Source organism: Eretmochelys imbricata, chromosome 10 (genome assembly GCF_965152235.1).
Source record: "Eretmochelys imbricata isolate rEreImb1 chromosome 10, rEreImb1.hap1, whole genome shotgun sequence".
NCBI classification, from domain to species: domain Eukaryota; kingdom Metazoa; phylum Chordata; order Testudines; family Cheloniidae; genus Eretmochelys; species Eretmochelys imbricata.
Window position 1 is genome coordinate 72,915,751 of NC_135581.1, and position 131,925 is coordinate 73,047,675.

General features: G+C 44.0%; 1 protein-coding gene and 3 long non-coding RNA genes across 11 annotated transcripts; 2 read left to right on the plus strand and 2 right to left on the minus strand.

Annotated features, from left to right (window-relative positions):
• Nucleotides 1–14,783: 14,783 nt before the first annotated feature.
• Nucleotides 14,784–17,150, minus strand: LOC144270749 (uncharacterized). The gene is made up of 3 exons (XR_013347239.1): nt 16,351–17,150; nt 16,158–16,255; nt 14,784–16,071 (listed from the first exon to the last, which is right to left on the minus strand). It is a non-coding gene; the product is annotated as an uncharacterized LOC144270749 (long non-coding RNA).
• Nucleotides 17,151–17,314: 164 nt separating this feature from the next.
• On the plus strand, nt 17,315–32,423 carry LOC144270748 (uncharacterized). 3 transcript variants are annotated; one of them, XR_013347236.1, is made up of 5 exons: nt 17,315–17,696; nt 20,344–20,418; nt 21,216–21,309; nt 25,901–25,958; nt 32,020–32,423. It is a non-coding gene; the product is annotated as an uncharacterized LOC144270748 (long non-coding RNA). The 3 variants fall into 3 exon arrangements; XR_013347237.1 differs by having other exon boundaries at nt 20,348–20,418; XR_013347238.1 differs by lacking the exon at nt 17,315–17,696 and adding an exon at nt 19,095–19,113.
• Nucleotides 32,424–33,620: 1,197 nt separating this feature from the next.
• Nucleotides 33,621–119,728, plus strand: CHD2 (chromodomain helicase DNA binding protein 2). Of its 6 annotated transcripts, none has more exons than XM_077828230.1 (39): nt 34,807–35,471; nt 35,808–35,936; nt 51,316–51,547; nt 55,962–56,048; nt 62,424–62,485; nt 64,029–64,151; nt 64,700–64,849; nt 65,689–65,822; nt 67,035–67,260; nt 71,019–71,119; nt 71,814–71,858; nt 71,998–72,173; nt 74,982–75,106; nt 76,022–76,238; nt 76,885–76,974; nt 78,080–78,270; nt 83,377–83,565; nt 84,876–85,038; nt 86,464–86,616; nt 87,650–87,721; nt 89,348–89,497; nt 90,441–90,589; nt 91,966–92,062; nt 92,918–93,010; nt 93,587–93,760; nt 94,914–95,089; nt 96,164–96,205; nt 96,822–96,955; nt 97,875–98,013; nt 98,160–98,310; nt 104,252–104,374; nt 106,043–106,171; nt 106,895–107,035; nt 108,472–108,606; nt 111,420–111,598; nt 112,469–112,568; nt 113,427–113,643; nt 114,213–114,462; nt 115,262–119,728. In XM_077828230.1, exons 2-39 carry the CDS (start codon nt 35,875–35,877, stop codon nt 115,593–115,595), a joined length of 5,511 nt encoding a protein of 1,836 aa, XP_077684356.1. In that variant the 5' UTR covers nt 34,807–35,471; nt 35,808–35,874; the 3' UTR covers nt 115,596–119,728. The 6 variants fall into 6 exon arrangements, with proteins under 6 accessions (XP_077684359.1, XP_077684356.1, XP_077684354.1 ...); XM_077828228.1 differs by having other exon boundaries at nt 34,808–35,471; nt 96,822–96,961; XM_077828229.1 differs by having other exon boundaries at nt 34,808–35,471; nt 96,822–96,961; nt 113,430–113,643.
• LOC144271121 (uncharacterized) lies at nt 38,925–46,383 on the minus strand. Its single transcript, XR_013347308.1, has 2 exons — nt 46,181–46,383; nt 38,925–39,212 (listed from the first exon to the last, which is right to left on the minus strand). It is a non-coding gene; the product is annotated as an uncharacterized LOC144271121 (long non-coding RNA).
• Nucleotides 119,729–131,925: the final 12,197 nt, after the last annotated feature.

The window sequence follows — 131,925 nt, forward strand, 5'->3', positions numbered from 1 at the left end:
TGCCACAATGGCATTATCTTCTTGATTGCCCTCTTTACACTCTGCTGGTCCAGTAAGCCTCTGCAACAAATTTAACCCTGATATAAACAGGTTTAAGTTGCACCTGCGTCTACCCAGACTACTTATGGTCCACAAGCTCTCCCATGCACTTCCTACTTCTCCTTTACATCTTGGGTTGTTTATTCTTGTAATACTGGCACCTTAGAGACTAACCAATTTATTTGAGTATAAGCTTTCGGGAGCTACAACTGTAGCTGTAGCTCACGAAAGCTTATGCTCAAATAAATTGGTTAGTCTCTAAGCTGCCACAAGTACTCCTTTTCTTTTTGCGAATACAGACTAACAGACTGTTACTTTGAATCTTGTAATACTGACATTATAACAATAACATTTCAAATTTTTATTGTGCTTTCCATATTTAAACCACTTTACCAGTGTGTCCTCTTAAGCATCTTAATCACTTCCTTACCTACCAGATTACATTCTATTAATATCATTTGAGTTGGCTTTTCATTTTTAAAGCAGTCATCTTCAACCTCTCTTTTGGCTCTAACTTTTCATTATGATAACTGAACGTTTTCTTAAAAAAAGAAAAGGAGGACTTGTGGCACCTTAGAGACTAACAAATTTATAAGTAAGCTGTAGCTCACGAAAGCTTATGCTCAAATAAATTAGTCTCGAAGGTGCTACAAGTCCTCCTGTTCCTTTTGCGAATACAGACTAACACGGCTGCTACTCTGAAACCTGAACCTTTTTTAACTCTCCTGAATAAAGCGCTCTTCATCCATGTTGGACAAACCCTATTCCGGGATATACAATACCAGTATCTGATATGTCATTCAGCAATGTGGTACTGTAGTTAATTAAATAATTTAAAGGGTGAGGGGGAAGTCACTTTGAAAGTCCCAATGGAACATTTTTGTTTGTGTTGATTTCAAATCACTCATGTTTGACCTTATTCCCTACAAAGACAAATGTACACACATTTTTTTAGATGCTTGATAGCCCTTTTTACTTTGTATTCTGGGGGCAGAGTGTTCAAATATAGGCTATAACACTGTGGAACTTTTGTTGCAAGAAAGCTGCAGGTAGAGCAAAATAAAATGCATCTATTCAGGAACCTTCATTCATACTAACAGGTATTTCACAGTCAAACATTTTTACCTCTTAGTAGCCAGCATCCTACTTCTTCAAAAGGTTTTAATGCCAAATATCAGGAGGAGGACAAGAAGAAACTCTATAGCATAATTTAATTTCGAGACGCGATGAAAAGTCTGTGCCCCTTATTAAGAAATCTATGTAAAGAAAATTGCAACTTCAGGGAGCATACAAGGAATACTGGAACAATCACACATGCGTACCCAAAAAATGCACACTTTCTTACTTGCCCTTTTATGTATAATCAGGCTAATCTCTGCTTTTGCATTCTCTCGTCTTTCCAGTGACAAAGTTAGTTCATAACTATACAAAAGCATTTTCAAACTATTGGTACACAAACTTATTTTTTAATTCATTTCATTCACTTCCAAATTCTTAGGACAACATTCCACTTTCTTACAGCTACATGAGGGCAAATCTGGAGTGATTATATTGATTTAAATGGAATTACTCAGGGCTGGATTAAAAGGATAGGTACATATCTCACACCTTGGCTCCTGGAATCATATGGTGGCACAGAATCTCAGTTTTCTTTTTTTAATATGTTTCAAGCCATCGTGGTTGCAAAGAAAACCTTGAAAACATCATCCAAATATAATGTATGCAGTGATCCCTGGCTTGAGTCTGCTTACAGTTTAAAACACCAACTCTGAAAGGTGTGATCTTCCTCATTTAATTTAATGGATCATTAACTCTGAAACCCACTGTTCTAGGGGACCCCTGACAACAACACCACAGCAGAAGATTCTTTGTGTGGGGGATGCTTACTGCCACCACCCTAACATGACTCTACAAGAGTGCTGTGAAGAATTCCAACATATAGAGTCCTCTGCTCATCTGGGTGGTGGCTGAGATCTCCCTTCTCTAGGAAAGACCCCAGCTATGTGAACACATGGAGCAGTAATCCAGGTAGAGAGGATGCCCAGCCTGCCCAAAGAGAGGAGATGCTGCTGGGCTGCCACTAGGCCAGAAGATGGTTGTATGGGTGATCTCTGATCCTGCCACCCCAAGGAGAGTCAAAGGGTTCCCTTTGGGATGTGACTAGTGCCCCAATTTTCCTAATCTGAAAATAGATTCTATTATAGAATAATACAGAATAGAGTGATTCTGTATTTCCATCTGAGCAAGTGAGGGCAGATTTTGGCCCTCAAGGCCAAATTCATCTCTAGTGTAACTCTTCTGACTTCATCTCAGCTTGGCTTCAGTGAGTTACACCAGGGATGAATTTGGTCCAACAAGCCAAGTTCTAGTCTCATTTCCCATACGCTAGTGTAAATCTGCAGGAATTCCATTAATGTTAATTAGGAAAATGTAGACCCAAGAATTTAGAAAAAGATGCTCAGTTCACTAGAAAAATTAATGGTTGTCAATTATCATCTCATCTATAAAGGTATTAATTCCAAAATATTCACAAACATAAGTTTCTTCAGGTTTCTGTAAAGAATTATGAGTTCTCTCCTTTCCTATCCTTCGCCCCCACACCGCCAAGAGTGTGATATTTTGGCAGACAGGCTGAACAATATATTTATGTGAAACTCTACATTGGGCATGGTTCCCTTATCGTTGCCAAGTACTCTTTGGACTCTTGATAAAATAACGAGCCTCTCCCAGTTTAGCAGAACACTCCTATGACTCTACAAAAGGTATTTACAGATAGAGGTGGGGGGTTGGTAGAAGATTCTGTTTGCAGATGCTTCCTTTCTGAACATGCATAAAGCCTTAGCAATGTGTCCAGCTTTCCCACATTTTCAATCCTGTAAACTCCTAAAGGCCACAAACTTCAACACTGTATAAAAACTAAAGCATTTAATGCAAGTTACAGTCTTTGCCTTTTCAAGCTGTAGCTCAGAAATATTAATAGGGTTTCTGGGAAACTGCCCACCAACTTATTGTATATCATTTAAAAATTGATTTCAGTTATGCAACAAAATTCGCAGCAATTTCTTCACATGTAAAGAGACATGTAGAACCTAGATATCACTCTTTGTATCATGTCTAGATCACTAGATACTGCCAAGAAAGATGAACCAAAATTTGTCCTACCATCCCCCTGTCCTTTTATATCTGTTTAGTCTTGAAGAAAACACAAAAATTGCATTTACTTTATAAACAAAGTATTTTAAGTTTAATATGCACTTATGCACAATCTGCTAATGACAGCAGAACATTGCCTACATGTAATAGAGGCAAAAGGTTTTTGGGTAATGATATGGATTTGTTGTTCAAAGCACCAGGGGTTTATTATAAAAGGTAATTTCAACGTAGAACACAAACTTTGTTTTAAATTTAAGATTACTTCAGAATCATAAGAGTTCAGTAAGGGCTAGGGTTCCTATCCTGAATTTCTTGCACTCTGAAATCAGGAGCAGATTTAGGTGTTGAACAAATGCAGGATCAGAATATAGGACAGTATTATTGTTGTTTATGGTATTTTAAGATGGCAAAGAGGTAGCTAATATGAATGTGGTAACCTTTAGCAATAACAGAGAACTTCACATTTTCAAGGGTTTTAAAAGCATTGGGCTTTTTAAAATCACATAGTCTCTATGGAAATCAGTGGGGCTTCCACATAAGGAGCAGCCCCATAACTAATCCTCACAACAGCAGGCAAACAAGTATTATTACCCTTATTTTACAGATGTGAAACTAAAGCAAAGAAGTTAGTGGGCCAAAGATACAACTCAGAAGGTCTTGGCTCTCAGGCCTGAGCTCAATCCATTAGATCACAGGTGCCAGCATAATATCAGCTTTTGATATTCAGTGACTGTCAAGTTAAGCACTCAGATTCCCTTCACCGGACTTGGTAAAGAGAATTAAGTCCTTTAGAATTTCTTGGCCCCTTTTTCACTTCAGGTACACCGTATTACTTTCATTTGCTAATGCTTTTTTTCTTGAAAAAGGGAATATGAAAAGTCAGAGCTGCATAGGCTAAATAGTTTCATTTTGTATAAACTGCAAAACCACTGAAGTTTGGTTTAGCAGACTGGAAAAGGTTCTCCCCACCACCACCACATGTTCACCAACTGCATTTGCCTGATGAGAATGTGTTTCTGATTATTCTTGATCCAAGCTTTTGTTGTCGCTATAAAGGTTTATAATTCCAAATAGGAGCACAATAAAAATATTAGTAAATTCACCATATTAGCCTGGTCTTGGTTTTCAGTGTTAAAACATAAAAATAAAAAAGTTATTTCCTTTATTTTACAAATATTATACAAAAATATACATTCTTAGTGAGTTTGTGTGTTTTTGTATTTGCCTTACTTATATATGGGCTGAATCAAAGGCCTGGATCTGAATCCCAACACAGATCTGAGTGTTACTTTGAACTTTACTGTTATTATTATTATTTATGTATATTGTGGCAGTGCTTAGAAGCTTCAGCCAGGATCAGAGCCCTGTTGAACTAGACTGTCACACACAGGGGTGAAAGTAAGTCTAGGGACTTACCAGTGTGGGGATGGGCTGGGGCTGGCTCTGGCCCCCGGAAGGAGCAGGGCCTCAGACGGAAGGGGCGGGGCTGGGGGTCAGAGCCAGCCCTGGCCCACCGTGTACCAGTAAGTGCCTCCTTCCCCATCTCCTCCCCCCGCCGGGGTAACAGTGGCAGCCGAGGGCTCTGGCAGCGGTTTAAAGGGCCCTGGGCGGTAGCGGCAGCCAGAACCCTGGGCCCTTTAAATCGTTCCCAGAACCCCACTGTCACTTCTCCAGGTCTCTGGCAGCAATTTAAAGGGCCGGGGGCTCCAGCCGCTGCTGGGAGCCGTAGGCCCTTTAAATTGCACCTGGGGAAGACAATTCACCCCGGTACGGCGCACTGGCTCTTGCCAGTACGCCGTACCGGGGCATACCAGCTTACTTTCACCTCTGGTCACACACAGAAGACATGGTCTCTGCCCAGAAGAGCTTACAAACTGTATAGTGGCTAAAACAAATTCCGAATCCCATCTTCCCAAACTCTGTGAAAGTTCTGAACTGATGTGAATCTTGAACTCCCAAGTTAAAGATCATGCAGGTCTTGAGTTTTGGTTTTGGTCCACTGACAAAAATTACACATCATATAAGAGAAATTAAAGCTATTGAGACAAATCCTGATTCTCTTACACATGCCACTGTTTCCAGTGGGACTGCTCATGTGAGTACAGTGAGCAATATTTGGGCCACAAAATCAAACTTCCAGACAAAGTAGGTTTATCTCTTACAGAAGTTTCAAAATGAATGGAGAAGTTTGCACCATGGGCCTGATTATTCCCTCATTTACACTGGTGTAAATTGGAATTAATTCCACTAAAGTCAATGGAGTAACATTGGTGTGATAGAGTAGTAAATCAGGCCCATCAACTCACTTTTTTGTGCATTTGTTCAAGCTTCATCACTTTAATTTGGTTAGGGTGTAGCATATTTATACACTACCTGAAAAAACAGTCAAATGCAATACAAAATAAAACTAAAACTAAATAAATATACAGCATAAAGGATGTAACATAGCCTTTATCTTGCTAAGAACTAAGTAATGTTTAAACATTTTCTGCATGGGGAATAAAGATAAAAAATGAAGGTAAAGCTTTTCTGATAGAGGATGGGGGGAGAAAAATGAGAAGTGAGTAAGATGCTGTTGCCAAGAGTAATGCCTGAAACACCAGAACAGCTGATAAAACTATTTGAGTACTGTGGTCCCCGACAGAATAAAACTGTAGCGGGATACTGTTTTTTTTACCCAAAACCAAGAAGCAGAGGAGGAATAGATATTTAGGCTACAGAGCTGAGAACTCTGACATCCACATGTAACTCTAGAGACATTAAAGATTCCCTAAATAAAGACAGGATTTTTTTGTGGGCATGTAATTCCAACTTGTGGGAGAGATTCTTGAGAGATACAGAGCTAACCTTAGAGAAATGCCTCCAAACAGCAAAGGCAGTTGAACTGCCAGGGAAAGGATCAAAATAACATCAGCCACTAGTACGGAAGAAGTACACAGTCTCAAGATAAAGGAACCCAGGATACAGGAAAGAGGCAAAGTGATTGAGAATGCAGGCATCATGGTTCAATGTATTTGCTGTGGAAAGCAACATCAGAGACAGAAAGAAAGCCTATGTGCCACAATGCAAGGGGTGTTGGAAACAGAACCACTTTGCATCCCAATGCCGCAGCTACCTTAGAAAGAAAAAAGCAGCAGAACATGAAGTGACTGAGGATGTAGAGACATCCAATGAAAAGGAGAATATCTGCAGTGTGACTCTAGCACAGGGATCCACAACCTCTGGCATGTGGTACACCAGGGAAAGCTGCCAGCGGGCCGGGCCGGTTTGTTTACCTGCAGCGTGTGAAGGATTGGCTGATTGCAGCTCCTACTAGCCGCGGTTCGCCGTCCCAGGCCAATGGGGGCTGCAGGAAGGGCGGCCAGCACATCCCTTGGCCCATGCCGCTTCCCGAAGCCCCCATTGGCCTGGAGCAGCGAACCACGGCCAGTAGGAGCTGCGACTGGCCGAACCTGTGGATGCGGCAGGTAAACAAACTGGCCTGGCCTGACAGCAGCTTTCCCTGGCGGGCCGCAGGCCAAAGGTTGCCGATCCCTGCTCTAGCAGATCCAAAGCCTCTCAATGTACAGACACTGCAAAAGAAGGCTGCCAGCCATTCAACTGTCATATTTGCAACTATGCCATCAGAACAACGATCAGTTTGATTCCAGCTGGATTGTGGAGCCAACTACAGCGTAATCCCAGCAACACTGATAAGCAGAAATATTAGGTTGGAGAAATGTGACCAAATGCTCGTGATGTATAATAAAACCATTCTAAGGCCAGTGGGCAAAAACAAGAGAGATTATCGTTTGGATTTTATAGTAGTAGACACACAGGAGTGCCACCCACTGTAGGGCAGCAGAGGAGTGCAAGCCAGGGATCTGATCACAGTACACCAGAATACCCCCAATGTGAGAGAGGAAGGAGAATGGTCACCATGGGCCATGTCCAACATTCTAAGAGAATATAAGGACATATTTCAGGGAGATAGACATCTAGACAGCAAGATGAAGTTAGAAATAGACATCCATGTGCAGCCCATGAGACTACCAGAATAGTTGGTTCCAATAGACCGTATAGAGCCACTGAAGAGGGAACTGGCAAGCCTGTAAAGAAGAGGCATTAGAATTGCTGAAACTAGCACAGAGTGGATCAGCAGCCTAGCAGTGGTGAGAAAACCTTCAGCTAAACTGAGAAGCTGCATTGACCCAAAACCACTTATCAGAGCATTGAAAAGAAGTCACTAATGACTGGAGACATACTATCTAATTTATCCACAGCAAAAGTGTTCAGTGTTTGTGATGTCAAGTATGGGTTCTGGCATATTGAGCTACATGAGCCATCCAGCCACTGGAAAATCTTTGCCACACCTTTTGGCAAGTACTGCTAGGTGTGAATGCCTGTGCCATCAGCCTGGCCTCAGAGGCCGGGGGACAGATGAGGACTGACAGAGTCCAGGTGTGGTGAAAACAAAGCTGGTATAGCCTGATCAATTAACATAATTGATGATGTTTTGGGGTACAATTATGCACTTGTCACAGATACGTTCTTTTTCAGGCAGCTATTTAGAGTTAATTAAAAAGATAAAATTGGTGGAACACACACATATGAGCTTTAGTTAATACAGACAACTGGCGGATACATAAGTATAAGGATAAAATAAGTAGAATAAAGTGGTTTTCTGCATTGTTATATTTACAACCTTCCATTTTGCGTACTTACAATGTTACATTGTGGAGGCCATTAGAAACAAAGATGGAAGGGAAATTTGGTGGAACACATCAAAGAGTAGCTCCTGATTTAGTTTATACACTTTCAGGGGCTTGATGAACCTGAAAAATAGGAAACTTTATTTGATCCTCCATACTCCAACTTTATGTAACTTATTGGGTACACAGCCATAGTCTCAATGCCTGTTCATTACGGCAATGTTCCAAAAATGGAAACTGGAGGGATAACTGTCTGCCAAATCATAATGTTTTAATACAAGTTTAAAATGAAGTTTGGAGTGGTGACTGCACATCTAGTTTCCCCAGCAGTTATAACTTGTTTAATTAGTTGCTGCACAATATTGTCCATCCATATTATAGGTTACTCTTTTCACGGAATTTTCCACTTTGATAACTGCACTGGAATCGATGAGATAGAAGCAGCTGGTCCTTTTGACCTATTCTGCAGTTGTACTTCTCCTCCTGGGCACACATATAGGAGGGATCCCCTCAAACACATGACACCTGCATACATACTGATAGCCCTCCACAGAGCAAGAGGCGCATGTGGACACTTCAATTTGGTCACGTAGACATACCACCCAGGGAGGCAAATTCAGTTGTTCTTTTGAGTCAACCTACTGGATGAACAGCAGCCAATGTGTTAAAAAGATCTGTATTAGGGTCAAACACTGGCAATGAAGTAGTGAATGCCACATACAAGAATGGGTTTTAAAGACCACACACACTGGGGGTGATAGGGACTATGTTTTGGGGCTTTTGGTTATGGACTTTTGCACTATATTTGCACTATATTGTTAATAAACTATGATGGACTGGAGGATAAACTCATATGGAATTACTGGGGACCCAAAAAGGAAACCAAGGTGAGGGGCCACTTGCAGGACTGCCCCAAGGCCACATGGGGAGTGTGCCCAGGATGAGGCCACTCATTTACATATCCCCTACACTGGACATCTGGTGACTTCTGAGAGACTCTGACAGGAACCTGAAAATCTGAGCATTGTTAAGGAAATGCCCAGACCAAAGGATGTGAAGGGGTCCAACAGGAAAGTAGAGTCAACAGTAAAGACAGACAAGAGACTTATGACAAAGGCAAAATAGACAGGAAGAGATCCCTACCGTGATGTTGGACCATCATAACATATCGTCCCAGGCACTAGATAGTAGTCCAGCATTGGGAGTGATGCGCCAGAGAACCAAAACTCTGCTTCCCATTATGGGATAGACTGTTGTAACCCAGTGGAGAGCTGCTGGACATTACACAGAAGCTATTAAGAAAATGCCAAGCTAAGCAGGTGGCTCGCTACAACAAATGAGCCAAGTGAGCAGGCCAGAGTCCAACCAGCACATAGCCACACAAAGCAGTGGTAAAAGGCAATTGTCCAAGCATCAGTGGGATACAGATCACATGAGGTAGCTACAGACCCAGGACAGTGGTGGAGACAAAACTGAAGAAATTTGTGTAGTAGTGACCGACAGTCAGTATTCTCAGACACATGGCGCAAGGCCAGGACCAGGAGGACTTAGAAAGAGCTTCAAGTATCAGCTAGCCTAATGTAGGAATCGGAAGAAACAAGGATTATGAGCAATACAGAGGACCAGCAGAATGAAGGCAGCCACAGGCTGGAAGTAACTCTCCTCCCCATCCTCCCACCCAGAGATAACACAAACAAGAAATTGGAGACTGGTTCAAAGACCAGCATACTTGAAGGACTATGAGCCCTTATTTATTTGGTGTATGCAATTCGGTCAAGACAAGCCACAGCATTCTTATCAACGATGTTCAAGGCACAAAGACCTCCAGTAAGTTGAGTCATTTTGCAGTCCTCAACAATATGTATCATGGTTTGTGGTTGCCCACATTGACATAGTGGACTGTCTCTATAATGCCACTGAAATTCTGCGGCATGATGGCCTGGCAGTAAAGGCCATGTCCCTAGGGTGGGCTATGTGTTAGTAACCTCTGTCCCCAGCAAGTCAGCAAACACTGGCACAAAAGACACAATAACAAAAAATTAAAAGGAAAGAGGTAACAATCTGCATGGAGCTTGGAGGAAAGAGCACCAGTTGCAGGAGGGAAGAATTTGGAAAGGGTACCAGGAAGTCAGTATGTTTGCATGACTTGAATGCTGACTACACTTGCAGGTGGTCTGTAAATAGTTCTCTTAATAAAGACCCAGTGTAGTTTTCGAAACATGGAGTTCTCTTATGTTATTACCCAGCATGCAATACATGAAACAGAGATTGTATGCAGCTAATGCAAGTTAGAGCAGCCCCCAAGATGCTGTAACCTGCACCAGGGCTGGCACAGAGAAGAAACTAATAATTAAATACATAAATAATTGTCCTCACTAAATTTTAGGGTTTCTGCTTTTCAGTTTAAATCTAAAACAACGTATAAAACACCAAATGTATTTTTTCAATAATTGATTTTAAAAATTAACTCAGAAAGAGAAGTGTCACATACTTTAAGGAAGTTTCAGTGGAATTTAGGTCCCATTCTTGCCATCCACTGTAAGTTAAAAGTTATAGCGTGTATCACTTCCTGTTCATGCTCTCCGTAGTTCAGTTTTTGGTCACATGTAGCAGGAATGTGGTAAGTGGCTTTTTTTATGGTTGCAATGTGGAAATGTAAGCTTTTGTGAATTTTTAAAATGTTTGCACTCACTTCAGTTGCTCAAATTTACTGTATGCCATCACAATTTAAATAAATGTATAATAAACAATTTTCTAGGAAGTACCAAAATGCCCCAAAATAAATAATGGAAATGAGAGAGACTAGAAGATGAACCCTAGAATTCCTGATATTAGTCTTACTGGGATGTTGCATCCCTCAAACCTGGCTACAAATAAATATGTAAATAAAAACTCTTGTGCGTCCTATTTTTGTTTTATTCTTGTTTTAGCCTGGATATTTTTTAGCCTGTTGTCTTTTCTCTTCTTTTCCTTTCCTATTGATGTTCTACCAGGAAGTAAACATCTAGGTTCCAACCCTGCAAACACTTTCAGATATGAATAACTACATGCACACGAGAAGTTCCATTGAGTTCAGTGGCACTAAAATTTGCAGGTTTGGGGCCCTGGTTTACAAAACCACAGAGCAGACTTTCTGCCCTCCATGTTCACCAGAAAGCTGACTTTCTACTCTTCTATCTGCAAAGAACAATCCTTTTGCTATATTTTCCCACCAAGAAGCAGTAATATCCACTCTTCTACCCAACGAGGGAGCACATCTGACCTTCTTTCACACTATAAAGCAAAAAGAAAAGGAGTACTTGTGGCACCTTAAAGACTAACCAATTTATTTGAGCATAAGCTTTCGTGAGCTACAGCTCACTTCATCTTATGCTCAAATAAATTGGTTAGTCTCTAAGGTGCCACAAGTACTCCTTTTCTTTTTGCGAATACAGACTAACACGGCTGCTACTCTGAAAACTATAAAGCAAGCCGTTCCACCCCGTCCTTTCCCTCTTTCAAGAAAGAACCCCATCTTGCTTTCCTCTGTCACCTCTGAGGCGCTGCCCATCCAATCTGTTCAGAAGGAAATACTCCTCTCAGATCAGAATCTTTCCATCCTCAAGGACCTGTTAGTGAAGAGTGATCTGACACCCTCCCAGCCAACCAGATTCCTCCTGCTCCTAGGTTTAAGGAGCCTGATACTTGTCCTGCTTTTGAGCAGGGGGTTGGACTAGATGACCTCCTGAGGTCCCTTCCAACCCTGATATTCTATGATTCTATGATTCTAAGTCATAGTTGGCCTCCAACTGCCCAAATTCCAACTGTCATAGAACTGCTGGGGTACCATTAAAAGCAATGAAATCTCAAGGCCCTACAGTTCCCCCGCCCCCCACCCCCAGAACCTTCCATAATCTTCTTTAGCATCGGTGGTGTTCTTGTTACATCCTCCTTACACAAAATGGAGGATGAGCCATCTCACTTTGTGAACGTGACAGAACTTGAAACAATTTTAAATGGCTGAAAAAGCACAAAGAAAGAAAAAATCCTGTACGTCAAACAAACTGGGCAGCTAAAGTACGTACATGCTCATTATAGCATGCTTATATATTTTCTGGTATTTCATGCCTGGTAAAGGGGAATATCGTGACTGACGCAGTGCAGGAGATAGCAGTACAGCAACCCACTTAAGGGGGAATATCAGTGGACAGGGTAGTTGAACATAGAGGTAACGGAGTGCTGTGTGATGTGGGGATGCATATGTTGAAGAAGAGGTAGCTAAACCCAGGTGTAGTGGGTGCACAGAGGAATAGCTGAATATAGGTATGTGTCGAATTGGGCAGATAGAGGAATGGCTAATTAAACAGACACGTGTGTATGTGAGGGGTAGAGGGAAGACCGAACTCAATGGAAGGTCAGGATTTAGGCTTCTATTATTAGGACTAAAGCCTGGCTGGGGGATTACCCACTTGATTATTGCTGCTTTGCCTTCCAGGAAGACAGAAGCACAGGAACATGGTGATGGATGGGAGATTTAAAAAAACGCAAGGCCACAGAAGAGGAATTTAAAAGGAAAGTGATCTGGACGCAGCAGGATTGTGAGGCCAGAAGGGATCATTGTGATCTTCTAGTCTGATTTGCATAACACTTGGCCATAGAATGAGCCAGGCATGTTCGGGGCGGGGGGGAGGGAGGGGGAAGACACCGATTTCCTAACCAGCTGCTTCAGTGTAAGGTCTGCCCATCTCCAGCCAGATGAAAGGGAGAGTCCCACCTACCACTTTTTAGACATAAAGAGCTGATATCAGAATTGGGAGTAAACAATAGACAGCCATCTTGTCCAATTGTACTTCAAAATGAAGGTGCTGAGTATATGTGAAATGGGACATTTCACTAACCGTTTACACAGGTTGAGGATCTGGCCCTTACCGTTTTCCATGTTGTCAATTCATGATTTTATCCAAATTCTTGTGACATTTTATGGTTTTCTTAAAACCTCAGCTCCTGGAGTCACATGCATACATGACAATCTCAGCTTTCATTAAAAAAGTACGTTTCCAGCTCTCACAGTAACTTGAAAATATAATGCATGTGTACCCTCAAAGGGTCAAAAATAAGAGGGGAAATAAAAAAAATCCTGGGTGCTTTTTAATTTCATGATTTTTAAAACAATGTCATGATACTGAGGGCCTGGATTTATAATTTTTGAACACTTGCAACTGTCAATACTGTGCTTACATTAGGGAAATGATAATAGTTTGCAATAAGGATGGAAATATAAATTAGTGTAGACATTTTTTGAGGTGAGGAGCAAAGAAGCTCTTTTAATTTTTTTATTGTTAATTTTCTTTCACTTGTAAAGTCTTTGGAGGTGATTTAGGAATAAATAAGAAATGAAAGAATAAAGTTCACAACACTGAAGGCACCCGTACAAGATAAGGGACAAAGCCACTCACATACAAAATAGTTAGAATATCCATGGACCAAATTCTGGGAGAGCGGGAGTGATACCCAGGGCAGGCAAGGGCACAAGATGGTTTTGGTGGCACTGGTGAAGGTAGGGGGTAATGGCCAGGCTGGGTTGGAATGTGAGGTGGTTTCCATGGCACTGGCCAGGGTAAGGGGTGATGCCCAAGCAGAGCTGGGAAACAAGGTGGTTTTGGTGGCACTGGCTGGGGAGGCGGCAATCCCCAGGCTGGGCTGGTGCATAAGTGAGATGGTTTGGGTGGCACTGGTCAGGGTAGGGGGCAATGCCTGGGGCATGAGGTGGTTCCGGTGGTACTGGTTGGGGTAGGAGGTGATGCCTGAGGCAGGGCAGGAGGCGGTTTTAGTGGCACTGGCCAAGGTAGGAGGCAATGCCTGGGCTGTCACATGAGGTGGTTTTGGTGACACTGGCCAGGGTAGATGAAGCCTGGCTCAGGCTGCGATATGGATTCAGTGGCACTGGTTGGGGTAAGGGGTGCTGTCTGGCACAAGGTGGTTTTTCAGTGGCACTGGCTGGGGTACAGGGCAATGTCTGGGCCGGGGTGTGAGGTGGTTTCAGTGGCACTGGCTAGGGTAAGGGGCAATGCCTGGACTGGGCTGGCACGTGAGGTAGTTTTGGTGACACTGGTCAGGGTAGGGGACGATGCCTGGCATGTGAGGTGATTCCAGTGGCACTGGGGGGCTGTAGAGGGTGGTGCCTGGGGTGGGGCACAAGGCAGTTTCACTGGCACTGGCCAGGGTAGGGAGCACAAGGTTGTTTTGGTGTCACTGGCCAGGGTACCCAGGCTGGGGCGTGAGATGATTTCAGTAGTAGTGGCTGTGGTTGCGGGCAATGCTTGGGCTGGGCTGGGCCATGAGATGGTTTCAGTGGCACTGGCTGGAGTAGGAGGCGATGCCTAGGCTGGGGCATGAGGTAGATCTGATGGCACTGGCCAGGGTATGGAGTGATGCCTGAGGTGGGGCACGAGCTGGTTTTGGTGACACTGGCTGGGGTAGAGGGTGATGCCTGAAGTGGTTCCAATGGCACTGGCCAAGGTAGGGGGCAATGCCTGGGGTGTGAGGTGATTTTGGTGGGACTGGCCAGGGTAAGGGGGGGATGCCCAGGTTGGGGCTTGAGGTGGTTTCGGTGGCACTGGCCAGGGTTGGGGGAAAAGGCTGGGTTGTGCTGGGAGGTGGTTTTGGTGGCACTGTCTGGACTGGGTCAGGGATTGAGGTGGTTTTGTGGCGCGGACCAGGGTTGGGGGCGATGACCGAGGTAGGAGCGGGTCCGGAGGTGTTTTTTAGCCGGTAACATTGAACCCTGTGTCCAGAGCACTCCACAGGCCGACCAGTCACAACTTCTATATCATAATGCCAACTTTTCCCAACTTAGCACTAAAAATTTCCCAAAACTGGTGAAAAATTCCCAGATAAAGTTTTTTATTTCAAAATCTCAAAGGAACGTAATATGTGTGTTTTAAATAACTATATAATATATATTATATCCAACTTATTCTTATTCGTTCGAGATATTTCACATTTATTATAATTTTTACACATATAGACATGTTTTTCAATTTTAAACTTATGTTACTTATATAGTAAATAAAATATTTAACACATGAGGAGTAGGATTGAAATAATAAAAAACAATGTATTTTACACAAATTTCACTATTTTAAAAACAAAAGTATTAATAAGTACAGCATGTGCCCTGCAGTGTACTGTACATTAAAGTTACTTTGAAAGTAAACATATGATTATAAAAAAGCAAACAGAAAGAACAAATAACACTCTTTTATATAATTTTCCTTATTATTATAATCTCTGAGTTTTATCCATTTGCTGACTCATAGTCTGAGTCGTCACTAGGAACATTATTACCATCATTAATATTTTTACTAGTTTTATCACTGTCATTTTTACTGTACATATTTTTACAATGTAAATACAAGTGCTTAATAGTAATTACAAAATTAGAACATTTCTCTTGCTTTGCTTTCAAAGCTGACCTTATAACTACACTAGAATTGAGTGTTATGGTTGTCATATTTATTCCCTGAAGGAGATTCATCCACAAATACACTAAATTCATTAATTTTCAATTTTTCTACAAGTTCCTCAGTCTCAGTTTGTGCCAAAACGTTGCTAATTATAGCAGTACATTTATCTTTCTTTATTGTTACGGCCTCAGCAATTTTGGAATCAGGGAAATAACTACTTCAGTGAAGCCTTCTTCAGATTGAATACTGACATTGTGTGCAGCAAAGTAACAGGCCATTCTAATCTCTGCATTTTTAACTTGCTTTTCAAATTTTTGTGCTTTTTTAATTTCACAATCTTGTTTATTAAACATATCATCAATTTTCTTCTTATTAGATACTGTCTCAACCTTTTATGTTTTTTACCATTAGCGTTCTTATCTAACTCACTAGTACCTGCCTGGATTTTTACATCACAACATTTGTAATAAGCTAAAAAACTATTGTTTTCTGCTTTCTGCAGCAGTCTTTGTATTTACCTTCTTGAAGCCACGAGTCTTGAAAGGCTTTTTTGAAAGTAGATGGCTTCTCTTTTGGTGGAAGTTCACCCCGAGTCTTCAATACTCTGTTGGCGGTGCTATCCCGTTGTTTTCATTTTGATGTGGAGGGATCTTTGTCTACTCCTGCAGTCCTCTTCATCTTCTCACCAGCCTTACAGGTCTCTTTATTCATTTTTTACGTAGATAAAAAATGGAAAGAGATATCTGAAATAATGGAATGCCATAATTAGTATAATGTATATTTCAATTTATATTTAAATCAAAGAAATGAACATATTATATATTATTACCTAACACAGTAGGCAAAGATATTTAATATTTGCCTGGAGGAAGGTGCTGTTACAAATTTAGGAACAGCCCAACGCTCTGGTCCACATTCTCTGTGCAACTGCAAGCACGAAATACAAAATTTTATGACAGATCAAGAAACTAATCATAATCAGTAAGTATTGCAATATATTTAATTATTGGAAGGAACCTTACCTAGAAGATACATTTGATAACCATCCCCTCATTACCCGCCAGCCAGCTGTTGCTGAGGTTGGTTTGTTGTGAGTCCATGTGTGCAGGCTTGTCACTTCGCTTGTGCCGTCATGATACAGTACGCTGAAGCACCAATAGGAGAGCAGCATAGCCCGCTTATGGAAATCACGTGACAAATATTCGCCAATCGAATTGAACACATTTTGAGGGAAATTTAAAAGAAGCACAAATATTTTACTTACTACTTGTTAAGAAAGCGTCCCAGGATTTTTGAGACTTAGGAAGTCTTTTACTTTTTGTGACATTTTCAAGGTGCCACAAGTCCTCCTTTTCTTTTTGCGAATACAGACTAACAGGCTGCTACTCTGAAACCTTTCCCGGCATTGTTTAGGTTGTGAACGAAAATTCCCAATTTCCCAAGCTGACACATTTGACTCCGAAGTTCCCCAGATTCTGGGAAATTTCCCAGGATGTAGCAGCACCGCAATTGCTCACATGCGTCCCACCCTTCCCCCAAGCAGAGCCTGTGTAGGGCTTCGGCGAGGGGCACAGGACTCGCGCGAGGCCGTGGGTGACGGGAGGAGGAGCGAGAGAAGGAGCGGAGCCAATAGGGAGCGGCAGACGCGGCTCGCGCTCACCACACTGTGCTGCGACCGTTGAGGTTGCGGTGGGGCGGGTAGGGCGGAAAGACCAGTGAGAAGCGGCGGCCAATAAGCAAGCGGCGGCTGAGTTGCGCGCGGGCCCAGGATGGGAGGAGGAAGGAGGGAGGAGCGCAGCCAATGGTAGCGGCGCGCGCCGGGCCCGGAGGGGCGGGAGCATCGGGGCCGGCGGAGAGCAGTGGTTGGCGCACGCGCAGAAGGCAGGAAGGGGGGGAATGAGCGGTAGGCAGGGGGTAGAAGCGCAGGCCCAGCCCCTTCCCCGCCGCAGTGAGTACTGACTCGGGCGGCCATGTTGTGCGGGGGGAGGGGAGGAAGGAGTTGAGAGAAGACAGGAGAGACAGACTCTCTCTCACACACACCGCACAAGATGGCCGGGGAGGCAGCCGCAACCAGGCTCTCAGGTGGTTCGGCCGCCGCTCGGGTCGCCGGAGTCGGGGAGGCACCTGGGCACCGGCCTCGCGGGCCACTTCGGGCCCGGCACTCAGGGTTTCCGGGGAGACGGAGAGCGGCGAGCCGAGCGCTCCGTACGGGGCTGCGGGCGGGCGGAGGGCGATGGCGCCGAGCTGCGAATCTCTGTCGGCGCCTCGAGCTCGGCGGGCGGGCGGCGAGCCGTACGCCGCCGCAGGCTGGGTGAGGAGGGGAAACGGCGCCCGACGCTCCGGGCCGCCGCCGGTCTCCGCATTGCTGGTGAGTGGTTCCGTCTCTGCGCCGCATTGTTCTTTGTCCTTGAGAGGAAAAACAAAATGTCCTTGGAGCCGGGAGGGGGAGGGGAGATTCCTGCCCCCCCCCTTCCCCTCCGCCCTGGGCTAGGAGAGCCTGGAGCGAGCACCCTCCAACGCTGCAACCCCTTTTCGGTGAGGGGGGCGTCTCTCGCGCTGGGGGGCCGCGGGGTGCTGCAGAGCCGGAGGGAGCCCATGGCTCTGCGAGCTCCCTAAAGACTCGGCATGCAGAGCTCCCCTCCCGTGCAGCATTAAGGGGGCCCTGGCTCCTAGTCCCCACATGGAGTACTAAGGGGGGGGGGCTGCAAACCAGTCCCTGGGCCCTAGTGCAGGACTACTGGAGAGGGGGCGCACCCCAGTCCGTCTCCGGTGCACCATGGCAAGGGGGCATTTGCAGACCAGTTACTAACTCCAGTGCAACACTAACGAGGAGTGGGGCTGTAGACTTTACTATATGTTTAGCTCCAAGTCCTAAGGTCCAAAAATAGTTTTTTAAAGAACATTTATTGCCCCTTGCTGCTGAAAAGGGGATCTACTCTCCCTAGTTTGTAAGAACAAAGACGCCATGTCTGTTTCTTAAAAATAAAACTTGTTTTTTTTTGTGGGGTGTTGGCTTTTAACTCTTTCTGCACCCGTGAACGAAAGCAGGCTGCAGAAGAGAGAGCTTCAGTACTTTATTGAAACGATCAATTAAATTTTTAATTTATCTAAAAAATAGTTTGGAGACAGAGCTTTAAACAAAAGTCTGAGATTTAAGCGCAGTGTAGTGTTGTGGTTAAACTGGCATTATATAAACTTAGAAATCTTCTAAAACAGCCTTGTTTATGCCAACTCTACAGTTTAAAGTTTAAAAAAAATTACAGTCGTGAATTAGACTGCTCTGCAGAAGGAAAATTGGTTTCTTAAAATGAATAATATGTGAAAGTAACTAATTGCAAATGACACTGAAATATGTAGTTACTAAAACACCTTTGCTAAAGTGTCATTTTGTATTTGGTATTTAATTTATGCATTTTTCTGCTACTCAGGCTGCGGTTATTTGCATAGCATTTTGATCAATGTTCAAGTGTAACTGTTTTTATAATTTAGAGCTTGTGTTCAATACTAGTTATCACACTCATTTAAAAGGAAAAGTTTAAATGGAATATTTAGTGTTTGCTTCATATTTGCTCACATATTTAATGATTACTCACATGTTTTAGGATAATGTTCAAATACCAAATCTATAAAAAGTTACTGTAGAATATTACAAGGTAAATAAAGTAGCTACTCTTGTATTAATTGGAGATGGTATGTAGCCATATTTATTGTAATTTATCTAGTGTTGAGTCATAGAAGAATATTTTAAAGTCTTTGTGCTCTTTCTCAAATACAACAGTTGAAAGGTAAATCTACAGTTTCATGATATTCCTTGTAAATGTGAATTGGGTATTATGAAAATGAAACTTGGATATTTTTAGAAATGTTTATGTTTAAAAACATGATTGTGTTAATCTTGCACACAAATTTGTGTATCTTCATTTTAGGTTTGAATTGTAATGGTTTTATAACTACAGTTACATCTCTGCAGTATTAGGGTATGACAGTTTGCTGAAAAGAAAGTTCTAGGTGAAAGTCTGCTGTATTTTTAGCACAATGACTTTTTTTTAAAAAAAAAAGCTTCAGTGGTTTTTCCTTCAAATGCTGTTTCAGCTTCAATAGTTAAATTGGTTTTGAAAACAAAATTGCTAAACCGTTTTTTTTAAACTTTAAAGGATTTGCATTCCATTTATATTAGCAGGTACTGAGAATTGAATTTACTCGTAGGAGTCCTCAGTGTGTAATATGTATGACTTTAAAATACTGACTCTTCATAGAATTATCTGTGAAGCTTTTACTAGGCTGGGGAATATTGGGGATGAATAACTGCCAACCAGTTAAGTTAAGCCTTTTGAGGAAAGGCAAACTTGGTGGTGTTTGTAGTGTTAAAGAGCAATGCTTGGGGACTGATTAAAGGTCAAAGATGCTGCAAGTTTTAAAAACTGTACTCTAAAGGGAAAAGCTGATATCTCACTTGGAGAGATCAAATAACTTGTGGCTAAAAATTCACAGAAGATGACAGCCATTTTAACATCATAGTTTGTTGATAGTGGGGATTTTATTTAACTTTGTATTACTAAATTTTGTAAAGCTTGTAAGGGCTTTTGCATTTTATGGAGTAAAGGAGAGTATTGAGGGAAACTATAAAAATACTACTTGCTTTTGCTTTATGAAATATATGTTACAGTTTTGATTTCATCTTTATGGTTAATGGTCTGGTAGTGGTAAAAATAATGGGAGAGGGACAGTCAATTTACCTCTTCTCATGCAAAAAATATGGACTGTGCATGTGATGTTTCATAATCCCACCCCATCATCAGTCTGTCTCTTCAGATGTAAAAACACCAATATTTTTGTTGCCACAGAGATTATAATAACGTATATGGCGAATACTGTCTTGATTTAATATTAACTCAGTACTCTCTTAAAAATTGCTGTTCTTTTTATATTTTTACAAGTAATTTTTACAACCTTTTTTAGAGCAAAACAGTAACATTTGTGTGTTTTTTCTTTTTTTTTTTTCTTTTTTTTTTAAGATAGAACTCCATAAATGTTTACCTACTTGATGGCTGACTGGCTTCCAGGAGGATTGTACAGACAATTTTTTTTAGGTAAGAATGGGTTGTTCTAAGTTTTACACAGTATCATTACCACTTTCAGTTACTTTCTCATTCTTGGGGGTTTATGTTTAATTGTCTACTGCTGTGCTTTACTAGAAAAGGTAAAAGTGACCTTTGTTTTGCAAGTCTTATTAAATTGAATGGGGTGCGCTACAAAATTATTTGGATTTTAAATGGTATGTCTTAATGTAGGTATAAGATGCAAAAAATGCCCCGTTTTAAAATTTAATGTAAAGTGTGTTTAGGCATTCTGTCAAATTAATTTTGTTCTAATAGCTTAAAAGGTGAATTCATCTATAACAATCTTGACTGAAATTTGGTGAAAAAGCTCATCACTTTACTTCGAAAACTTCCTATTTCATTTACCCTTTTTCCTAAGTGAAAAAATGTACTGAATTTTGTAAATCATTTGTATTCTGAATTCTAAATTTAAATAAAAACAAGTTCACCTAGGCATATTGTAAATTTTAAACATGGCATCAAAAACTGAATAACCAACGTACACACTAATTACAAGAAGTGTCTCGGGGCCTGGCTGTCTTTTGAAGAGCATGAACATTTAAGGTTCTTCAAAGAATTTATTTACATTTATTATTTCTAATTTTGTACCATGATGTTACTCTCCATGTGCTTGTTTTATACTTTAGATGAGAACTTTAATACGCAATCACTAAAAAGTTATGTTTAAAGAAATATACATTTAGATAGTCCTATGGCAGAAGCGTAGGTGGAATTTCTTAGATAGCTTTTGATCTTTTAAACAAACTTCTTTGTTTCTTTTTTAAAAGGGTTGTACCTGGGTACTGTTTCTTGGTTCCAGTGGCTGGTCTGTTAAACCTGGAATAAAAGGAAACGTTCAAAATTCTGTAGTGTTCATGTCAGGTACGTAATATTAGTGATTCTGTTAGTCTCTTAAAATTCAGTTTTTCAGCAAATAAGCAGTAAATTTATGCTGTGGTATTTGTTTAAGTCATTAAAGGGTACTTAGCACAGTAAATGAATGGTGTCTTGCTCAGGAATTGCATTCAAATTTTAGTGCATATTAAATACAGTTCATAATATTCTTAACGTGCCCTCTAAATACAGTCTTTTCTCAAGATTATGGGACAGTCCATTCAGTAAAAGGAGATGGATCTGTTTGTACCATTTAAAATATATTGCATAGTAACATAGCAAATAAAAGTAAAGAATTTAGAAACCCAAGGCAGGTATTTCTATGTTTCTCCATATTCAGCAGCACATAAGTGTATATATAAAGTTAATGAGTTAAACTTCAGGAATACATTGTCCCTGAATTCATTACTTCATGATCATATTTCAAGTTTTCTGTTTGGGCTTTCATGCACTTAATTTAAAAAAATTCTTTTGGATGTTTTACCCTCTAAAACCCTTTTGCTATAAAAATGAGAAGCCAAAGTACTAGTAGTGCCAGATAACTTGTTATTTCTACAACTTAAGTAGACTAATTTTCAACTACCTTTAAATTTGAGACCTCTTTATCTTACCTTTTTAGATTGATGAAAGGTAGCATGGTTCAAATGTAACTCGGAGTTGTCGATCTTACTTGGTGCTTGTATTAATGACAGATTTCTTCTTACAGGTTACCATACTAATGTACAAATTCAGGTCATGAAATCTTAAGATCATCTTGATGAAGAGATTTAAATTAACTGAGAATCCTTAAAATGAATCTTAATTAATTATATATGTTAAAGTGTACCCCCAAAACTGTTTTACATAACTAAAAATTAGCAAAAATCATACCATTCTCATAAGATCTCCCACCTGATTGTGTACAGAAATCCATTCTAGCTTAGATGTAAATTTTAGCCTGTTCCAGCTAATTGCTTTAACTATTCGGATACAGATACAACTTTTCAAGTGTCTCTGCTTGTAGCAGTTGAAAGTCAGTCTCCATTTTACCTACACTGAGAAGTCTTGCCAGTATGACACACAAATCAAACTAATTAATATAGAGAAGTGGTCATATAGCTTACAATGTAAGCAGACTGCAGGAAAACAAATTTTGAATGAGGATGCTGTGTAAAATTTAACAAGTCAGTCATGTAATTGTATAATATGAAACTTGAGAATTAGGAATCCTTATAAGAAATTTATCTGGCATCTTTGATGGCATGCATGTGACTTCTGATGTGAATCTTCAGTCTACTGGAACAGAATGCTACGAAGTCCAGGCCTCTCAAATAATCTACCGATGAAAAAGCCAAGGACAGGCTTGTAATTACAGTAGAACAGTGTACCCAAATCCTGGTGCTAATTCTTACACTTAGTCTGTGGAATTCATGATTTTTATTCCTTTGGTCAAGCCTTTTTAAGATCCAAAATCATCAGTCATGGTTGACCTATTCATAAATACAAATAGAAGTTAGACCCGTTGGGTTGACCCGGTTTGGCTAATAAACACTTTTATAAGGGCATTTGGAAAAGAATCCTTTCATCTTAATGACCTTGAACTCGTCCTGTACCACCATGGTATTCTTTGTACTGAATATATTGTGAAAACTATGGTCTCCAATGTTCTCTAATCATTTTGACTGTTTAGATCCTCACTTCTTGTCCATTTAATTCAAATCTTACATCTTTTGATCTACTATATTGGCAGCTGTTCTTTAAATACATTGTATAGACCTCAGTAAACTCTGTACACACCTCTAGGAAACCAAGAAAAGATCTGACTTTCAGACACTTGAGAGCATGTTAACGTGTCATGGAATTCATAAAACAGTTTGTTTATGCTTTGGAATCATTGTAGTCCCTGATGCATTTAACCAGAAAACATGACATCTAAAAACAAATGAGCCTCACCTTGACTGCACTGCATCACAGTAAAGAGACCATGTTAGACGTACAAGACTCCTTTAGAGCTAGATAGCATGCCATCCCTTAGGGAGAGGAGCCATTGTCTATGGAGCAGAGCATTATGTCTCTAAGGCTGCCAGTTTCATAACTTGTAGAATGAGATATTAGTGCAAAGGACATCCATAAGGCTGTCTGGAAATTTCAGATACTTTGATTTGGGGAAGTGTTTTTTTTTTTTTTTTTAGTACACTTGGTCTGTAGAGTTACAGCCATTAGTCTAATTGAAAATCTTATTTTTATTCAGATATCAAGTTAAACTATAAATGGGAGATGCAAATGGAATTTGGCTTAAATTAATATTTACTAATGACCAGTTTCCTAAGTGGAATGCATGGCATAAAACTTAAGCATTTTAGTGGTGCATTTGAGTTCATTAATTGGTGTTTTTCTATGATTATAAGATAAATAGCTGTTTTGGTATATCTGAGTGTCAGTATGATAACATTTAAAGTTGGAAATTGAAAGTATAATGGGCATGTAGTTGGACAATTGTGAAAAACTATCACTAGTGAAAATGCAAGAAATATGATTATTGCCATCCCACGGCTACTTTCTCTTTTTTTGCTGGCAACATTCTTTTTCAGTTCATCCAGTAGACAAAGTAGACACTTTTGACAACTATCTGCTTACCAAATGTTAACTGCTTCTTCCACAATTGTACTGACTTTAAAATAACATTAATGTTCTGAAATCTGCTTTCTTGGTAATTGAACTGTGGTATGTCTGTGTTTGACTGGGCCATTATAACCTGAGTAGAGCCAAATGATTATTGCCCAGTAGAGTCGTCATGAAAATAACCAGATGTTTAAACGAGAACAAAAATGATCTCTGAACCTAGATAATAGATGCCTAGATGATGTGATACACTATTAGAAGTTTCTAAGATTGGACTTTGAAGTTCAACCTTTCACCATAGCTTTGTTTAGTTGCCTTTTATGAAGTCTCTAGTGCTTGCTGATTTCTTTGAAGAGGGAAGTGATAGATGTAAACACTCAATTGGACAAGCAAACTTATCTTTGTGTTATAACACAGAATTTGAGGTTGCTTTGCAGGGGAACCTCTCTCAGTTGTTTGAATGAGAAATTAAATACACTGAATAAAACAAATACTGCTGAATGCTATATACTGTTGGATCTAATAGCAGTGGTTGGATCACATTTTAATACACATTTTAGTCCTATAAACTCCTTAGATATTCTACTTAGGTAAATTGTCAGTTGCATACGGGTTACCAGTCAAGTTTGATGGATACCCAGATGTGTGGAAAGAAACCAGGCTTTATGAAAAAAATTATAATTACGTTGTTAGAACTAGTTCATTTAAAACATGTTTAAAATGGAAATCTGATGTGGGAAGGGGAAAATATGAAATGAAGGGAGTAACTTGAAGGAAAAAGTATGAAGTAAAATATCAGAATCTAGAAATCTGTACATTAAATATTAAAACTATTGTGAGAATTTATTATGAATACATTCATATCAAAGGTTACATTTCTCTTGAAAATAGATTTTGAAGGTGATGGGAGAAACTTTGTTGGCCAACTGCTGTTAGCAAGAGAATTTTTGACTCATTTGATATAAATTAGATTAAGGCCAGCATTAAGGAGTTAGGTGATCTAGGAGCCTAAATCCTGTTGACTTTCAATGAATCGTATGCTCCTTAGTCTCTTAAATGTTTTTGAAAATTTTATTCTTAATTTTTAAATTAAATTAGTTCTTTGTCATGGGGGAGATCTAGGATTCAGACAGCATCTGTATCAGTTATTGGCTCAGCTGAGAAACGTAACTTATTTAAAATTTTCTAGTTGTGTAATCACAAAGAGCTTTTGGTGTTAGTTTGCTTTCTGGAGGCGTTACGGGTGGTTGTAGGTGGAGCCATTTACTTTCTTGTCTCTGATAGTGTACTGATATTGTAACACCTATTGATATGGGTTGTCAGTAGGCTCTTACTGAGATACTCAGTTCTGAAGCTGACCACATTTAGAAAACTGGACAATGGGTATAGAGTTTTGCTATGCTGTTGTAGCTGCCTTACAAGGAAAATTGGATGCATGCAAATTTTGGTAAATACACGTACTATATTTAACTGCAGTATCATTTTTTTGGTAATTAGCAAACTTAAGAAAGTGAATGAAGTGGAAGACGTAGGCCAAAACCATCAGGGCATTTCACACACGAATCCATTTCAGATTCCACTGATGCCTGGTTAGTCTTCCCATCTACTTGGTTTCCAAAAGTGCTATACATAGCCTCTTTTCAAATCGCACCTCTGATGTGTCACTGAAGATTAATGTATCCAGGATATGGAGGGTAGTTCTAAATTGTGGAAGAGTTTTCATAAGATCTTTGCCTTCTCAAGTTGCCTAGCAGTACGCTGAGGTGCAAATTGTGATTAGGGCATGTCCTCTGACAAGTGCTGTATGCTTTTTGGTCTTCTTTTATTGGGTACATCCCCCCCCACCCCCCCAACCACATGGGATTGTGGTGGCAGCTTTTTGCTAGGCACTTCCTGGTGTTTACATAAAAATCAGTGAATTTTAAGTTTTATTTAGTGATTTCCGATATGTTTTCTTAATGTATATTTTCCCCTACAGGTGTGGTGAGGAATTGATCTCAGTATGCACAAAATAGCTGATGTTAGTTGAAGCACTGGTAAGTTATTCTTAATATACTTACATGTGATTTAAAATATATGATTTATAGCTATAATGTTTAATTTGCTGAAAAATTGATTGAAAATGTCCTTAAACTTGATTGAATTGAAGCATATTTTAAATAAAAATAGGTTTATTTAAAAGTACCAGAGTCCTAAACTCTTCTTATTTTGGTGATGTTATGAAATGCACTTTTTATATGGTATTTTCAATCAATCTTAAATCTTTCATATAATGCTGTGGCACTCTTGATCTTCCATTTTTGTGACTTGACTTCTTGATGAGAACAAAGGTTAAAACATTAAATCAAATCTGTATTTGTACAGACTACAATATATCAAATATGTTACCTTGTACAAATAGTACAATACTTCATCAATATTATGTCTCAATTTGTGGTAAAAATAGAAAATCACATAACAGAATGAATGTCTTAATTATCCTATTAATACCATTAGCCAAGTGTTGTCCTTGTGTGCTCCTATCAACAGCAGCAAGGGTCCTTAAGCAGACTAGTTAGTAACTATCTCCAGGGAGTTTTCTAAGACTTAGCTCTTTTTCCCCTTCTTATTCCAGAGATCTGTAATTTCACAAAGGATGCTATATGATTTTAGGGTATGGCCTGCCACATTGAGCAACTAGTTTATAGGGTCTCATTTAGGAATAGTCCTCTGTTGTCAAAATGCATAGTTGTCAGGTTTGAGTAGGAGAGAAGAGTTGATTATATCTAGTGCCACCATTTGGGATGAAAATGGGAATACAACTTCCTTATTGAATTATATTTTAAAAAGAATGTACCCTGGGACTACTTTGTATGACCTTTAAAACAGGTAGTGAGAGTCAAGTTTCTTTTATCTGCCCAAATTTAAGTCCTCTTGTTGACTCCGTATCTCTGCATACCATTATCTTTGCCCTAATTTTCAGTGCATTTTGTGTTTATGCTGAATCAAACTGAATCAAAAGTCCTGCCTTGTCTAGACAACCCCTGGAGCGTATTGTAAACAGAAAATTGGTGGAGGAGGTATAAGTCTTTATTTTAATTATAAAAATAATTGGGGGTAGTGACATACTCTTCTGGCTCTTTCTCATTCATTAAAAGCCTTTGTTCTTAATTTAAATTAAGCTGTTTAGAATCTCCAAACTGCCACACTAGAGTACTGCAGAATACAAGGAGCTTGCTGCCAAATGTAGGTGCAACTAGTATTGTGTGTGGTGTCTTGCTTTTTTAATTCTTCACTGGCTACATATCGTTCCTATTTATTTATTGTTCCTTGTACCCTGCCCACTGTACTTGTCTTCTCTTTTTTGTACTGCTTTTTTTAATGCTTCCTACACATGGAACGGTATCTCTTACTATGTTGCACGTAATCTTTTAAACCCACTTTTGCCATGCTATCCACCAGAAACCATTGTGCTATCTTCCTCCTCAGTCCTCTTACCCTGTCTTGACCTCTGTTAAAAGTATGGGAACCTGTATAACTTCTTGCTGTGTCATGGAAAGGAGGGGTGAAGGTTGACGTTAACAACAAAGTTAAATTTCACCCCAACTTTCCCTATACCCTTTCTTTGTGTTCCTCTTCTTTCTTTAATTTGGTTTATAAACTCATTGTAGTAGAGTTATGTTTCCCAGCAGCAGTTGAAGACATCCCAATTACCCTGTACATTGGGAAGTTATTCACTTCCTTATGGTGCTTTGTAAAAATCTCTAGGACAGAGAGACAGGAGCCCTGAACTTAATTTGAGGAATTATCTTTAGAATGTTTTCCTTTAAAATGTGTTTGTAATTTAAGTTTAAACTTAGGGCTAGTGATTTGGGTTTGAAAGTTCTTGAATAAGAAATAAAAGCATTTGAGTTCACCATAAACCTTCTTTTTGGAGTTGGTGTACTCTACATGACATTTTGAAATTTTATGTGGGCTGTTACCTTTAATCCAGCCCAACTCTTTAAGGTGCTGTCCTGTTTGTGTTTGCAAATTTTGTCCTCAACTTGATTTCAGAGGTACCCTTCAGAAGTTACTTAACCTCAAAACAGATCTATAAGATGTGACCAAAGATTCTTGAACCTTTAACTTCAGTTAGAATAGAAATCCTTGAGAGCTGGAATAAAACTTCTCTGAGCTAAGAATGCCTTGTCCTATTTAAAGTTACATCATGAACATCAGTGTCATATATCAGAACCCAACAGTTCCAAATGTGTAAAGTTATGATTGTCTCATTGTCTAGTTCAATAGCCTTTCATCCTCGAGATAGCCTTAAAAAAAACAAAACACCTCCTATCCTTACGTAGGCAAAACTCAAATTGATGTCAGTGGAAGTGAACTAGTTTTTCCCTTGGAGACCATCTGTAGTGCTTACCTATCCACATTTTTTAACTGGATAAAACTACATTGAGCCTTCTGAGATCAATAAAGGACCTTCTTGTATTTTGTTCTCTTCATGAAGATATACCTTCTTGTACGGTGAGAATGTCACCTATTTCCACATCCTACAATGAAAGAGTGGCACTAATGTACAAGTCCATTATAGCTCTATCTCTCTGAGGAAGACCTGCTTTGGTAAACGTTGGCAACGTAAAAGCCTCAAGTTTTAAACTTAGGAACTTGTTCCTGCCCATTTTCCTTTACTGGGATTTCCCTCTTAAATAGCTTTCCTTTGTTGTGAAGTTATAACTTTTAAAAAATTCTAATATACAGAAAAGTCTAAGCATGAAAAAGCTTGACAGTCTTCCTAGTCAGCCTTCTTTGTTTGAAATAAGAATCTTATAACTTTGGTATTTTGTATATACATGTTGTTGATATATAAGTATATATTATGCTTACACGTTTGGACTTCCCTACTGTACTTTAGGGAACTGTGAAGGGTTTTTGACAAACATAAGAGGTAAAACTGAACACTTATTTTTGGCTACAAAAGATTGAAATTTTATTTGTTGTTGTGGACTCTTAAAAAAAATCCATCTTTCTAAATTAGAGCGAAAAGTTAATATGTATTGTGAGAGTGTGAAGAGAAGATAAATTTAGAAATTCTAAAATTTCAAATTTGTTTGGTGCTTGAAAATTTACCCAGGTATTGCAGTGGACTGTTAATAAAGTTTGGCGTTTCTTTATTTTGATGATGTGAAGGAAACCTGCCAAGCATTGTATTAACTGCTTTGAGTAACCTAAATATAAATCTTGTTTAATTAGAAATAAAAATACAATAGCTAATAGGTAAGTGTACTTCTTGAGTGATGGCTAACACTATGACTACAGAAGGACATAAAGAGAACATAAGCTTCATGTAGTAAAAAGAATCTTAGTCATAGATCAGTGTGACTGTTTAAAAACAAACCTAAAGCCACTGTAGAAGTCTTATTGGAGGAGGAATCTAACTTGGGGAAAATATGTTAAAACGTTTATTAGATATACCCTAAAAACATAACACACCGTTGTAGCTGTGTAGCTTGAAGAATTGGGTCCAAATTATTTTAGATTTACTGAATGCTGTTCATACTTTCCCCTTATTGTAACTCCTTTAATTGCAGGATCTTGTTACAAAAATAGTAACTTTAGATAAGTGTATGCATCTGAAGGTGGTGGTGGTGGTGGTAATTTCAAGATGAGAGATTCAGATTACCACTATGTCAATTGTTTGCAAACTCATTGGTACAACCAAATATGGCTGAACCAAGCAGAGATACCTTAGGGCTGATGTCTTTTATCCAATCACTTACATTTGCTTTGCACTCAGTGGAATGATCCAACAAAAGTAGGTTTTTATGGGTTGAGCTGGGAAAAAAGTGTACTATGATTATCAGATCAACACTTGGCTTCCCTTATTTCTTACAACAAGAGCAGTAACCATAAAAAGAAACAAGAAACTTGGTGAATTTCATTATGTACTGGGTATCCACTTCACTTACCCCAGCATTCACAAATATTTGACACTGGCAAGAATTGTATCAGTGTTAGTCTCAGGGTATTAGAGAGAGAAGGTGGGTTTTATTGGACCAGAAGATGGTCCAATAAAGGCTATTATATCACCCACTTTGTCTCACTAACAAGAATTGACAGTGTGGTTATATCATATTTTGATGCCTTAGTCAGATTTCATTAGTTCCTAAAAATATTTTGAAACATGGACTAATCTCCAAGTGCCTAAATTGCTTTAAATCTAAATTAATATATACAATATATGATGCATAATAAACTTGTAGTAAGTTTTTCAGTTTATAGAATATTAGTTAAAAATAGCTACCCCCCCACTAAAGTAGAAATACCACTTGAAATTTAAAAAAAACAAATTAATGACAAAACCTAAAAAACCTTGTGGTGTGTGAGGTTGAAGATGGGAAGACGCTGTGATTTGAATATTCTGCCCACCCTCAACTTGTTACCTATATGATGCAACTAAAAGTTGAATGTAAGTAGCTGCTCCTGTATTCCACTTATGTGGAATAGAGATACATTATATATCTGAAATAGGGGAAAAAATCAGTTCATCTGTATAGGAATACTGGGATATGAAACATAGTAAATGGCAGATTGTTAACCTGGTACAGGAAGTTTGCTCTAAGGACTTTATGATTAGATTTTACATAGTTTGACAGGATATTCTGAAATGAGAATAGTGGCACTAGAATGATGAGGCGAAACACTAGATGATTCCACTCAATTCTATTGTCTTTTTAATACATTTTTTTGCAGCTTTTCTTGGAAAGATTATGCCTGGAGGTTTTTTTAAGGGGACCAGATAGTGGTAGAATTGGCTGTAAAATTAAACTGTGTTAAGTTAAAAAGCCACATTCAAAAGAATAAATCGAAAGAAGGAAATAAAAGGTCACAAATGTAAAATTAGAATGCAAATTCACTATTGAGGAAACAATTATTGAAAACCATTTCTTGTACAGTTCAGAGGCTTTCGCTTACAATTAGCACTTCGTAGATGGCTTGTAGGCTTTTTGAGTTCTGCCATTTAGTTGTTTCCTGTACTTAAGGCTTATGTTTATATGGGTGCAAATAGCAGTTTAAAAAGGTACATTAGTTCATTTGTCTTTGGACCACATTTGGTTTGTGTTTCAGTAGCAAAGATGTAATTTAAAATCAAGAGGCAAGAGAACTTGACCTGTTGGGCCAAATGTCCACTTTTAATAGCAGTCACAATAATGCTTCATCTGGACACTTCTAACTTCGTCACTGATCTGGTGCCTTAAGCCTTGTTGCTGCTTTATGAAGAGCAAACATTGAGTATATGGCTGGAGGAAGTATGGTTGGACATTATGCTGGTTGTGTTAAAGGCAATGAGACAAAGCAGTGTAATTTTGCATAATTTTTATCTGATTTTGACACGTTTGCTCTTCCAGTAGCTACTGAAATGACCATTCCATCTATTTTCTGATACTTGGTCACTTTAAAATGGCCATCACCATAGGTGTTCCTCTTTCTAGACAAGAAGACTATAGCCAAGATGGCACAATGTAGGAATTTCTGTTGACTCCAGTCAACACCTTCATATAGTAACCTAGCTTTCATACCTTTTGGCATTATTGGGTTTGATTACTTGTGTGTTTTAAGCAGAGAGAGGGATAATCATTGAAAATTTCATCTAATAGCAAAAAATTAAGGTTAGTTTCAACTTGATTTGAGATCATTACTGTTTGGCTAGAAGTATTGTGTTTTACATTAACTTTAGTGGATAGGTCAATCCAGTAAAGTTTGTCACCAGAGGTAAAATCCTCTATTTCCAATCTATGTTTAATGTTTTAATAGTTCCCTATGCAAAATTTTAGAACAGAGTTCACTGTGCTCAAAAGGTTTCTTGAACTCTTAATTTTTCCTGTAGTATTTATTTGTATTTTTGGAAACTGTTACCTGACATACTGCTGGATGTGCCCATGTTAGTTGGTGACAAAAGCAGCTGTTCTGGCATGTATAATTATATTGAACCAAATTCATGAAGCCTTAGTTCTAAAATTCATGTTTAAAATGCCTTCAAGGTACATAGTTGAATGTTGTCTGTTTAGTTTAAGGATAAATTATCTATATTCCAACAGCATTTTTCTTTTAATTTTTTTTATAAAGAGTCAAGTCAGATGAAGAGTGTCAAATGGAGTCTACGAATGGGAAACCAAGATGGCAGTTCCACTGTTGATTGAGAGGTTGAGGAAATGGACTAATGCATGAGTGCTGTGATATATCCATCCGAGACAGGGACATTTTAACATGGACTTCAGTGTTACTAAACCAGAGAAGATTTGGGTTTGTGATCATCCTACCAAAATGGACTTGAATTTCTAAAGGGTGTTGTACAAGCGAACAGAAAATGGATCTGTTTTTGAGGTGTGGGTGGCAAAATTTTATACTCCAAGAAATTGTACTTAACGGGAATTAAGTTGATATCCAGTATATTACTACCTATTTGGGCAAAATGTATTGTTATGCTGTTTTTAAGTGACTTATTTAATAAATGGTTTTTTTACACTTTATTCTTGGTTTGTCTTTTTCCTGGCTGAAAAATACTTAGAATGTATTGATGTTTAGGTGTATTACATTTCTTTGATCATTGGATTCTGAAAATGAGAAATATTTTTAAAGCTGGTAAATACTGAGGGCTTTGTAAGCTTTATGAAATAGTTAATTTAAATATGGCTATATTTGGTTTCAAAGACTCTTTAGTTTGTCTCAATTTCCAATATTTTATTTTTAGTTATCCATGGAGTTAAAATGTTCAGTTTTTTTATTTTGTTCAGAACTTGGTCAGTTGTCAGTCCTTTTGTTAAATTTTCTGAGGCTGTCATAGGATGGTACAAATTTCATATATATTGGCAAACTGGGCAATAAAATGCATGGTCATTGGCTTGCAGTGAAGGGTCATCCTGAACTATCTTTGTTTTTGTTGTTTGTGTGGAGGGGTTTGGGTGTGTGTGCACAAAACCTTTATAGTGAACTTCAAATGAGTTGTCTGAACAACTTCTTTCCTAAATTTCAGGTGCTTTGTGTTGGAAACTTGTTACATTTTGGATTGATTTAAAAGAACAACCCTACACCATTCTAAAAAAATTTACTTCCTTGGAGTTGAGTACCTTGGCTTAATGAGTGTTTAAACTAATCTATTAAAAATTATTAAAATTAATCTGTACAAGTATCCAATACATTTCATGGCCATCCTCTATACTGTGAATTTCTTGTTGACTTAATAACTCTGTACAAATGAGTGTCAAGTGGAGTTATTTTGATCTTATTACTAGATAAAAAAACAACAAAGTTAACCTATGTGAGGTAGTATTTTTAAAAGTCAGTTATTGTTCAAAAATCACTTTGCCGCTTACAAGAAATGTATGTTCAACCATTGGCTACAGAGAGACAATTGTATACTTAAAGTTAATCTTGAACAGGTAGCCCAACTTTTCTCCTCACAGTTGAATACTGGGATAGACCTGGTGTTAATTAAGATAATTTGTACAAAAGGGATCTCCAGATGATAAATATTATAGATTTAGCATGAGATGCGTTTAACTGTCATTCATTGAGATAAACTGGTGGAAATCTTCATTCTTAACATATGATAATGGCTGTTCATAACTGTTTAATCTTGCAGTGTTGAATGTACACACTTACCTAGCCAGTCTTGTTTCTGCCATTTATTATATGGTGCAGTTGAGTATTAGATTGTCTAAAAAAGACTGAGTATTCAAACTAGTAGATTTTCTTTGTACTGTTCAAGTTCAGTTTGGAATTAGTGCTCTTTTTACATTGTAATTTATTTCTTTAATTTGTGGTGTGTGTGCACAGGGTCACTAGCTTTCTTCTATATTTATATAATCACTCACCAGTCAATATTGCACTATATTGGTATAGCACATCAAATTTACACAACCCTCATTTAATTGCATTGAAGAGACAGGATGGATTGACTGAGGGCAAGAATGGGAAGGATATGGAGGAGCTGAAATAAAATAACTTGGGTTTTACTGCTAGAGCTTGCTATTGGCCATTGGTTGGGATAGTGTACCATTTTTGATGCACTTAGTATAAAGCCCAAATCAAAACATTATCAAAAAATCTGGAACACTGACGCCTGATTCCAATATCTTGTAAAATGGATAATAACTGTGTGAAAAGTTCAGGTGACACTTACAGTTGGCTATCACTTTTGCTTGTTGGGGAGGAGTGGTGGGCATAAGGGCATCTCTTGTGCTTAGATTATCTCCAATTCCTCAATGTGTGGTGTTTTGTCTACCAGGATGTAGTATCTGAGAATTTACTTGGCTTGTAATGAATAACTAATTCTGCACCTTGAATTCTACATTTCTGTAAAAAGTCCACTTTGGGATGTTATGGTGTATTATAAACAATAATGGGTTAAGGAATGGGCAATACTTATCTGGGTGCTATATTTTCTTTGCTGTAGTGTCTTCAGTTAATGAATTAAAATAACATAGCTATTTAATTTTACTCTTCTCAAGAACCACTAGGGAGGCGCTGTTGAGTTAAAAGGGTTACTGGCAAATTGCTTTCTTTAGGGTGTAGTATCTTCCCATTTTTCAAGCTTATATTATAGGTATTGAGTGACAAGGGAAGGGATTATTGATTGAAGATAGATGTTTTTGATTGAATTTTAAAAAAAATTGCTACCCATTGGGTGGGGTTGACTTCCAAGGAGGGTTGTTGCTCAAATCTGGTTATTAGTCCCTCTTCCATTCTTTCAAAATGGCTTGTTACAGCACCACTTCCTGTCCAGGGAGGAAGTAATTTTAGCCCATGGACTGAAATATTTAGCAAATCTTTAAAACAAAAGAAACAAATTACATTTCTTTCTGGCTTGAAAAGGGTGCCTGAGCCAGATGGGGTTAAGATGCCCCCTCAGATGGGGTGGTTTGAAGAAGCCAAGGATGTGGGGGGGTGGCAGGCACCCTTTAGGTGGAGGCTAGCTCTTTTTTTTGGTAGAAATGAAGGGGTGGGTCTATGGTACATCACCTGAGTTGTGGGGTAAATGTAGAGAGTGTCAATCAAAGGCAGAGCTCAGAGCTGGGAAGGAGCTCTAGATGGCGGCTGTGCCTTAGAGAGAGCGCGCTGAGCTCCGTGCCTTCCCAACACTTTACGCAACTTTCCCTAACTTTCAGGCAGCCTCAGGGGGCCACCAGAGCCCCTTACCTGTTTTAGGCACGAATCGGGGGCAAATTGAGCCTTTTTCGGGCAGAAAACCAGCTTTTGGGGGCTCTCTTTTCGTGCCTTGCTGGAAAGAAGAAGCCGTGGAGAGAGCCCAGGTCGTTGTTTTTCCAGCTTAGAAGCCATGGCGTACCTCCATTTTTGTGCGCTCTCCTAATGAGCTTTTCCCCCGGACATTTTTTGTACTAATTATCGCTGCTTTTTACTTTCACGGCAGTATATTTTTGGGGATTAGAATCTATTTATTTTTTTTATTATCTGAAAATATATAGTTACCGTTTTAACCTCCAAATATTTTGGATCTGATGTTTTTCCACTACCCGAAACTAATATCGGCTTGGTCCTGGCGGTGGTGCATGGATCAGGTAGGTGGGCAATTAATATTAATTTTCAGATTTCTGCCGTTTTTGAGTACTTTGACTTTTCGACCGATTTGAGCTGTATTGGGATGACGCAATAAAATACAGAGATTTTTTTGCTTCCTCTGTTACTTTGGGAAAGTTTGCAGGATGCTGCTCTGGGCTGTTTCTCTTCCTATTTTTTCTTTTTAAAATGAATATTATTGTTTTAAATGTCCGTTTTCCTGTGCTGATCAGTGTTGTGTATTGTTATAAGTATCATTGCAGCGTCAGGACTTTGTTCTTGATAACGAAAGCCAATGAAACAAACTGGGACCTTACCTTTCTTTCAACTTTTGACAGTAAATACCTGGGCACAGGACATCAAAGCAAACACAGATACCCCCCTTAAATATTTAAGAATTAAAAGATGATGAGAAATGAGGACAAAAGCCAAGGAGAGGAGGGTTCAGTACACAGCAATGCATCGAGGTATGATCTATCAACTTTATTTTTTTAAAAACCTCTGAATACAGTGTTTACCTTGACAGCTCTGGGTCACTGTCCATACTTAATACAAAACATTTAACTGATTTTGATTCCTTTTTTAAGGAATGACCTTGAGATTGTTAATATGCCACACCCTAATTTTTTTTTGGTAGCAATTTCTGAAAGTTGTGTTGTGACTTAAGGGCCCATGTCAGAGTCAAAAGGTAATGTACCTTTATTCAAGGGAGTCCCTTTCTCTGTTATGCTTTTTAAGTTTCTGAATTTCAGTTTTTAGGTTTTTTGTTCTGTGAAAAACGACCTTGTCGCTTTAGCCATTGCTGCATTGCACCATTTTACATACAAGGCAAATTTTTCTTTGAAGAATCTCAGAAGTCTAAACTTTAACTGAGGGCCATACAGAAGCCTAGTAGTAGTAAATTATAGTAAATAGACACTAGAGAAACTTACATGAATGAAAAAAAGTTCATTTTAAAATATAAACTAAAAAGTGCCTGTTTGATTGATGCTCCTTACTTTATATTTTATTTGGGCTTACTGAACTTTGATACTGTTTAGGTATTTTAGGATATTTTGATACAATTTAACCAAACTTTCCCCTGGTGGTGATAGTATTTCATGTTTATAAAATCTAACCTAGGATTGTTAATGGGAACCTTGGTGTCCTTTGATTGCTTGTTTTGTATATTTTTGCTCATAATGTGTGTTGACATAAAAGTAAAGTAATGATATTCTTTTCAGATATTTTATAAATTTAACTTTGATTTGTGGAACAGTACAAAATACTGAAAATACAGCTAATATTTGATACTTACAACAACATTAAGTCCTTTGTTTTGTTCTTCATTTAGCTTTTAACATTGTATTTTAAACAAAATGTGTTGGCTTAATCTAACATTGAAGTCTAAAAACTTTTGCATTGCTCTTCTGTGGTTTGTCAATACACTGCATTTTGCCTGTTTTTGTTAACTTTTATTAAATCGTGGCCTATTCATTTTTCCTTGAGTATCTTTTAAGTAATTATCAATAAAATGAATTCTAAAACTCTTTGCTATCAATATGTGCACTATGTAAGTTTTTATCAAATGTATGAATAAGCTTTTGTCCAGTAATATTTAACTTATTCTTGAACATTATATGAACTTGAAATATTGTGGTAGAAACACAGTTATGACCACGTTATTTTGTTATACCCTTTTAAAACTTAATTTTGCATGCCAATCAGGAATGTTTTTAAATTGCAATGTAATAAAAGGTGTTAAAATGGAAATAGGTAAGTTTATTTGATTTAAAATGGTATTGTTAAATTGGTTTAAAAATACCAAATCACATACACACAGTATATACAAGGACTTGCGTTATTTAAAATATGTTTGACACATTCTTAACCTTAATTGTAAGGTTGTAATTGTGTTTTTAAGTGAAGCTGCAAAAATCCTGACTTTGTCAAGAAAAAGTTGGTTTGCTTTTTAATCTAAATGTCACTGAAAAATGTGGGTTATCAGTAGTAAGAGCAACAGCAATCAGAATAAATACATTTTAGGAGTGTAGGAACATTATTCCAAATAAAGTGAAGTCTAATAACTGGGTATAATGGGTGAATAAGTGGGATCACACAGACACACGACCTTTGATTTTTTTTCTGTCCCAAGGGTATAATATTTGCATAGCATCACGTGTAAATTTTTCTCTTTTGTAGCAAAGATCATGTGTCTAGCATCATTGATAGAGCCATGTGTTTCACCGTTGTATTAAATAAAAAAGTAAAATGCCTACCATTTTTATCCCCCTTTCCTCAGACTTCACCAGAATAAACTTACTGCTGGTAATATCTACTCACCTGTAGTGTGGGAGCAATTGAAGAGAGCATATTTATAAATGAGCCTTATTTTCTGAGCTGTGAGTCAGCTGAATGTCTAAAATACTCTACTTCCTAAGGTTGACTTTAAGATATGGGGGAAATGATTTCTAGGAAGTAAAGCCTTCAGCTTGCTTTACTGTAACTCTGAAACACATTGATGTCTGCACGGATCATGCTTCTCTGACTTGACTCCCCTCTCACAGTTTTGTTGGACTAGCTTATAAGCATTAGGTAATGTGTGAAGTCATATTACACAATCATGCCTTGATTGGAGGCTACAGTAATGACAATGGATGGGTAAGGTGGATATGAGTGACTGGTGCCACTGATCTGAGGTTATGAGAAGCAAAAATACAGATGGAGAAACTGTGTGTGTTTGGTAGAGAGTGCATTAGTATAATGTCTGGGGAATATGACTGGAATTGTGATTCCTGCATTTCTATTCTTAGGAAAGGAAAAAAACCTTATCTGAACAAACACACACTCCTCTGAGAGTTGACTTGAAAGAGACATTATTCCTGAGGGGAAATGATGTTAGTTTAACTCTTACAAAAAGTTTAGTAGAGTCCGCACATATGTAGGCCTTTCTTGGGACCTTTTGGATGAATAGCAACACCTGTTCTTGTATTTCAGGGTACAGACCGTAACCTAATTGTCAAGCTTTCCAACTTAACTGTTAAGCTCGCTCACTTGATTTAAGTTGCTTCACCCAGGATGAAAGCTGGGATGTTGTCAGTAACTCAGAATTTTAAATAATGGAACAGAATGTTGGCAGTAATGTTTCTTTAAAAAATATTTTTCTTGCATCTTCTGCCTTTTTTCTAATGCTTTTTTTAGAAAAAGCAGATGATGTGAAGAGGAGCAGTTACATGTACATTAGGTTACATACAATACATTTTTAATGTATCCTAATGTTAACTTCACAAATACTGGTATCTGAAATACAAATAAGATAAAATCTAGGAATTGGCAATCCTGTACAACAATAGTATAAATAACATAAGGACATGCCATATAGTTCCAACTTCTGCTTAAATCCCACTTCTGCTTAAATCCCTTGGAATTTCCTTATTGCAGTTACCTTCTCGCATCCCTAACCATAATGAAATGGACATGGCTTGTATTTTTATTATGTAAGAGATGCTGCAGCAGCACAAACAGTTGTATTTGCTGCCAACTTGCACTTCGTTATAAAATACAATTTGGAAATATTAGTTCTGTGTGAATGGATTTAGACCTGATTTCCATTGAGAGCTTTGAAGTTTTAGATCTGTAATCTGTTGTCCTCTTGGCAAACGGCTTCTTTTGTAGAACTGATTGCTGCAGACTTTGTAGACCAGAACACATTCAGTTTGTGGCAGCCATTTTATGAAGTAGTTTCATATAAAAGAGGATTTTATCTGGGGAAAATAAAGAAGTGAAACAAAAATTAACACTGATCTGTTTCATCAGCAATTAGTGTTTCTTATCTTGTTAGTGCTCAAAAGGAAACTAGCCACTCTTGGAAGGAAAGAAAAATGATTAAACGCCTGGCATTTTGGTGCAGGTCCAGTTCAGTCACAAAATGGCTGTTCCTTTGTGCCGCATAGCTGACAGACATACTGCATTGCACTGTGTGTACTCTGAAAACAGCAGGAAGTTGCTGGTGGGGAGTTCAAAGGCCATCTTGTTTTTGCTGTGGAATCTGATTGGCTGTTAGCTCACTTGGTAACAGGACGGTCAACACTCTGGGGCCTCTGTGGAAGCAGAGCTCTGCCTTCTAGTGATGTCAGCATAAGCTTGCTTTTCAGAGCCTCCCCCACTCTTGGCAAGAGAATTACTGCCTGCTCAGCCAGCAGGGAAAACAGTGTTTGCATGCACAGCATTCATCCCAGTGTGTGTGACAGAGAGAGCGTGCATGCATGCAGTAGATCTACAGTGAATTTCCTCACACCCTCTTTATGGACAAGTAGTTCATTATTTTCAGAAGCAAGTAGGCAACTGAAAATTAACAGGGTTATTTTTAGTAGAATTTTCCTTTATTTTTTTTTTTTTAATTTGGTATTCCCTTTAGCGTTCCTTGAACAGCTGGATATTTTGTATAACTTTACAAATCTTAAATGGGTGAAGCTCCATAAGTGTGTAAATGCTTTTAGCCTGGTCATATTTTACTCTTTTAAAGAAAACACAGGAGAAGCAATGCTGGACATGTTTAACAAGATACATTTTTAAGATGGTCTGGCTACAGATTCCTTCTCTTGGTTCTCCGGTTTACAATCTAATTGGTTATTACTGTGAGTGCTTTTTGTTCCAGTCCTGCAGTACCACTTACATAATTTGGTCCTCTCTGGCCGGACGAAAGCAGTGGTTTTTTTTTAAACTTTTTAACCTTCTGCTAACTTCTAATATGAAGGGTTTTTTTAAAAAACAAAAACCAAGCAATCCATGTTATGTCAGTGCAGGGGCAGAGAAAATAATGTGCAATAAATTTGGTTTTGTTGTATTATAATGTAATCTACATGGAACACAAAGGGGTGGTTCATTTTTATTTTAAGGAAGTAACTTATCTCATTATAAATATATGATTCATAGCTTTTAAACTACGGTATTTTCTGTTTTTTGAGCATGGCTAGAACTGTGCAAAGAATATATAGAACACTTTAACTTCTTGAAGTTTACAAGAGTTTGAAATATTTTAAAATATTTATGAACTGTTTCTTTAACTCAAATAAAAACTTAATTCAGACTTCTTTGAAATAATCAAACACTATGCATTCTCTAACTGTATTATCCTGAGTATTTTGTGTAACAGAAGTGGGGAAGACAATAGAGAGATCAACTGTGATTTCATAATCCTACAGAAACTGCCTTCATTTATCACGGCCAACTAAGGGCTCATTTACACTAGAAAATTAGATCAACCCAGCTGCCTTGCTCAGGGGTGTGAAAAACTCACATCCCTGAGCAATGTATTAAGCTGATCTAAGTCCCGTTGTAGACAGTGCTAGATGGATGGAAGAATCCACCTTTCAGGGAGGTGGAATACCTGTGCCAACAGGAAAACCCCTCCCATTGGCATAGGTAATCACAATTTTTATTAAAGCTAATGTTAAATTATATAATTTATCTACACTGAAGTGCTACATTTGAACACTTGCAGCACTGGAGGTGTTTTGCTGTACAGTTTCAAGTGTAGCCCCAAGTGTGTCTTTACTGCAGAGTTTCCACAGGGTTTTCTGGGTGTTGCCCCTACCTGCTCCCATCCATACATAAAACCTCTTGCCTGAGTTTAGTGATGCTTTCAACACAGGCTAGCTTTCAGAGCTGGAGATGTATCTTTAGAGTCTGGGTTCTGCTTTTACTTGTCATCCTGCCCATTTTGCAGTGAGGTTTAAGTCAGTCAAGTGCTGATAGTTCTGTGCCAAAGGCACTGCCTTTCTGCAGTTCCCCCTTCTGCTCAGGACAGATAAGGTCTCCCACTATGCACTGGGGAAAGAGTCATAAAGAGGTGTATCTTGGGTGTGCCCCTAGAAGTCTTAGAAGTGCACAGGGGAAGTGCAGCACCAGGTGAGAACACTAACTCATTTCAGTGCTCCTGAGCTAGGCTGACCCAAATGCCCAGAGCCAGGCTAACTGCACTGAAGACATACACTGTCTTTTGCACCACTACATTTGAAACGCACTAATATGATGTTGAGCTGATTTGGGGCAGGGAAAGAGGTAATAGTGGCAAGGTGTCAGTTAACATTAAGGGTATGTGTACACTTAAACCATGATAGCATTACAGCTGTACCACTGTAATGCCTCAGTGGAGATGCAGAAGGGGTTCTACCACTGGTGTAGGTTATCTAACTCCCTGAGAGTCAGTACCTAGCACTGTCTGCGGCGGGGGTGGCATAGTTCGTGCTCTCACTCTCAAAAGTGTGGATTTTTCACACCCCTGAGAGAAGTAGCCAGTGTAAGTTCCAAGTATAGATCAGCCCTTAGAAACTGAATCATCAATCCTCAGAACAGTGTCATTCCAAACTCTGCCCCCCCTTTCTTCAGTGCCTCTCACCTCTATTCTATAGGTTTCAGAGTAGCAGCCCTGTCTGTATTCACAAAAAGAAAAGGAGTACTTGTGGCACCTTATAGAAGCCACTTGAAGAGATGACAGGATACCTATTTATTCAGCCTTCTGCCTCGCAAAACACTTCACACTTAACTAAGTACTGGGTATTTTACAGCAGTGATTTTGAACAATTCATTGCTTGCTATTCCCCAACCCTGCCACACCCAAAACCAGTTCTGTATGTGACAGTGGAAAGATTCTGCCAACTGTTTACTGCTCTAAAATATTTGTGAAGCTATAAGTGTTTACGCTTCCTTACATTTCTTTCATTTTTAGGCACAGAAAGATCAACATAATTCCTTATATTTTAATATTCTGTAAAAACTCCTACTGGAGTTTGTAGGAACAGTTGGATATTTTTTGTTCTGTGAGGGAGTCCCACCTCTTAACTGTGAATCTGCCACCTTTTCAGATCTCCTTTCATCATTACTGTATTTGGAGAGGTGTGGCTGTCACCTGATGTCTGCAGGGGATGCACTCTAATAGATTATTGTCCTAACTCCTCCAGCCATAACTGCCTTTAAAGATCACTTGTGATAGAATCATATAGCAGACCTCCAGTGTCCGTGTAAACCCATATCTTCTGGGTTTTGTACTGGACACACAGATGTAACTGGCTGAAGTTTTAAACCATGAAGGGGGAAAGCCTAATTCCAAATTTTACTAGGTCTTCTAAGGCCTGTTTCTTTAACATAAGACTTGTCAGGGTTTCATGCACAATTAAAAAAAAAAAAAAAAAGTCTCATTCTGGTACATACTAAAACCAATTAGCCGTTTTGAGCAGAAGAGCTGTTGGTGTGTATATTTCCCCTAAAGCATTTGCATGTTCACTACACTACACTGTGTTGCTGACTAGATGCAGAGTCCCTTTTGAATTGGCCATTGTGCTTCATGCTGACTGTGCTGACATGGAGCTAAAGTGGCAGTTAAAATGATTGAGTGATGTATGAAATAGCTTCTGTCCTGCTGTCCCTTTCCTAAAGGAAAATGTGTTATCTAATCCAAGTATCCGAGGGGTAGCTGTGTTAGTCTATATCCACAAAAACAACGAGGAGTCTGGTGGCACATTAAAGTCTAACAAATTTATTTCAGCAAAAGCTTTTGTGAGTAAAAACCCACTTCTTCAGATGCCACCAGACTCCTCGTTTTTATCTAATCCAAAGGGCACGGATATCTAGTAGGCAAAAAGACAGGCAATCTTCTCTTTTCCCATTATGCACAGGTATTATAAGGTTCTCAACAGTGGGTGCTGCGTGAGTGGGAACAGTGAGGCAGTCACAACTGAGTTATATGCTGCTCTTGGTGAACATTTAAACATGTTAGTACTTTCGGACACCACCACATTCTTGGGGAAGAGGAGATCTCTTTCAGAGCCCTGAAGACTACACCTGTACTCTCCTTTCACTCAGGGTGAACTGGGAAGAGTCAGTCTTTGGTGTTTCTCAGGGCTGGTCTACGCTACCAGTTAAGTCGATGTAACTTACATTGCTCAGGGGTTGGAAAAAGACACCCCCCTTCTTCCCCCATGACACAAATTACAGGAACCTAAACACTGTCCACTCTGGCGCTGTGTTGGCGGGAGATACACTATCGCTGACACAGCTTCCACCTCTCATGGAGGTGAAATAATTATGCTGACGGGAGAGCGCTCTCCTGTCCACATAGCGTGTCTGTACCAGATGGTCTACAGCAGTGCAGCTGTGCCGATGTAGTGCAGCAGTGCAGCTGTGCCCTCAGTGACGCTCCTTAATCAAGTAGAGGGGGTGTGACTGCTTTTACCACTAGAATGATCGATTCTTTTCTGACCCCTACTAAATATCTTGTATCCTAGGCATTTCCAACTTCTAACTCACGGATCAATGAGCAACTGAGCCCTGTTTTCAACATATTAAGGCAACTAGTTAACTAACTTCCCCAAATATTTTTATTTCTGAACACAGTCTGCTGAGCTGTTGAATGAGGCGGATGGTGCTGTCTCTAAATCTAAAACTTTCTCTCTTTTAGAGAGATCTGCTGCAACTTAGGTATCTTTGTTCCAGGTTTTAATGAAGGCAAAGCTGTTTATTAGACAGTCAGTGTCAATGAAGAGATTGGGCAGAAACAGAGTGAGGTACCTCAGATGCTGCTTTTCAGTGTGGTCATTTTTCCTTCAGTCTCTAAATCTGTGCCTCTAACGGTGAAAAAGACAGGAAGAATAAAGGAAGAGGAAGAATAAACATGTCAAACCTAAAGCCAATTAGCAGGTCTTAAAATACTGCTCTGCTCTGAAAAGTGACTAAAAATTATGTGGATTTTCATGTTGGTCTCTCAATAATCCCTATAGCACTGGGATCTGCAACCTTTGTCACGCGCCTGCGAGGGTAAGCTCCCTGGTGGGCCGGGCCAGGCCAGTTTGTTTACCTGCTGTGTCCGCAGGTTCAGTGCAGGCCAAGGGTTGTGCTGGCTGCCGCTTCCCACAGCCCTTGTTGGCCTGGACTGGCGAACCACGGCCAGTGGGAGCTGCGATCGGCTGAACCTGTGGACGCGGCAGGTAAACAAACCGGCCCGGCCCGTGAAGGAGGCTTACCCTGGCAGACTGCGTGCCAAAGGTTGCCTACCCCTGCTATAGCAAATATGTTCCATTTTCCAAGATAATGGATACACTTTTGAAATGTAAACCTAGCAAAGTTAAGATGGTTTTCCTTCTAATATGTTGTCATAAGTAATAAAGTTACTGCAAGTCAAATTAGACCTACTACACGTGAGTAACTGAAACTTCATAAGCATTTCTCTTCATGTTTCAGAAAAAATAATATGCAGCTCACTCCCTTCTGTGATACTGTTCTGAAGTGTGACATGAGTAAGAAGCAGTAAAAATAGACCATATGATTCAAAGTGCACAAAAGGAGCAGATATGTGCAAGAAGGTACCATTCTACGAGGTCACTTTTCAGAGTGGAGTCCTGCTTTAACTTTGTCTAATATGAATAAGACCTGGTCAGATGGAGGAAGTTTGAATGAAAATTCTGCATTGTATCAAAATGCTCTTGGGAACTACTCATACAGTTACTGCTTTTGCTGTGCCTTTAAGGATGGCAGTCCAGATTCTGTTTCTGTTGTGCGTGAGAGACTTCGTTTTAATAAAGCTCTTTTTCATGGGCACTCTGCTCATTTCTGATCAGCAGGATCTCCTATTTTTTCAAGTCTTTTGGCCTCTACACAACTCTGCAAGTGCATCTCACTTTGTAACCTGCAACACCCCCTGGTATTGCCATCCTGAACAGAATCTAGTTGTGATATATTATGTAAATGTAGGTGTAGTGTCTTTGTAGTGGAAATAATAAATTTATAAAACACCTGTCAATCAGGATATCACACCATACTTTACAAAGCAAAGAACTTTAGAGAGAGGTATGCAGATATGGACCATTTATTTAGCTCAGGAAGTGCTTGTGCTTTGGTTCTGCCTCTGGAGCCTTAGGTGTTAAAACCTATCTTGGAGAGAGAGTGGCAGTGTCGGCCAAAAGATCATGCTTTCACTTAATGCTTCACAAAAAGTGTCTTGAAAGCTCAGTTTTTCTGTGAACATCTATCTCAAGCTAGCCTTGAAATTGGAACAAGGATGGTGACAGCTAGGACACCAGTTGTGAGCATATAGTTCTTAATAATTAATTGTATTCTAGTAGCACCAAAAAGATCCTATTGTCTGGGTGCTATACAAACAAAATCAAAAACATAGGCAGTAATTTACAGTCTTACCAGTACTGGACATTAGAGCTGGTACTAAAGTCTGTTGTGTGCTTACCATGTTCTATTATAACCTGCTATTTTCAGATGCTTGTAAATTTGCCAGACTTTAACCATTCTGTTAGAAATTTTCAGAACTTGCTCTCTATTTAATGCTGAATTTCTTTTGAAAGTTTCAGCATAAATAGTTTAGCTTTTACTGAAAACGAAGTTGGGCAAAACAGGTTGGGTTTTTTTACATATGTTTTTCTTGAAAGAGTGTTAGAGCCTCCATCCTTCGGAGCAGGAGCTGGATATTTGGCAAGGGCAGCCTGGGGTGCCTTTTGTTGTGGCCATGAACATCACATTTTCTCAAGTTAGCCTCTGGAAGTCACGTTTTGTACGTGCTCTGTAGAGGCTTGCTCCTAAAAAAATCTCTGAAGACTCAAGCATGCTCGAGCTCCCTCCTCCTCCTCGTCTCTTTCCCCCTGTCTCCCCCTCCCCCCACCCCCATCTGCACCAAACATGCTCATAGGTACAGAGCTAGAGCAAAAGATAAAATGCAGGCACTCACATAGTGAGGAGGAGGAACTGCAGCATTCCTTTCTTTCTTTTGGTGTGTACTTCTATCCATGTTATTGAGCAAGGCCTCACACCCTTGCCTTAGGAGGCAGGCAAGTATCATTATCTTATTTTACAGATGGGATGCCTCAGAGTTTGCATAAGGTCACGTCAGGCTGAGAATAAAACCTTATCTCTAATTGGGTTAGTTCCAAGTCTCATCCACTTTCTCACGCTGCCTTTCATGCTCCATGTGCCCCAGGTCTATGCCTGGTTGTACTGACTGTTGCCATTAGACCACATTCCTCTCCAGAATCAGGATTAGAATCCAGAAATTCTGATACCCAATGTTTTGCTACTGCTACCAAATAGTTGTGTAAGCCACTGGCAAAATGTGTGCTACTACATCTTGTGGATGGTCAGGATAATAGCCTACTGCTGCTACCAGTTACACCATTAGCTCAAATTAAGAGGTCAGAAGTGTGGTTTGGGGTTTAAACACTACTGATGAGGGCGAACAATATGATTTTATGTGATGGAATCTTATCACTTTGTGTGTAATTTCCTAGGTTTTATAAAAAGCAAAAACTGTTCTTAAAAAAAACAACCAAAAGTGGTAAAGTCAACTACTCAAAAGTTAGGAAATGCTAGAACTAAGGTTGTATGGGGAGCTTTAATTTGACTCCCTTGTGTATATGCTGGAAAGTAAGCCGCCTTCTTTGAGTGCTATCCCTGTCTCCACTTCAAGGGTCGGTATGTTTTTGAACTCCTTGTTTTTTTTGGAAGAGGCCTCAATTTCAGATTTTGCTCCAGACTCTGCAAAAACCTCTCTGTGGCCCTGTGAAAACATATCCCTCACCTTCATTCTCTAGTTACATCATGCAAGGAAATTTGGGGTGCTATTTATATTAAAAAAAAAAAAAAACTACACAAAATTGTGTTGCATTGCCCAGCTGTAAAATGGTAGAGCAGTCATTGAGACCCAACCCCTTCTACAATTTTTTTGCAGATTTCTTAAGATGCATGTTTGCGAAAAGGTGACCCAGTCAGCTCCTAGTGTTGCTGTTAAACTGGTTCTTTCTTGAACGCAGATAAGATTATTTCCTTTTATTCTTCAGAAATGGGTCAGTTTTTCCCAGATCAGAAATATCTGCCTCATGAGTAAAGAGTTACAGACTGGAGTACATCTTGGAAATGTGGAATCATCTTTTCTGAGTCTTGGTGGATCTAGATTTGTAGACACACTCCCCATAAAGGGGCCAACCCAACTCGCGCTTAGCTCAATAGATGTTTGTCCTTTGACTTTAGTGGGTGTTGGGTTGGGACCAAAGTGATTTCCAGATATATACTATTTCTTAGTGTAATTGAAAGTCGCCTTGTTCTGGTGCTCATTTTTAGCATCCAAAAAAGATTATCTCTCAAAAATAGACACTGGAAGAGAGGGACTTTAATCTCCAATTGTGTACAGGTCTAAGGATTAACAAGCACATACTTGCATCTGATGAAGTGGGTTTTAGCCCATGAAAGCTTATGGCCAAATACATTTTAGTCTCTAAGGTGCCACAAGGACTCCTCGTTTTTGCTGATACAGACTAACACGGCTACCACTCTGAAACCAAGCACCTACTGTTTGCTCATTGACTGGGGTATATTTGCTTCCTGATATTGTTGGAGATGGCTAGGATCCACTTTGTGGAATTTACTTTCATATTTTAATGAAATTAAAAAATATTAAAGTATTAGGAAGAAAAGTTAAGGTGGTTATTGACAAGCACATGCCCTTTGTTTCACTGACAGGTTTCAGGGGTTTTTAAAAAGGGAATTGCTTGCCACAATCTTAGAAAATGAAGAAATATAACATACTCAGCTGCAATATTTTTAGCAAGAGTATATGCATGTTCAGACACACCTGCAAATGTATGGCTGATTCCTCTCTCTAAAGAAATGACAAGTTTGAGATTTCACTATTCTTAATCCTTATTTGCATTATGGTATTACCCACAGTGTGGTAGATGTGGTCTCCGCCCCAGAAGAGGTCAGAACCTTGACAGATAAAGGGCTGCAGGGAGGGATAATAGGTAATTTTGTGTGTTTAAATAAACAGCAGCTATGCCACCTGGACCTCAACCCAGCCATTATTGTTTAACTTCTTGTAGCCAATGCTAGTAGAGCTGTTTGAAAATATGATTCCCTCTCCCCCCCAATTTTGATTTTCAGTGGAAATTTGAATACAAAAATATTTCAGCCAAATGTTGAAATATTTCAATTTGGAAATGCTGCAGCTTTACCTCATGGGGGTTGTAGTTCGGGCACTTCAAGCTTCCATTCTCCTCTCTAGAGTGGACTCCTAGGTTGGACTGCATTTCCCATGATGCACCCTATAGTCACCTCTTAGAGAGGGGAGGCAGTTCACTGTGGGAGTCCCTTGCCATGGTGCATTTATGGAAGATGCAGGCCAGCTGAGGAGCTTGGCCGATAAAGAATGGGGACATGAAGCAACGGAATTACAGCTCCCATGAGGCACCCTGGCAGCACGTCCACATGGAAATATTTCAGTTTTTGAGTGTTTGGATTTTTGACTAAAAATTGAAAATTTCCACAGAAAGCAGGTACTTTTCATGAAAAATGTTGTCTTGTGGGAAAATTGGGTTTTCAGTAAAAATCAGTTTCAGCAGAAAATATTCAACTAGCCCTAATTGCTAGTAAATGGGTCTAGAGTGAGCTATTTTCAAGTGAAAGAGAAGGAATGGCCTTAGGAATGAATTCAGTGAGGACATTCCAAGAGAAGGGGACAAATGGGGGGGGGCTGAGTGGGGGGGAAATGAGGCTGGGTTTACAGCAGGGGGGCGATGTGAAAAGACCTGAGCCAATAAATAAGCAAGGGCAAAGGTGGGGAAAGTCTAGAAGGTGGTGAGGACAAGAAACTTGAATCCTTCCATTGGCTTCCATTTTTCCATCACCTCAAGTTCAAGGAGGTTTGACATTTTTTGAGTGCAGGCATGGAAAATGAGCTTACAAGAGTTGTGTTTTTGTGTGGATTAGAAGTGGGGGCATAAGCAATGGGAGTGTTGGAGAGGCCAATGACAAAGTGGCTTGTCTTGTTTTTCCAGTTCTCCTATAACAGAGCAGGGAAAAGGGGTAACAGCTTCTGAATTTCATATTCCCCCCACTTTTAAAGCCAAACTGAAGTAGGCAAAGCAGACTTTAAAGATGAGCTCATTACTTAGAAGTTGGTCATTTCTGTTCCTCCAGGTTTTGAAATCTTCCCTTATAGCTAATATTTTCTTTTAATTTCACATTCTTCCATTTTGAGACACAAAACAAACCAGAAGTCACAAGAGCAGGGACAAATCATAAGATGGTGGAAGAGCAATCTTCTAAAATGGTGACTGGAAGTCTGGCTGAGTGCCCAGAAGCACTGGCGGAATTTCTGGAGCAGTTTTTCATGCAGTGTTTCACTGCTGCCCTCTGCCAGCTCTCTGAGAAAATGCAGTTCTGTTCTTCGGTAGTGATTTACTGTACTTAGTCAATTGTCTGGGATGTATTTATTCACGACTGGCTAGGGATATTGTCTCAGTGTGGCTAGGAGACCTGTATTTTGTAGGAAGGAGATTTAGTTTTTACAAGGACTCATAAAAGAATTCCTTTTAAAAATAGAACCCTTTTTATTTCCATATTTGAATCTTTTCTATTTATGTGTGGAAAGATTTATGAAATTTTATTTTATTGTCTATTGATAGCTACTGTGCAAAAGTATATTGATTTCTGTGATTTTTATCATTGTATTATATTATGATATTCTTGCTTGTGCCTTTTTAAAAAGTACTGATGCTGCTGAAATTAATCTATCTGGACAAAAACTAGATACATTTGTTCTTTTATAATTTTATAAAAGGGGACAAATTAAAAACTACATTCCCCTCTTGAACTGTGCTGACTCTTTTCTTCCAGTATTCTAGGCTGTTTACAAACAAAGAACCAAAAGTTAGTCTCTTTCCCATTGAGTTTATACTCTTATTTTAACAACATTCTTTTTAGTTTGTTGTAGGGCCAGATGTGATGCCATGATCGCTAACTCTAGCTGCTCTTCTTCACTCTCTGTCATGTGCATAATCTGCTGCGCTGCAATGAGTTTCTCTTCCTCGGTTGGGTTGCGGTTTGAGAGGCTGGGGAAATAGGAAAGGAAATAAAAATTATATTAGCTCTAGGAGAGATGGGCACTGCAGAGTGAGGCCTCTGGTGGCATTACATGAATTGTTGGATTTTTAATCCAGCATGACCTCTGTTCTCTCCCTTTGGATACCTCTGGCGCGACAAATCACATACAAATGAACTGTACGAAAACACTTGGTATCTGTAGTTAAACTCCCATGCCTGATGAACGTTCCTTTTGAATCTAAGAAAATCAGATGCTCCCATTTAGGGCAGACACGGATTCCTCTTGCTGTTTGAGTTGATTAAAAAGACATCTGTTCCAGGCTCCCTAACGTTTTTAATAACACCATAAGAGAAATCCCAGCAGCAGTAATGTAACCATTTCAACAGGAACTCAGCCGGCCAACCACATACAGAAACGCCTTTCTACCACTCCACTGTTAAACTTGCTTTTTCTGGGGCATATCTCATTATTACCGCTGAAGCATCTGTTACTGGCCCCTCTCTGAGATGGGATACTAGACCAGGTGGAGCACTGGTCTGATCTGGTATGGTCCTAATTTGGCTGCTAAATTGGAAAGGGATGGAGTTCTATACCAGAGCTCATGCCCACTCATTTTTAATCTGGTGGTGTGACCCATGGAGACTGCATGCCATGCTCCATCTTGCTCTGAGCAGAACAAGTCCTTGCAATGAGAGTGCGCTTCCTTGAGGCAGCTCTTTCTGCAGCCTGTCTTTTTGGTGCTTTAGTTGACCGGAGGTAGGCACTCGATAGTGACATGAAGTCCATCTGCTTCCCTCATGTACCAAACGTGTGTCCTCCACTGGGAGAGCAATTGCATCTGGATGTCACTCTAATGTAGCAGTGCAGAGTATTCTTGTTAGACATGGGGATTTACACCCCTAGTTAGGCTTTTAAAAATGTGCCTAATATTGTACCTTGGATACAGTCGTAGCGCAGTTAAAATTAATTCCTTCTTTCTTTACCATTAGTCACTCAGCGTCTGAAGAGGCCTCTGGCTCCGACTCTGCAAGCCAATCTGAAAGCGAGCAGGGGAGCGAACAGGGCAGTGAGCATGGCAGCGAGACAAACAGCAGCTCAGAGTCCTCCGAAAGCCAATCTGAATCTGAAAGCGAGTCAACAGGTTCGAAATCCCAGCAGACCCCACCTGAAACCAAAGAAAAACCAGCCAGCAAGAAGGAAAGGATAGCAGATGTAAAAAAGGTATTGTCCCTGTCACTTTAACTAGCCATGTATATATAACCTAACCAGGTACTGTCAAACCCTTGCTCAGAATGAAGGACCAGAGAGCAGTACACTAGCAAAACTGTTGTTGGCCTCCAGGCCACTTTGCCAGCCTTCTCAGAAAAAGGCACCCTCTTGGTGCTGGCTTCCTTGCTCATCTTGTCAGTCACTCCCTGTATATCTCATCCAGCTTGTGTGATGTATGCAAACAGGAGATTCCGTGTGACAGCTTGAGATTTACGCTGTGGGGCTGGGATAGATAGTGACGGGGCTGACTGACAGAATGCAGGAGGCAGACATGAACTGTCAGTAAAAAGGTTTCATTATTTCATCTGGCTCCCCCTCATGTAGGTAAAAGTAGTAAAGCTTCCTAGTGGAACATGCCCAAAGATGGGAACCTGTGCCCAATATTCATGGGAGCCATGTTCCCTTCAGCTCACTATTTTAATTCCATCATTGTGGGTCTAAAAGGAAGTGGATTTCCTGTTGCCTAATTCCTCTGGATCTGTAGTATTCAGCCTTTTCCGTATTGGGCATCCCTCCTCCCAGCTGATCCCCCTCAATTGTAGCCAGCGTCCTTGTCCTATTTAGCCATATAGGAAGGGTGGGGGATGGCAACTCCCTGACACCTGTTGGTGTACTCACCCTGGTGTCGTGTCGTGACCCCCAGGTTGAGAACTCATGCTTGGACTAAGTTTTTTATCCTGGTGTGGATACAGCCAGGACTGTAAAACAGCAGATTTATCTGGGTTATTATTCTTAAAGAAATAATCTGGTTATTTGCAGTCTTAATAGTCAAAAGCAGTAGAGAGTGAGTTGGGGGAAAAGAGGGAGGGTGTCCATTAGGGCAGGGGTTCTCAACCTTTTGATTTCTGAGGCCCCCACAACATGCTGTAAAAATTCCCATGTCCTGCTTGTCCCATATCAACTGTTTTTCTGCATATAAAAGCCAGGACCAGCATTAGGAGGTAACAATCAGGGCAACAGCCGGGGGGCCCCACACCGTAGGGAATCCCATGAAGCTAAGTTGCTTAGGCTTCAGCTTCAGCCCTGGATGGCGGGGCTCGGAGCCCTGGGTTTCAGCCCCATTCCTTGGGGCTTCGGCTTTCTGCCATGGGCCCCAGCAAGTCTAATGCCGGCCCTGCTTGGCGGAACCCCTGAAACCTGCTTGCGGCCCCCCAAGGGGCTCCATACCCCGCTGCATTTAGAGTGTGGAAACCCAGCAAATGTAGCGGACTTGCAGAAAAGGAGTCCGGTCAGACTAACCAGTCTATACATTTTGTGCTGTATGACTGTATGATTATTGTCATTTGTGGTTTGAAGTCCCAGATTGCGAAGTCCAAATACAACACATTCACGTAAGTCAGTTCTTGGAGAAAGCTACTTTGTTTGCTAGGTCTTGGGGAAGCATGGTGCCTGAAGCCTAAACTCTTCAAGTGCCTGCAGGGAATAAAACAGTGAATTTTAATTGTTCACAATGGATGTTCCATCTCAGCTGCCTGAGAACCATTATGCTGCCTGCTCGGGTTTTAGTTAAGCCTCGCATGTTAAGAGTGGCAAGGATGGATGTATTTTTTTAAGGCAGTAACAGTAACACAAAACTTAACTTTCTGTTTTATTGTTGTTTAGTGGGGGCCGAAGGAAGTTATGTCTCTTCCTTTATGGACTCTTAGCAGCACATCTCTAGAAGATGAACATCAAAACATATCTGAGAAAAAACAGATCCATATGCAGGATTCTAAATAACATACACAAGACATGTAACAGATTGGGGGACTTTCAAATGAGAAAAGTGCCCATCTTCCTTCATTCCTGTAACAGAGGACATTTTGCTTCCTGCCTCTGCTGGGTGTAGCTGTTTGGGGCTATTGGAATTACATCCACTGGACTAACCAGTGCAATGAATTTTTATCATACCGTATTCACCTTACAGCTATGACCAGCGAGACTTCAGTCAGAATTGGGCCCCATTGTGTTGGCGCTGTGCAAACAGATGTGGGAGTCGGTCCCTGCTCTGAAAACCTTTCAATTTAAGAAAGAAAGAGATTTGAATGGGATTTTTTCCTTTGTTTTTTTTGTATCAATAGGAAAGTGATTGAACAGGCTTCTGATTTATTTCTGGGTATGTATATGCCCAAGAGGTATATTTTCTACAAGAAACCTCTCCTTTGTAGTGTTTCTTTATAACCACTTGTAAATGTACCAGAACCCCGTGCTGGTGACAGTCCTGCCTTCATCATGCGTTCATCCCAGGTGTCACTTTTGTACCTGTTAGTATATTTAGATATCCTTCTCTTGCTAGTGCTTTTAAGGATACTTGTGGGATGGAGGCGAATATCTTTAGAAGACCATAAAATGGAGATAAAGCCTAATAGGGGCAATAAGGGGTTGCCAGATTAGACTCAGCAGGCGCATGTAAGCCCAGGTGATGAGATCATTTACAAATTACTAATTCTTGAGGTTTGTCTCTGTCCATTCTGGCTTCAGGTGTCTCACCAACAGTGTTCCCACTAATTTTTCCCACGCATGTGCAGAATTTTATGTGCCCCAATATGGAGGCAGGTCTGGGACTGGGGGAGAGGCTGTCTCCCCGCTGCAGCCCTGAGTGCCTGTGTGTTGCTTAATAGGCTGCTGCAGGGCCGCGCAGCGTAGAGGGAACTTACTCACCAATATTAGTGTCCCATGTCATCCACATATCTGTACCTACACCTTCCCTCAGGTTGTAGTTGTCTCCTTTCTCCTCCAAAGGGCCTGGCCGCACAAGTATAACAGACCATACTTTTGTAAGCAGTTTGCAAAACTCTTATTTGACATGGTTACAGCAACATGGTTCTTGGAGCACTACCTGTGCCAGTAACAGTGTCTAGCCACAGTGCATTCCGGGAAGATGTGGGCAGGTATGCCATCTGACTTTATAATGGATAGAGTACCTTGGAGGATATGTGCACAGAATAGCACCAGTACTATATGGGTTAGGGGACATCCTATGTCACAGAATGCTGAGAGGAGGGACTGGCCAAATAGTTATGCAGGCATGGTTGGGGGATCCCATCTACATTGCAAAAACCCAGTGTTTCACCCTGGTTACACGAAGACCATTTGACAGCTTAGGCCTCTGGCAAGCGCAATACATCGTTAGCTGCTATAGTTAACCACATTATGTGTGATACAAGCTGTTTCCAGAGCCAACCATGTTACTAGCTGTTTACAAACTCAGTTAAAAGCTATAGAGGGAGCTTTAGAGGCAGTCAGTACTCTATAAATGCTGTGTTGAGCTGTCAGGATAATGAAAGTCACCTGCACTCAGGCAATCAGAAGTCCAGCTGAATTCGATTAGCACAGACCTGCAAGAGTGGGTGGAATTCCTAGCTCTGCAGGAGTTCTTCTCCCTGGGCCCTGCAAGATCCACTTGGCATCTTTGGGATACAAGTGTACACTGATCTACTGGGCTTTCAGGATAGCTGAGGTGACCCGTATGTCATTGAGCTGTTCAGTTAGCCCAATGGGGTTTTCCCTAGGGGAGAAATTGGGGCAGGTGCTTCTGGTCAGAGAGATTTGTCCTTTTGAGCCTGTAGAGTAGTGGTCCCCAAATTTTTCAAGGTCATGTCCCCCCTTACACCTGTTGGTGCTCCCTCCCTTTGGGGGCCGGGAGTGGGGCGGCAGGGTAAGGAGGCAGAGTCTGGGGCTGCAGCTGGGGGTTGGGGCGAGAAGAGAGATGCAGTCGGGGGCTGGGAGCCAGGGTCACGGCTGGGGGCAGGGCCGAAGCGGGGCTGTGTGGCGCTCCCTCCTCACCACTCATGGTGGCTAGTCTGGTCCCTGCTGCGTGCCCCTCCCCCCCAATGTTCCTCCCTGCCCCCACAGTTTCAGGACCTCTGCTGTAGAGCCTCTTGCATAGGGAGAAGTACTGAGCATTGTCACAAGTCTAATGTAAATGGAGTGGGGAATTTTAAAAAGCTTTTCATCTCTCTAGCTGAAATAAATAGCTCAGTTTGTTCATATGAAAATGCAGAGTTGTTCCTTCTTTGGTTCCTCTTTTGTATTCCAACAGGGACACTTGGAGAGACCGGGTATTCAAATACCTGTCCTTCTACAGCATAAATAAACCTTGAAGTTTTTTTGTAGCTGTGGGAGGGACAACTCAGTATAATAAATGTAGTGGGAGACTGCTGAAATTAAACATGTTATAAAACATTGCTAGGCATATAGTCAAAAATGATCCATGATCCTTTCAGTCATGTTTCATAAGTTTCCATAACTTACCTAACCATCCCTCCCACCAAAAGCCCCGTACCGGTGCCATACTGATTCATCAGAGGTTCACTCTTAAACTTATCTAAAATGATAGCAATAATTGGGGTGAAGCAGGCCTTCTGATGGTCTGTTTATTTTGCAGATGTGGGAAGAATATCCTGATGTTTATGGGGTTAGGAGATCAAACCGAAGCAGACAAGAACCATCGCGATTTAATATAAAAGAAGAGGTAAGAAAAAAAAAAAAGATGAGATGAGGGAATATTTAAAATAAAAAAAAAAAACCACAAAAGAACAAAGGCAGTTCGGATCTGTGTCACCTTTTAAACACTGAGTTCAAGGCAGATTTGTGGAAGCTGGATTTTGCAAATGAAGGTCCCAGTCCTGCAGTCCAATCCACTTGGACAGAGGCTTGTGGAGTCACTGGGCTCTGCAAGGCCATTCAGGTCTCCATGCATGGATCTGATTGCTGGAGTGGGGCCTAATGCAAGTCATGCTCTGTTGTAGAAACGTGGATCAGAGAGAGGGAGTCCGTGTAAAAAACATAAAGGAAACTTCCCAGAAACACCTTACAACAATAAAACAGTCTTTGCTCTATGTCCTCGAGTGGATCGCAGTGATTAGTGTGTTTGTGTGTGAGAGTTCAGCTTTATGAACTATCACTTCTTCCCCCCCGTATTGGGGAAAATCTTACATTTGAATTTAATGCGAGGGACAATGAAAGATGAGTTTGTTAGAGTCTGGCAGCCAGAACTTTAAGTGATTCCAGCCCTCAAAACATACTACAGAAATGGAGAAATTAGCTGCTGTGCTTGTTTCTGTCTACACAGTGCTTTTCATCTGCAGATCTCCAAGGAGGCTAAGCATCATTCTCCCTGTTTTACAGATGGGGAAGCTGAAACACAGAGAGGTTCAGGCTGAAATGTTCAAAGTTAAGGGCCCTAAAGTGAGCAGCGTGATTTTTTTTCAGAGGGGCAAGGCACCTGTAGCTCGTTTTGGAATCTTCTGAAAATCAGGCCACTTTAGGGGTAGGTGCTTATATATGGGTTTAGACACCTAACAACTAGGTACCAAGGTTTGAAAATTTTGGCCTAAATTACTTTCACTGTCATACAGTGTGTCAGGGAATAGACTCCAGATCTCCTGACTCCTAGTTTGGTACTTTATCCACTGGATCATGTGATCTGCACCATGCAACTAAACTCAGAAAATTCCAGACTGCTGAATGCCCTGAATAGCAGCAGCAGGAGGTAAGAAGGGCATTTAGCACATAATTGACTTAGCTTTTGTTTTCCTTTTCAAGTTCCGCAAAGTCCAGACTCGCTGGCTGCCTCTCTGTGCGATGCCCCCAGCATGCACTATGCTGGTGATGTCACACCCATCACAGATCTCCGCTGCAGACCAGAGTGCCCTGTAGGGGGCTCAGGTAAGTCCCATCCTTTTTTGTTTTACAATATTACGTGGTTTTGCAAATGTTGTTTTCTTTTCCGATATCTTTAATTCCTTACTATATAAGGTACAGTTTGAAAAAAAAAAATCCAAGATGTAAAAACTTTGCTATACCACACAATATTGTAAAAAACAAAAAAACCCAAAACCTTCAGCCGCCCTCCCACGAAACCCCACTAAAAGAATCCCAATCAAATACAAATCCATACCTTCCCCTCAAAGCAGGGCCAACTGGTTCCTGTAGGGCGACTCCCATCTGCAGCAGAGTCTGATGGAGGGTGTGACTTGGTCACTAGCACAGCGTCGGGGCCTCACAATGAGGAGGAGATCAAAAGTCTTGATTTTGGAGACAAAAAGGTTAAGGGGGGATGGGGAGGATAGTTTATTTATGGCTTGATCCTGCATGGTGCTGAGCATTGTAGTCTCCTACTGAAGTCACTGGGAGCTCAGGGTGCTCTGCACATTGTGGGTGGTTGTTAAATTGCGGGGTCAAGCCCATCATCAATGATGTGCTCTGCCCACTTGCTGTTTGGGGTTTCCATTACAATGTAAAGGAGCTTTTTATCTGCCTTCTTTCCTAAAACTTTGGTGTGGCTCTAGTGAAAAGCATTGATCAGGCATCATTGCAGGCTCACATTCTTTCACCAGATGACTTATCTGATTGAGAGGACAGTTCAGTCTCTAGGGACCATTCAGTCATAGGTCTCTCTGCTGAGACTGCCATCAGAGATGGTAACACTGACCTGGGCTAGAAGATCAGGAAGTGAAAGACAAGATTTATATGTTTGTTAAACATCTTTGCAGAGACTTTTAGTAAAACATCCAGGAACTAGAGACTTTTGAAACTGTGTGACAGTGTGCAGGAAGAACCGTGCTCACCCATTAATTCTCTTGGTATTTAACAGAACAACAGTAAGTCACACTCGTGGGAAGTGGGAATTTCACAGCGGTTGCCCTTTGAAAATATTCTAAGGCATTCAGTAAATCAGTATGGGCTAACGGGCATAACTCTTTTGCGATAAGAAAGTTGTCTCATGATTGGAATGGTTAGGAGCCTGCAAAGCTGAGCACTCTTAGCACCCATATAATGAAAGAGAGGACTCTTGTTGTACCACACAACATATATTGCTTTATTTTAAAAAACAATTCAAGAAATTGATTACTTTATTAATTCTCTGACTTATTTTAGTTTTTAAGGTTCAGATACTCCTATTACTATCTAGTGGGATATTCCATCAAGCAGGAAAAAATTAACCTTTTCATCAATCTGGATTCCTCAGCATTTTGAGAGCAGCATAAAAGGACAACTGCAGCAAAGCTAGATGGTTTAAGAATCCAGGGGGTATAGGAAGCCTGAATGATGATCAGCTGTAGAGAGCATTATTGGTGTTAATTCCTTATTAAATTGTTACCACGTGCTTGGGTCAGTACAAGACCCAAAATGAACAAATCCTTGTCTAGAAGAAATTACCACCTAAAACATGATCTGCAGTAGTTACCTGATCTACCATAGTGATTCTTAAACTTTTTAATACTGTGAGGTGAGCCAAAGACTCTGTCATGGGCCATGCCAGGCTGCTTGGTTCTAAGTATTTTATTCTGTGGGCTGTCAGGAAAGTCTCTATTGACCACAACTGTCTAACTGTTCTAACTGTCCCCTGAAGCAAATGGGGAGTTAGCAGAATTAGAGGGTGAGGGATGTGCTTATGGAAGCTACTCCCCTCGTGGGGGTGGGTTTTTTTGTTGTTGTTACAGCCAACTATGCAGCCACGTTAAAGCACTGCCCCGACAGAACTTTAACATTGGTAGTGAAGACATACCCTTAGAAAGAGTGTGTGCAACAAAATGGTATTGTTGTTCTCTTCCAAACTGGATCCTTTTCTAACCCAAATTCCTGTGGCGAGAGTTTGACCGAATAAACTTAGCCCATTTTATTCATGTTTTATCAAAAGACGAAGCAAAAAAATAGATGTGGTGAGGAAAGGGATAAAACCGTTGCTTGAAAAGGATCCCAAACCGGGGGCGGGGAAGGGGAGAATTACAGCATACTTTAAATAGTTGAGTGAGAAGGAAAGATCGCTAATGAAGGGCAAGAATGCATCCTATAGAGGTTTTTTAACCAAGCTTTATTCTTGGCAAAATAATAGAGAATCGATATCTAGTAGTGGTTCATACATTTTCCTGCAATGACAGGACAGAAATCCATGGTGGATTCTGCTTAAACTTTGTTGCAGTGATATGGTTCATCATGTTTATCAGCCTGATTTACCAGATTGTTTTTTTTATTTTTAATTTTATGTTGATCGCAGTCAGATGGCACAGTGCACGGATTCATAAACACAAGTTCACTACAAAATATTGTCACAGATAAAGCTGTCTCAGATCATAGGGAGAGTTTTTCAAACAGTTGGATACAGTGCAAATAAGAAAAGAAACCAATGAGAGGGAAGATGGAAAAAGATTGAAGTAAAGGAATAGGAAGAAAGTGGAAGTGAGGGGTGCATTCTCCAGCGTCCATGAGTTGTCTCCTGAATGAACATTTCAGCTTACGCTGTTTCACAAAGTTCTTGTATTAATGTCACTGAAGTATAAGCTTTGTTTGGTGGTTCCCTGCATTGTGACATCGGGCTGGATCATGCACTGGGCTGCAGGTGCTCACACCTCACTGGAGGATTCAACCCCTTGCAGCTTCCAGCCTGCGCAGTATTAGCTCTCAGGTTGTGATATGCTCTCAGGTTGTGGTATGAGAAATAGTACACCAAATTGGGTATACCTGGAATATTAATATCCCCTCATGCCTTCCCCAAACCAAATAATGGAGGCCAAATCCATGTTTCAGAGGGGAAGGTAGAGAAAATATCTTTGCTGGGTGTTCTCTCCCGGGAGGTTTTAAAAAATTATTGCACTGGAAGGCTTAATCCTCAAGAGCTCGTGATAAGGTACGGTATGGTTGGGTGGGTGGTGCAAATCGGAGTGCCAGCATACGAACAGTGGATGCCATCTTTGGGTGTGTCAGCACTTTGAGCTTGGGGTGTAATTCCCCGCTTGAGGAGACATACCTGCACTAGCTCTGCTTGAATTAGCATGGTTTACGATCGCGTTGCTGTGGTGGTGGGTGGGGCCAGCCACTCTGTATGAGATGCTAGGCATGTTCTTGTGGTGTCTAGCCCCTTCCCACTGCTCGTGCTGCTGAGGATATATTGTATCTGTAGCATGCTAGCTTGATCAAAGCTGGTTGTGGGTCTGTCTCCTGGAGCTGCGAATTACAGCCCCAGCTTGAAGCAGCCCTTTCTGAATGACCAACCAAAACGATGGTCAGTTGTGACATGTCTATATATTGCAGCAAAAAGCAGTTTCCAGAGGAAGATTACAAATCAGCAAAATGCATAGAACAAATAATCTTTGCATCTCTTTCTGTAATTCTAATATGATCTTGAGAAATTTCTCATTGGATTCTGTGTCCCCCCCCACCCCCCTCCCACTGATATGGGTGCATTGTGTTTTATATGTGTGTGTCAAGTGCACTAGACGGGGCGGTTTGTTCATGTGGGAGTGCCCTGTATCTGATAACCTGCTTATATGACTGGACCATGTTAAATAAAACAGGGTTTGGTGCGTGAATCGGTTGTCTTTTTTTACATTACCTCTGAGTTAATGACACCTTGGTAAAAAAGTATTACAGCGGTAGTCAGAGAATACATCTCAAGCTAAGAGCTAATCAGGAGGGATGACTTGATTTCAGGGTATTGGAGCGTGCAGATTAAGAAGCATGAATGCAGCTTTTTCTCAATCATCCAATTGCTGTCTTGTTGAGGGAGTAGAGAACAATAAAGTACAGACACATGATTCTAGTGGAGAGAATAACCTTTTTAAAGAAAGTTTCTTCCCTTTATTTTTCTCCCATACAAGATTTCTTGGTTCTGTCTGGGAACTGGAGGACTAAGAACTTCATGGTTTTAACTTAACTGTACTGTTTTTACACTCATAAAATGTGCCCATCAGACACTTAGTTCACATTCATAATTTTAAATAACAAAACACTCAAGTTGTAATGATCAGTGACCTGCCCTGTAAATGGAACTAAACACAATTTTGCCAACCCCAAATGTTGAGAAATCGTGAGTCAGGCCCCAAAAACTCATGAGATTTTTTTTTCTTAAGAAAGGGTTCTTTCTCATTGCTGTCTTGTTTTTGCAGCTTTAAGACATGCCAGGGTCACATGTTCCAGGTTTTTCTCTGCAAACACTAGGGTGGGCTAGAAACTTTTTTTTTAAATGAAAATAGGAATATTTTCATGGAGCTTAAGATTCTCATGTAATTGCATGGCTCCAGGAGCTAGGCCTTCAAGAAAAACACCAGCTGTCATGAGGCACATGATAAAACCATGAGCGCTGACAACACTGTAAACATGTTCTCCACCAACATGTCTTCAGCCAAAAGCCTGAAACAGTAGATCTACCTTACGCTGGGCCCTGAAAGAGAGCAAGATCTGGCTCTGACTGACCAAAGAACACCGGGTCATACCCTTCCACCCCCACTCTCACACACTAGGAATGATTTTCAACCTTCAAATCTAGGAACTTTGCAAAAGCATCGCGGCCTATCATCTTTCTTCTACAGTGCATATGATCTCTAGGATCCTAGCAGTGCATGACTTCATAGATTAAACTTGCCATTTGAAGTGCACCCTGAAGTAAGTTAGAAGCAAATGTACGCTTTGGAGAGTAGGTGTAATGTGAACCTTGCAGCTGCCACCACTAAGTACACAGGCATTGGTTGTCGCTAGAAGTTGATCATTAGTCGTAGGTGGTTTGTAGCCTGTCCCTTCCGGAGGCTCCAGAACTGCAAGATGCATGTTACCCTAGAGCTTTTCACCCTTTCTTCTGAGTTGCATTTGTAATCCCTCATCCTCTGAAAGCAATTGCACTAACCTTGTGACCACTGTCTACAGAATCCAAAGTTAATGGTGTTGGGTAGCTGGTCACCTTTATTAAGTGGTATCGTTGCACAATAGTGTCATGTTTTAATGCTAGCATTGCAGCAAGAGATAGTCCTTGGGCTGCTTTGAAGCTTAGACCATGTGTGTGTTTCAGTGGCTTCTTAAAGGAAAGAATATGGAGTGAAGTCTACAACCTGATCTTTTCTTTTAATTAAAGGCAAGTAGTGAATCTGAAAATGAAAGCCCAAAAAGAAGAGGCCAGAAGCAAATGAGAAAACCGTAAGTCTCTATGGAGAGGGTTTTGAATTGATAAGGTTTTATTCTAAATTTTAACAGACAGTTGGCATTCAGCTATGTTTGAGGGACACTGTAAAGATAAACATACATAAAAATCATGTAATCGGTTTTCATTAATAACACTTCAAATTATAAAACCTGAAACAACTTGTAAAACAACCTGCCATTTATAAATCTGTTTGTTTACTTTTTTGCGCTTTACTCAGCTTCAGCAGGGAGCTGGTCAGCTTCGCTTTCTGCTGCTAGTTGGTTTCACCTCTTTTGGCTCTTTCATGCACTAGTTTAATGCTTATGTTTTTCAGGTTTCCAGCACTGGAAAGAAAACTTAAAGTCCTGAGCCCCTAAAAAAAAATTTTTGATTTGAGATGTTTGCATGGTTTTTTGGTCTTCATATTAGGTTTTATATTATTCTCTTATAAAATAAAATAAACTTCTGGAGAGCTCTCATGTTGTAAAATAACCCCCCCCCCCCATCTGCTTGACGGTATTCCTTTACATTCATGTAATGTCACCTTTTCCATTCAGCATGTTCGTACAGGCTTGTCTTCCCAATAAAAAGAGAATTTCATCCTTGTGAAAGTACACACAATCTAGTTCCTTTTCTTATGCTCTTAAAAATCTTTAAGCATCTAGAGTTTTAAATAATTTGTATGTGACCTGATACAATAAGGAGCAACAGAATAAGGTTCTATGAGAACCTAGAATATATATGTGAATGTGCCGTAACGTAGACCAGGGGTTCTCAACCTTTTCCTTCCTGAGCCTGCCTCCCCCAACGTGCTATAAAAATTCCACGGCCCACTTGTGCCACAACTGTTTTTCTGCATATAAAAGCTAGGACCAGTGTTAAGGGGAAGCAAGCCGGACAGCTGCCTGGGACCCCATGCCACAGGGGGCCCCATGCAGCTAAGTTACTCAGGTTTCAGCCCCATGAGGTGGGGCTTCGGCTTTCTGCCCTGGACCCCAGCAAGTCTAATGCCAGCCCTGCTTAGCAGACCCCCTGAAACCTGCTCACGACCCCTCCACGGGGCCCCAGATCCCTGGTTGAGAACCACTGACGTAGACCACACTCACTATTCCAAAGCCAATGCTTTTCCGAAATATGTAGGCAGTAGTCCTAGAAACCACTCTTAGGGTTCCCCAGATAAGCTCAGAATGCATAAATAAATATTAAAAATAAAATGGAGTGCTTACATTTCAAGTTGTAAGAAATGGCAGCTCTATTAAATGTACCATATTACTATGTTTCCAGCATTGCTTTGACTTTAGAAAATGCATAACTAGATTGGGTAAAGTCTCGGTGATTGAGGTATAGGGCTAGAAGTAGGGAATCACAACATGAAACGCAGGTGCTTTCCCTCATTACCAGTGCTGAACAAGTGATTATATTGCAGTTCCAGTGTTGAACTTTCTGTGTCCTGGAGCTCATGTGTTGGCATTTAAACCTGAGGACTTGAATCTTTGTTTAGTCAGCCAATGGCATTGAAGTTCCAGTATCCCTCCTGACTTCTGTTTTTGTCCCTAGAGGTAAATGGAAAAGGGAGGCTTCTGGGGAAGAGGAGGATGAAAACGGTGCGGAGCAAGGCTCCAGTGCAGAAAGTGAACCAGAACAGAAGAAAGTTAAAGCCAGGAGACCAGTCCTGAGAAGGTGAGGAGGGATTGAATTTACTTTCCTTTTTATATTGTATGTCTCTTTAACTTCCAGTGCTTTTAAAGGTACCCAGTAAGTGACATTCCATAGGAAATTGCTGTGGGAGCAGGTGTGTGTTCTGGGAGCAGCCAAGGGACAAATTAACAGTCAGCCAAAGTGTGCAATAGCCTCCTGGGGGAAGCGGTTGGAAACCTCATCCTCTGAGTAATTTATTAAATGACTGGCTAATATGCAGAAGGGACCAGTCCTGCCCTGAATGGAGAGGGCATTGTCTACATGCCCATACTGATCTTTTCCCTCGTTGTTATCCTCACTTATTCTGTGGCCTGATTTTCCTCTCATGTGAAACTGGTATACATTGGTGTAACTCTACTGATGTTAGTGGAGTTGTTCCTGATTTACACTGGTGTACGTGAGAGGCAATTCAGGCTTTAGGCATCTAATGTTTGGGATATACACTTCCTTGTGGACTGCGAAGGCATGCTGAAATGCACTCCTTGTGTACAATGCACTGTATTATATCTTTTTATCAATACTCATTTTAGAGCAGTGGTCAAAGCCAGTGTTAAAAAGCCCCACAAGCCCCAACGTGGTAAGAGGAGAAAGAAACAAGACTCGTCTGAAGATGAAGATGATGATGAAGACGATGAGACTCCCAAAAGGCAAACCCGGCGCAGAGCGGCTAAAAATGTCAGGTACTGCAGGGGTTTTGAGCTACGTAGTCATCAGAGCTGAGGCTTAGAAGTCAGGATACCTGGTTAACATCAGACTTGCTGTGTGATTTGGAGCAAGGCAAGGAGTACCCTGCAGGCAAACCTCTACGCTGCGTGGAACTCCACTGTCTCTTGTGTTGGGTTCTCTTTACAGGATCTGGTTCTTGGTCATTTAACCTCTTGATAGCTCATTGTATCCATTTACTATAAAGCATACAGTACTTGCTTACTACCTCAGATGGGTTTTGGGTGGTTTAGTTAATGTTTCTAAGATGCTTTGAGATCAGAGTAAAGATGCTATAGAAGTGCAAAGTATTAACAGAAATGGATGCAAAATTACCAGATGCAGATACTTGTCAGTAGCTAAAAGCTTGTAAAAGATGAGATACGGGTTCCCAGCATCTGGTGGACACCTATTGAAGCAGTGAACGTATTATTATTCTCATGCTTCAGGGAATAGACCAGCCTCTCACCAGTGAGGGATAGAAAGAAACATTCCCTGTAAGCAGGTTATTCCATAATTGCTTACTGCAGGGGTTTTTACCTCCTGAAGCAGCTGCTACTGTCAGAGGCAGGAGACTGAACTAGATGAACCACTGGTCTGATCTTGTATAACTATCCGTGTTTTTTTAAGAGGTAGAGAGTAAACTTTTAGCCAAGCTGAATGGCTTATCTGAGAAACTCGAGCAATGTATTACACAGTCAAACCCAACATAAATGCTGGAGGGGCTTGCCTGTGCCATGCCATGCTGTGTGCGTATGGCTTTAGATTTAAGGAAAGACGAGAGCTTTTTATCAGCTTGGTATTTGGTCTTGTGCAGTTACAAAGAAGATGATGATTTTGAGACGGATTCCGATGACCTGATTGAGATGACCGGGGAAGGGACCGATGAACAGCAGGACAACAGCGAGACCATTGAGAAAGTCATGGACGTCAGGGTTGGAAAGAAAGGAGGTGTGTAGCTTTAAGAGTCAGACTAGGATTCTGGGTCTAGTCACATCCATGCTCTGGTTCTCCTGCACTGGTGTAATGCTGCTGAAGTGTTTGGGTTTCCACTACTGGAGAAGGATTTTTAAATTTCCTTCTCCATGTGTTTGTTGGCCCCCCTCAAAGAATTCTAGTAGATTGGTGAGGCATGATTTATTTCCCTTTACAAAAGTTGTGTTGACTCTTCCCAGACACATTGTGCTCATCTGGGTGTCTGATAATTCTGTTCTTTAATTGGTTTCAATCAATTTGCATGGTACTGAAGTTAGGCTTACCGTCCTGTAATTGCCAGGATTGCCCCTGGAGCCTTTTAAAAAGACTGGCGTTACTTTAGCTATCCTCCATCATCTGGTACAGAGGCTGACTTTAAGCAGTTGGTTACATACCACAGTTAGTTGTTCTGCAGTTTCATATTTGAGTTCCTTCAGAACTCCTGCGTGAATATCATCTGGTCCTGGCAACTTATTACTGTTTAATACAGTGGTTCTTAAACTTTTGTACTGGTGACCCCTTTCGCATACCAAGCTTCTGAGTGCGACCCTCCCCCCCCATGAATAAAAAACACTTTTTAATATATTTAACACCATTATAAATGCTGAAGGCGAAGCGGGGTTTGGGGTGGAGACAGACAGCTCAGGACCCCTCATGTAATAATCTTGTGACCCCCTGAGGAGTCCCGACCCCCAGTTTGAGAACCCCTGGTTTAATATAATCAATTTATTCCAAAACCACCTCTTTTGACACCTCAGTCTGGGACAGTTCCTCAGATATGTCACCTAAAAAGAATGGCTCAGGAGTGGGAATCTCCCTCACCTCCTCTACAGTGAAGACCGATGGGAAGAATTCATTTAACTTCTCCACAATGGCCTTGTCTTCCTTGAGTGCTTCTTTAGCACCTCAATCGTCCAGTGGCCCCACTGATTGTTCGGCAGGCTTCCTGTTTCTGATGTACTTAAAAAAAAAAAAAAAATTTCTAAGGGGCATTTTGTGTCGAGAGATACTTCTGTATGGTTGTAGTAGGATCAGGGGCTCTGTGGGATGTTTTGTGGGATGTGCTGCCATAAAAGACGCACTAGCTAGAAAAACAACTCCCTGCTTCAACTCTGTTCAGTTTATTTCAGTGCCTGGCTAACAAAAGCACCAATTGCAAACTAATTTAATTGGCAACTTTTTTTTCAGCCACTGGTGCTTCTACCACTGTGTATGAGACTGAGGCCAACGGCAACCCCAGCGCTGACTTTGACCCTGAAAAGGATGAGGGAGAGGTTCAATACTTGATCAAGTGGAAGAGCTGGTCGTACATTCACAGCACGTGGGAGAGTGAAGAGTCCCTGCAACAGCAGAAGGTGAAGGGCCTGAAAAAACTAGAGAACTTCAAGAAAAAAGAGGATGAAATCAAACAATGGTACGTTTTGCCTAAGACAAAAATCAGTGTGGAGCCTTGCTTAGGAGGTTCTTCAATAGCAGGGGCCACCTGAGCTTTGCCCAAGTGACGGCTGTTCAGACAACTTGCCAGAAGTTCATGCTGGATCACTGTTGTCATCTTCAATAAGGAGGGATATTGCTAGTCGTTATGGGAAATTGAAAAGAGTGAGAATTTCCTCTTGTTTGCCCCTCCCTCGCCCCAGCTGGGTTTCCTCCTGCAAAACCTATCAAGCTGAGGATAGGGTTCCAGAACTGTTTTCTTTGGCGCCCAACTGGACAAGACAAATCTCTCTTCTGTTCAACGTAAGTTCGTGGGTATTGTGCTTGTGGCCATGATGTAAGTCAGGTTGGAGGCAGTGCTCAGGGGCTTAGAAATCATCCAAATCTGAATATTGGGCCAAGTGCCAGAGGACTAGTCACATATGGATGCAGTGTGCGGAGGCTGCAGGTCCCAGCAAATGGGGGTGCGTGCGCACCTGTGTAGCTGCGTTCCGATCAAGACGAAACAGTTCGTGCTGGGACAACAGTCCACATCTTTGTATTGAAAAAGGGGGCAGCCGCAGGCCACGTGGCTCAATCTTGGCTCACAAGTTGCTTCTTGGCTGCCCTGGTTGAGCAGAAATTCAGGACTTGACTACACTCAGTTTTTATACCAGCTTAACTCTGTCGGTTTAGAAACCGAGCATACCCTAGTGTGGCTGCAGGTATATCTGTATAAAAGTCCTTACGTGGGGTTAGCATATTTAGGTAAGGGTCTAAACTGGTGGAGCTTAGTCAGCACAAAAACTACGCAAGGCTGCTCTAGCTGAGAACATTTATAGAGTCGCTTAATGCAGTGCTTCCCACTGCTGACCCCTGGGTTGTTAAGATGCAGGCTGTGTCTACCCTGCAGCTTGGGCAGGTAGACACAAGTGGAGCTAGCTCACTGAAGTTAGCCATGTGGATGTTACGGCTTGGGCAGCAGCTGGGGTTCTCAAGCCCACTCAGCCTCTGGGCTGCACCTGGGTGGCTAGCCCAAGCTTCTGCTGCAATGTCCATGCTACTATTTTTAATGCGCTAGCTCAAGGGAAGCTAGCGTGAGTCTGCCTACTGGGGCACTGAGGCTCACTCCCAGCCGCAGCGTGGCTAAACCCTCAGATATGGGAGAGACAAATGTAACTGTCACATGATACAGCACAAATAGGCAATTAGACATAGAACTAAAAATACGTCTTCCCATGTCGTGTGCAATGGTCACACTTTAAAAACTTGCCAGTTTTGTCTTAGAGATGGTTTATTTCCAAATTTGCAAAATTCTCTCCTTTCTACAGAAAATCCCTGGGCTATTACAGGTAGGGAGGTGACGTTGATATCTAAGGCAATTGGCAAGGTTTACAGGGCAATCTCTGTATATGTTTTGCAATGTGATGTTTAGTTTGCAGAGTGCTGATTTTATTTAAGGGGTAGGTTGTTTTTGGAGCCAAGCCTTACTGCACTAACGGGATCTCTGGATCAGTGTATGTCCAACTGATGCTGGTAGAAGCCATTCATGTGTGTTAAGGGGAGACATCCCTATCTCAAGAAGTATTAAACCTGGAAAAATGGTGAACTGGTCAGTTTCTAATGCAGTAACTCAGTGGTGAGCTTTCAACATGAACTTGCGGTAAGCCATAACCCAGTGGTAAAATTTTGCAAAAAGTACTCTAAGCAACGTTCTTTCTTTATACTGAGCAGGCTACAAACTCCACAGTGTACTACATTTATTTGCCTTTGGGAAAACTTACACTTTTATTTTTTTTTTTTAAGTCTTACGCCGAACTAACTTGGTGGAGGTGGCGAGGGGGTGGTCTCTCCCAGTATCGCATATCTGTGGGGTCCCAGAAGGAAGCCATTTGCTCTGTAGGAGCAACCTTAGAAGTCTGTGTGAGTGGGTCTGACTGACTTTCCCCTAGGCTTGGGGTTTCAGACCCTCCACCAGTTACTCCCAGGAAGGAGCCCAAGCTGCAGTTCCCTCCTCCATTGCCTCGTGACATCAGCAACTGCTGTGTCCCTGGAAACCAAATGTGCAGGTGTGGGATGCCGTGGCTCTGTCAGGCCACAGTTGTTGAGCCTTTGCTCACCCAGGCTGGCACTGCAGAGCTGGGCCCCTCACCTGAGCTTCTGCATGAGGGGCATCCTCCCTCAACAGCACCGCTGCTGCCACTGCCTCCTGGCTGGGCCAAGCGCAGTGTCCCCCCAAGACCAGAAGCGCTTTCGCTCCCCCTTGCAGCAAGGAGTGAGACCTCATGTACCCTGTTAGTGGGCAGAGGGCTGCAGCCAGAGCAGGGTCTTAAATGGCCACCCCATGTCCCTGCTGGAGCTCTAAGAGGAGATGTGAGCCAGTTTCTCACCTGCACAGTATATACAAGGTTGTGGCGAGGTCGTATGTGCGTGCTGTTTCCAGGGAACATTGACCCTAAGTCCTGTTTTCGAAGGTGATTGAGGCAGTTGGGCATCTAAATGCCAGTGACTTTCAGTGAGACTTAGAGTCTGTCTGCATTGCAGTGAGGTGTGTGACAGCAGCACGTGGACATACCTGAGCTAGGTTTGATGGAGGCAACTAGAACAGCAACAGCAATAAGGCTGTGGCAGCACCGGCTAGCTCCTCAGGGACATACCCAGGGCTTGTACAGCCCATGCTGCTGTCGATCTGAGCTAGCTCACGCTTCTGATTGCGGTGCAGACGTAGCCTAAGTCTCCTACATGCCGAAGTCACTATTGAAAAGGGGACTTAAGCTCCTTGGTCCTGTAAGTCCTTTTGAAAATGTTACCCCATGCCCCTGTCAGAGAATAGATCTTCAAGTAGAAGAGACGCCTGTGAGGTTTCTTCGTGTGGGAGCTGCGAGCCTGTTGGCAACTTCATAGAAATGTAGGGCTGGAAGGGACCTCAAGACACCAAGTCCAGCCCCCTGTGCTGTGGCAAGTCCAAGTAAATCTATACCATCCCTGGCAGGTGTTTGGTGGGTTTTAAGAACAGGCTGGACAATGACTGGGATTCCACAACCTCCTTTGGAAGCCTATTCCAAAGCTTAACTACCTTTATTGTTAGGTTAGATAGCGGGAAAACCTTTCGATGTCTCCTTTGTTTTAGATTAAGGCCATTCATTGCTTCTTGTCCGACATTCAGAGGACATGGAGAGCAATTGATCACCATCTTTTTTGTAAAAGCCCTTAACATATTTGAAGATTATCAGGTTTCCCCCTGACCCCCAGTTGTTTTTTTCAGGACTAAACATGCCTAGTTTTCTTTAACCTTTCCTCATAGGTCAAGTTTTCTAAATCTTCTATTACTTTTGTTGCGCTTTCCTGGACCTCTCCAGTTTGTTCACATCTTTCTTGAAGTGTAGTGCCCAGAACTGGACACATTACTTCAGCTGTCATATCATCACAATATGTTGTGGGATACCAGAGTGCTGAGGGTTCCCTCCTTATGTAAAACTTATGTATTTTGGCTTTGTGGACGAGCACAAAAGTTTCAGGGAAAATCATTATATATTTCTCTGTATTGTTTCATTGTGAATAATCTGTTCTTTTAGAAGCATTAAGAGGAGTATTTGATAAGCAATTGTAAACTTGGATTGAGTTACCCTAACTCATGAAATTATATAGGCAGGTAGAGTTTTAACAGCTGGTCTTGAGGATCACTACCCACAAAGTGAGTAGAAGTAGAATTGTTCTTACATATGCGTCTCCCCCTACCCCCATTTCTTTTCTCTCCAGGCTAGCCAAGGTAACTCCTGAAGATGTGGAATACTTCAGCTGCCAACAGGAGCTTGCTGCAGAGTTGAACAAACAGTATCAGATAGTGGAGAGAGTGATCGGTAAGTGAAATAGTGCACCTTTCTAATAAAGGAATAGTAAAACCCAGGAATTAAAGTTTTACTTGGGTCACAAAAATGAGTGTGCGGTGTTTTCACACCTCTTTGGGGAATAAACTTGTGCCACATATCCTGTAATGTGTTGAAATCTAAAGGGTAAAGCACAGGAGATCTGGGTTCTAGTGATGCATGTGCAAACAACTTGAGCAAGTCACTTGCCCTCTCTTTGCCTCAGTTGTCCCAACTGTAAAGTGGGATTAATAATTCCTATTTCCTCGGGATGCCATGATTAATTTATTACTGTTTGTAAAGTGCTTTGAAATCTTTAGATGGAAGATTCTGTAGAAGAGCAAAAGTAGAGTGTTGTGAGGACCTCTCAGGATAACATGGTTTGACAGTGAAGCTTGCATGTCAGCTCAGGGTTTAGGTTTTTATGAGTAGTGACAAAATGTGGTGGTGTAGCTTTCAGAGCAGCTCAGTAACATCACACTGATCTCAGCAGGAGCTGTTAGTATCCAGCGCGTTTGGAAACTAGGCCTGAAGAGTTGAGTGGTATTCTCAAACAATCTTCCTATGCATTGCAGAGAACTTTTTAAAACCCCTCCTAACTGTTGGGAACTGTAGAATATCTTTTATGCATCTCATACTGGTGGTTAAGACACTAAAACTCTCCTTTGTTTGCTTCTGTAAAACGTAGCTGTGAAGACCAACAAGTCTGCAATGGGACATTCTGAGTTCCCAGGTAAAGTGGCCTTTAACTCCCTTTTTGGCTCCTCTAAACAATGCTATTAGCCGTGACATGTCTTGTGGCGGCAGCGGTCACTGTCATCACTGCCTTGGAGTTCGGTTGGTCATGGTTGCGTTTCTGTAATGTGTTGCAGCTCACAGTCGGAAATTGTCCTCTAATGAGCCTGAATATTTGTGCAAGTGGATGGGGTTGCCGTATGCAGAGTGCAGCTGGGAAGACGAGGCCTTGATTAGCAAGAAATTTCAACACTGCATTGACAGCTTCAACCATCGCAACAACTCCAAAACCATTCCCACTCGGGACTGCAAGGTTCGCACGCTTTCTTTCTCTCTTGTGGATGGGCTTGCTCTGGGTTTCTGAATGTCGAAGTTCTCGCTATATTTAGATATGTTGATGCAACATTTTCTACAGGGATGGCTATCACCTGAGGAGATTGCCTTTGCCTTTCTCCCTCTCGCATGTCAATTTTTTTTCCAGGGGTTCTCTGCACCCTTTTCAGTTCCTTCTCCCAATTCTCAAGGCCCTGAAACACATACACCATCTGTTCCTTGAAAAACAATGGCTGGGACTCCCTTTTGGAGAGGTATCCATACTGTCTCTTCAGCATGCTAAGGCCAGGCTGGCATAGAACAAGGCTGGCAGAGGCCTTGGCTGGCAGAATAAGGCCAGGCTGGCAGACTCAAGAACTGGCTTGAGTTAACCCAGGAATTCAAGGGAAATAACAATGGAACTTTGTCAGTGGGAAGTGTCTGTAATAGGTTCCTACTAGGGCTGTTGATTGATCTCAGTTAAATCACACGATTAACTCAAAAAAATTAATCACGATTAAAAAAAATGTTTTGCAATTAATTGCACTATTAAACAATAGAATACCAAGTGAAATGTATTAAATATTTTTGGATGTTTTTATACATTTTAAAAATGTATTAATTTCTTTTACAACACCAGAATACCAAGTGTACAGTGCTCACTTTATATTATTATTTTTTATTACAAATATTTGCACTGTAAAAATGATAAAAGAAATAGTATTTTTCAATTCACCTCATACAGGTATTGTAGTGCAATCTCTTTATTGTGAAAGTATAACTTACAAATGTAGATTTTTTTGTTTGTTTCAGAACGTGCACTCAAAAACAAAACAATGCAAAACTTTAAAGCCTACAAGTCCACTCAGTCCTAGTTCTTCTCCAGCCAATCGCTAAGACAAACAAATTTGTTTACATTTACAGGAGATAATGCTGCCTGCTTCTTATTTACAATGTCACCTGAAAGTGAGAACAGGTGTTCACATGGCACTTTTGTAGCCAGCGCTGCAAGGTATTTACGTGTAAGATTTGCTAAACATTTGTATGCCCCTTCATGCTTTGGCCACTGTTCCAGGGGACATGCTTCCATGCTGATGATACTCGTTAAAAAAATAATGCATTAATTAAATTTGTGACTGAACTACTTGGGGGAGAATTGTATGTCTCCTGCTCTGTTTTACCTGCATTTCATGTTATAGCGGTGTCAGGTGATGACCCAGCACATGTTCGTTTTAAGAACACTTTCATGGCAGATTTGACAAAACACAAAGAAGGTACCAATGTGAGATTTCTAAAAATAGCTACAGCACTCAACCCAAGGTTTAAGAATCTGAAGTGCCGTCCAAAATCTGAGAGGGACAAGGTATGGAGCATGCTTTTAGAAGTCTTAAAAAAGCAAAGTTTTTAAAAGTTTCTCCGATGCAGAAACTACAGAACCTGAACCCCCGAGAAAGAAAATCAACCTTGTGCTGGTGGCATCTGACTCAGATGATGAAAATGAACATGTGTTGGTCCGCTCTGCTTTGGATCATTATTGAGCAGAACCTGTCAGCAGCATGGACACCTGTCTTCCGGAATGTTGGTTGAAGCATGAAGGGACATATGAATCTTTAGCGCATCTGGCACGTAAATATCTTGCGATGCCAGCTAGAATGGTGCCATGTGAACTCCTGTTCTCGCTTTCAGGTGACATTGTAAACAAGAAGCGGGCAGCATTATCTCCTGCAAATTGTAACCAGACTTGTTTGTCTGAGTGATTGGCTGAACAAGAAGTAGGACTGAGTGGACTTGTAGGCTCTAAAGTTTTACATGGTTTTATTTTTGAATTCAGTTATTTTTTGTACATAATTCTAAATTTGTGAGTTCAACTTTCATTATAAAGAGATTGCACTACAATACTTGTAGGAGGTGAATTGAAATAAACTATTTCTTTTGTTATTTTACAGTGCAAATATTTGTAATCAAAAATAAATATAAAGTGAGCACTGCACACTTTGTATTTTGTGTTGTAATTGAAATTGATATATTTGAAAATTTAGAAAACATCAAAAAATATTTAAATAAATGGTATTCTATTATTGTTTAACAGCATGATTAATCAACTGCGATCAACTGTGCGATCAACTGTGATTCATTTTTTTAATCGCTTGACAGTCCTTGTTCCTACCCATCTAAAATACATCAGACTTCCTGGATAGATATATATATTTATATATATATATAAATATTCTCTTCCTTAGGAAGGAAAACAGACTTCTACAAGTGTTTTGGAATGAATGCTCACTGTTTTTGTACAATTTTTGTCTAATATCACAGATAGATAGATGAATCCCTTTGCATCTTATCCCATCTATAAATTGGGCACAATAATACATATAGGTGGAATGTGAGGCTTAATACTTGTAAAATGCTTCATGAGCCACATATAAAAGGGGAGTTTGAAATGCAAAGTTTTATTATTACTGAAAGAAAAGGCAACACACCAGGGAGGAAGAGGAATAGAGGATGTTGCACCATATCAATTAAAATGAAGGGGAAGGGAGATCATAAAAGAACGAAGCAAAGAAAAGAGGCAGAGGGGGCTTTCCTGTAGCTCTAATACTCTGAGATTGGGCGGGCAAGCAGGAGGAGCTAGCAAGCTGTTGTCGCTGGTGGCTCTTGTTGCTGCTGAGCGTGTGGCTAAATTGCAGTTACGAGTTCTCTCTCTATATATACCGCATACCCATGTATCACCGAAGTTTTTATTCACTGAGTTTGAAGGCCTGCCTCATTCTTTTCTTCAGTGAGTTTAAGGAGTCTGCCTTTTTAGGTGTTGAAGCAGAGACCCAGGTTTGTTGCTTTGAAGAAACAGCCTTCTTACATTGGTGGCGAGAACCTGGAGCTCCGAGATTACCAGCTGGAGGGGCTCAACTGGCTTGCTCACTCGTGGTGCAAGTATGTAATGCTCTTGTTTTGGGTAATGCTCTAGTTTTGTTCAGGGTTGCAGCATTAACTTGTTTTTAGAGCTGTTGAGCCATATTTATTCATAATGTTTCCCTGTTACACCACAGCAGGATCTGGCCCTGTTGTTGTGATGTTTTGTATTTTTACCTGCCCTGCTTCAGCACCTTTAAAGCTTAAGATCTCAAACATTGTCACACGCATCCAGCAGAAATATCCAGGCCGCCTCCTAAAATGGGAGGAAAAATTCTCTCTCTTTGGAAACAGAGGGGGAACCCAGTTGCATTGCTAGGATTCAGTATGAGCATGTGTACATGAAGCACCATCTTGGTTTGACTGCATTGCTGTTTCTTTGGCACTGCAGGACTGGCAAATGGGGACCATCGTAATTGTGAGCTTAAGAGATACTGAGTGAAAAAAAAAAGATCTTCTCTCTTCATTGCCCTGTGGGGGATGGTCTGTTATGTGCATGGGCAGGTGTGTTTCTCTGACTCAGTGCTGTGGAGATGGAATACTATGTTTGGTCCACTGGCCTGATCCAGCGTGGCAAACCCTGTTTTCCTGATAAAACATAAATCTCTCTCTCTTAGATTTCTTGAGCCATCTCCTGTAGGAGAGATCCACCATTTGAGAGAAACTCTTCTAAATGTGGTCACTGACTTTTTATCTTTTAGCTTTGCATTTGCTTGCCAGTTTGAGGGCAAATGCCGTCCAAACTTTGACCCTGTCAGTCATAAGTGATTCTTTGTAGAGCAGTTCAGTCTGAATTGCTTTGGGATCTTCTTGGCAGGATTTCAATGACCTTTTGCAAGGCATACATTTCATTCTCTGTCATTACTTGATGGCACTTAGTAAACTGGTACAGCATTATATTTATTACACCTTTATTTTTGTTTCTCCACCTTTCAGGAACAACAGCGTGATCTTGGCTGATGAAATGGGCTTGGGGAAGACTATCCAGACAATATCATTTCTCTCCTATCTCTTCTATCAGCATCAGCTGTACGGCCCCTTTCTGATAGTGGTGCCCTTGTCTACTCTGACTTCGTGGCAGAGGGAGTTTGAAATCTGGGCACCAGAGATTAATGTGGTCGTTTACATAGGAGACATGATGAGTAGAAATACGGTGTGTAAATAAAAGGTTGGGGGGGGCGGAGGGAGAAAGAAAATCTCTGTGTAGATTATATGTAGCATGTGGTTCTGTAGCGGGGCAAACTCTGGGTTGACATTATAGCTATAACTGTGCAGTTTGACCAGGTTCACGACAGTAGAGGCATCTGTGTCTCAGGCCTTCCCATCGCTTAAATAATGTGTGTACAGTGATTATTTTATTGAGCAATGGAGGTGCAGACAGGTAGGACTTTACTGGGCAATATAGGAAGCCTCAGGTTATGACTAATAATGAGACAGTGAATATCAAATGCATACAGGTAATGGGAGGATTAAACTGCCAGGAGATCTGGTTTAAATTACTGGCTCTTCCGCAGACAGCTTCTCTGCGTTTGGGTAAATCGCATGATCTCTGTGCCTCAGTTCCCCATCTGTAAAAGGAAGACGATAATCCTTCCTCCTACCCACCCTTTGTCTCTCCCCTCTGTAGATTATGGACTCTTCAGGGGAGTCTGTCTCTTACCATGTGTCTGTACAGCACCTAGCATAGTGAACCACGTTCTTGGCTGGGACCCGTGGGTGCTACAGATAATAATAATGGTGCGTGCCCCTTTAGCAACTCCAGTTGAAGTTTGTGTCTGAACTGTTGTCTTCTCTCCCAGATCCGTGAATATGAGTGGATCCATTCTCAGACTAAAAGGCTGAAGTTCAATGCACTTATCACAACATATGAGATCCTCCTCAAAGATAAGGTATGCAGTGGGGAAGGGGTATTTCACACACACTTCCTCGTGCTGCGCAAATGGGGCTGCCTCCCTCCAAACCAGTGTATGTCACACTGTGAGTAGAATATATGATGATCCAAAGCTGTTTCATTCCTCCCCCTACTCCCCCCATCTGGTGACTGAGAACACACAGATGCAGCCTACCATTACTTGGTGTGCTTACAAAACTATAGAGTCTAGTATAAATATAGCACATTAGTAGTATTGTTCATGATTACACATACTTATAAGGCACCTCTCATTGTGGTATCTGGGCTAGCTGTATTTGTCTTAATTTGGATTATTAACATACCCATTAAGAAGAACAAAACGCTTCATTCCCTTGCTGCCCACAGCTGTTTAATGTGGGCTGGAGAGGGAGGGTGTTGGAACTGGGGATGGTAGGGTTAATGCACTCCCCATATGAGAGGGATATCATCACATTGCTTTTACACTTACAAAAAGAGAGAGCTTCCTGGAGTGTGCCAGGAGGCCCTACCAATGAGTCACTGAATCCTGTGTGAGAACAGAAAACTTGGGGGAGGGGGAAATGGAGTGGTGAATACACTGCTTTATCCCCCCCCCGGGCAGATTTGCTGCTCTGGTGTTGATGCTGCCTCAGCACAGTGCATGCTGGAGCATGTGAGCACAGCAGGGACTCTGCAGTCATGGCGGGGATGGATTAAAGGAAGAGGAATGTGGGATAGGGAAGGGTTGTGCTTTAGAAATTTAAAAAGAAGAAGAAACGATCAATTTAAAATCCATCTGTTAGCTGAAATATGTTTGAGGCATTTGATAACGTGTTAGCTTGTAAACGCTTCTGTTCCCCTCTGAGTGGAGCCGGAATTGGTATGGTGCACTTGTCCCAAAGGCATGTCGCCAAAGGAAATGTTTCTTGGTTAAGCACACTGAAAGCAAAAGGTGCTCAGATACCACAGAGGTGGGTGCGGTGTAAGAATTTGAATAGAACATAATGGAATGCAATTACTGCAACACTACACAGCTGACTTCAGGCCCACAGAGAAATTAACATAAAACACTTGTGGGGCCAGTCTGATCTGGTGTGTCCTTTGGTTTTGTTTTTTTGCTCCAGACTGTTCTGGGCAGCATTAATTGGGCCTTTCTGGGTGTGGACGAAGCCCATCGGTTGAAGAACGATGACTCTTTGCTGTATAAAACTCTGCTTGATTTCAAGTCCAACCACAGGCTCCTGATCACTGGGACCCCGCTTCAGAATTCTCTCAAAGAGCTCTGGTCACTGCTGCACTTTATCATGCCGGAGAAGTAAGCCTCCTTACTATGTACTTCAAAAGATACCAGTATGTGTTCGTTGTCAAATACCATCTCCTAACTAGACATGGAGTATGAAATGGCTTAGTTTTGGAAGACGGAAAGAAGTGAGTAAAACTTGAAAGGGTTAGGGTCACAGAGGGGGAAAACACAATGAAGAGGGAAAATGGCAAGGGCCGAGAGGGAAAATGAATGGTGCAAAGAGCTAAACTGTGTTGGCAACAGGTGGGCTGGGTAAAGTAAGACAACTCCTCCATCGCTGTCTTCTGGGAGGGCCACATCCAAAGAGCCAAATGCCTGTTTTAAGCAACCATTTCCAAGGCTTCCATTAAAAAAAGGAGACCAGTGAATGAGACAGTAAAATAATGGAGAGGGTAAAAAAAGCAAATTTCAAAACTGTGAATCAAAATCTAGTCAGAAGATTCTTTCCACAGAGGGATCTACAAAACATACAAAAACTGCTGCCATGTGAGCATTGCTCAAGGACAGAATAAGGGGCCTTTGGGTAGACTGTGATTTTAATTGAGGAGGCTCTGTATGGAGCCACAAAGATCAAGGTGTAAAAACATTTTAAAATGCCATAGTCCCATTTTCAAAAGTGACTTGGGCTCTCAGAAGCCTAAATCTCATTGGCTCTCAATGAGATTAGGGCTCTTAAGCGTCTGAGTCACTTTTGAAAATGAGATGTGGGCTCCTAAGTCACTTAGGTATTTTTAAAAAATTTTACCCTGTGGCTAATAATGTGATACAGGCCTTTTGCAGAAGTGAAGAAAAAGAGCTGGAGATCCTTTGGCTATAATTAAAAGGCTACGATTTAGTAATAGCAGTCATGGATTCCGTGAATACTTCAGCTTGTGGCTTGCAGCAGGGGCTGCAGCCGGAGTCATGCGTCCCTGCTCTGCGGCTTGTGGCGGGGGCCATGTACCCATGCACTGTTCCCGGGGCTCCAGCGGGGGCTGTAGTGAGGGCTGTGTGTCCTTTCTGCCCCAGCTGCGGTTGGGGCTCTGCTCCTGTGGCTGGGGTTAGAGCTGGGACTGTGTGCTCCTGCCCCACAGCTACGGTGACTGCGGCCGCTGGAGCCAGGGCTGGAGGGGGCTCAGCCTGTCAGTGCCCCCGCATTGGCAGCTGTCGTCTCCCCCCCAGCCTAGCCCTGCTCTGTTATTTTTAGTAAAATCATGGAAAGGTCATGGGCTCCCATGAATTTTTCTTTGTTGCCCGTGTCCTGTCCGTGACTTTTACTAAAAATAACTGTGACAGAATCTTAACCTTAGCTATAATGTACCTGCTACAGAGATTGTAACCTGCTGGAGTAAGGACCGTGTTCTGAGATACTGAATTATTTTGATGGCTAATGGAAGTGATGTTTTTCACTTCCTGTCTCGAACTGTTGCATAGTGTTTCTGTGCACTGTTTAGATTACCATTTAATTCAGCAGGTTTTGGATCAGGCCCTTAAACTGCTGACACGTTACACTCCCACAGCATTTACATCTCACCAGTCTGTTACCCTGTGTACAGTTTGGAATCTGTGGGGTAAAGTATTAAGGACATACAAGGTGTTGATAGCAGATGCCTTAGAAACACAAGGTGGGTGAGGTAATATCTTTTATTGGCCCAACTTCTGTTGGTGAGAGACACAAACTTTCGAGCCACGCAGAGCTTTTCTTCAGGTCTGGGAAAGGAACTTCCAGCATCACAGCAAAATATACGGTGCAACAGATAGTTTAGCATAAGTAATTAGCACACATGGTAAGAGACCGTTCAAGGTGAAATGGCCTTTTAACGCCCCTGCAGAAATAGGACAAAAAAGGGGGCTCGTGGATTGCAGATTGTTGTAATAAGCCATAAATCCAGTGTCTTTATTAAGACCATGGTTTTTAGCGTCTAGGGAAGTTATGAATTTAAGCTCCCAGGTTCGTCTTTTGAAGGTGTTTTGCAGGTTTCCTTTGAGGATGGAGGACTGAGAAGTGAGATATGGAGTGATTGTTTTGTGAAAAGTGTTCACCCCCAGGTGAATCATGCTTGTCTTTTATCATTTTTCTGTGTGAGTTCATTCAAGAGTGCAGTGATTGTCTGGTTTTGCCCACTTAGTTATTATTTAATGTTTGGTACACTGAATGAGGTACACCACACGTTGTGATAGGCATGTGTAGGACTCATGGATCTTGAAAGATGTGTTGGGAGTGGTATTGACAGTTGTAGCAGTGGAGGTCTCCAGGTTTTGCATCTGTTGTTCTGGCAGGGTCTGGTGTCACTTTAAGTTGGTGAGTCCTGATCTGTGAGGAATTTGCTTCTGATGAGGTTGGGGGTTGTTTGAAGGCCAGAAGAGGGGATTCAGGAAAGATTTCTTTCAGGATGTGGTCCCTATTGAGTATGGGTTGCAACTCTTTAATGATAACCCCGTATGGGTTCCAGCATGGGGTGATAGATGACAACTAGAGGTGTGGAGTTGGAGAGTTTTTTTCCTGTATTAAAGCAGGTTCTCACGGGGTATTTGGGTGACCCCTTCCTGGATGCAATCTACTTCTCTGGTGGAGTGTCCTTGTTTGGTGAAGGCGGTTCTGAGTTTAAGGTGTGTATTCTGGACAGTCTCCTCTGAGCATATTTTGTGGTATCTGAGGGTTTGGCTGTAGATAACAGATTTCTTTGTGTGTTGGGGAGGGGTTACTGGATCTGTGAAGGTGAGTGTGGTGATCCATGGGTTTTTTGTATGTCATTATGTGTAGGGCTCTATTGTTGAGGCTAATCATGGTGTCCATAAAATTGATGCTTGTGGTGTGGGAGTGATCTAGAGAGAGTTTGATGGATAGGTGGAAGTGGTTGAAGCTGTGGTGGAAATCTATGAGGAAATGTAGATAATCTGTCCAGAGGATGAAAATGTTATCAACATATCTCATGTATCATTGGTTTTGTAGTGCCTTTGTCCAGAAATTCTTCCTCAAGGTGGCCCAAGAGGAGGTTGGCATATTGGGGAACTATCCTAGTACTCATGTCTGTTTCTGTGGTTTGGACAATGTGTTTGCTGTTGAATGTAAAATTCTTAAGGGTGAGGATGAAATGGGTGAGTTTAGTGACATTTGGGGTGCATATCTGAGTGTTTTCCGTTGTTTTGTAGATATTTGAGGCAGGCAGCAAAGCCATCGTGACATCGATGTTGGTGTATAGGGAGGTGACATCCGTGGTGGCAAGGATGATGTTCTGAGGGAGGTTGTTAATGTTGCAGAGTTTCTGGAGGAAGCTGGTCCTTTGTGTGGTGAGTGGTTTGAGGATGGTTTCTATAAGTCTTAATATTCCTTCAGTAACAGTACCAGAGCTAGGTATAATGGGTCTGGCTGGATTCCCTTGTTTGTGTATCTTAGGAAGCATGTAGAAGATCCCTGGGGCGGGTTTGTGGAAGATGAGGATGTAGAGTTTCTCTTGGAGTTGTTTGGGGAAAGATTTGATGATATCCTTAAATTCCTTGGTGAATTGTGGTGGGTGGGGGTCTTCTTTGAGTTCTTTATAGTAGGTGGAGTCAGAGAGAAGCTTAAAGTCAGGGGAGAAGTTTGGGCTAGAGGGAAGGGATCACAGGGCAGTATTGCGAAGACCTGACTTCATTCAGTATAAAATACATCAGTGATCTGAGAGTAGCAACGTGCTTTGAAATGATTACATTCTTGGTTAAAAAGAATGGAGTGAGGGAGAAATACAAAAGAGAGAATGATTTAGTGAGGTTAGGCAATGGCTTGCACAAATCACTGTGTAGATAATTGTTAGGTTCTAGAGCTAAAATCAAAGATGTGAAAAGGAGATCAGTATCTTCAAATGCTAAGGTATCTAGATGTTATGAATGTTCATTGTTTGCTACTGTTTTACATAGTATTTTCATATTGTACAGAAGTTCTTATTTACCTCCGTAACTCAGAGGCACAGAAGAAATACTTCTACTGATCAAGAGGTCCCTGTTAACGAGATCTGTTGCTATTTACTGTGTCTTATGGGCAAGGAACATCTTGGGATTCTATAAGTTTGTGCAGAATGATCGTGAAGGTTATCAACCTCTGACTTCTGCACGTAGTGCTGGGCATTCCCCTTGCTATTACTTCAAAGCTTGTTCTCTAATCTCTTTCGAGGTTATTGTTGATGTCTCCATATCCTCTTGGTGACTGTTCTATTGTCTAATTGCTCTTCTTGTTAGGAAAGATTTCCCCATATCTAGCTGTTCTTCAGCTTGAAGCTGCTCCTTTTTGTGGTGCATCCAAACTAAGCCTCAACTGAGAATTTCCCCCCCTTTTCTTTTAATGTTACATATTCTCCACAATTTTACTTCAGGGCAATTCCCCCATGTAACTGGAGAATTATTAGCAGAGTCCTTGATAAAAACAGATTCAGTGGTAGTTGTTTTTTCCAAAGTAAAATGTAGCTCTTGGTTGGAACGATGGATTTAATGTACTATCGTCTATTATCATCTTTCTCCAAAAGTTTCTTTGTCATGTTTATTCACTGTACTCCTTATTCCTAAACGTAAGTGGGTTTATGTTTTGTGTGTTATGACCACCCATAGCTGCCATAAAAATATTTCCAAATGATGATGGCTGTTGTAGCCAGCTGTGGTTGGTTTAGCCCTGCCTTCTGAAGAGACAGTTTTGTTAACACAGTGGTTCTCCTGCAGTTCCATATAAATTTCTTGATGCTTCTTTTACTGAAGTGAATTTCCCTTTTACTCAAAGACTGCTGTTCTAGCTCCTTTTTCAAAGAATCAGAGACCATTAACAGTGTTGATCCTATAATCCCATTTTTGTTTCTTGGTGTAGGATATTTGTTATAGATAAACAAGGCATGGCCCTTTGTTCCTGAGATCTAGGCTACATAGGAAGGCAGCAGCTTAGACAGTGGTTGGAGCAAGGACCTAGGACACCAGTGTGTTATTCCCAGTTGTGTCACTGTTTTAATTTTACCCCTCCTGTAAAATAGTGATCACTTATGTAGCTCACAGGGGTGTGGAATAAATAACTTGTGGGGCATTTTGAGGTCCTCAGCAGACTGGCATTGTGTCAGTGTAAACACAGCAGATGGTAGTTAAAAGGTCTTCTAACCCACCACTCCTAAATTGTACCACCAGGTTTGAGTTCTGGGAGGATTTTGAAGATGATCATGGGAAAGGGAGAGAGAATGGCTACCAGAGCCTTCACAAAGTCCTGGAGCCTTTCCTTCTGCGCAGGGTGAAGAAGGATGTGGAGAAATCCCTGCCGGCCAAAGTGGAGCAGATTCTCCGGGTGGAAATGTCTGCCCTACAGAAGCAGTATTATAAGTAAGGCATTTACTGAGTTACTGAAGGTGCCCAGTGGAAACGAGTTTGGTGGGTTACTTCATTAGTTTCAGAGTAACAGCCGTGTTAGTCTGTATTCGCAAAAAGAAAAGGAGTACTTGTGGCACCTTAGAGACTAACCAATTTATTTGAGCATGAGCTTTCGTGAGCTACAGCTCACTTCATCAGATGCATACCGTGGAAACTGCAGCAGACTTTATATATACACAGAGAATATGAAACAATACCTCCTCCCACCCCACTGTCCTGCTGGTAATAGCTTATCTAAAGTAATCATTACTTTAGATAAGCTATTACCAGCAGGACAGTGGGGTGGGAGGAGGTATTGTTTCATATTCTCTGTGTATATATAAAGTCTGCTGCAGTTTCCACGGTATGCATCTGATGAAGTGAGCTGTAGCTCACGAAAGCTCATGCTCAAATAAATTGGTTAGTCTCTAAGGTGCCACAAGTACTCCTTTTCTTTTTACTTCATTAGTGTGTCTAGTGGCCATAGTTCTGTAGCCCAAGCCATTGTGGGACGCAGCATAAGTGGCAGTCTCCTTCAGTGGGGGCGGGGCTTTCTGGTGAGAAGCAGAGTAAGATAGTATCACATCTTGCCTATGTGTTGCCTGTCCCTAAGGCGGTAGTTCTCAATTTACTTATCATTGTGGGCCGTATGTGCGATCCACAGTGTGTTACCTGGGCCGCAGGGGCTGGGTGGCAGGGCAGCGGCAGCCAGGACCCTGACCCCCTGCCGCGGAGCCACCCTGGACCCCAGGGACTGGCTGGAAGCCCCCGACCCCTGTCATGCAGGGCAGGCCAGCAGCCCCTACCAGACCAAGCCCGGACCCCACCTCACAGGCCTGCCTTTAGCACACAACTGAGCTGGGCCGCAGCTGTGTGCTAATGGGGCCCGTGGGCTGCGGGTTGAGAACCACTGCCCTAAGGAGATGCTACAAATCACCCCACTGGGTGGTTTGTTTTTAAAGTGCAGTGATAATGTAATTTATCTTGTCAGCATCCAGGGTGGGGACCATGCCTGTCTTATTTCTGTAAAGGCCTGTGCACGACCTTGTAATATTAAATGGCGCCTTATAATATTCCTCCCAGAAGGAGAAGGGTTGGGATTTCAAGTGAGGAGTAAGAAGAGTTTCATGCGATAGAAAAGGAGATGGGGAGAGAGATAGGGGAACTGCTGCCCCCGCACAATTGTCTCTGAAAGTTTCTCTGGAGAGTCCAGTCTGCACTGTCCCCCAGTGAAATGACAGGACCTGACCTGAGGATTTTGTTTTGTCGACTGCTGCCTGCAGATGGATTTTGACAAGAAATTACAAGGCTCTCTCGAAGGGGACAAGAGGAAGCACGTCTGGCTTCCTTAACATTGTGATGGAGCTGAAAAAGTGCTGTAACCATTGCTATCTCATTAAACCTCCGGAAGAAAACGAAAGGGAGACTGGCATGGAAATGCTGATGGTGGGTAGTTGTTTGGCGGGTAATTGCTTTCCCCTTTATTTCACCCCATTCCTGCCTCCGTGCCAAAACAATATCTTGCAAGCAGAGTTCTTGTTGCCTCTGTCCCCTGGACATGCTCCCTACCTCCTCCCCATAGCCAAGCCGCTGCTTCTCCAGCCTTCCTCCCTGGTTAGGGGTGGTCTTGTGTCTAGTTAGATTGGATGTCTAGAATAGGATGAACATGCAGCCTAAGACAGGGGTCTCAAACACACGGCCTGCGGGCTGCATGTGGCCCGCGGGGCTATTTCCTGCGGCCCGCCAAGCTCCCCGCGCCCGCCCCCAGTCCACGGATGGGTAAACTACAGCCTGCGGGCCGAATCTGGCCCACGGGATTACCCTCCGTGGTGCCACAAGCCCCGCACCGCTCCCCGAAGCAGCCGTCAGCAAGTCCCTGCGGCCGGGGGTGGAGAAGAGGGCTCTGTGCGTTGCTTTTGCCTCCAGGCACCACCCCCCGCAGCTCCCGTTGGCTGGGAATGGGGAACCACGGCCAGTGGGAGCTTTTGGGGAGGTACCTGGAGGAGCAGCAAGAGCAGCGCACAGAGCTCTCTGCCCAGCCCCGGGGCTGTAGGGAGGTGGTTCTGGCTGCTTCCCAGAGTGGAGCGGGGCCGGGCCCAGGGCAGGCAGGGAGCCTGCCCTGGGCCCCATGCGTGCCCTGCCACCCCGGAGCTGCTCTAGGTAAGCAGTGCCGGGCAGGAGCCCGCACCCCGAACACCACCTGCACCCCATACCTCAGTCCCCTGGCCTGAGCCCCCTGCTGCATCCCAACCCCCTGCCCTGAGCCCCCTGCCGCACCCTACACCCTTCTTGCACCCCTGCCCTGAGCCCTCTGCCACACCCTGCACCCCAACCCCCTGCCACACCCCGCACCCCTCCTGGACTCCACACCCCAACTCCCCGTCCTGAGCTCCCTGCCACACCCTGCACACCACCTGCACCTCAGCTCCCTGCCCTTAGCCCCCGCCACACCCCACACCCTTCCTGCTCCCCCTGGGGGCAGGGAGGGGGCGGAGTTGGGGTGGGGACTTCGGGGAAGGGGTTGGAATGGGGGCAGGGCAGGGGCGGGGCCTCATGGAAGGCGTGGAGTGGGGGGAAGGCCAGGGGCAGCGAGGGGTGGGGTGTCAGTGATGCGGTCCTCAGTCCAATGCACTAGTCCTCATGTGGTCCTCATCGTCATTTGAGTTTGAGACCCCTGGGCTAAGATCATGCTTTGATGCTTTAGTCTCCATCAAGCGGCTTCCGCTCTGTAAAGCTCTGTGATGGGGCTGGATTAATGCTGGGACAAACCTGACTTGATCAAGGGCAGCCCGCTGTGCTGCATGTCTGTCTGTACAGTGCATACAGGGGCATGGTTGGAAGCATCTGTTGGAATGACGGTTACTTCTTCAGTCTCTAATCAGGAGCAGTGGAAAGCTAATTCTCTTGGACAAACTGCTGACCAGGCTGCGTGAGAGAGGTAACAGAGTCCTGATCTTCTCCCAGATGGTGAGGATGCTGGACATCTTGGCAGAATACTTGGCTATCAAGCACTACCCTTTCCAGGTGAGGCGGGTTAGTGGTAAGCACACACTCAGTGTTAACTTGAAAGTTCAAATTGGGGGGCACTCAGGGGACGTAAGCGATTTAAGTGCTCAGCCTCTCTGAGGCCAGTAGCTTCAACTACATAAGGCTCTAAAGCAAAGTGCACTAGTGCGAACTGGGAAGCTTCACTATATTCCAGCTCTTAAGTGCTGATCAAGCCAAGAGAATGAGAGAGAGATGCATTTGTGATGGGAGCATCTATGGAAGGGGAGAATTCGGTTTGTGGGTATTGATCATTAAAGCGCTGTGTGGTTTGGGTTCTGGCTACCAGAGAGATGGCTTTTGCTCCAGGCACTGTCTTTTGAGCAGATGCGCTTTTGCTAAATGTCCCGGGGTGCGTAAATCTGTTGAGTCTGATAGCGGGGTGATTTCAGCAGAGAGCTCTTGGCTTTGGAGCTGGCGTCCTTTGTTGGTGTGACAAAGCCCTTCAGGCTAGGCTGTAAAGACTGTGTGTTCTGCCCTGAGGTGAGCTGTGAATTGACCACTGGATCAACGGAGCTTTGATATCCGTTCCGTTCCTTTTTGGCTGAGGCTGGCTCGCCAGCCCACCTGCGCCTTGTTTTTATAGAATTGTATGTGTGCCTGGCGGTTGCTACAAGGGGCGCGCTTTAAACATGCAAAAGCACAATAAATAAATCCCTAGCTTTTGCAAAGCATCCCTTCCTCCTCCAGACATCTGCAATCAGCCTTGATCCTTTGATAAGCTCTAGAGAGGACTGTTAAGTGCAGCGATCCTGGCTGGGAGCCTGTAATGAGAGCTGAAGTGTCACCCACCGTGTGACTGCTGCCTAAGCATGCTCCCCGCCTCCCTCCCCCTTGGTGCAGCAGGTTAAAGCAGTGCAGTTATTTTTAATCAGCAGCTATTTTTAATGATTAAATGCTCCAACCTGAAGGTATGTAGGACAGGAGACTGGAGCTCCCAGAGCTTTGGGGCAGCAATTCCTCAGGGTTCCTTTACTTTCTTTCTTTCTATCATTATTGTTGATCTTTCCAGCGCTTGGACGGCTCAATCAAAGGGGAGATCCGAAAGCAAGCTCTGGATCACTTCAACGCAGAAGGCTCTGAGGTACGATGGCTCGGGGGGGTTTCTGCCTGAGGAAAAATAGCGTCAGAAGGGAATGGGATGGGACGCTTGAGCTTGTGCAAGTTCACAGCGCGGCCACAGCGGCCCTTCGTCCCCATGGAACTCTGGCTGTGTTTAGAGACACGGTAGTGGCATGTTTTGTATCCTGTGGCCATCTGTGTCGTGTGTGAAATGCCCCAATGCCTCACAAAGAGTGGGGCCTGAAAATCAGACTCAGAAAGAATCTGCCAAAGATCAAACCCCCTTAGACTTCTCCTCCTTTGACCTGGGAGTGAAGTGGTCACGCGATGACTTGCACAGGCTGGAGCGTGAGGTTGTCTCTGCACTTGAAGTGTCAGAGGAAAGGGCGGCTAGAAGTGTAGGCAGGCAGTGGTGTCTGGTGGTTGCAGTGAAGGCTTAGGGACCAAAGGGCTTATGGCCTTGTAATCCCTCCCATCTGGGCATACTCGCCAGCTCACTCTTACCAGGCATGAGTCACTTGATTGCTTTGTGCCTCAGGCAATCCAGCGGTCTGAAAAAACGACTTTACTTGGAAAACCAGAGCTAACTGAGCAGATTGTAAAGAACAAAAGGAGACAAGGCCAGGTGCCTGGTATTAGCAGGGAGCTTAGAAAAAATCGGACTGAAAAAGCAGACTGCAATGGAGACAGGAGAGCAAGGGAGCTGGCACTGTTGGGGAGGAAAGGGATTCTCAGGGAGATGGACTCTAGAGAGGACTGCCTGAGCGAGGAGGGCCTGGCCCTGTCATTTCAGCAGCCTGGCCTTGTCCTGCCGCCCTGTGTGCCCAGCCAGCGAGTCGCAGAGTCCATGGCAGGCTTCGTTTTGTGTGGGGCCGATCACCCCGTAGAAGTGTCAGTGATGTGCACATGTGTTTGCCTGTTGCCGTCATGGGGGTCCAGGCACAGTTTGACCTTCAGAAGCTACAAGCCCAAAGTGCCTTTCCTTCCAAAGCCATTTCTGCGTTCTGCTGCCCACAGCGGCACCTGCTGGGCTGCTTCTGCATCCTTACGTCTCGGTCACTAGCTGTAACTCATGTTATATGTGCTGCCGTCTGCCAGCTATGCCTTTCTCTGCCCGGGAGACGCTGATGGATGTCACCTGCCCCCACCCACCGCACTCTGATACCCAGCAGTATCCCCTAAGATTACTAATATGAGGACTGCTTAAATGGATGGAGTGGGGATTCCTTCTTTATGCTGCATCTTTTTCCACCTCTCTCGCTGTGCTGCTCAAATACCAGAGTTCTCTGTCTTCCTCTTTTCTTTTCCATCTTTCTACAGAAGAGGAAGATCCTTCTCACCCGCTGCCCCTGCTCTGAGCACCTCATTATCCCAAACTGTCTTCAGACTGTCTCTTTTCTCTGTCCTGTGATGACTCCAAACTTCCTCTCTCTCTAATAAACCCCCACTCCCAGACCCTCTCCATTCTCCCTAAACTTTGCATTCAGTTGCACCTTCCTCTCCCTTGACCTGGCCACACATACAGGTGGGCCCTGTAGGATATATTGTAACCTGCATTAGTTCACTGTCTTTTGCACCTGTGTTTTAAGCAGCTGAGATCATTTTGTGTGAGCAATGCTGTACACAGCTATCTTGTCATTGTATGCAGGACTTCTGTTTCTTGCTGTCAACACGAGCTGGCGGACTGGGAATTAACCTGGCTTCTGCAGACACTGTGGTTATCTTTGACTCGGACTGGAACCCCCAGAATGACTTGCAGGCTCAGGCTCGGGCTCACCGAATTGGACAGAAGAAGCAGGTCAGGAGAGCAGCCTCAGATCCATTTTTCTATGATTCTGTCCAGTCATATGCTGTAGCATGTGCGTCTGTGTCAGCCCGTGCAGAGCTGGGCATGTCCGGCTTATGTGACTGCAAATGTATTCCTTCTGTTTGAGCTATATATCCTTCAGGTTCCCCAGAAACTCAGGGTAAGCTGGAAAACAGATGCAAAACCAAATCAGCCCAAGTTTGCTGGAAACAGGGCCTGGATTCTCTCAGTAGTCTCATGAATCTCGGTTGGGTATTGAGTTAATCACGAAACAAAGCAAATTTCACATGGTTCTTAGTTTCACAACTAAAATTGCACACAACTCTGGCATCAGGCATTGGTGTCAAGCAGGGGACACCGTCAAGGCTGGAAGGCCTAAAAGCTTATCGATAGAGCCAGTATGAGGCTTAGAGAGAGCAGGCATGTGTTCCATTGTAGTTTTATTGTGAGTCTGTTGTGTTTCTTTGTTTATATACATAACACACAAACATACACACACACACTGCTCTATCTCAAACTCTGGTTATGAGCTTGATGCAGGAATCACTGGCTGAGGTTCTCTGGCTTGTGTTATGTAGGCAGTGAGACTTAGATGATCATAAAGGTCATTTCTGGCCTTAAAATCTACGAACAATATTTTTCTGACGTGTCACTGAGCCTCTGATCTCGAAAGCAGGCTGGAGATCTGGGAAGAGTAGCCTTTCTTGTGAGTTTGGTGGGGCTGGAAGTCTCTTGAGAATAGCTATTCCTTTGGGGTTGTGTGTGTGTTGGATTAGGGGTTTAGATATACTATTCAGGATATAGCTTTGCAAAAAGGGACCGTGCAGACAGGTTATTGCTACTTTCTGTTAAGTAGCACAGGGTGCATTGTAATTTAGGCAGGACTATATTTTGCAGATCCACAAAATAGCTCTGCTTTTTCTTTGCCCTGCAGGTGAACATTTACCGCTTAGTCACAAAGGGGACAGTGGAAGAGGAGATCATCGAAAGGGCTAAGAAAAAGATGGTGTTAGATCATCTGGTGATCCAGCGTATGGACACCACGGGCCGTACTGTACTGGATAACAACTCTGGGAGATCCAAGTAAGTGCCTAAGTGGGGAGGAGAGCATCAGATGGAGTATGTGCCTCGTGGTGACTTGGGTAATTAGCTGATTGTGTAGCTGGCCAGCAAAAAAAAAAAAAAAAAAACTACGAATGGTAGCTTACCACTAACTTTGGCTTGTGCAGTCGTTGGTATGGAAACTATATGGGATGCCAAAGTTAGCCAGAAAATAAAAAGAACTGGTATTGAAGTCTCCTCTGTTTTTCATTCCATCTTTCTCTCTTTCTCTTTTCTTTCCCTCTCTGTTTGCTTTTGAGCCTCTGTTTATTGCCCCTCTCTTCTAGCTTGGTTGGCGGCCTGTTTTTTCTCCTTTTAGAGGCTGTGGCTTTTTTCTTACAAGGCCTCCAAGGTCACTGGTATCTGAAACTGTTGACAGTAGGTTATAAATGTCCCACACAATTGGTCTCTTTTCCATGCTGGCTGTACAGCTGTAACCAAGTAGGATCAGTTGGAGTCTTTTCCTGGCTTTTCACTTAAGCATCTGTTTAATATTGTGATCTGCGGTCTCTTCCGCTCCGAAGCTGGTGCTGTTGGGAGAAAATGGCCACGGGGACCATTTGGCTCTAGTTAACTTCTGCAGTTCCTGGTGCCTCGGGAAAGAGCACATAGCTGGGAGCGTGTAGAAGGAAGGGTCATTTCACTTGCTGGTTTCAGGAAGAATAGAGGGAGTCCGCTGGGTTTTGCAGATTGGTGGGTCTCCCCCCTTTACTCCTGCAGTGCAGTAGCACATGCTTTGTGATACCAGTGCAATACAGGTATGGGAATCCAGAACGGACTCAGATGCATATGCAAGGCTGGAAAGCACTCACGAGTGGGATCTTCAAGAATGGTTCTGCGGTTTGTGTGTCAGTATGAAAACTTGGTAGTGAATTTTACTCACCAAGTGTATCTTTCCCTGTGCCTCTCTCCCTGCATCCCCGCCTCCTTTCCAGAGGCTTTCCTTGTGTGTAATTAAAGCTCTCAGGAGCTCCTCCATTCTTCCCCACTTCATCCCCCTTAATATACTCCTGAGGCCACATGTCAAGATAGCCATTCTTCTAGGACATGGGAATCCCTTGCTTGGAGCCCGTCAACACTGCTGCTTAATTGGCCATGTGGCTCAGTATTGAGTCACTTGGTGTGCTGCCCTCCTTCCCCTGGGAATGGAGCATGCTGCCTTGACATTACTGCTAACCCCTATCAGAACAGGGGGATAGATCAGGAACGGAGCACAAGGCATTTCTTAGTGCAGGGTTGGGGACTTACACTGCAATCTTGGCCTAATGAGGGAGGCTTAGGTGTGTCTTTATGCCGTAGCAAAGCAGATGTCTTGGTGGCTCCTGAGAGTCAACTGTGTTTTTGTTACTTTTTTGCAGCTCAAATCCTTTCAACAAAGAGGAGTTGACAGCTATTCTGAAGTTTGGAGCTGAGGATCTCTTCAAGGAGATTGAAGGGGAAGAATCGGAGCCACAGGTAGTTAAAATTAAAGTAACCTAGCTGTTCTGATGGTCTTCATGAACTTCACCTCACTGGCAGTACTGTATGAGGAAACTTGCATTTGTCCTGACTCTGTTGTACTTGCTCTTTGGATCAGAGAGAGCAGTTCAATAATAGGGTTTGTCAAACTGACCCCTGGCATGGGGGCACCAAGTTCAAGTTTCCGGAAAAGCTGGAGGGAGAGAACAATGGACTTGGGAGGCAGGGATGGGACAGACTGACTGTGGAGCTTCTGATGAGGTTCCTGAAATAAATGGTTGGCGTTTCAGTGGTAGAACCTTGTCCCCCGTCAGCTCTCTGCACATACATCTGTAGTTCTGTGAATAACGAGTTAGTGTATTGTAACAGGGCCTAGCGAGTCCACTTCATCCCAGCTCCTCTTAGCCCCGTTCAGCTTTCCTTTCCTTTGTAGTTTCCACAGGAGTCAGTGTGTGTCACCTCTTCCCCCATCCAGTGCAGGATTGTTTCTGACAATATGTTACCAAACGCTTTGAACAGCCCTGCAGGGAACAATTCCACAAACGAAGAGATAGCACTCGGGAATTTTTTTCCTGATGTTCAGGCTGTAGTTTTCTCACCCTCACCCGCCATTCCTCTTCATACCCTCTTGTACCATCTAAATAGTCTGTCCTCCTCCTCAGTGATGACACTCCATCAGTATTTTCAGCCCGTTAACTTGTCTCCCCCACCTCCCCTTGTTCACTTATCCAGGCAATGTGTGTTTAGCAATCACACCTCACAAGTCAATCCTTGAAACCCCCACTTCCGTTCTGTTGCTGTGCTTCTTCTGATTTTATCATCATTCTGTGATCATTTCTTTCTGACTGGCAGGAAATGGATATTGATGAGATTTTACGCCTGGCTGAAACACGAGAGAACGAAGTGTCCTCGAGCGCCACGGATGAGCTTCTGTCTCAATTCAAGGTACAAAGCAGATAGATTTCCTAGAAACCAGTGAGTAAGAAGGACTGAATCCTAGCAGAGTAGGGTAGTGAGTGGCTATGAACGGTCTTTGCCAAGGTCAACCTGGCTTGTAAGGTCGGTGACAGGAGAAGGGACAGAACTGGCCAACAGTGCCCCTTCAGGCTGGCTTCATGGGATCAGGCTTTAGCCAAACAAGCCAAACCCTTTGCAAGGTGCACGGAAGCAGGTGGTCCTCAACCAGCGGGAGGGGGGCTGATAGGTTTGGTGGGTGGGTAAAGAAATGTGTGTGTATAGGTTTTAAAATGATCTTGGTGGTGGGGAAGAAAATCTTAAACTTCCGAACTTTGGGAACTGAAATGCTAATCTAGCAAAGGCTCCAGCCAAAGCTTATACATTGCATGTGCTACTCGATGGCTCATAGCTGGAAGAGAAGACAAACAACACCAACAGAATGACTGACGGACAGGTTTCTTGGGGAAATGCCTCAAGAGAAAGAAGTTGAGACTGGACCAACATATCTCTGGCGACGTTACCACGGGGAGCTTCTAATCCCATGGGTGTGCTTTTGCTTATAAGGTAGCCAATTTTGCAACCATGGAGGAGGAAGAGACTGAGCTGGACGAGAGGTCCCAGAGGGACTGGGATGATATTATTCCTGAAGAGCAAAGGAAGAAAGTGGAGGAGGAGGAACGACAGAAGGAGTTGGAAGAAATCTATATGTTGCCCAGAATCCGCAGCTCCACTAAAAAGGTACAGCACTGCCTCGGGAAGCTGGGAAACAGAAGGTCACAGGTGGGCTAGTGGTGGGAAAGAGGGTCTTTGCCCAGTAACAGGTTTGTGGGATTTTTGATTCCCCCGCCGCCCCCCCCCCCCCCATTGGTAGTTTGGAACAAAGTACAGAATGGGCCATAGGTCTGCCATGCGGAGTACGAATTAGGCCCTGAGTCTGTAGTGCAGAGTATGTGTCCAGGATGAATTTGGTAGTGGTGTTTCTAATTCATCTTGTGCTTTATTTACAAACAATAAATACTGAAACCCAGTTGCAGTAACAGATTGCAGCACAGGGGAAAATAGCCAACTGAATGGTGGGGACTAGACGGGAATTCATTTTTGATTGCATCGTAGGTCGTTCCCTAAATGTTTTTTTTCCCGTCTCCTCACTAAGCTTCACACTTCACCATGCTGTTAATGCTTAAACTCAACCTGTCCCTTCACAACCAGAAGAGACCGTACCCTTTCCAGGGTAACAGTCTAGGTCAGGGGTGGCCAAACAGTGGCTTTGAGCCGCATGCGGCTCTTTTACAGTTAGTGTGGCTTGCGGAGCCGCCCCCCCCCCCCCCCCGTCATCCCCTTTTCCACATACCAGACTCAGGGAAGGGGAGAGCTCAGGACCTCTGCCTTGCAGCAGGGTGGTGGGATAGGGGCTTCTGACCAGTGGGGATGCTTCCCGCGGGGCAGAAGCCTCGCGCTCCAGCAGTCGAACTTCAGAAGATTGTGGTATGCGGCTCGTAGGGTCAGTAAGCTTGGCCACCCCTGGTCTAGGTGCTAGGATGAATTCAAATTCTCTAGCAATAGGGTTGTGCAAGAAAACTCCACTAGAACATGGAACCCATGCTTCATTCGCATGCTCCAAATGAGGAGCTTAGCATTGTTGTCTGGAAATCTGTCAAAAGGAGATGAGCAAATACATGGGGGTCTTTGGCATCCAGGCACATCAAGGGGGGAAGAAAGGGAGGTTCCTCTTAAGACGGGATGACCCCGACGTTGATCTGTTTGGCCTTATTTCAGAATAAGCACCAAGAGGTTCTGCACTTGCATTGCCAGCCCATGCCACTAGGGAGGAGTTGAAGGAAGTTGTAAATTAACCCTTGTTACCATAGTGCTGTCTTTCTGGTTCATTCAGGCTCAGGCAAATGACAGTGATTCGGATGCTGAATCAAAGAGAAGGATACAAAGGTCATCTGGATCAGAGAGTGAGACGGACGATACCGATGACGATAAAAGGCCGAAGCGCCGGGGGCGCCCACGGAGCGTTAGGAAAGACACAGTGGAAGGATTTACTGATGCCGAAATCAGGAGGTCAGTGCTGAGCCCAGGAGACTGTTGGATGAGCACGTTGGGAAATTTTGCGCAGACAGCTAGGGTAGGGCCCCGCTCCAGCAAAGCATGTCAGCACCTGCATAACTGTAAGCCTGTGGCTGGTCCCAGTGAAGTCAGGTCAGATAGACTGTTTACATGATTAAAGTTAAGCAAGTGAAGAAGTGCTCTGCTGGACTGGGGCTATTGGCTCCCCAAAAACCTCCATTTCTTGGGGATCTTCCATGCTCATGCTGTTGTACCATGGACATTTAATGAGTTCTAAATGACAATGGCAGGACGCCTGGTGCTTTATTAACTTAGTGTTGTAACAGAAGAATTAGGGGAGAAATCAGGCTTTACTGGCTCCAGCCATTCTCTGAACTTCTATATTGTCAGCTTTGCCACCTGCTGATGGCCTTTGTAGGCCTGTGAGAAACGAGCTGACAATCTTTAGTCTGATTCTAGTGAGACGTGCCTGTCTTTCAGAAAAATTGCTCCTGAAATTGTTAGCCTCCATCAGTAATCTCCGTGGACTGAGTGGGTTCATCAAATTCAGCATTAAGGTACATTGCTACAGGGGGTGTGCGGAAGGCTGGAACGGCTGGTAGTCATTCCATGGAGAAACCAAGGACTCCTGTCTCTGTGCTGTCCCACTGGCTTTGTTCAGGAGCACCAAATTTACCTGAAAGAAGAAAAGTTTCCTGGCAGTTTAAATTTAAACAAAAAGCAAATGTTGATATATTTGGGCAAAAATAGTAGCCCTAAAAGAGTGAGGGCAGTAAGTCAGAGTAGTGAAGTTTCCCCTTCCCCCAGCATTACGTTTCTCGGATCAGCTGATGCATGCAATTCCAAGCCAGTTTTTGTCCTTGCCATCTCCAAGATAGAACTTCCTCTAATCTCTTCAGTCTTCGCAAAGTGCCTGCATCCTAAGGCTGTGTCCAGAGGTTAGGCCAGAGATGTTAAAGGGGCTTTCTTGAGCTTTAACCAACTTCCCTTCATCTTTGAGTTGCTGGTTTTTTAAACTGAGCCTCCATCAGTAATTCACTAAAATTTTGCTTTTCTTTTTTTGCTTAGGTTTATCAAGGCTTATAAGAAGTTTGGGTTTCCACTCGAACGGTATGTCCAAACTGTTCTCAGGATCAGAGCCAATCGCATATAGGCTAGTTGTAGTTCTGAATGCTACACTATGAAGAAAGTAAACAGGAGACACAAATAGCCACATGAAGATCTCTGTGAATTGCTCTACTCCTAGGCACAATTAACTGATAAGCATCAAGTATGGCATAGGCTTCTTTGATGGGGCAAAGCCTGACTAGTCTGTCATATGCAGGGTGAATGGTATGCAAGTGCTGACATTGGAGACACAGGAATTGTCGGGTGATCCATCTTGTCTCAGATGATAGCCACTGGAGGGTGTTTCAGATGAGGGCCCCCTCTTCCCCTCCTGCCCCGCGCATTCCTAGTGCATTACATAACACTACAGGAGCAGGGTACACATGGTGTCATCTCCTGCAAAGCCACCCTGTCCCAGTCTGGTCCCCTGTTATGTGATCACCTGCTTCTTGCTGTATCCTGCAGCTCTCAGGTACCAAAGCTTAACATGGGTCTTGCTCCAAGTGGTCTTAAAACCATTATTTACCTGGCAAGAAAAGGATCAGCAGTGTGTCTCTGAGCAGCGCTATCGGCCAGGTGTTGAATCGGGAAAGCATCAGACTCTTTTTTTCCCTCTCAGGCTGGAGTGCATTGCTCGCGATGCCGAGCTGGTGGACAAGTCCATAGCTGATCTGAAACGTCTAGGGGAACTTATTCACAACAGCTGTGTGTCGGCAATGCAGGAATACGAGGAGCAGCTGAAAGAAAACCCCGGTGAGGGTAAGAGAAAGGGACGGGTGCTGATTTCATTAACCTCTTGGTGTTGATGGGCCAAAGTGCTGATGGGGAACCATCCCCATTCTAGGTGAGATGGGACACCAGATTGACAGCACTGGAGGTTGTAGTCTGTTAGCCAAAGAACAGTACAAACTTCACCCAGGCTGCCTCCGCTAGTGACCCGGAGGGAGCTACCTCTAAGAGTGAGAAACCTATTCCAGCTTCCAAGCTGTGAGTCTTTTGCGCTGACTGAAGGGTGTCAGTTGGAACTGTTAGCGTCTGGTGGACATGGGATTTCTAAGGCATGGGCTACAACTACCAACTCGTTCCATGTTAGGTTGTGGAGCAGCCAGCAGACTGGATTGCTTCCTGGGCTGGAATCAAACCAATAACATGTCCCCTACACTATACCTGTACCTATCCGTCCTCTGAGCCAGCCAGTGCCCCCACAGTATTGGGTAAATACCCTGCAAGTGCTTCCAAGACTTGAGGAACATCCAGCCCTGTGTGTTGCCTCTGCATGCTCTAGCTTTCTAGGAGGCAGGGTGGTTTGGTGGCTGGCACAGGAGGCAGGGAATCTGGAGACGTGGGTGTTATTGCCAACTCTGCCATTAAGTCTCTGCGTGACCTTGCTGAACCGAGCTGGTAAAGTGGCTGAACTCCCATGTTGTTGATTTATTTGTAATTAAGAAAATGATGACTTGGAAAGGGGCTTGGAGTGTAACGAATCACTCATGACCGCTCTCTGAAAGCAGAGCCTGGTTTTCAGTATCTACCTAAGCATTAGCAGCCAGCCCTAGATGTAAACAGAGGATGATGGGAGGAATGTAAAACTCTTGAATGTATCTGAGCCTTTTCCAGCGTTTTTTATTCTGTCGAAGTGTTTTCAGCTGAAATGTTTGTTGCTGTTGAGCAGGGAAAGGGCCTGGGAAAAGGAGGGGTCCTACCCTCAAGATCTCTGGTGTCCAAGTCAACGTGAAATCCATCATCCAGCATGAAGAAGAGTTTGAAATGCTGCACAAATCCATTCCCAAGGACCCGGAGGAGAAGAGAAAGTGAGTTGGCATGACTGGGAGGAAAGTGCAAGGAGCTTGGGGTTTTGGGCTGGCAAAAGGAAAGCCTGGGTTTGTAGATTTGCTTTGACACCGCAGTGTTGGAAAGGAGCACCTCATCACCTCTCTCGTGTTTGAAATGCCTTCAGGTACTGCCTGACCTGCCGCGTCAAAGCTGCTCATTTTGATGTAGACTGGGGAGTGGAGGATGATTCTCGTTTATTGCTGGGAATTTATGAACATGGCTATGGAAACTGGGAGCTAATTAAAACGGACCCAGAACTGAAGTTAACTGATAAGGTAGGTCTTCATGTGTTGCTCGCTTTAGTTCCGGGGCTCAGGGAGAATGTTTGCTTCACCTCAAAAACGGATGTTTATATTGGTAAACACTTAAAACTATAATAATAAAAGGAAAACAATGACCATGAGCTCTCTAGAATGCTGCATTCCCAGTGTATTGATGCTGGTTATGTTAAGTTTCCCCCGTGGTTAATGCTGAGCTCAGACAGTGTCACTGCTGACAGACCCAGCAATATTTTTGTTTGCAAAAATCAGGTCGTGTCCTGGTATGAATGCGTGCCCTCAGGTGTGATGCTCAGAAAAGCATTTTAAAACTGAAATGAGCATCCCAGACTAAGGGTATGTCTACACTACGAAATTAGGTCGAATTTATAGAAGTCGTTTTTTTTAGAAATCGGTTTGATATATTCGAGTGTGTGTGTCCCCACAGAAAATGCTCTAAGTGCATTAACGCGGCGGAGAGCTTCCACAGTACCTAGGCAAGCGTCGGCTTCCGGAGCGTTGCACTGTGGGTAGCTATCCCACAGTTCCCGCAGTCTCCGCCCCCATTGGAATTCTGGGTTGAGATCCCAATGCCTGATGGGGCTAAAACATTGTCGCGGGTGGTTCTGGGTACATATCGTCAGGCCCCCGTCCCTCCCTCCCGCTGTGAAAGCAGCAGCAGACAATCGTTTCGCGCCTTTTTTCTAGAGTTACCTGTGCAGACGCCATACCACGGCAAGCATGGAGCCCGCTCAGGTAACCGTCACCGTATGTCTCCTGGGTGCTGGCAGACATGGTACTGCATTGCTACACAGCAACAGCAACCCATTGCCTTGTGGCAGCAGACGGTACAATAGGACTGGTAGCCGTCATCGTCATGTCCGAGGTGCTCCTGGCCACGTCGGCCAGGAGCGCCTGGGCAGACATGGGTGCAGAGACTACATTAGAAGTGACTTGACCAGGTCATTCTCTTTAGTCCTGCAGTCAGTCCTATTGAACCATCTTATGGTGAGCAGGCAGGCGATACGGATTGCTAGCAGTCCTATTGTACCATTTTCTGCCAGGCAGGCAAGAGATGAGGATGGCTAGCAGTCCTACTTCACCGTCTTCTGCCGAGCAGCCATGAGATGTGGATGGCTTGCAGTCCTTCTGCACCGTCTGCTGCCAGCCAAAGATGTAAAAGATAGATGGAGTGGATCAAAACAAGAAATAGACCAGATTTGTTTTGTACTCATTTGCTTCCCCGTCTCCCCCGTCTAGGGGACTCATTCCTCTAGGTCGCACTGCAGTCACTCACAGAGAAGGTGCAGCGAGGTAAATCTAGCCATGTATCAATCAGAGGCCAGACCAACCTGCTTGTTCCAATAAGAACAATTACTTAGGTGCACCATTTCTTATTGGAACCGTCCGTGAAGTCCTGCCTGAAATACTCATTGATGTAAAGCCACCCCCTTTGTTGATTTTAATTCCCTGTAAGCCAACCCTTTAAGCCATGTCGTCCGTCGCCCCTCCCTCCGTCAGAGCAACGGCAGACAATCGTTCCGTGCCTTTTTTCTGTGCGGACGCCAAACCAAGGCAAACATGGAGGTCGCTCAGCTCACTTTGGCAATTAGGAGCATATTAAACACCACACGCATTATCCAGCAGTGTATGCAGCACCAGAACCTGGCAGAGCGATACCGGGCGAGGAGGCGACGTCAGCGCGGTCACGTGAGTGATCAGGACATGGACACAGATTTCTCTGAAAGCATGAGCCCTGCCAATGCATGCATCATGATGCTAATGGGGCAGGTTCATGCTGTGGAACACTGATTCTGGGCTCGGGAAACAAGCACAGACTGGTGGGACCGCATAGTGTTGCAGGTCTGGGACGATTCCCAGTGGCTGCGAAACTTTCGCATGCATAAGGGCACTTTCATGGAACTTTGTGACTTGCTTTCCCCTGCCCTGAAGTGCATGAATACCAAGATGAGAGCAGCCCTCACAGTTGAGAAGCGAGTAGCGATAGCCCTGTGGAAGCTTGCAACGCCAGTCAGCTACCGGTCAGTTGGGAATCAATTTGGAGTGGGCAAATCTACTGTGGGGGCTGCTGTGATGCAAGTAGCCCATGCAATCAAAGATCTGCTGATATCAAGGGTAGTGACCCTGGGAAATGTGCAGGTCATAGTGGATGGCTTTCCTGCAATGGGATTCCGTAACTGTGGTGGGGCCATAGACGGAACCCATATCCCTATCTTGGCACCGGAGCACCAAGCCGGCGAGTACATAAACCGCAAGGGGTACTTTTCAGTAGTGCTGCAAGCTCTGGTGGATCACAAGGGACGTTTCACCAACATCAGCGTGGGATGGCCGGGAAAGGTACATGACGTTCGCATCTTCAGGAACTCTGGTCTGCATCAAAAGCTGCAGGAAGGGACTTTATTCCCAGACCAGAAAATAACTGTTGGGGATGTTGAAATGCCTATAGTTATTCTTGGGGACCCAGTCTACCCCTTAATGCCGTGGCTCATGAAGCCGTACATAGGCAGCCTGGACAGTAGTCAGGAGCTGTTCAACTACAGGCTGAGCAAGTGCGGAATGGTGATAGAATGTGCATTTGGACGTTTAAAGGCGCGCTGGCGCAGTTTACTGACTCGCTTAGACCTCAGCGAAACCAATATTCCCACTGTTATTACTGCTTGCTGTGCGCTCCACAATATCTGTGAGAGTAAGGGGGAGACGTTTATGGCGGGGTGGGAGGTTGAGGCAAATCGCCTGGCTGCTGGTTACGCGCAGCCAGACCGCACAGGAGGGCGCGGTACGCGTCAGAGAAGCTTTGAAAACCAGTTTCATGACTGGCCAGGCTACGGTGTGAAAGTTCTGTTTTGTTTCTCCTTGATGAAACCCCCTGCCCCTTGGTTCATTCTACTTTCCTGGAAGCTAACTACCCTCCCCTCCTCCCTTCGATCACCGCTTGCAGAGGCAATAAAGTCATTGTTGCTTCACATTCATGCATTCTTTATTCATTCGTCACACAAATTGGGGGATAGCTACCAAGGTAGCCTAGGAGGGGTGGTGGAGGAGGAAAGGAAAATGCCACACAGCACTTTAAAAGTTTACAACTTTAAAATTTATTGAATGCCAGCCTTCTGTTTTTTGGGCAATCCTCTGTGGTGGAGTGGCTGGTTGGCCGGAGGCTCCCCCACCGCGTTCTTGGGCGTCTGGGTGTGGAGTCTATGCGACTTGGGGAGGAGGGGGTTGGTTACACAGGGGCTGTATTGACAGTCTGTGCTTCAGCTGCCTTTGCTGCAGCTCAACCATATGCTGGAGCATACTGGTTTGATCCTCCAGCAGCCTCAGCATTGAATCCTGCCTCCTCTCATCACGCTGCCGCCACATTTGAGCTTCAGCCCTGTCTTCAGCCCGCCACCTCTCCTCCCGGTCATTTTGTGCTTTCCTGTACTCTGACATTATTTGCCTCCACGCATTCGTCTGTGCTCTGTCAGTGTGGGAGGACAGCATGAGCTCAGAGAACATTTCATCACGAGTGCATTTTTTTTTTCTTTCTAATCTTCACTAGCCTCTGGGAAGGAGAAGATCCTGTGATCATTGAAACACATGCAGCTGGTGGAGAAAAAAGAAGGGACAGCAGTATTTAAAAAGACACATTTTATAAAACAGTGGCTACACTCTTTCAGGGTAAACCTTGCTGTTAACATTACATACATAGCACATGTGCTTTCGTTACAAGGTCGCATTTTGCCTCCCCCCACCACGTGGCTACCCCTTCAACCCTCCCCCCTCCCCATGGCTAACAGCGGGGAACATTTCAGTTCAGGCACAGGCAAACAGCCCAGCAGGAATGGGCTCCTCTGAGTGTCCCCTGAAGAAAAGCACCCTATTTCAACCAGGTGACCATGAATGATATCTCACTCTCCTGAGGATAACACAGAGAGATAAAGAACGCATGTTGTTTGAACGCCAGCAAATATACACTGCAATGCTTTGTCGTACAATGATTCCCGAGTACATGTTACTGGCCTGGACTGGTAAAGTGTCCTACCATGAAGGACACAATAAGGCTGCCGTCCCCAGAAACCTTTTGCAAAGGCTTTGGAAGTACATCCAGGAGAGCCGCGAATGCCAGGGCAAATTAATCCTTTTACATGCTTGCTTTTAAACCATGTATAGTATTTTAAAAGGTACACTCACCGGAGGTCCCTTCTGCGCCTGCCGGGTCCAGGAGGCAGCCTTGGGTGGGTTCGGGGGGTACTGGCTCCAGGTCCAGGGTGAGAAACAGTTCCTGGCTGTTGGGAAAACCGGTTTCTCCGCTTGCTTGCTGTGAGCTATCTACAACCTCATCATCATCTTCTTCGTCCCCAAAACCTGCTTCCGTGTTGCCTCCATTTCCATTGAAGGAGTCAAACAACACGGCTGGGGTAGTGGTGGCTGAACCCCCTAAAATGGCATGCAGCTCATCATAGAAGCGGCATGTTTGGGGCTCTGACCCGGAGCGGCCGTTCGCCTCTCTGGTTTTCTGGTAGGCTTGCCTCAGCTCCTTAAGTTTCATGCGGCACTGCTTCGGGTCCCTGTTATGGCCTTTGTCCTTCATGCCTTGGGAGATTTTGACAAAGGTTTTGGCATTTCGAAAATTGGAACGGAGTTCTGAAAGCACGGATTCCTCTCCCCATACAGCGATCAGATCCCGTACCTCCCGTTCAGTCCATGCTGGAGCTCTTTTGCGATTCTGGGACTCCATCGTGGTCACCTCTGCTGATGATCTCTGCATGGTCACCTGCAGGTTGCCACGCTGGCCAAACAGGAAATGAGATTCAAAAGTTCGCGGTTCTCTTCCTTTCTACCCGGCCAGTACATCTGAGTTGAGAGTGCTGTCCAGAGCGGTCACAATGGAGCACTCTGGGATAGCTCCCGGAGGCCAATACCGTCGAATTGTGTCCACAGTACCCCAAATTCGACCCGGCAAGGCTGATTTAAGCACCAATCCACTTGTCAGGGTGGAGTAAGGAAATCGATTTTAAGAGCCCTTTAAGTCGTAATGAAGGGCTTCATCGTGTAGATGGGTGCAGGTTTACATCGATTTAATGCTGCTAAATTCGACCTAAAGTCCTAGTGTAGACCAGGGCACAGTCATGGGAATCTCTTCCTTGCAGCGGTGGTACGGAGGACCCCCTCTAATTCTCCCTCTGCTAACGCACTGGGCTGGTGATTCTCACCCCAAAAACAGCAGCTTCACCTTACTTCACAACACAAATGCCCCGGCTGAGTCATTGCTGTATGTTACAGTCAGACCACTTCGTTGTTTAAAGAAAACAGCGATAACGATCAAGCAGAGCTCCATTTTTATTTGTTTATAAAGGCACAAACCAGTGAAACCAACTTTACAGAAATAGCTTTTTTCTCAAGTTACTAATGATCCATTACTTTTACCAAATATGCTGCTCAGTACTAGCCTACTGTGAAACGATACCCTAAATAAATTCGGCTTGTCAAAACAAGGGATCAGAGTGTTTGTTGCAACACAGGCTTCTTGATGTGTTTTGCAATGTGTTTGCTTGCTTGCTGGAGAAGTTCTTTCGTAATCCAAGATAGCGGCAGTTGAAGTTCCTACCAGACTGTGCTCACACATGCCCTGTCACTTCAATACCAGCACGAGGGCGCCCTCCCTCTCCTCCCGCCGAATTGGTAGAGTTCTGCATGAAAGGGGGAGACTTGTGAGGGAGTTCTTTGGCCTAGTTCCTCGTACAGATTTAGGCATCTTACTCCCATTGGGAGTTAGCCCCCTAAATATCTTTGAGGATCTGGGCCTTTGTCCCTGGGAGAGCAGGGTAAGGCAGTTCCCCTGAGAAGCTGAGATTTTCTCACTCCCTTGCTGGATGCTAGGGGAGGAGATTGTTACTCACGCTTGTCTGCTCACTTCAAGGCTTGATAGGTGCATGTGGGTGTTTTGTTTTTATCAAAGATCCTACCTGTTGAGACAGATAAGAAGCCTCAGGGAAAGCAGCTCCAGACCCGTGTCGATTATTTGCTGAAATTGCTGAAGAAAGATCTGGAGAAGAAGGAAACTGTGAAAGATGGGGAAGAGGTGAGTGAGGGGATGGCTGAGTGCCCCTAGAGGGGGACATTGGACACTGCTTAGAAGGAAACTACCTCTTGCATTTCTAGCTCATGAAATATTCTGTTTGAATGGACTGTGGCTGTGTACTGTGATCCCTTCATCCGATTGAACCTGGAGCTGGTGGGGTTGGTTCTCAGATCCTAGGGCCGGGCTCACTTGGCAGGTCTGTCACTTAGAAAAAGGTATCTTTTTACCTGTAAGCTGAGTGTGCTTGATATGTGAGACACTGAGCATCATACATAGGATTCCATGATTCTCATTTTACCAACTCACTTGTCAGAAGCAGAAGTGAACTCTAAAGCGATGTGCACAGATTTTATGAAAAACTATGGCTTACATAGGGTTGGATGCTGAATGCCCCAACTAGCAAGGAGCTGTGGAGATAGACAGAGAATGTACCCAGAATAAAGCTCTTTTTATCCCAGCCTTCTTCCTCCTGGGTACTGCAATGTGGGTGTCACATTAAATACCCACTGGCAGCAGGCACCAGCTCTCCTTCATTTGCCCCGTCACCAGGCTGCTTGCTACCAGCAATTCACTCGTACTAATTCTCTGTGTGTTCAGAATAGTCCTTTGAGCCTTCAAACCTCAGATGGATTTCCTCTTGCTAGCCAAAACGGGACCCTCTGATGGAGGTTGTAATTCTAAATAGTGGCTCAGTGTCCTTTCCCGTGGCCCATTAAGTGGTCTAATGCTCCAAACGGACACCTAGTGCCTAGAGTAGCGGAGGGCAAACTACAGCCTGCGGGCTACATCTGGCCTGTGGGATCGTCCTGCCTGGCTCTTGATTTCCCCGCCAGGGAGGCTAGCCCCCGGCCCCTCTCCCTTTGTCCCCCCTCCCACGCAGCTGTGTGTCCTGCAGGGCAGGGCAGCACAGCGCAGCAGGGTGTCTGGCTCTGGCCGGGCGGTGCGGCTGCCAGACATGCTGCTCTGAGCGGCATGGTAAGGGGGCCGGGGGTCAGTCAGGGGGCAGGGAGCAGGGGGAGGTTAGATAGGTGTGGGAGTTCTGGGGGGGCCTGTCAGGGGGTGGGGGTGTGGATAGGGGACGGGGGGGGGGGTTGGAAAAGCGTGGGAGTCCTGGGAGGGCCTGTCAGCGGGCAAGGCTGTGGATAGGGGTCGAGACAGTCAGGGGACAGGGAGCCGGGGGGTTGGATAGGGGGTGGGGTCCCTGGGGGGTGGTTAGGGGTCGGGGCACGCAGGGGATGGGGAACAGGGAGAGTTGGATAGGGGGTGTGGTTCTGGGGCCTGTCAAGGGATGGGGGTGTGGATAGGGGGTCAGGGCAGTCAGGGGACAGGGAGCAGCAGGGGTTGGATGGGGGTGGGGTCCCGGGGGGTGATTGGGACGGGGGGTCCCGGGAGGGGGCGGTCAGGGGACAAGGAGTAGGAGGAGTTGGATGGGTCAGGGGTACTCAGTGGGGCAGTCAGGGGGTGGGAAGTGGGAGGGATCGGATGGGGGAGGGGCCAGGCTGTTTGGGGAGGCACAGCCTTCTCTACCCAGCCCTCCATACAGTTTTGTAACCCCAATGTGGACCTTGGGTCAAAAAGTTTGCCCACCCCTGGCCTAGAGGAAGAGAGATGGTGTTTCTGTTTCAGGAAGTTGTTTTCAAACCCTAACTGGTTTCTCTTCTTCCCCAGACCAAACTGAAGAAGAGGAAACCACGCGTGAAGAAAGAGAACAAAGCTCCCAAAGTCAAAGATGAGCATGGAAATGACCTGTCCTCTCCTCGGCACTCGGACAACCAGTCAGAAGAGGGTGAAGTCAAGGTGTGTTGACCCAGATGGAGGGGGCTTTTACAAAGGTGCTTGAACTGTGTTGGTGCTTCAGAAACGACACTTGAAAAGCACCTGTTGCAACTTCCCCAAACAACCCCTAGGGGAACTACAGAGCGTTAAACTGAAATGGGGGCCTGGCAGATCTGCCCTGGGAACAGGTTCTGTTGCTTGGGAACATAGGAGGTGGTGAGGCCTTCTCCACCCACCTCATTAAGCCAGTGCTCGGAGCATTGTGGACGGGCTCCAAAGTGGGCCACTTTCAGCCTTTGTTGGCTTAGAGACTGTCCTCTTCAGAAAACCTGCCATTGGTGAAGCCAGAGTTTACCAAGATCATTTGGGTCCTGGAAAAACCCTCTCTTTGAGTCGCTCTGCACATAATTTAAAGGTTTCTTAGTGCTTCTGATCAGTATCTACCTTGAAGAGCTGAACCAATGGACTTGCTAAATTAAATTAGGGAGTGTGATATGTAGCTGCAGTTTGCTAGTCAGCTGCAGAATGATGCCAGTTTGATGGAATAACCTTAGAGGCAGGGTTTGTGGGGGTTGGGCGGATGGCTGCTCTGGACTTGCTTAGGTTAATTAGAGCTAGGAAAAGTTTGAATGAGCAGCAAGAATCAGGTGCTCTTGCAAGATATAGGTTTATAGAGTAAAATGTGTCTGAGTTGAGGGGCTCTGACTTTCTGAACGGAATTTGAGCCTGTGACTACTTTCCTAGGAGGATGGCTTGGAAAAGAGCCCAGTGAAAAAGAAACAGAAGAAGAAAGAGAACAAAGAGAACAAGGAAAAACAGTCGACCACAAAGAAAGAAAAGGAAGGCGAAAAAGAGAAAAAGAAAACAAAGGATAAGAAGGAGAAGGTACCAGGCATATCTTACATGTAACCTTTAGAAACATGTTGGAGATCACATTCAGGATTTCAGATTTGAATCCTGCACATGCCAATACCTGTCAAGGAGAGCAGTTTGTCTGAGAGGGCAATGAAGTCTCTCCAGGGAATATTCGCAGAGATGGACACACTATGAGATTGAACATTCCTAAAGACCCCTAGGATGCTAGGGCATCCTTTACTCGTGAACATTGGGGAGGGCTCTTTGCCTCTTAGCCCAGAATTTTTGGGAGTGAGAGTTTACCCTGAATAGGAGGGAAAAGATACCTGCAGTGAGGAATGGAAAAGGTGACCTATTCTGTGGTTTGGGAACGAAGTATAGAGCGTGAAAGGGAGTGAGCTATTTTCAGACTGACTTGAAAAGACAGCTATCCCCAAACAGAAGAATATCCCGGAATGGCTGGCATTCAGAAAAGGAGAGAAAACAGTTTGGAGCTTATTGTTCAAAGGGTGTAAGGCTTTAATTAATCTTGGTGTTGGCAGGCTGTGTCTGAATTGCTCAAGACTTCAAATCTATCCATAATAACCCGACCTACACAGGGGTCATGAAATAATATCTTGGCTGTTCCCATGGTGGCAGGGATTGATTCTGTCAGCACAGGCTTCAGGCTATGTGGGAAATGTAACTCAATTGCCCCTTGGACATTGGGTCACTGCTGCCATGAGCTGGATTCAGACTAAGGACAGGTGAAAGGCTCCATAATAGTGACTTGGGGTACTTGAGGTATAGACCAAATGCTAGTGTATTATGACTCTGCGGTCTTAAGTCAAAGCTGAGACCTTATTTCAAATCTAGGGGAAGTCCCCTTCCCAGTGAAATGCGGCATGGCCTTCAGCTGCTAACAGGAATAGGAGAGAAATGATAGTTTCTGAGGCTGAAGCTCAGGATCAGTTGCTTTGAGACATAGGTTCGGTTGACAGCTCTTGCACCAATTTCCTGGACAAGTTTGGGCAGCTCAACCTTTTCACTAGCAGTCAGTGATTTGGGGTGACCAACTGAAGAGCTGTTGGACTTGATTTCCAGAGGCTCTGAGCATGTGCAGTTCCCACTGATGTACAGCGGAATATCAGGCCATGGGGGGGGTCTGCCCTTCCCAGGGGATACGCACCCACTGTGTGACCCTAATTCTCCAGTGCAGTCCCTCACAGGCGGGTTTAGCCTCTTCCTGTGTACGGAGCCCAAATCACTGGTGCCACTTCTGAAAACGTTGGCCCAGGTGTGTCTGTGCTCCAGTTTCCTCTCATAGGTGTGATTCATGACTCTAAAGCACTTGGAAAGCTTTGGGAGGAAGGTGCTGCAGAGGGGCATGCAATTTTGGTAGTCGTCACCGAGGATTTCACAGTGGGCCATTCAGAATCCCCAGGTTCGGCTCACTGTCAAAGTGCTGTCATTTTGTTCTTTTCAAGGCCAAAGGTAGTGAGAACAAGTCTGGAAGCAAAGGGAAGCGATCTCAAGGTCCTGTCCACATTACTGCAGGGAGTGAGCCCATCCCCATTGGAGAAGATGAGGATGATGACCTGGACCAGGAAACGTTCAGCATAGTGAGTATCTTTTTCTGGAGACAAGGGCACAACTGTGGGTGCGCTGGGGTTTCCTGGCACACTAACACCACTGTAAGTTATGAATATCTGCGGCTTCGTTTGCCTAAGTGCCCAGGTTTGAGCAGCACTAACTACCCTAACCTGGACCCCACTGCTAAGCAAGCAGCCCTTGGGGATTCTATAGACACAGTACACTCCACTCCTGGAAGGAAAGGTGCACTTCACATTGCTTAACAGTGATCCCCTGCAGCTAATTTGGGAGCACTGTGGACAAGTGGCAAAAGGAGTCCCAGCCAGGACTTCTCCTGGGCTGAAAGGATGGTGGCTCTGACATGGGACTTCAAATGGGAGAAACCTCAAGGCCTCCTTAGGGAGCCATCCTCCCAGAAAACAAGCACAGTATTAAAAACAGGTTTGGAATATCTCCTCTCTAGAGTGTGTGCCACTTAGTTGCACTGGTAATGCATGCTCTCATTTCATCTCTCTGTTGGGAACACGACAGAAGGGGGCATAGCAGAGGCAGTACAGCACCGTGATCCACTGTAGCACCCTTTTTTCAAACCAAAGCTTTCTGTTCCCACAGCTGGGTTGACCGCCATAGGCCAAATGTTGTGACCCTGTAGCCGTGAGTGGCACTCTCTTTTCCTCAGCAGCCAAGGGATTAACAGATTATTCCTGGGCTGGAAGAATACTGAGGCCATCCTCGAGTAACTTTGTGTGTCCTGTAGATCCACAGTTGCTCGTTGGGTTGTAGTAGTAGGTTCCAGTGTAAGTGCTTTCCAAGCTGTGTAACTGAAAACTCAGCAATGTGCCGCTGCTGCAGACTGGTGAGCATGGCTGCAAACACAAGACTTAATATAGTCTCTTATGCTGGACTCTCACCTGCCTGGCTTGTGTATTTAAAAAGGGTGCTATCAACTTGAAATCCAGTCAGTTTTTTAAAACAAATTAGTTTCAGATACTGTTTTTACTCTTCAGGCCCCTTGCTCATTTTTTGGTTTTTTTCCAGTCCCTTTTTATTTAAAAAATAAAAACAAAACGTTTCTTGTTTGTTCTCTGAAAGACTCACACAAACAATGGGAAAGTGACTAACTTACTGAATAAAAAGTACTCCTGAAGGAATTCTGCACCAAAAAAATTAAAAATTCTGCGCACAATATTTTAAAATTCTGGAAATTTTATTTGTCAAATAAATGTGGAGGCTCCAGCATGGCATTGGGGAGTGCAGGCTACTCGCTGCCCAGATGTGGGAGATCACTGTGCAGCTCCCTCACAGCACTTGGACTTAGCGGTGAGGCTGCACCCAACCCTGACATAGCACAAGGACCAGGCCTGCCCTAGAAATACCCCAGGGCCCTGCCCCTCCATGCCACGTGTACCAGGTGTGGGCAGGCAAGCTCAGCAAGACAGGATCCAAGTCTGGAGGGGCTTAATGTAGGGGGGAGCCAGGTGTGGGTTGAGAGAGTTGTGTGTGGGACAGTCTGGGTGCGGGCGGGGATCTGGATACATAGGGGTTTGTTGGGGGGTTCTGGGTGCAGTGGTAATGGGACTCTGGAGGGGGTCCAGGTGAAGATGGTTGGGGCTCAGCGGGGGGGTCTGGGTGTGAGGGGATAGAACTCAGCAGGGGATGGGTGTGGGGGGCTCAGTGGGGGGTCCAGATGCTGGGGGAGTGGAGCTCAGTGGGGTGGGGATTCTGGTGCAGTTGTTGGGGCTTGGTGGGGTGGGGATCTGGGTGGGGATGGCTCGTCGGGGTGGGGCTCATCAGGGGGTTCTGAGTGCGTGGTGGGAGGATGAGGCTTGGGAGGGTCTGGGTATGAGGGAGTCTGAATGCACAGGGGTTGGGCAGATGGAGGAGCAGCAGTTCCCTGTACAGTGATCCCTCTCCCTGTAGCTGAGGAGCGATGGGTGCAGGAAGCGTGGGTGGGGCGGGGTAGAGTTTGTAGAGCTTCCTGCAGCTGGGAGAGAAATCTGGGGGTGGGTTTGACCCAGCCCTGGATGCCATGCAGGGGAATAGGAAGTCCTGTCCTGCCCAGCCAGGACTAACAGCTGAGCCTGGCGCAGGGTAGGAGCCACCAGCCAGGTCTTTCCTAGTCCCATCCCCTGCCCCACAGTGATTTACTTCTCTGCCAGCTGCCCTAGGCACTCGAAACATACTGTTGGGGAGGGTTGTATGACCGCTCTTGTGGCTTCCCTTTGCTTCCCCGTCAGAAAGTCATTTTTCTGTGGGGAAGCAAAGAAATCTGCAGAGAACATAAATTCTGCACATGCGCAGTGGCACAGATTTTCTCCAGGAGTGAAAAATGATTGGGGGAAACTGACTATAGGCAAAGTGCTGTTACATGCACAAACTAGAGGAAAAATGATGGTTTCCTCTCATTTCTTTCAGTTTTGTTAACAGCAGTAGTTAAAAAACCTTTTTATCTGTCAGTGTGATTTTTGGGAGTGATCTTGAACCTATGTATTTTATCTTTAGTGCATAAATAGTAACGTGTCCCTTGATTATGCGTCTAGTCCTCAGGATATCAGACTGAGTGCATGCTCAATACTTGCAGAACACATTGTGTGCTTCCAGAAGGAGGAGAGGGGTGGGTGGATGATGTTGAGGACAAGCTCTCATTGCTTTATGCTGCATGTCTTTCGAAGTCTGCTGTTTGCATGGGGGACATCTCCTTATTTTAAAACTAAATGAAGAATGACTAACAGCTAGTATTAGTGAATTTTCCCCGCCAGCGATTGGTTGAGAGAAGGTCAACAGAGAGGGTAGAACCCATGTATGAAATTAAAGAATTTTTGCTCTGTGTTGCTCACCCAAGTGCAAAGAAAGGATGAGGCCAGTGAAAAAGGCACTGAAGCAACTGGATAAGCCAGATAAGGGACTGACAGTGCAAGAACAGCTGGAGCATACTCGCAACTGCCTCCTGAAAATTGGCGATCGCATCTCAGAGTGCCTTAAAGCCTACTCTGACCAGGAGCACATCAAACTGTGGAGAAGGTAACAGACCATTTAGTTTTTCTTTGGCTAGTTTGTGAATATTTAAGTGAATTCAGTGCTCATGGAGAGTGCTGGATGTTACAGCTCAGGACGCAAATTCCAATGTTCCCCTTCCAGTGTTTCACCCAGCCTGTTTCAAAGACCCTCTTGAAAGCTGACTGTGGGGGACGGTATGTGTGTCAGGAACCACGGCCCATTCTGTCCTGGGCCTCTCGGAGACTAGGGCTTCATCCACATTAAAAAGTGTCACCAGTTTAAAATAAATCAATTTAAAAATGGGTTTGGCATTTCAGTTGGAGAGGTGCTGATATCAGTGTAGCTTAAATCGCATTCCTTACAGAAAAGAAACAGCATTCGTGATGAAATGGGTATTGGATTTTAGGTCTTTGCCTGGTAACTGTCAGAGATTGAGTTAGAGTCCAGCAGCAGGATGCTTTCTTTTTGAAAATATTTTCGTTCTTATCATCTTAACAGCGTTCCTTGCAAGATGGAAGGGATTCTTTCTCCACTCCCCATGTGGGTGTTTTTATAATTCCCATTGCTTGTTATATGGCCTTGTGCTCTGAGTGGAGGATAGGCCCAAGATTATTGATATAAAGGCTGGAAGAGTGTTTTACAAGGAGAGATGTTTTTGCAGCTAAGGCACTGGACTGGGATTCTGGCGTCCTGGGTTCAATTCTCAGCTTTTCCACAGACTCCCTGTGTAATCCTGGGCAAATCATTTCATCTCTCTGTACCCCCATGCCATCTGCCAGATGAAGGGAATAATTGGTAATCCTTAGCTCGGTGTTCTTTTGCAGATTGTACAAATGAGGCAGACAAGTTAAACTGCTGTTTAGTAACTAATAGAAAAACTTACTGTCCTTTCAGGAACCTCTGGATATTTGTGTCCAAGTTCACAGAATTTGATGCCAGAAAATTGCACAAACTCTACAAAATGGCTCACAAAAAAAGATCCCAGGAAGAGGAGGTAAGATCTGAAATGTGCTCCCTTGGTGAGGAAGCGTCTGTATAGAACAGGGAGTTTTCGCATCTCTTGCCTGGCCTTAGCCACTATTTGTGATGCTGTTGCAGTAACATAACCACACAGTCCTACTGGTACCGTGGCTTATGGTGACTGATACACTATAAATCTTTGGGTCAAAATTCAAGGGCTGTTGTCTCCTGAGAATTGTGTTTGTGAAGCTGCACCATGGGCTCAGCAACGGATGCATTTATACTCTTTCAGATTGGTTGCTTTTTTAAATGTCCGTGCTTTCTAGCTCTTGTAGGACAGTGCAGGGTTATTAGGCCCCTGATTGGCTTTCTCTGTAACTCTTTGCTTTGTTTACCTCCACCTTCACTCCTTATTTCTCTGTTTTATAAACTACACAGTGCTAGCCATTTGATACTCTTTTTACATGCGAAAGCTCCTCTCTCCTTTCGTCCAGTCATTATTGTTGCCTCCTGCTGGACTGTTCCTGTTGGTGTGGCACATTGGGTTGTCTCCAACTCAAGAGTAGAAATCGGGGCTGATGCAGTCTGTCAGGATTAAGATGTGTTGGCACAGATGTGTGTGTGGTGGAAACTTGCACATCTCCTTCCTTACACTGGGTCTGGCTCAAACGCTAGTGATTCCTTACTCTTTCTTGAGCACAGAAGTAATTCACAGCACAATCCCAGTGAAGATGCAGGTCTCCAGTTGGCCGGGAATCCCCCTGCTCTAAATGAATCCAGAGTGCAATAGACAGGGTTTCACAACCTGCCAGAGGTATCCCGGGCAACTGAATGGGGGAAGCATCGTATCTTTTTCATTCCATTGTATTGGAAGAGTCTCCCTTGTTCTCAGCAGGAGCAGAAGAAGAAGGAGGACATGGCTGGCAGCAAAAGGCTATTCCGCCCAGAGCCTTCTGGCTCCAGCCGGGATTCCCTCATGTCTCAGTCTCACCTGCCTCCCAACCCTCATTCTCAGAAACTCCACCTGCCCCCCTCGCACCCTCAGCAGATGCACGGGCACCAGCGGGACAACTACAGTCACCCTAACAAGAGACACTTCAGTAACGCAGGTGGGTCCTTCGTGAGAGAGTCAGGATGAGGCTCGCAGGTCCCCTGTCCGTCCCAAGCCAAGGCCTGATTGTTCCTTGCAGTACGTCCTCCAGGGCTTTTGTCCAGTCAAGTTTTAAGTTCTGGGGTTCCCGGGGGAGAGGGTGAGAGAGAGAGAACAGACCACATGCAACAGATAGGAGTCATATTACTTAAAGCATGACTGCAAGGTGCTCAGATGCTATAGGGATGTAGAATAGAATTAGGGTATTTCCCCCTGATATTCAAGATGAATTTTACTTTTGTTAATTTCTTCCTTTTACCTTAAGCCCTTTAAAAGATTCCTCTTTAAATCGGTATTTACTGCCATCAATGACTTTTTGTATTATAAACATGCTGTGTCTAAGCCTCAGAAGGGACTTTATAGAACCCACAAAGCTGCCATCTGGAAACAAAAACCATTGCCCGGAATTACCACCTGCTACTGACTGCAAGCTTGCCACCTGTGTCATGGTCTGTTCTGACTTGCGACTGGAGGATAGGGTAGGTGATGGTGAGACCGACTCTCAGGCCTGTGTTTTTCTTACTGCAGATCGAGGAGACTGGCAGAGAGATCGGAAATTTAACTATGGTGGCAACAGCAACCAGGTCTGGGGTGGAGAACGGCATCACCAGTACGAGCAGCACTGGTACAAGGATCACCACTACGGGGATCGTCGGTCTCGTGGCGACCCCCACCGAAGCTCCGGGAACTACCGACCAAATAACCTCTCCCGCAAGAGGCCGTATGAGCAGTACAACAGTGACCGAGACCACAGGGGACACAGAGATTATTACGACAGGTAACTGTTAATGTGGATTATCACAAAGTGGAGTTTGCAACCATTCACCCAGCCACTGTACATACATTTCCTGCTTGCCACAAGGGGGAGCCAGGGAGCTCAGTGGAATGGGGTGGGTGTGCTGTTGGCACTTGCATTCTGGATTCAAATCTAACGCAGACTTAGTCACCTAATTGGGTTCTTGTTTCTTCTCTGCCTCGCTGAAGTTGGCATCATTACGTGGGTTCTCATTTCTGCCTTGCCATCCAATTAGCTTAGACATGAACTCTAGTCTGTTTTTTTCCACCAGAAGGCTTTAGACTCCAAGCATGACAGTCCGGTGTTGGGTCTCGGCTTGTATGTGTTTCCAATCAGGAGTTTCCAACCCATGTGTGTTACAAGCTTACTGGGAGGGTATTTAGGTGACTTTACTTTTCTTCCCTCCCTCCCCTTATTTTCGATCACCCCTGTTCTATCCAATTCTGGCTTTACCCTGTAAATCCCTTTTCCCCGACCATGCTGCTAGTTCTCTTCTCTCCTACATGCAGACACACCCAGGTAGCATTCTCCCAAGAATGCTTTTAAAGGCTTCAAGTCTCTCTACTACTTAGATTCCTGGCTTTCTCAGGCAAAGGACACCTAGTCTTGTTTGTTTGCAGAGTGCTATCCACACCTACAGGGCTGAGTAAATAATCACCAGCAGCATTATTCAGGGGTGGAATTTGGAACATTCCTTGGATATTTCAGGATGGGATATGGGGGACTGCATAAGTATGCTCTTGAGATGATTTTATTTTGTGTGTTCGTTTTTTACATCTAGACACCATCACGATTCCAAGCGGCGAAGATCTGAGGAGTTCAGGCCCCAGAACTACCACCAGCAGGAATTCAGAAGAATGTCTGATCACAGGCCACCCATGGGATACCACGGCCAGGGACCTTCGGACCATTACCGGTCCTTCCATACAGACAAATCGGGGGATTACAAACAGCCGCTTCCCCCTCCTCACTCCCAAGTCTCGGACCCTCGCTCACCCCCGTCTCAAAAATCCCCTCATGAGTCCAAGTCACCCCTGGATCACAGGTCGCCCCTGGACAGGTCATTAGAACAGAAAAACAATCCAGATTATAACTGGAATGTTCGAAAAACATAAAGCGACTGGGAGAGGAGGGAGAGAGCGCATCCGAAATACTTGGTCTGATGCAACAGCGGCTGCTTTTCCAAACCGCTAACCGGAGACTCTGAACATGCTGCTATTGTTTTGCTGGGTGAAGGAGGATTTGGGGGAGTGGGCAGGGGCTCTCCCCAGCTGTTAGTTCTGGTCTGGATTCCTTTTTCGTATGCCCCTTCTCCAGTCTGGCATTGGAACTGGATCCATTGCCCGCAGGGGGGAACCGGTGTCATTCTTTGCTTTAGTTTTGTTTTTCGTTGAAGGCTGCATCCGACAGACTCTTGTGAATGTTTCACAGCTGCGGAGCTTTCCCCAGAACCAAGAACGTGGATTGATGCTGCTTAAGACTTTGTAGACAGCTTTGTATGCCCAGTCTGACGTGACGTTACGTGACACATGCTGCTGTGGGGTGGGCATAACCCAGTCAGGCTGGGGTTTATGTGTAACCAGTGTGTGGGTGGGATGCATTTGGAGATGGACAGGAGGGCTCTCTTAGAGTAAATAACTGACCCTTCTCTTATGGTCCTCTGAGAGGAAGGGGGAACTTGGGGCCCCTCCAGAGTGACTCAAAAAGGTAGGAGGAATCCATCACTTCCCTGCCCACGTGGCCATTTCTCATGTCTTGATCCATTTCAAGAGACTAGTTCTGCTTTGTGCATTATCATGCTCCCTCTGCAGCACAGATAGGGACATAGGAAACATTCACCTCGGTAATCTTAAAACAGGTGGAGTTCCTCAATATTCAGAGTCCCTGAGCAGAGCCTTAATTCCCCCTTCAAACCAGTGAGACGGGAAATGGCAGTTACAGTATTTCCCAGTGGAAGGGGCTCAGGAAGCCGTAACACAAACCCTCTTGTCCCATTTCTCTGTCGCTGCTGCTAATAAGGATGTTCCTTATGTAGTCATATTGGCTGGAAGCTGAATGGTTTGTGGTGGAGGAATGGCTCTGGGAGTCAGGGATCCTGGCTTCTATACTCCTCTGCTGCTGATCTGCTCTGACCGTGGGGCAAATCACTTCTCTGCACTTCAGTTTGCCCAACTGGAGAATGGTGATCCCAGTCTTTACTCCTCCTTGTAGTACATTTTGGGTAAGAAGCTATATGCTGGGCTTGGCGAGGGCACCATGCAGAGCTAAATGTGAATGCAGTTGGCTGTCTGGGGTTTTCCATGCAGAGCTCTCTCTTCGCACAAAGCAGTGAGCTGGCCACCTACCTGCCAAAGTTCCAGTGATCTGTGCTAACTCTATGAGGAGGGGAAAGTAGCTGCATTGAATGAACTTGTGTATCTTTAAATTGGGAACTTGCATAAGCGCTCGGCACTTACATTTCTGGTGAGCAATAGACCAAGGAGAACCCTAAACTCTCAGTGTTTAAAATCCTCGTAGCAGCCCCTCCCCCCCCAGTCAGTAGATATCTAATAAGCCCAAGAAGGGTAAGGGGAGTGGAATGGGTTTGCAGCCAAATGAATAGGCTTCACTGCAAGCATTCATCGAAGTGTTAGGATCACGGTGCAGCATGAAGGGGTGATGTCCCGCACAGAGGGATTTACCAGAACGCTTCCAGTAAGTCAGGAGTAGCCAAAGCACTCGTCACATATAGAGCAGGAGGAGTTCCTAATTTCAGCTCCATCATCTTTACTATGGCGTCAAGGCGCATGGAGACTGCAGGTCCCTAGTGCCAGGCTCTACCTTGAGATGAGCAACCAGGCCATTCAGATTAAATTGGCACATTTCGGGTCGGGGCCTGTAGTCTATGCGAACTGCAGCTGCGTACTGAAGACAAGGCCAGTGGCAAACTGCTCAATTTAATGCAAAGGCTGCAGAGCTCGGGTTCCTGAAAAGGTGGCAGGGTTACCCTCATTTGGGCAAAATGAGAACACACTTCCCTTTAAAGGCCTGAGATGAGCTGGATTTTTAATTTCCTGCCTGTGTTTTACTGGTAAATTATCTTGAATGTGCAGAGCCCAGAGTAAGGACCAGAATGGCCTTTGGGAAGAATTTCCCTGTGGCGCTTGTAGGGGTGAACAGCCATATACATCCAAACCAGCTGAGGCGCCTGCCCAAGCGAGGGAGCTGACTTCCTTCTTGCTGTGTCTTCCTGGATGAATGTAGGTCACAATTATTGTTGGAGACCCCGGGGCGGGTGCTTATGACAAAGGCCCTGCCTGGTTGGAGGTGAGGCCGTTAAGGCAGGTCTCAGTTGAGGCAAAGGTGTTAACTCTTCCGTTGGCAGTTTGGAAGGTACACGCAAATCAACACTAATAATGCCCAAGCTTCCTGTCTGCTTGGTGCTGACGGGATGAAGTCCCTGAAATCTGTTACGATCATTGTATGCTTGATCCATTCTGAGCCGATTGGTTTAATGAGGGTATCTCTGTCCCAGGAGATCATTCAAAAGCAACCATGGTTTGCTGCAAATGGGAACAGTGTGATTGTGGGTCACAGTGACGTGCATAACCTGCGTACAAAAGTTTGTATACTCAGCGGGGTGGCTGTATCCAACTCTTCCACCCCATTAATTTAACCCCTTCAGTGCCAAGGGACATGCAGAGCATGACCTTTATAAGAGGTCTGGCCGTGTAGCCCAGTGGGGTTGTATGTCTTGTCAGTGGCACCCAGAGGCATCTCAGAACTAAGCCTAAGGAGGATTTAGGAGGGTACCAAAATGTGGCTGTTTGGTGGCAGGGGAAATGCTGTGCTTCCCATTCTTTGAGCTTTCCACAAAACTAGACAGAAGCAAAGTGGCTTTGCTTGCTACAAGGGAACCAGGACTGGCAACCTCATGTTGCACTGATGCCTCTTCCAGGGCACTGCAAGAATTTCTCTGCAATAGAAGGAAGGGAGTGGGGACTAGCCCCCATGTCTTACCCCTTTCGTAGTGGAGGGCAGAGATAGCGTCTCTCCCGGCATGTTTTCAGTAAGCTGCGATGGCAGGTGGACACTAGCATGTTCACAGTGGGTCCTTTCTTTTCAAATAGAGGTGTTGGCTTATAATGTGAATACTAAATTCACCTCCTTGCCAGGAGGAGCAAAGAGCGATTTACGTTGTTTTTCATTCACATTCATGAAATCCTAACAAAATGTTACGTGCCATAAAGTTGTAGCAAAAGGTAGTACTGGCCAGACCAGTGTTATGGTTGGTGCAAAACAACCATAAGCCCAACGACGGGTTTGCTGCATCCGAATCAAGGGGCTTGGCCTCCAGGGGTTCCAATCAGTATGAAAAGTATTTTGGTTTTTCTTAAAACAGAAGGAAACAAAAAATGCAAATGTGAAAGCTTTGTCCACATCCTTTTGAGTTGCACTTGGAAGTCATGTAGGCCTCATGCTAAAGGAAGGATTATTTTGAGTTCTGTCATGGTGGGTGGATCTTAACTGGCTTTGGTTTTACAGAAGCTGGAGAAATCAAATCTGAGAGAAATAATCCCTTCCCACAGGCGCGCTCCCTGTGTCCCAAATAAGGGACCACAAAATCAACCATTGGAAATAGGCAGTTGAATGACAATGGGGTGGGAAGGGGACAGCCCCACAGCCATAAATTTCAGTGTGGTGTTCATGTCAACGTGTGGTGCAGCTGCTCCCACTAAGCCAGCCAGTGAATTGCTCTCGTCTCAAAGGAAAAGTTGCAACGTCTTGGTTTGGTTTTGGTTTTTCAGCTGTTCAGAGTGACATCACAAACCCCATTGGAAGCCATGTAAAAATTGCATCACTTATGAATTTGCACCAGAACACAAGTCCCACAGACCAAAAATCTGCTCTCCACAGGTGGTGTTGGGGCAGTGCCCAGCTTAAGTGGGTACTTTACAGCTCTTTGAGATCTTTACATGAACTTTAAGTGATCCAAAAAAAAAGTACTAGTCTACTTTCATCCATTTCCCCTGCACCTTCCCCTGAGCAAAGGGGGAGAAGGACTCTTACTGTAAAATTGTGGACTTTTAAACCTGTTGACTAAAACAGTAATTAATATTAATTTATATTTGTGAAAAAAATGCCACTGTCCTAGTGATTTCTGATGTAAATATGTTGTTTATATAGTATGTATTAAATTTTCCTACACTGTAAAACTGCTGTACTTTTGATTCTTGTATATTAAAAAGTGTTACTGAGATTTTCAGAACCTCGCTGGCTTGTTGTATCTGGTGTGTGCAGTACAATTGCTTGCTAAAATACGGCATGTTTCTATGCTCCTGTGGGCTTTCATTTCAGTGGGGTTTGAGCACTGTCCTCTTCTAGGCCATGTCTAAGAAAAATATGCATTTTTTTAAACGTTTTAAAACCTTATTGTAGCTTCTCTGGATTGTTACACTGCCCTTATCACCATGGTATCTGAGGGCTAGATCCTCAAAGGTATTTAGGTGCCTAACTCCCATTGATTTCAAGGGGAATTAGGAGTCTAAATGCCTTTGGGGCTCTGGGGCGGTGTAGTGCATGCCGGCCTGCACAGAGTGAATTTCACCCTGCCTGTTCAAACTAGAGAGACTGAAAAGAATTTCCAGCTGGGCCGGGGAGGCTCCAAGGTTCCTCACTGCTGATTTACACTAAAACTCCCTGAAGCTGGCAAGCATGGCGCTGACTTTTACTTTGAGCGTATTCTGTGACCGGGATTTTTCCTTTTATTGGCGGATAAGGTAGCAAAAGCTCCATTTGCTCAGTAACGTGTTGGGCTCCGGGGTGCCGCAGTGTCGGCCATGAGCTCCCACCAAAGCAGTTGCTGTCTCTCCTCTTGGAGCCCCCTCGTCCACTAATCAAGACATCAACAATTGGTAGGAAAGGGCTCAAGAGCTCCCCCCGCTGTGCCAGCAGCTGTATATCCACGCCGTTCATGATCGTGGCTGGTGCTGAGATACACAAGCGTCAAACCAAAGCTTCCATTGTAACAAAAAGTAACGAGTTCCAGTGATGGGGGAGGGAGGGGACAGAAAATGGGCAGGGGTGTGTGTGTGTGAGAGAGATTTCTTGTACTGCAGTGGGAGAGGTAGTAAATTTAAAAGAAAATTTAATGTCACAGAAGATTCTCAACAGTATGTTAACTATCGCACGTCTATTTTAAATGAGGGCATAAAGAAGGGTGATTTTAAATGATCTTCTCTAGGCTTCAACTTTCCGTCTTGGGTTAAATGAGCAGATTTTCACAGGCTTACAGCAAGAGGAATTATTATTTATGATTTGCTTTGTGGTAAACCCTGGGAGCCCTAATCACGGACCAGGACCCCATTATGCTAAGAGCTGTAAGAACACAGAACAAAGAGGCGGGCCCTGCCCCAAGGACTTTAAGCAAAGATGTTGCTTACACCCAAAGCAAATCTAAGGTGACCCAAAAATACATTGCAGTGTTGCTATCTTATTGCGTGTCTCACTGTATTTGGTTGGGTTTTTTTGTTCAAGCCCCAGCTCCTGGATTCATGTAATTGTGGGAATCTTGACTCGGATTTAAAAAAAAAAAAAGGTTTCTTGCCCTCATGGTTGTGGAAAATAACTTAAAATTTGACCCCAATTCAACTGGACGGCTCAAAAACCAAAAGACAAACCCACAACGTATCATTTTTTAAAATCAAGACTTTCAATCCAACCTCTGATTTGAGGCCTATCTTATGATTTTGATTATTTTCTTATTACTTTTCATAAAGAAACAATAAAAGAGAAATGAGTTACAGCTTGTATATGTCACTAAATACTGCACAATTCACAGGCTAGCCAATCAAATTGTGCAATTACCAATTTTACCACTTGTCAAAGCTGTAAGACCAGACCATACAAAATCAGACACTATTACGAAGACAGAACATGTTAGGGTAGGGGTAATAATAATAAAAAAAAAAACATAAATAGGCAGAAAAGGGAAGGAGGGGACTGGAGGGGGGATGGAAAAAGAGTGGTCAAGAGCCATGGAAGTCTGACATTTGTGTTATCAGGAAATGGGGTCCAAATTTCTTCAAATATATATATTTGCTCGCTGTGGGTAAGCTGCTATTTCTTTGCTGCTAACTGAGACTGGTGTGAATGCTGCTGCTCTGTTCTGGGTTTAATCCTAGTCCCTTTTTGTAAAATCATGCACTTTGTGACCATCAGGAACCAAAGTCGGTGGCGTAGTTAAACCCAGCCTAGTAAGTACATAACTTAGGCTATAATTTTCAGATGAGGCTTGATTATTGAAGCCAAGCCCTATTTGCACTCTTGTATCCACCTGCCTAATACATGGACAGTCCCATAACCTATGGATCAGGGTTCCTTTTTTCTTTATTACAATCCCAACAAATACCAGCACACAAAGCCCCAGTCTTGCACAATCTCAGTGGCATCCAATACATTTTAAATAGAACCTTCTGCTGTATCAGGGATAACGTGAGAGCCACAGAAGCATCTTTAACATTCCATAATATTGAATCGGTCTTTGGGGCTCTTGTAAGAGCTGGGATAACTCCCCTCCCCGCGCTTTCACAAAACTCCAGACCAGCAGAGTTCCTCTTCATTAGTGAAGCATACAGAGTGGACATTTTATCCTCACTAGTTTGTTAAAGTTTCCGTGTACTTTTATACATAGGAATTTACCACGTTTGTTACGGATAAAGCCTGACTCATCATTTTTTATGGTTCAGGGTTGGCCACACTGGTAATGCACGGCTTTCCAGGCTTTCTTTGCCCAGAATGTAGCTTGGGTGGGGGCAGGGCGTGATGAAACCTGGGATGTGGGCCCACTGAAGACCCTACGTGGGGGTTTACCAAACATGTTCACAGTGTGAGTCACATCTTGGATGGTCTCTAGGGAAGACTTTTCTCCCATTGTGATCACACTGACCATCAAAACACTCCCCCCCCGCCTTCTTCCCCCAAAATCCCTGTGCAAGTAAAGCCATTGCCCAGAGAGAAAGGTAACACTAGGAAAGCATGTGTTCCAGCTGCTTTCTATGCAGTGTATTGCCCCTTTCCGTAAAGGGTAGTCCTTAAAGGTTGGTCTTCATTTTATCATCACCCCCTTCCGGTGTCTTGTTCCTCTTTCTTCCTCCCCTTGCTCTTGTCTGCCATCTGATTCCCCCTTGCAATGCTCCTCTGTTAGCTGGTCCTCCCTCCCTGCACACATTTTCCTCCAACCTGTTGCTCCTGTCCTTCCTGGGACAAGCGGACCAGACACTTGGTGGTCTTCCCCCTCTGCTTCCCTGGACATACCACTCAACTGCCTTATTTCTCTTCTGTCTGTGGCTGGCTGCTGCGTTCCTGCTGATGGCGCTTCTCCCGGACAGCTATTCCTGTTTCCTCTCTACCGTATATAGTAGAAGCTCCTTGCTTTTCCAGACATCCATGCTGTCTGCAGTGAACAGCCTGGGCACCTGGCCACAACAGCCAGCATCAAGCAAGACCAGCGAGAGATCTGAGGAGCAGCTTGAGAACCAATGCCCTCGCGAACTGGGTTACATCTGTTTGTGCAAGCTTTGAAACTATGGAGAACTAAGTACAATTCAGTCCTTTGTGCAGAAGCAAAAGTGGTGACAGGCTGGGGAAAGAGATCAAAGAAGGGGGCAGCCGGCCAGCATCTAAGCAGCAGAGGCTGAACAATATTAAGCTTTGCAGCTGTCTATAGAGACATGTGACAACCTGGTGGTCATCATACAGCAGGTGGGAGAAAAAGCAGACCCTGATCTTATTGTCTGGGAGTGGCAATGAGGGTCCCATTGAGCTGGAGAGAACTTGCAGTGTTCCCAGCACCTGAAGGGAGTTCTCCACGCTATCTGTAAGCTCATGGTCTCCTTCCTTCAGTGGGACTTGGGACATGGGCCCCTCCCTCCCCCATCCAATTAAAATGGGCTCAAGATAATTAACATGCACCTTGAGAACCCATCATCCCCACTGTAATGCACCCCCACAAGCACAGCTGCGTCTAATCCCACAGGATTTTGCACCCTTGCTACAAGAGAACAGGAAGTGATTATGTGCTAGAGCCCCAGTAGAGCAGCCCATGAGCTGCTCCAACTTGGTTCATTTTCAGTAGCTTTTCCCTCCTCCTAGGTCATTTGAGGCACTTGGAGTCCATGCCATTACTCTGGGCCCAGCTAAAATCTAGTGCAGGGGACAAAGCTATTTCTGAGTTGTAAGAGCTCATTATAAAAAGGGCTCTTACTTTTCACACCTGTAGCCACTGGCTTCAGGCTTTTCCACTCGCCGTGCCTCTGAGCTGAGCCAAGTTTCAGCCAGGAGTGAAATTTCACAGCTGAGTTTTATGCCCCTAAAAAATGGATTTTATAATGGAAACACTGACACAGCTGTTAACTGTAGCAATTTGGCAGTGGGGGCAGTCTCAGTTCCAGAGAGGCCCAGGGATGGAGGAGCAGGGGAGCGGGCTGCGCTCAGGCCTGAGGTGTCTTGGCAGAGCTGTGTGTGGAGGGGGGGGAAAGGAGAGCTTGCACAAAACTGGCTTAGGGCTCTTAATTCCTTACTTTCATGAGTGGTAATTTCACCTCCTTGGGCTCTCCTACACCCTCCTGCTATCTCCATGGGTACGTCTTCCTTGCAAACCTGGGTGATCAGCAGGCTTCTGAGTCAGCCTAGTCACGCTGTGAGCAGCCCCACTGCACAGTGCTACCTGAATCCTCGGGGCGGTGCTCCCCTGGGTGCTCACGGGGGTGTAGCTCTTGGAGCTTTGTGCTGCAGCTGTGATTCTTCCCCAGGGAATTGTGGGGAAAATGTCTCTTTTGGGGCACACATCAGGAATTGTGGGAAGACTCTGGAGGCTTATCAGCACTTAAGTTATTTAGCTGGTGCCCTCCCTGCAAAATGGGCAAGTTCCCCGCTGGAGTCAAAGCTGCACTCAAGACCAAACACACCCCCTGAGGTGGGCCAGGTAGCCCAGGTTGAAGGCATCATATCACTTGAGTGAGAGGTTTTGTGTGTGGATGGGAGGGGGTTGGGGCAACACCCAGCCCAAGTAAGAGCCTGGGCTAACTGTGCAGTGAAGACAGACTGTCTCTCTTTATATGGCCCCCACCACCCCAGTATCTGAGCAGCTTCCATCTCTTCCCATCTCCCCTCTGTACATCGGTTCCGCCTGTCCCCCATGCCTAGAAGAGCCTCGCAAGTGCTGGTGCTGACGAGCGCTCTTGCCTCGTTTGGTGAAGCCCCGCCTCACAGAAGAGGGTTCTTGCTTTTGATCCATTGTCCCATCCCCTCTATTTGTATTTGAAAGAGGCTGGACGCTCCCCAGGAAGGAGCCTGAGCCCTGATTCTGCTGTGCTGTGAGGCACAAGGGCTCTCCCCGGGGTGCTCATTCTTAACTGAAAATGAAAATACTGAATATACGTGAGCAATGTGAAGGGCGCCCCCTATGCTGAGTGCACTGAGTCAGCGCTTACTCTGCCCTTCCCTTGGTCCCGGGGAGAACGCGAGGGTGGGTGCTTTGCCTCTGTGCAGAGTGTCTCAGCCAGGGACAGCAGCCACAGTGGGATGGAGTCGGCTAGTGGTTGGAGCACAGGACCGGGAGTCAGGACTTCTGGGTACTGACCCACAGTTTGGCTTGGGCCCAGTCACTTCCCTTGTGTCTCAATGTCCCCATCGGTAAAGTGGGGATAATCTTCCCTACTTTGTGGGCTGCTTACCTAGTGCTTTGGGTGGAAGGTGCTGGAGCAGCTAAGAAGAAGAAAATATCAACGGTGGGCAGCTATAGGCACTTGTTCTTAAAATAAAAGCCTCCAGACAAGTGCTGTAATCACGGAGTGCTGATTTACAATAGTAATAAGCTCTCCAAGCTGGCTGCAGTGACACCCCTGCCTCTTACTGGAAAGGGAACTGCTTGGTTTGCCAGGCCAAGGTCCCATCATGTCTGGCACCAAACACAGGCCCATCAATTATGGGCAACAGAAGGGCCATTTCTTTGCATTTACATGGAAACTGCACATTTGGCTGATCCCAATCTGGAATTCTAACCACTGAGTCCCAAAGGGACATAGCCAAGGTGTTCACCTGGCTCGCTTAGGTGCATGATTCCAGCCGGAACTATGGTGCTCTGTTCCTTTCCATAGCTCTGCTGCACGGGCACCATCTGGTAGCCAGGTGGGTAGCAGGTGATGCCGAGTAAACGCAGGGGTTTGAATACCAAGGGCTGGGTTACTAAACCCACCAGCACGGAGTGAATGCATAGTGCAACTGCTGTGCAATGGGGGGGGGTGTGATCTGCTCCCCAGATCTGTCCCGCCCCATCACAGGGACCTCGCCCAGCTGCCGTACTGGAAGAGCTGCTGACTCTGTGTTGCCATCAGCGAGGTTATGAAGATAAAAATCTGTGACTTTACAACAAATCCAAGGAGGAAAGGTTCTTTCCTGTGACAACTTTCAGCTCCTAATAGTTCAGCAGGTCTGGCTCTTCCTGGTGTGCAGTCAGACACCCAGGGTAAACCACAGGAATTCGATTGTCTCTAAAGCAAGGAGATGAGACATGCAGTGCAGCTCAGCATGCCTCGAGCCTCCTGTTGGAGTTGAAGCAGGTGCTACCATGAAATTAAAGTGGGGCCCGAGCCTCTAAGTACCAGAAGAGAGCATGCAATGCCCTACCGCTCTTCCATAAGAATAATCCTTGGTGCTTTCCATCCATCAGTCCCAAGGGGTAATTACCTCCATTTTACACATGGGGAAACTGAGGCACAGGCTTTTTTTAAGTGTTTGGCCTAAGGGCATTCAGTGCCTCAACCTGCACTAGAACCCAGTCTCCCAGCCTCAAAACTGTCTTTGTTATCGGGCTATGCTGCTCCCTATAGAATTCGTTTCTAAATTAAGGGATTGTCCCCTGAGCCTGGGAGGCTCTCGCACATCAGCGGCAGGGCCCCGCCCCAGCGCCGCCTGTTAACGCATGGCCCGAATCACAAAGCCATTTCCTGATCGGGAACACAGAGCCCCAGGGATTAGCGGCCATGGTAGTTGTGCCATAGCTGGCGCCTCCTTTGAGGGCACTTTCCATAAAGCCGATAAGTGCAAAGAGCCAGTTAGCCGGAGCTTTTGCTCCCTGCAGCAGCAGGAGGGACACCAAGCCCACATGCTGTTCTAGAGACAGCCCTCTAGAGGGCAGCAGATTCTCAAAGAAAAGCCATTTGCAGATGATGCATCTGCTCCAGTTCCAAAGCAGACAGGAGGTTGCACATCCAAGAGGCATCTGCATCGTGCACGTCTGCATTCCAGCCAGGCTCTGCATCGACCCCCTGACGGACAGGTGCAGCTCCCAGTGAAGCCAATGGGTGCTACGTGTGCACAGCCCAGAGTGGAGTTTAACCCATAATGCATGGCTAGGCTCTCCCGTAGCTTCTAATTTAGGCCTTCGAGTGAAAGCTCCTGCCAAGGAGACTGTTCCGGAAGGGGAGCAGGTCACCAGAGCAACTGAGTGGCTTTGGCGTGACCCGTTCCTGGCTGGGACATTGAGAGACCACAATAAAACGGTGCAGAAAGCACATGCTGGCAGGTGCAGAATTCCAGGCTCACGCCTCTGCAAGGCAGAAGCACCGTATAGTCCTGCGTGCTGCATTGCCCCAGCCAGCTGCAGGGGTGCTGCCATAACCTGGGGAGCAAAGGCTTTAATGAGGGCCATGTGGTCACTGATTGGGCAGGGGCCTGGGGTGGGTGCTGATGCTGACAGCCCCCCTAGGAACATCAATCTGTGAATGCAACTAGTGGCAAACAGCTGCCGGCAGTTGTTGCTGCAGGTTTAGGGACCTTGCGGCACCTGTAAACCCCCCCGGCCCCGGTACTTCAGCTTCCTCGTGTGTGTAAAATGAGGCTTAGCAGGTTTACCTGCTCTCAGAGATGTGGCAAGACTCAGCTGAGAGCAGTGACTGGAAGGTGAATGGAAATGCAAAGAACCAGTGCTGCTAGCATAACCCACAGCTTAGCGTGTGGTACTTGTCCCCCCTATGCCCAAGCCACGGGCTGGTACAGCCCCAGCGAGAGAGTTTTAGCCTGTAGCTCAAACCATAGAGACTCATGCTCTAGCTCTGGGAGCCCCCTTTCTGCCAGCCTCTGCCCGAAGCCACCCTGGAGTTTTACCTGCTGCTGTCTCTTCACGGGAGTTAGCAGGTTGAGGTAGATGCCACTGGAGTCCTGCTGCAGCACTTCTAGTGTAGACTAGCCCTGAGTCAAGCTAAATCCTAAGCGCACTTCACAAAATCGCCACCGCCGCTGCCTTGTAACGCAGAGGGGTTTGGACTGCACTGCCATAGATTGACATGAACCCAGCGCAGCTTTGTGCCTTAATGGGCTGTTAACTGATTAACATGCAGGTGCAGATAAATAAGGTGCATAGCAGGCCTAGGAAAGGATGAGTAGAAGAGGGTGCTGCAGGGCTCTGAAGTGGCCTTCATTTGGCCTGCATCTCAGGGCCTTCCTGGCAGTTTCAGGAGCTAGGCTCAGGCATTGGCTATGAGGGGCAGGTAGACAAAGGGGAATCTTGGCAAACCACTGACCAATCCTGTGGGTAAACCATGTACTGAGTTCATAGCAGGGCAGGTGGTATTAGTAACAGGCTGCAGTTCCTGTGATTAGTAGGATCTACTCCCCCTCCAATAATCCTAGTTAGCTAGTTCCGGGGAGGAGGGTTTCTTGGGGTGGCGTGTCAGGTCTGTCCCAGCTCCCTTTTGGAAATGGTGTGCAGGGAAAAACAATCAGGCAGAGGAGAGGGAGGGTCAGTGGTTTGACCAGCTGTGGTGTCAGGCATGGGTGACGCTGTTTGTATGAAAGCCATTCAGCAAAGGGCAAACCAGGCCTTCCTTGAGCTCATCTCCCCCTGAGCCACAGTCAGCCACCTTCAGGCCTTGTCTGTTGGGTCAGGAAAGATAGCAGCTAAAAATAACAGTTTAGGGCTCTGGGGCTTTCTTCCTCTAGTACTGGCCTGCTCCTTTTAGTGGGTGAAAGCCTAGGGACTAGGGGTAGTCTGCTGATTTGCCTTCATTTAATAGCTGGAACATGGGCTACTATTTGAGTCCTAATAGGAGCAGCATTCTGGTTTAGGAGCACTAATCTAGCCTCAGAGGAAATGAAATAAAGGAAAAAATACTCAGTAGTTTATGACAACCCGGGTGGGTATTACTGGGGAAGCACATTGTGGCATTTCTTAGTGTTGTGGTCTCTGTGCAGATCTTGCCTGATTGAGTTTGAAATGGTTGCTCTCAGTTTGAGTTTAGGTGGATCTCAACTGAGGTCTGACAAAGTTTGGTTCATGTGCTTTGATGGTAGATTCAAGAAATCTGAATAAGATGCCCATAGGGGAAGTTTCTTTCTCAATCCCAGCAGTCAGTGAATAGCTCATACCCTAAAGCATAAAGCTTTATATCCCATGTCAAATGTTCTTCATCCTATCTATAACTGTGAATGTTTTCATAATCCATATTAATGGCTAATTCTTTCCTTCATTCTTACTGTATCCTTGGCCCCAATGGTATCTGGTGGGAGTGAGTTCCACAAGTTAATTATGCATGATGAAAATGTGCAGTTCTGATTCCATCCAGGGCAAAAGCTAACCCCCTGTTGGGCCAACAGCAGGGTTTGAACCTAGGCCCTTCAGCATTAAAAGCGTACACCTTTTAAACCTCTGAGGCAGACCAGCCACTAGAGGAAGACCAAGACCCACTCTCTCCTAATATGTTACACACTCTCCTAGTATGTGGATTCTCAACCTGGAAGGCTGCAGTCATCCTAAACTTCCCATGTTGCCCAAATGGGAGGACGATCCCAGCTAGATGGGGGAGGTTACTGAGGATGGGTCATGGCAAGAGAAAAAAGGGGCTCTGATTTTCCATAGAGTGAGAATATTCCACAAGAAGATAGAAGCTCATCAGGCTGTCCTTAGCGTGTTATCATACTTTCTCACATCTTTCTCATTTTCCTTCCTGATTAGAATCAAACACAACACAAGGCAGAAGGAAAACGCTCACTAGGTTGTTGTCCAAAAAAAAAAAAAAAAAAAAAAAAGCACCTTTACTTGGATTTTCATCAATAAATAATTTACAGTATGTACATGCAGTGACACCCATTATGGGTCCAAAACACAAGGAGCAGTCAGGAGATTCTTCCCCCCATCCCAAAACCAAAATCTTTTGTTTTTATTCCAACCACATCAGGTCTTCCTTGGCCACACTTCACCTTTAACTAGAATTGGGTCAAACACAACCAAAATAAAGTGCTTAACTGTTTGCTTCTAAAAGAGGGATAGCCCAACCACCATAATATATTCAATCACCACTGGAGCACTGACCTACTAGGGGGGGCCTGGGCTATGGAGAGACAATCAAGATCACGGAGGACTTTCCTCCTCCAGAGAGTAGCTCTGACCCTGGCATAGCATCCTCTCTTATGCTGGCATGACAGGAAGTGGCACCGTTGACAGCAGATGTCACATGGCCATTATGGACTATACTGATTGGCTAACAGCAATGTCACTCTCCGATGTGCTGCCTACACAGGGCAGTACTATTCCTGTAGTGATGGCAGCTCCATGACCCACCCCTCAATATAGTTGGGATTATTTGTGGCATACCCAGGTGTGTCACTGCCCCACCATAAAGCTGATAATGTGACTTTAAATAGTCACCTCTCCAATTTCTAGGGGCAATAAAGATTTCAATTTTTATGTAGTGAAGGAACTAAAGTGATTGAATAACTCTGGCCTTGGCTAGTCGCACTGAAGCCAGAGAACCTGCCGGCTGCTAACTACCAAACACACTAAGGGAGTGGAGTTCCCCCACTGACACGTATGCACGGGGTCAGCAATGGACAGTTCCTAGGACTTGTGCTCACCCAAGAAGGTTGGAAGCTGTTAAACTCAGCAGAAATAGACCATTGGTCATGCCATATGGCCAGGATAAAACCCAACTCAGAAACAGGCAGTTCATAGCCACTATAGGAGCCTTAAGGGAGGCAATGTGGTCTAGCGGACTGGACTGGGACAAAGGAGACCTGGGCTCTGTTCCTAGCTCTCACACTGCCCAGTTGTGTTACCCTGGGCAAGTAATTTCATTAATTCTGCCTCAGTTTCCCCTTCCTTCCTTAGCTATCTAGATTGTAAATTCCTTGGGGCAGCAGCTATCCCTCACTAGGTGCCTTGGGGTCCTGATCTCAGCTGGGGCATCTAGGCTACTCTAATTTAAATACAGATAATTTAGAATGTCTCAATTATTTCTTTTTCGAGCTGCCTCCCCCTCCCCAAGAGCTCTGTGGCCAGCGAGTTGGTAGATTTACCCTCCAGTGGTTGGTCTCCCCAGCTCCCTACATTGTGAGATCCCTATTTTAAAATCGCCCTAAAGAGAAACACGGGCCACCAGCGGACAAAGCAAGGAGCGAAGTAGTAAACACATCTTTTTGTTATTTCTTTTCTGTTTTTTGTTAAACACCTAAAAACCAATGACATCTCTTTATCTGTACAGTCACACGAAATCCATGCCAGGGGTCCATAGATTAGAGACAATATAAATTACATCCAATGACACACGTTGCATTTCTCTGCTGCTTTACAAATGGGAGCTCTAGAGCTGGCAGGACACAATGAATAGTTGCTTAGAATATCAGGGTTGGAAGGGACCTCAAAGCAGGACCAATCCCCAATTTTTGCACCAGATCCCTAAATGGCCCCCTCAAGGCTTGAACTCACAACCCTGGGTTTAGCAGGCCAATGCTCAAACCACTGAGCTATCCCTCCCACCCTCGAGTATTTTACAGGAGGCTGCCATGTGGCGCTAGTTTGTATGCGCTGCAGGGCACGTCACACATTCAGTCCTCTTTGGGTGCCGTCAAGAGACCATCCATGATCGCTTGTTGTCCCAGTGATCTACCTGCACTTCTGGGGAGATCTCTGGGAAATTCGTGCTGTGGGAACGATGGAGCATTCCCCCAGAGGTGTCCCAGCTCCAGGCTGAGGTACAGATGGTCTTGTCATTTGCTGAGCAAACCATCAGGCAAATCCCAGAAGAACACAGAGAAGGGGAAGGGGCACTCCATCCTAGTAGAGGAGATTATTGATTGTTTACTGCCAGGGAACAGAGCCTTTGGACACCTGGGATTTCTCAGGGCCTGCCCTGGCTGGATTTTCAAACAGTGCCTTCCTCAGAATCGAGCCAGGAAGAACTAAGGTGCAACCGGTCTGAAATGAGATCACTCGGAGAGGAGCAGGTGCTTAGCAGCAAACAAGCAAAACTCCCCCCCGCACTCCCTGGGCACTGCCTTTCTTAGAGCTTTGCCCCAACCCCACAGCTGCCCTCCTGTGTGATGAAGAGGGACAGGGCTAGAGTGGCGACACTCCAGCCTGTCAGTGAGGGGCTTGAGGAGGTGTGACTGGTCACCCTGAAGTACAAATCT

Coding starts and splice junctions, on each gene's coding strand:
- CHD2 (XM_077828228.1), top strand. CDS start 35,875: ATGATGAGAAATGAGGACAAAAGCCAAGGAGAGGAGGGTTCAGTACAC. Junction 86,617..87,649: donor TCAAGCACTACCCTTTCCAG/GTGAGGCGGGTT, acceptor TGATCTTTCCAG/CGCTTGGACGGCTCAATCAA. Junction 93,011..93,586: donor AGCTTCTGTCTCAATTCAAG/GTACAAAGCAGA, acceptor TTTGCTTATAAG/GTAGCCAATTTTGCAACCAT.